Genomic DNA, 135,691 nt, shown 5'->3' with positions numbered 1-135,691 from the left:
TAGTTCCTGCATCCTTTTTCCTTAATGCAGCAGTTTCTCTGTGGCAGTGTAAATGCAAACAAATGAGAAGGGCCCCAAGAAGGGACTGCATTGTTTGGATGTGAGCTAATACAGTGCAATGCATGACTTGGCTGATCCCTTGGCACTCCAGTAACAGAGCCAGTTAAGTATGGTAATTATACAGTCCAGTTGAGAGGTGAAGGACTCAGCTGGTTGCTTTACCAGGTGGGGCTCTGTGGAAGATTTCATGGCCACCAGCTGTTCATACAAACTCTAACTTGCATCAGTTTTGGAGGAAAGATTCCTGGGTGTGATAGTTCATATTGCAAAGTTTGTGATGTGGCAAGAGGCTGCATTGTGGGAGAAACCTGGAGCTGGAAGATGGGGTCCTGCAAGCCTCTTGCAGAATCCAGTTTCCTTCTTTATGCTGCTGTTGCAGATCCAGGCTTTGACAGAAACCTGAGGCAGTCTGCTTCGGTGGGAGTGCCCCACACCATTTGCTTTTCATTCTTTCTTTGTTTAAATCACTTTAGGCTTCTAGTTAGGGAACAGACTTGTGAGACTTACAGCAACCAATCTCCCACCACCAAGAGCGGATAGCTAAGTAAAATTTACTGAGTGAATACTTCTTGGATTGCAAGCTTTTAAGGATAGGCAGGAGAGATTTGAAGTCTCCAAAGGGATTTATAATGTTGCCAGTTCTGGTGATTCTATCAGTACAAGTTTCTCAATATTTACTTTTTGTTCTTAAAGCTGTGTTTGTTGCAGAGATGTGATTACATGTGAATCTCGGCATTATGCACTTGTTTCTTTATGAAAAAGAATGTTTCTAACCCTTGCAGATTTAGAGGAAAAATGGGAGATGTGCCTTCCTTATACCCTGGAGCAAATAGAAAGAAATCTAAACTCAAACTTTAAAGATATTCCATGAATTTAATCAAACTTTTTTATTTTGAGCTATGCCTTTGACCCACGACAGCCTTAGTTGAGCTGTATGCTGCCTCTGTATCTCAGTTTCCCTGTCCATCATGCCTGAGGCAGATTGCTGTCTTGATAGTACTGTGACCACTCCAGAGGAAAAGTTTTCTGTTGGTTATTAGAAGTCACTCAGATGTAAATTTCTCATTCCTAATGCTTCATGTATGTTTATGAATCTGTACCAGGGGAATATGATTCAGAATCTCCAGGACTCACTGTTTACCTCTGAGCTGTGATGGGACAGGGATGCAGCAGTGCAGTTTCAGCCATTGCCTCTCTTGCCGGAGCCAGAGTTGTGTGTGTATGGAAGCTTTTCAGAGATGTGCTCCCTTAGTCCAGATTTCTAACTGCCTTGCAGCCAAAGCAGGTCCACCTTCTGGCTGCTATACCCAGCCTAGCAGTGCACTAAGCTACAGATCATCTTTTACCCTCTGGCAGTCTGTCTTCTGTAATTTAATTAAAATTATAATTATTCCCTGTCCAGACAATTTCTCTTACTTATAGTCTGTGGAAGTATTAAAGTTGATTAGACACATGTGCTGCTGGTAGATAGCTCCTCCAGTCACCTATGGAGTGATGAAGGGTTAGCTAAGGGAGGACAAAATATAATGCAATACTCTGCTAATGCAAAAGAAAGGACAACTGAAAAAACCGGAGTCTAACAGTGGGAAGGCCTGTGTTCAGCGAAGACCTTGTTGCATAAGGTAGGGCTAAGGCAGTAGGGAGAACAAGCCTACAGAAGCTTATTTTGAGAGCTGGGAGAGCATTTCTTACCTCTTTACTGGTAGAGGCCAAATATTGGCACTGCCAAACCTGATTGTTCATCCGAAGCCAATCCCAGTGCTCTGCCCGCACCAGGTATCGGCAATTCCTTTGCTTGGTTTCAGTTTGTGTGCAGTGCATGTGCTCAGCTTTGAGTGAAGTGCAAATGCAGAGAGATGGTGTACATAGGCATATGCCAGATGAACAGATCAAATCTGTGTTTGTCTATATCCATGTCTAGCCATCCATTTATTCTTATATTTGGTGTTGTCTTACATATGTCTTCTCTCAATCCTGATAGAATAAATAGAATCAGAGGGGCAATGTTAACAATTATTTCATGGACTGTTTTCCTGCACACTGAAATTAGGCAAGGTCTGAGGTGTGTATTATTATATAAATACCACCCTATCTGATAGAGCTGGCTTGAGGCTGAGGGAAGTTTGGTGTTGGCACCAGGGGGCCCTGCTGCTATGATGGTTTTCCCCTCAGGAGTGTCTGTGTGGGCACTGGTGTGGGAGCACTGCACCCATCTCGGGTAATGCACTGTCCCAAGCACCCAAGTGCTATCGGTAACCAACAGTGGAAACGTGGCGGTTTTGGGCCTGAAGAACACTATGGAGGAAAGTTTGCAGGCTTTTGTGGATAAAAAGCTTCAGTCTACAAGGCTTTCAAAGAATTTTATTTAACTGGTATGAAAACTAATACAAAGGAAAGCTGTTTGCTCATTCCTTGATCTCATAGACTAGATGCAGGCTGCTGAAGGTGGCCATCTTTCTCACCACAAACAAATGTATCTTTATGCATCTTAAAAGCATTAGTAAGACTGCGAGGTGAAAGGGACAGAAATAGCACTTGCTTTCACAGGGTAATTGCCTATATTCCATCTGGGGGAGAAGCATGCGTTTTTTTAATTTGCTGAAGTCACTATCTAAAATGCTGTAAAATGTACTCTTCCCCCCCTCTTCCTCCCATGGAAAAAGTGCTGAGGTAGACTTTTCTTTCCCTGTAAACAGGATGCATTTTATCATTGTGGTTGGCACACTGCAAACCTTTACAAAGAGAGTGGAAGTCAGAGCGAATGACAAAAGCTTCGCAGATTGGATTTGCTCCCCTGTATACTGGAGGAAAAAATAGGAGCGTGTTGGTATGGAATGAGGTCTTTGATCATATGAAAAAATGGAGGAAGCTGCAGAGGTAGGGGCAATTTTTGAGTAACTGATAACTAACAAAAAAGTTTTGTGTATGCTCTTTGCTCAGAGTTTATTCTTTTCTAATCACTACTTCTAACTACTTGTTTTTCTTCTGCTGCTGTCAGCAGAGTCTCACAGAAGACCTAAGTTCCTTTTCCTGCTTCTTCAGTGACAAGGCTGTGTTACTTGGGCTGTGTATTTTGTAAGACTGTAAACCACTGAAGCACAGGTTGACATTTGCCCACTTTCTTCACCCACACATTTCCTGCCCACGTAGCCTTCTGTTAACCTGGCTGTACCTCAAAGCTCTTTATTTTTTAATATATACCTGCATGGTACCCTAGTACAAGGATTAGGTCCAGAGTCTATAGCTGCAGCTGTAAGTAACAAATTATCTAGCTCTTATTCCCAGGAAATAGCCTACCATGAGAATTCTCTTCTGAGAGACTCACTTTCCCTTTCCAGAAAAAGCAGTGGAGGATTTTTCCCCTAAGGAAGACTGTGGCTATCTGAGAAGTTCAAGTGTAAGGGTCCAGCATGTAATTTGGTTGTGCAGCTACAGTCTGCAAGCCTGAGATTTAGTTTAGATGAGATCACACCTTTGAGCCAGTTCTGCGTGCTCCTGCCCTCTCGGATAATTTGCCCATTAATGGGAGCAAATTGGCGTCCCCCACTGAGACAGGCCCTCGCAGGGCATATGATATGGCTTTCTGACTCAGCCTTTGGGTAAATTGAAAGCTCTTCATGACCATCTATCTTGTCCTGGTGCATGAATGGATGATGAGTAGACCCCATTCTAGTTCATCCTCTGCCCATCCATCATGCACCCTGCCATTCCCTTAATGCAGGGAACAGACAGATGAGCTAGACAGACAAATGGACAAAGACTGACAAAGGGGTATGCTCCTGTGTTTCCCTATTGGCACCATATGAATAAGGGATACACGGAGCTAATTGAACTCCTTCCCTTTGATGGAAACTGTTTTATTAGTTTTTTTTCCAGTAACTTTTCCCTGAGGGATTTGTAGATAACCGTTAACTTGAGAACAGTATCTATACAGACAGACACACATTTGTGGGGGACGTTAAGTAAGGCAGGAATCATCCACCAAAAGATATTGGTGGGAATGACTTATTCTATAGAATACTACTGTACTTCTGTGATACAACCTGCTGCAATGTGGCGCACAGGGAAAGAAAGGATGATGTCTCTGTGCAAGTAGAACCCTGTAGTTTTGTGCCATACTAAAGTATTTATAAGAACCTACCACAAAGGTGATTGATATTTGGGGAAGATTGCAGTGGCCTTTGGATAAAGCTTGTATTCAGAGTAAGACCTCAAAGCATTAATTGTACTCAGGACTTTTATGGCAAGTAGATCTTAAAGCAGCTTGCAAAAGCAGGCACTGTGTAGTACACTGTCCCTCATGCTGTATTGGCATGTCACCCTGTGAATGCCAGTCATGCAGTGGAGATAATAAATACCTCTCTGGCAACCTCCTCATTTATGATCTCAGATTAACGCTGCCTACGAGGAGGAAGGAACTCTACCCTTAGATTTGACTGTTGTCAGAGAAACCATGACAGAGCACTAGTTTCCTGATAGGCTTTTCTCTCCTAGAGAAACCACTTCAGAATTTCTTCTAACCCGAAGATTTGCTCATGTGCCAGGAGAACATAGAAAAGGATGTGTAAGGACACCATCTGGAGCCCCCCGCTACAGTGGTGTTAGCCAAGACATCCAATGGAAGTGAATTGCAATGAAAGTGCCACTTGTTCTTAGCAGGGAAAATGGAAATTCGTCATCCTGCAGGAGAGGGAGGTGATACTAGCATCTTCTTGCCCCAGATGCCAGTTTCAGCAAGCAGCAGTACAAAGTGAGAAGAGAAGTTCCCAAACATTGACATTGATTCAGAAATCCGCAGTAGGAAAGCAGGCTTGTCACCATCCTGCAGTGTCTGGCTTTCTCTTCTGTGGAGTTATTTCAGGTCAGGTTGTGCTGAGAGTTCCCTGCTGAAGACTACTGCTGCCCTCGTCATTGCTAATGCATATAGACATACTAGAGAATCTCCACCCTCATTTAACTTGACAGAAAATATTACACTGTTGAAAGCACTATTTGATGTAATATGTTACGTCTGTAAGCTCCTTGTCACCTTCCAAGGGGTGGGAAAGGATGAGGATGGTGTCTCTGAAGTCTCTTTGCTCAAAGGGTTTTTTAACAAGGCAGAAAAAAATTGTTTTCTTTTTCTGTTGTGAAGCGAACTGTTTTGGTTATAGGAAACGGAAGAATGTGTACTTAGCTTTTTGGTGTATGCCCATTTTTTCTTTGAAATACCTTAAAATGAAAAACCCTTGTCCCAGCCTCACCCAGGATTTTCGTGCCCCTCTGCACAACCTAAAGAGATATTGCACTGGCTGTATGCAGGACTGTCTTGTATTTATTTATCTTGTGCTTATTGCCAAGAGGATTCTGTAACTAGCATGGATGCTCAGGGATTTGAGGGAACAACCTGTTAAGAATGCAGTTGGCGTTACTGTGGTGTGCATTCAACTCAGGTGCAGAATGCCAGTGCTCTGCTTCCAAACAAACTCTGCCCATTGCTGCTGGCAGTTTGCTCTGCGGGATGGATGTGTGGTCAAGGCGTAGCATAAAAGCAGTAAAAATCTGTTGCAACGTGCTGAGCCACCTGCAGATTGCAAAGTGTGGCTGATTATATATACAACCAGGCCTGATGAGATGCCATCACATTCAAGTTGTACTGTGTCTTTTAGAGACAGGTAGCTGACTCCCCAGGTGGAAGCAAATACCTGATTAATGCTGGCATGGTGTTTGGCAGATCTGCAGAGCCCTGGGAAACAAGAAGGACAGAGGGATCCATGATCAATAATTAATTGTTATACTCAGTGTTTTACTGAGACATGATTACACTGTTCCAAAACTAGCTTTTCTTTCTCTCGTTCAAGCTTTTTCAAGCTTTCTGTCCATCAAATCCTTTTTGGAGTGAGCATCTCAGCGATGACTGTTTTCAGTCCTGACTGGGTACCAATGCTATAATAAACACAAATATCTTCCAGGCCTCTGATCACATCCAGTATGAAAGCCATGTGAACACTAATTGTCTCCCTGTGTACTACTTCTGGATGCTGTACACAGGCTGTGATGAACTTACCAGCTTGTTTGGCACCATCCAGATGAAGCAACTGCACTGCCAGTTATGCTTCTGTACCTCCTTTGCCAGCAGATCATTAGACCTGCACGAGGTGGTCCTGGCAAATGATTTGATACTCACCTGATTTAGCAGGAGATACAGGTTATGTTCTCTGCAAGATCTGTGAACTTTTCAAGCTATATAGGTTGTCCCCCCGCTTAGTTGAGGCTAATGTCTGAACATCTCACTAGCATGAATGTTTTATTCTACCAATGCAGCCAGTAGCTAAACAAGAGTTGTTCCTATTTTATGGGAAGCACTGAATTGCAGACAGAGCAAATGACTTATCACAGGGAGTAGATAGTGGCGTGAGGAAATGAATGTAATTGCCTATCAACTATTTTGATTAACTTCTTTGAATCTGGCTGCACGTGGTTATTGGTGATCTTTTAGGGGGTTTGCCTCAAAATCAAGAGAACCTGGCAATTTTCAGTGTTTCAGGGTAAAATCAGGTGCTGTTTGTCATTGAGTCCCTGTGTTTAGTCACATGATAGGACTCTTTCAGTGCTTAAGGACAGTAAATTCCCTTCACATGATGTCCCAGAAGCACAGAGCACAGAAAGAGGCAAATCTCCCATTGCCTTGAAGTGAGTCTCTGCCTCCCTGTCTTGCAGCACCGAAGTGTTTGAAGAGAACTGGAAGCTTGTTAAGATCAATGGGAACCAGGCGTAGACAGGGGTAAGGGAGGGCTGCAGTGATTTTAATACCATGTTATGAAGGAAAGAGGAAGGTGCCTTTCTGCTTCAGCTGAAAGGAGAATGAGAAAAGACAGCGCTCTCCTTCCCGAAACGAACCCATCTGCAACATTTCCAATTTGAATCCAAATAATATCTGAGGTTTGGGATTCAGCAGTAAACTAGCTTTGAGTCCTTAATCCCACCGCCTGATGTTTGGGGGTGTTGGGATTTGGAGCTAATTAATTCAGCCACCTGTAATTTTTGCTCAGATGTGCTGTCTGCCTTTTCCTTAGCTATATCATATGGTTTGGAAGGCTGCAGACAATGCTGGCCTAAATCCTAATCCCCCATGTTACCTTTTTTTGATCTTTCCCTTATTCTTCCTCCCCCCCCACTTTTTTCTCATTTCTTCTTCTTTTCTTCTTTGTCCTGCTGCTGTCTCCCTCTGCTGGGTCCTCACTCAAAAAAAAAAAAAAAAAAAAAAAAAAAAAATCCAACCAAAAAAATCTGATATCCAGTAAGTGATTTGGCTCTACACGAGTGGAATGGTCTTGTTCCCCTCAGGGCCATCTGCAGAATGATGTTCCCAGTGCCTGTCCCTGTCTCCCTGGCTGGTTTCATCTAAGGACAAAAGATTCAGTTCTGAGTGTTCCTGTTGGGAACAAGGCTTCAGGTGATAAATATTGCAAGATCTAGAAAGCCCAGGAGTCCTGTCCTGATTTCTTTCCCTTAGCAGTGAAGGGATGGAAGAAGAATGAGAAGATAATTAGTTTGGAGTTTTCAGAAATGAAATGGAAAAGGTTAGTTCATTCCCTTCTAACGCCAAGTGAAAGCTTGGGCTTAAACTATCCAGGCTGCAAGGTTCTGCAGCCAGCAAATGTGTCTGCTTGCTTGTTCACAAAACACCCTCTGCTTTTTTACTCCTGTAAAAATAATGCCTTGCAATAACTAAAGCTGGAGTCAGTTTTTCCACATCTGTAGAGCCTGGAGCTGTTGTTTTGACTACTTTTTGTATTACATCAGTGCCAAGTGAGCCTGGGAGCCTGATTCTACTGGGTGCTGCGCACACATGCGGCGGGAGGCAGCTGCAGCCCAAGTAGCTTGCGGCCCGAGGCCTCTGTCCAGAAACGAGCCCTCTGCAGCGGTTCTGGGCATCCATGCAGGGCCTTAATGGCTTCAGCAGGAGTGCTGTACGGAAGGAGGGTGTCCCTTCAGAGTTTATGCAGGCCTGGAGGCTAATGGGTACATGAAAAAATGAAGAGGGATGGAAGATGTCAGAGCAACAGGAACACGATAGTGTGTTGCATTGGTTACCTTTGCATCCAGCTTTTAGGTGCCCGATAAAGATGCACTAAACCAGTCACAGTACAAGGCTCATCTCATCCTCTGCCCAGCCAGTATCAGTGGGATTGTGCGTTTCTGAGCTAGTCTGTTTGAATTTCGAGATCCCCACCAAATTTACCTTGATTTTGTAAGGGAGTATGATCAGGCTTTGCAGGATTTCCTGGTTCAATCCTTGTTTTCCCAGACTGTTAAGGATCACTGATAATAAAACATCCCCTAAGCCACACTTGTGATTTCATTTTACCAAAATGGGTAGCAAAGTTGAGAAAATCCTACAGTTGCAAGCCTTTCACAGGGTTTGGAAGTCTCTCTTGCAAATATTTCCGATTGCTCCTGACTGATTTTAGATGTGCCTGGTCGATTCAGGTGTATGAAACCCCTTCTTTGTCTCCTGCTGCTGTAGCAAGCATCAGCTTATATTCTTGTCTCGTGCAATCAGGCAGCAGAGCTATAGTTTCTGGTGCTGGCAGCTGTTCATTAATATTGTCATCCATGCTTGGATCTGTCTTGAGGACTTGGGTGGAGCACTTTGATACTGGTGTAGTCAGACTGCTAATGTGTGCTACCACTGTTTCTCTTGCAGAAATCTTTCCTTTGAACGTACAGAGGGGCCACCCAGGTTGTTTCAATTGAAGGTCAGGGGACATCTGCAGTGGTAGCAACAAATAGGCCAAAAGGACCCTGGAGCTCATGGGCCATTGCTGTTTGAATGAGATAAAGTTATAACTATTTAACATTCCTGGGTGTGAAATTAGAATGATCACATAATCTCCTTAGTCTCTGACTACAGGTCCAGCATGGGAATATGAATCTTAATTGGTATTTTCTTATCAATACACTCAAGTTGAGGGATTAAGGATAAGACTTTTAATACAACCTGAGTTTTTAGAAGATGCTTCTGATTTGAGTGTGATCAGAGAAGCATCGTTGGTTTAGAGAGAGCCTGGGGAGAAGGACTGTAGGAACATGCACGTCAGTTCTCAAGGTGCACATACTTGGTACACATGGTCCCCCTCATGCTGTTCTTTATCTGCACACCTGATGTACAGGCTGTGCAAAATGGCTCCAAGAATCAGTAACACAGACAGGTAGGAAATGCAAATACATTGTCACTTGGTCTCTAGGTAGTTTTTTAGGCATTTTGTTGGTATGACAGCACTTTAAATGATGTTCCATAAAAAAAATCTGTGACCGTGTGAATAAATACACAAAGGACTCCTGTTGATTGCTCTATTTTTCTTGGCCATTTAAAGTAAAGGGCATGGTTAAAAACTTTGCTGAACAGTGATGATAAGATGAATCCCCTTAATGCATACCAAAAAATGCATTACAACCACACATTGTATCTCCTCTGCTTTCTCCTAAGCGCAGCATCATGAATTACTGTGTTAGTGCAAAACTCTTGCTGTCCTAGCAAATGAAGAGTGGCGGGTATAATATATCCTCAGCCCAGACCCCGAGCACCAGCTGCTGGCTTACTCAGGGTGACCTGGAGCAACAACAGGATGTGTGGATTGGTGTATTTTCCTCTGATTAAGTGCAAGCTCGGGGCTCCTTGGAGTACATTAGTGTGCAGGAATGCCCTCTGTGCAAGACTGCCTGCCAGCACACGTCTGTGTCCATCTTCATTTACAGTGAAAGACACGAGTTTGTAACTTCTGTGGTAGTAAATGGGCAAATATGGCTGCAATAACCAAATCTGCAATTCTCTTCCTTTGTGGGAGCTCTTCTTATTTGTTCCCTCCCTGTCAGCTCCAAGTTGCATTTCTGTCTTCATTATGTCAGCTATAACTATATATCTTAACCCCCCTTCCCTGCTCCCCCTTGTTCCCTAGAGCTTTTGCTGTGAAATTCTTGTATTTCATTTTGTCGTAACTGCAGTTGTGTCCTCTGTCTGACCATCAACCTTAGAAGTTGAATGGATATAAGGAAATACTGCTACATAGGGGAATATTTCCATCACGTTACTCTCTAAAATGTCTGGGTTCAAAGCATGTCTCCACAGACTCCTCTCATAGTCACGAGACAAATTCCTCCCATGAGCAATTCGGAGCCAGACCTAGCTTAGGAGCAGAGGCAGCTTGGAGTGAGGAGGAGCCGACCGTATCAGTTCAATAATCATCCCTTTGTGAATGAGAACTTCTGTGCAGACAGCCCTGAGTGCAGAGATAAGGCAAGCACCCCCACTTGTTTTCATTTTTCATTGCTGTCTAGCAGGAAGATCACAAGATTTGGCTGTTGTATCATAGTGTATGTATGCACTGGGCTGTGTCTTCTCTTTAGAACCTTCACTGTTGCAGGCAGTTAGAGACTGACAGAGCCGCAGCCCACGCAGTGGCCTAATCCAGCCCGTGAGTTGCAGTGGGTCCTGTATTAGCAAGCATCAGGCCTGAGTTTCCTCTCGAATCACTGTGTATCAGAGTATCTACACTTGTGTGCTCCCACCTTGTAAGCAGCAAGAGTTGTACTTTCTTTTCTCGGCTTCAGTAACTGAAAGATTAGAAAGCAAAGAGGATATCTTACTCCTAGAACTCACAGCTTTTACCATTTTCCTCATTATACAGATGGAGACGGGGACACGTGGAGGGGCCTGACTGCACAGATTAAGGATGTCAGATACGAAGTCAGTGGCAAGCTGGGAAAAACTCTGAACTCCCAAGACCAAACAATATTAGAGAGCCCAGAGGAAACACCTTGCAGAAATTCCAACTGCTCCCTTTCCAGGGAGCCAGAACCCCATCTAACTCAGCCACCAGTACTGTTCTTGGCACCATAGTGTCAAGTCTCCTGAAATTGCCCTGCTGCTTAATCATTCATGCCTAGCATAACATGATGCTTAATTAAATATACCGTTTCCTCTTCTAAGTAACGTTTCAGGAGTAAATGGAACCCTTGGCCTCAATGAACAGGCAATTTTGTGTGTCGTTATTAGAGTCAGTTTGTGAAATGAGCTTGCTGTGCTGCCGAGATGGTTATTATAATACAGCTGTCAAACTGCTGGGATGGCAGAGGGCGAAGGTGAGTCTCTGGGCCCAGGGCAGCCTCCCTGCTCTAACAAGACGCAGCCTGGAAGACCTCCAGCCCTGGGGATGCAACGCAGCATCCCAGTCCAGCCCCAGTCGCTCAGGTTGGAGCATGGCAAAGCGGGACTCGGTCACTAATGAGAGCAGTAGCAGGCCATGTTAAACCACCGTTAGGGGTCATGTGAGCTCACCTAGGCTTTGCTGTTATCAGCCTGCTTTAAATTAACTTTTCTTCTCTGTGTGGTATAGCATCAGACTCCTGAACTTAGGAGCCTGGTGATGCCTGGCTCCGTAGTGCGAGATACCTGTTTTTAGAGCATTGCCAGCATAAGAAAAGCATGCAATTGGTGAAACCTAAACCTGTATGGGAAACAGCAGCAAATCTCTGCTTCAGAGCTATCAGGTTATGCCTGCAGCTGTAAGCGTGCTTTGCCCACGCTCAGGGCCAGCTGAATGTCAGCCAGGCCTGAAGTAGAAGCTGTAAAGAGGTGTTAGTGCAGTGCCAGCACCAGGCTAGTAAACTGTCCTGAGAGGCTGGCATGTTACCCTGCGCTCAGCATTGCTCTGAAACTGGTCCATCTCTTTTGGACTGGAGCTGGCTCACATCTGCCCCTACCTGACCCTGTAGATACTCCTTTAAATCCATCATTTGCGTGCCAGTTCTCTGCATAATGACTCTCACCCAGTATAATTCCTGTCCAACTCCAGTCCCTAAGGTCAGCAGCTGGTTCCAAGGAGCTAAAAGCTTATGCAGGAAACTTTGGATGATCTGGTATGCGCAGGCTTAGGTACTATCTGAAATAGTTCAGTTCAGGAGGCTGCACTTAATTAAAACTGCAAAATCAAACAATTAGCTTAGACTGAAAATTTCCTACAGCCTCAGCTGAGTGTAACGTGTATTTTCTAATCTCTCTATTTATCATATTGTTAATCTGTAGCTATCAATTAAAATAATTCTCCAAACTTTGATGGATCCATTTGGAATCTACTCAGATAACAACAGAATCATTTAACTTTTCTTTTGTGAAGCTTAATATGCCTTCACCTTTTCTTCAGTGCCTGCCATTATTAAAGGGAGCTTGTGCTCTGATCTCAGACCTGGTATGTTCTGGAGGATGCAGTTGGGGTACCAACACTGGCTAGGCTGGCGGAAAGGGCAGAAGTGTCGTTTAAGGCAGTTTTCAGATGCTGTAGTAACTCCCAGTCATGCTGATAGTTTTAGTCAGTTGAGGAAAAACATGCAGCAGAGTCTTGGGCCAGGAAAAAGCAGCTGAGGTATGGAGCCTTTGAAGTCTGAAAATTGATTTTCTGCAAAAAGAAAAAAGCTGCTTCTCAGCTCACAGCTACAGTCATGGGCAGTGGTGGCTTTTTCCTGTAGTCACAGTTCAAATCCAGACTAAGAGTTAAAGAATAAATAGTGTGTACGCTTAGTCAGTCACAAGGCATTACTTTGGGTCCATTTTCTGCTAGTCAGGCTAGGGGCATCTAATTGAATTGGCGCTGGTGAGAAACTATATTGCCCGTTCAGGGTGTCACAAACTTCTGCTGATGCAAGGAGGCACAGCGCAATAATTTGGTACGAGCCATGCAGCCTCTGCCAATGTGTCACCCTGTCGGTGTGTCCCAGGCCCCCTTGCAGGGAGGCTCTCTGGGCTTGGGGAAGACTTAAGTCACACCGTTCTGGCCTGGATCGCTCTGTTTGCATTGTAACAAGGCTGGCAGTTCTGGTGTACATGCATTTTTCTTCATCCAGCGTAGACACTGTTCTTTCAGGCCATTTCACACAAGTTGCTGGGCAGGCAGAAATATCCTGTGTTGTCTGCTGGCCTCGGGCAGCGCTCAGAGCTGTAGCGTGGGGACAGCAGCTCTCCCTCCCTGCCCTGCTCGGTGGAACCCTCCAGTTCCACCTTAGCATTTGATTCAATAATCATGAATAAACTGGGGAGAAGAGCTGACCTCTGCAGTGACTCTTCCCACACAAAGCTCATGTTCTAGCTGAGAGCTGCATTTTTGTTTTTAGCATGAGTTTTAAGCACTTTAATTAAATCAGGGACCTGGTTTAATAATCCTGGGTGGCTCAGGCAGCTGAGACAATTCGTTCATTGCTTTATTAATGCACCAGTAATCTCCAGGTTGGGAGTTCACCTCTTGATTCATTCATCCAATTCTTTGGTAACGGGGAGTGATTTTTAAAGTGGTGCATGCTCTGGCTGGGAAGACCCAGCCTGCAGCCCAGTGCACAGCATGAAAGCACTTGCCCAGAGAAGGCAGAGGAGGATGGAGCAAGGAAGTCTCCCTGACAGTTCTCCATCAGGCTTTCACATTATGCCATTCTGTATTTCCACAGCACCCGGCATAGTTCAGGTCCATTAAGTCTTGCATCTCAGCTCCTGGGGGCACCCACTACAGTTAATAAATCTATTGTCACCTGCCCATGGCTTAGAGCAAGCCTAGCAAAACCCTGACCAGGTTTTGAGCTGAAAATCATATTGTTCTGTAAGTCATAAGTGTGTGGCTTTGACTATTGAGCTTCCTGTATGTGGCTTGGATTAGAATTTATTCTAGTATCCTTCCTGTAAAACTGATATATTCATCCAGTGTCTGATGCTCTTTGCACTCACCAGGGTGTAAACCAGGAGCTGCTCGATTCAAATTGACAGCTACACCACATAAAAATTGGCATGAGCAAGAGGAGAATCAGTCTCTTGTGTATTTTCAAGGTGTAGAATGAAATGCCTTTCAAAATGCTGCATAATATACAACCTAGCGAGTATACAGGATGGTTTGGTTTTTCTTGGTTCTCCAAAATGTATAAGAGGATAGAGATATAAAAAGAAAAAATATGCATTGCTCGATACATGGAAACCATATCTCAAAGTGGCTCTAAGGCAGATATATTTTCTTAGATGACACCAGTTTCTTAGTAAAATATCTGACATCTCAACTGTCGTAAATCACCGTTGCTATGTTGACACAAGTGAAGCTGCATTGATTTACACCAACCAATGATCTGGCTTTTATTCATTATTATGGCCTCAAATTAATCCCTCTGGAGAAAAACAGAAGTTTGGAAAGTTGGGCTAGTTTGTTGTGCGTGTGTATTCATTCAAGACAAGTTCCAGAAACTCAGATAAAGAAAAACATTCAAATGAAGCAAAAATGAGTAACTGACAATCACAACTGTGATTATAAGGTATAATTACAATTAGCTGCAGAAGAGAGTTAATCATGAAAATAATTTCATGTCAGCCATTTCCAAAAGAAAAGGGAATGTAATTAAGTGGCCTAAATGGGTGACAAAAACATAGCACAGGAGTGACAGAAATGGTGTTGGCAGAAGGGGAGGAGGAGTGTGCTTAGAGGCAAAGTCCACTGGATATTTGCTAATGCCTCAAGACTTTCTGAAGAAAGAAAATCAGAGAGTCAAGTTCTTATCTCTAATAATGGACTGTTTAGGCTGATTGAGCCAATTTTAACACCACTAGAAAGTGGAGAGAGAAGGAATCTTGGGGATACAGCTACTGGATTTGTAATCTTTGTTGGGCTAGGGCTGTCCTTATTTCTTTTGCAATGGGATTGAAATCAGACTAGTTTTCATCTACCTCTTCTCTACTAAACTCCACAAAACAGGACTTGACGCAGCCGTCCAATTTTTAGAAGAGATTTGTACAGCACGTCTCTCGTTTCTCATGGGGTTGTTTTACCTGGCTGTACTGGGAGCTTGCTTTTGGTCCTTTCCCTCTTTTTGCTTAGACAGGTTTGTTGCAGCTGGTGTCGAGTGGCTCAAATATTGCAGCCTCCAGAGCAGGTCATTGTGCCACAGGATATCTGTCAGAAAATCCAGCCGTCCATTCCCTTACACACACATCGTGAATTATAAAAAGCTCTCTTCAGGGAGTGAGGGTGGCAGGGTCCTGTAATTTATCTTGCATGAAATGAGCTTGTTTGAATGGACTGGAAAAGCCAAGCCGTTAATTTAGAATAGCTTCTGGACTCTGCAGAGCTGCAATTCCATTCTACATATCCACTGCTGTAAAAGTTATGGGATTTTAATACCCTTTCCTTTTTTTTTTCTTTTATGTTGTCCTGCTGCAGACTTAGTGCTGGCTGCTCCGGTTGCACGCTGCTGAACGCTTCTTCACCTCACCAGTCGTGTGTGAACAATTGAGTAAGTTTACTCAGTGTAAATCCTCTTCTTTAAACTCATTAAAGCGTGCCAAGTCTCTCCGAGCCATTTGACAAACTCCCCTGAGTAGCAAAATAGTGTTTATTATGATTATTATTACTATTGTTATTTTTCTCTCAGCTCCATCTGTAATGTAAACACCATTATGTTTTAATTATCTGTTTGAAAAAGAGATTTAAAAGTGAATCCCGCAGGAACCTGGCCAGCATACACAATAGAAATCCCCTGGAGAGTCACTCCAAGAGGTGAAATCTGACATGGGAGGCATCAAAGGTGCACTGGAAGAACAGGGCTGAATGTCGTGGCCATCCCGTATCCATAGAGCCTGTTGTCCCAGAGAAGTGGGGCTGAAAGCTGATGGCTCCACCCCCTCCAAGACCAGGTTTTTCCAGGTCTGTTCTCAGTTATGTGTTGGGGGAAGGGAGGTGCTGGCAAAAAGATGTTTCTACCTTTTGTAAAGGGATTGTCACCCGTTCAGCAGAGAATGGACTCTGGAACTAAAGGACCATCATCCTAAAGATGAGGGAATGAGAATGCTTTGGTTGCCATGGCGCCTTGTCTCAGACATGATGATGATAACGAGTATGAGCTCACGCAGACAGCGTACCTCCACAGACCCCATACAGAGCACCAGCTGGAGATGTGATATTCTTGGACAGCTTTTCAGATCCTGTTTTTTCTCCCTTGCTCCTAAGCCAGCTCTGCCCTCTCTGCTGTCGTGCCCTACTAAGGGAACTGGGAGTCTCTGCTCTTTGGTGGCTTTCCTTCCCTTTCTCACACTTAGGACTGTATTTTAACGTGCAGGTTTTGGTGTGGGCCACTTGGACTCACCCAAGTAAAGGAAACAGGACGGAAAAGTCATTAGGGCAGGTGAGCAAAGGGTGTGCAAATGTATTCATGAATTAAAAATGCTGCCAAAAAGAAGGGCACACTGAGGGAATGAAGTCAGATCAAAAACAAGACAGGAATGTATAGTTGCAAAACCTGAAAAACATCTCTCTCTTCTTAAGCTTGAAGTAAACTCAACTTTGTGACCCCTCTTTCACACCCTCGCATTGGGACAAATCTATTTGCCAGTCCTCCTCCGCAATGTAATCACTCCACTGTTTAATGTTCTGCATTTTCCATTATCGCTAATCTCCTCAAATGAAAGGCAGGAGCCCAGGCTGCTCCTCTGCCCATGCCAGAGCCGGTGTGTTAATCGCAGCCCTCCTGCCTGCCAGGACTGTGGGAGGTGGATTCCCTCCCGCACAGCAGTCTCTTCCTGACTGGCCCCTGTGCTGACTGCAGTGAAAACACCTGTAGGGAGGATGGACAGCAATGCACCACGATCTTCTGGACTGCAAAGCTCTTTTTCCAACTCCTGCACTTCACAGAGGTGAGCAGCTCCTCAAGAGAAGGTCTCGTAACGTTGTGACTTACATGTGACCGTAACAGCTTAAAACTAAAGGGTTCCCAGAAATTTGGAAGAGGCCCTGCTGTGGCTTGCAAATCCACAAAGCTTAGAATTCCTCTGGGAGGAACGACGCTGTGAAGATGCGAGATGAGAATATTAACGCCCAGAGGGTTACCAAATAAAAAAAGTTGATTTTTAATAACTCTAACCATCTCTTCAGCTTTCATTAGATCCTCTTTGGCTTTATAGTGCTGGGCATGAGGAATATGAGGATTTGAAGAATTAACTGAATTAATGAGGGCTCATTATTAATGTTCAGAGCTCAATAAAAAAGGGAGAGAGGGAAATAAAACACAAAAAAATGAGCTGAAAATAAGGGTAATCTTTCATTCCCCCAAAATGAGATACACTGAATTATTGCTGTACTTAAAACTGAAACACCAAAGGAGTGGAAATAAATACCTTCTATTAGCTGTTGGAGGACCTGTGAAATTTGCTGAAACCAGATGTCCCAAGTTAGGGGAAGAGAGTGATAATGAGGAAATGGTACTGAAGACTGCTCCTGAGGCTTTGGACAACTTCTTTTGGGCCACACTGTGAAAAACACTCAGCATTGTGAGAACCGGAGCCACTCCTGCCCTGCCTGAGGATCGTAGGAGGTCCTGGGGTCGGGAGAACCTGGTCCATACGTGGAAGCTGTTTAGGGGTGCAGCTGCTCTAAAGTGTTTAGCATTCAGCCTTGTAGAAGACCTGCTCCTTTGCACCTATGAATATCTGACCATTAATTCCTCATCTTCGATGAGAGTTGTACAGACAGAACCATTGGTGCTCCCGTGTGTTTAGGCTGCAAAATCTTCAGGAGAGGGATTGTCTGTGGAGGTCTGAACTTAGTCCAGGCCTAAAGTCACAACTGTAGGACAGATATTGCTAACAGTAATCCCTACCTCCCCTCCATCCCGAAGTCCTAACGAGCTTTACCCTTAGAAGAAAAGCAAAATACTTAATTATCTGCATAGAAAGAAATACAGAATTGACTGCCATTGCTCCTTCTCCATGGGTGGGATCGTCCGGGATTGTCAGGGCTAATGGTAATTGATGTTTCCTTTCACACCTGCTCTCTTTCCTGCTTTATTAAGCCTCTGCAAACACTGCTGTCTCTGGGGAAACAGTGGGAGTGGAGGAGGAAGCCTGTGGAAGAGAACAATTCCGGTTGTTCAGCACAGCGCTTTGCTAAATTGCATTCAGCCTCTTTTGCAGAGTAATAAAGTGTTGTCTGAAAGGCAGCATGGAGTTTTAATTTTCTCATTGTCAATGGATGCTGTAATCACGTAATTAACAAAGTGTGGGAGATAGTCATTTAAAGCAAGCCGACAAAGCCAGGACATGAAGCAGATGCCTGGGGGAGTGGAACAACTTTTATTTGAGCTCTTCGAGACCTGGAGACCTTTTTAGTACTTGAAAAATGGAGGAATCGTATTTGGATAACAGGAGCAGTTAAAAGGAGGAGTGTGCTTTGGTTTGCTATTCTATCCATGTACTAACTTAAAAATTCAAGGGTTATGTTTTGCCCTGTATTGCCCCAGTCTGTGAGCCTGGGTACTCGGTGGAAGGTAAATCCTAGCGTCCGATCCACTGACTTCAGGAGACACTGATCTCTGTGGTCCTGCAGCCTCATATCTCATGCTGCTTTTTATTCCTGCAACCTCAGGATTTCTCCCTACCCCAGCAGTCTTCACTCTATCTATTTTTCACAGCCACTGCACTTCTACCAAAGTTTATTACTGGTTGGACAGAGCCCTGACTGCTCTATATTACAATGACCCCAGTGTTTCTTCTGCTGTGGTTTTGTGTTTTTCTCAGAAGTGAGCAAAGGGCTTTTTGGACCAAATAGCAGCAGTGCCTCCCCCTCCTGATGGAGCTGTGAGGGTGTTGGGGTTGTCATGGCACCCGCACAGCCATAGCCTACGTACGTCGTATCAGAGTAATCAGCAATCTTCAGAGAGACAGCAGGCGGTGATACGTAACCAATAACTTCTCATGCTCTGTGATCAGCAATAGGCAGCTGACGACTTTTTCAAAGTAACTCTAATAACCCGGTGCACAGACCATAGGCACAAATACAGCAGCTGCATCCAGACAGCTCCCGTCCGCGGCCCCGCGCCTGTTTTACTGAGGGCAGTGGCTCCTGTGGCTCAGCCCTGGCCTGGAGTCAGATTTTCTAGAGCTGAAGATACTGGTGAGTGTGGTGGTCTTTCCTCCGTTCTGCACCAGCTCACTGCATGGCTTTGGTAGGTGCCAAGACCACTCGAGTATTTCACCGTAAAAGCTGCCTGCCTACACGCTTCGTAAATGCCCTTGGGCTGCTGCGGTGCCTGCTGCTTGGCTCTGCAGATGCTGAGTTTGGACCAGGTCTTGCGGCTGCTGAGGAGAAGACCAGATCTGTCACTGCATCTCTTCTCTGGGGTGCCTGTCCTCAGCATGGGATGAGAACTGGAGAGGATCAGGCCACGGTGTGCCCCGCAGCCTCCATCAAGCATCCTCTTCTTACCCTCCCTCTTTCTATTCATTCATAGATATTGTAGGGTGAGGAAATGTAATCTATCTGCAGGGAAAACTTTTTTCCTCAGTGACTATTGCCCAAAGAAAGAGACTGTATGGAGGAAGGAGAAGAGAGGTACTGTTTTTTATGCAGGAAATGCCTCCCTAAGTCTGAGAACCCAGTAAACAATTACAGCAATGGAAGGATCCTGGAGATTTAGAGATGCAAGAGTGCTGACAAAGGCTAAGCTTGACCCATTTATCTCTCAGCCCCTCTCAGCATATTTAGCAGCAGCTAAGAAGTACCTCGCAAAATTGAAAACGGTGAATTTAAATTATAGCCTCTTCTGTTCTGGCTTTTTAATTTCACATCCCTTGGATACTCCCCACCCCACTTCGAAATGTGGAGTCTTCCTCGTCTCCGGTGATATATTGTGTGTCTGTCCCCACCTCCATACTGCTGAACTGGAAATTGGTTACAAAATGGACATCACAGGTCCGCTGACTTCAATCAGGAGGAGATACCAGCTCACAGGTTGCAGGCAGGGAATGCGGACTTTGGGAGGAGGTGGGACTTAGGGGGCTGGTTTCTGGACCTAAGTGAGCTCGAGGAAATGTTGCAAATAATCAAAGGCCACCGTGTTCCTCCAGATGTTTGCTGCTGTGAAGCTCCTTTGACTGTCAGCCCTCTTTTAAAGTACTTGTTTGCTTTGTACCTCATTAACTGAGAAAGAAATCACCCATGATTTTGTGCTCCTGACCTATGGATGGCTTACATGGCTTTGAAGAAACCATCAAGATTTGTAGTAGTATTTATAGTATGACAGTGTTTACAGACCCCAGCTGAGAACAAGACCTACAGTACGAGGTCTCACACAGGAACAGCGAAAAATGTGCGAGGTATGAGCTTGTGGGCTTCAAAGCTGAGGGAGCAAACAGGCTGCAGCAGTGCATAGGAGGCAAGTGCTGGAGCATGGTTCAGGTTTGACACCCTGCTAACAGGGCAATGCGTTGGTGGCTGTCCATAAGCGTCAGGGTAGAACTCAATGGAGCTGTGCTGAAATTCAGTATCTTGTCAAGGCTTCAATACAATTTGATGGGGAACAGCATCCAGATTACGTAAAGGTTTGAGACAGAGACTGCTAATGGAAATGCCCCTACAGTCAGTGGAGGGAAGTAGCTGCAATTCTTGCATAAATCATCTCTAGGAGACAAGGTTACTACCTGATATTACACCCTTAAATAGTATGTGATGTGCATTCCCCACTGCTGTCTTGAACTTAGGCATTGTAGTTGGTGGTTTACCTCTTAGTACTTGCTTTAGTGTTTTGGCTGTAGTGCCAGGAAGCAAAGACCTCCAGTGTCTCATTTTTACCCATAACATCACCACATCTGCGCAAAATTGATGCCAGATTTATACCCAAGCACAAATGCACTGACTCGGTGGAGTGACTCCCAGTTTGCGTGGGAGTAAAGAAAAGAGGCGTTATTTCTGTGCGTGCTGCACGCAGTGCCTGTTAAGATTTCCTGCAGGCCTGCCACTGTCTGCAGTCGCCCTTCCAGATGGGGGAACAGGAAGCCTCACTGGTAGCTGCAGTGCTGGCAGCAGTGCAGAGCTTGTCTCATCTGCAAGTCACTGCTTGCAGAGCCCGCAGCTGCCCACGACAGTAATTATTCACAGCTCTTTAAATTCCTTTTGTACTGCTCCACTGCAATTTTAAATCACTCCATCAGTTGTGACAGTTTATGAGAGCTGATGGGGCTCATCCTCCGGAACAGACAAGCAAGCATAGGAGCGATTATTCAATAAACTCCATTTTATTTTTTACCCTGTGTCTTCCCTGGTCCTTAAGCCATTAAATGCCAACTGCTTTCCTTTTTTTTTTTTTTTTTTTTTTCTTACTTGAGCAACTCTTGTCAGCAGGGCTGGAGCCCAGGTTATTTTTATCATAATGCCCCAGTGTGTTCACAGCTCCACCACTCCCCCACAAATGACAGGCTCCATATTGTGCCAGGGAAAGGTAAATTGTTAAGTGTATTTACTTCTGTTAACACAATAGTCATCACAGTGCAGTCTCTGGTTTGAGCTGCCAGGTATCCGTATGATTTTTAAGCAGCTGTCACTTAGGTGCCATGGAAGGATAAACTGCACTCTGAAAACTCTTAAGATGCGGGGATAGATATTTGCTCATGTAGCTCCTGTAAAACGATGAGCCCCATTAATTAATCATTCCATTTCCAGGATAGGTGTCAGAATCAGACCAGAGCCAATCAGTAAACGTGGGAGCACGAGTACTGTGCAGCAGCAGGTAACAGGATGAGGTGAAGAAGGAGCTGTGACAGGGGATGATGGCATCACCCTCGCTGGTGTGTTAGACCAGAGGAGAAGCTGTCCCAGAGCTGACCAAGGCCTTACAGGTACGCTGTAATGACTCTCCTTAGCTTACCCGCAGCGATGTAGAACAGGAATAGCCCTACTGAAAGTTAACAGGCTATGCCAATGTAAAAATCACTGAAGCCTAGAATTTTAAAATTTGTTAAGGTGCCTAACAGCCATTGAAATCAATGGCAGTTAGATACAGTCCTTTAAATACAGCAGCTCTTATTGAAAGACAGTGAAGTCAGTGGAAAGATTCCTGCTGGCTGCAACAGATAGTAGTCTGAGATGGAAATGTAAGGCAGAATCGGGGAACGGTTTGATGTGGCCCTGTTGGTTGCTTCTGATGTTAGCCTACAGGTGGTCCCAGTCTCACTGCACGTCTGCACAAGCCAGGGTTCTTCAGACAAAGGGGTAAGTTCAGATGTAAAGCTCGAGCAATGAATTGTTTCCAAATGCACAGCTAGGTCAAGGGAAGGAGTCAGCAGTCCCTGGACAGTTTTATGATCTAATTTAATATCTCAAGTGTATCAGTCTGTGGTTCATATAGTCCCTGACAAGTGTACCTGGCCAAAACCTAGGAAAAGGAATATGTGGGTGGCAGAATAACTCTGGCTGAGACAGGAATATAGACTCTTATCAGCAAAATGAAATCAACAACCCTTTATTGGTTTGAATTGCTTACTTTCACTCTCCTACAGAGTCAGATCTCAAGCTGATATATATCAGCTGAGGATCTTCCTCATGGCAGCATTATCAGCAGAGAATAAAGTCCTTCGAAATGTGCATTAATCATCTGGGAGGAAGCATTTGCATCTACGCACACAGCTGAGTTTTGCCTTGAGGTGTGTCAGTTTTGTCTCCATTTAAACTGGCAGCTCTAACAGCACAGCTGAAGGCAGAATTCGTGCCAGCATAGTCTGGAGCACTAAACCAGACTGAGGTGTAAATGTGGCTAGGGCCTTCTCTTCTTACATTCATTTAGAAAATGGGCCAAGGTGAGCCTGCATTTTGTTTGATATCCTCACTGCATACAGAAGCAGACAGAATTCCTTCAGGCTTAGCGTTGAGGGCTATAGTCCTCTTCTACTCCAGAAAACAGCTGTATGGGGCCACCCAAGGGTCCGAGGAGAGGAATTAAGCTGCAAGATGGCTGGTGAGGTCATGTAACACCGTGAAAGCTGCAATTTTCCTGCAATTGATTTCCTAAAGACAACTTGTGGTCTGTGTGCAGTGAAAGCTAATTTAAACAAGAAAGATGAGTCTTTCCAACACACCTTGATTGGCAATTGTGATAAATTCCTATAATTACTATTGACTCTACAGAGAGTTTTCGTTTGTTAAAGCTGTTGCTGAAATGACAGCCCAGCAATGGAATAAAACAGGCGAAGGGGAAAGTTGCACAAAATGCCTGTCTTTGCTGAGTTCCCTGAGCAGATCTGCGATGAACCACAAGTTTTCCTTCTCTCTCCTACCAGTATCTCACTTCTCAGTCAGGTAATGCACACTGAAGTTGTTTTGTTCTGTTTTCTGGCCAGGTAGTTTGCAACATGCTCATTGATTATTCAGTCCTTATACTAGATCATGGAGCAATGTGTGCTTGAATCACATGGGTTGTAGTCATAGGAATAAAATATTTACAAATGTGAACTATTTCACAAGTCTGTATGGTCTCTACCAAGCATTGAGAAATTGGGAGTATGATCCAGAAATATTTTGAAGTCTTTTTAAAAAGTCACCAGCTTAACAATGCTGTAATACATGTGGCATCTTCATTTTCCGATTTCTGATTCTTCAGGTTGCTGTTCCTTTGTGTTCTCAGGCTTTTGTCATTCCCCCTCTCCTTTTTTAAGAAAAATGGAAATTGTGATGTTTTTGCCAGGATTCAGCTTCTAAAATTGTAAGAAAAAATCAGAGATGAGACCTACAATAAAATAGCCAAAAGAGGCAACATTACTACACCCCCCGAAAATTAATCAGGATGTTTGCAAAGCCCTAATCTCTAAGGAGTCTTTCCAGATCTGTTTGAAAGTTGTTCTTGCCTCAAAGCTTCCAGGACAAGAAGAACAAGGAAAAATGAAAGCTGCAGATGGACTCCGTGTTAAATCATCAGCGCTGGGAGGGTCCTGAGCTCTGATGCATTGACTTCAGAGGGATTGGGAAGGAGCCCAGGAGGGAAAGAGCTCCAGAGCTGTTTTGCTTCCATTAAGGAATGAAAGTGTGAGGCCAGGTCACTCGAGAGCTCGTGTGGAATACTGAGCTCCTTTAACAAGCAGACCACGTGTCCACTGAGTTCATTCTTCCCTTCCCTGCTCCTTGGAGACGGCCCCAGAGCCCATGCTGTGTTGTAACCTCACAGATTAACAAACACAGGCCTGGAGCTGCGAAGAGTGCCAGTCTGCGAGACCAAACCCAAAGGGGTCAGATATTTTCCCTTTGAAAACTATGGGTTTACATCTGCTATTTGTTTTCAAAAAAAACCCAGTTTATAAGCAACAGACAGAGGCCGTGTCTTCTATGTGAAACACTCAAAAACAAACAGGAATCATATTGGCCACACATAAATCTGCCTCTCTGCATTATAAATTTTCATACCTTGAATTTGGCCAATTGCGTGGGTGTGGAAAGCTCAGCCAGAAGCTGTGTTTCTTGCAGTGAAGACGTGAGTGAACACAAAGCAACAGAAAGGGAAAAGAACAGCAGGTAAAATGAGTGCCTTGTAGGAGTCCTGCGCTCATTACTGTGATGATGATTTGACTCGTGCACTTTTGCTTTTGGGCTTTTTCCCTCCTTGGAGACAGAACACTTAATGATAAAATACCACCTTTGTTAAAGCTGAACTAATATTTAACAGCTGCAAAGCAACCAGTTCACACTGGAGTCTGGTTCTTCAGCGGAGAAGGAAGGGGGAAATGTCAAGGGCACAGCAGGTGCTGCGGTTTCCTCCCAGCCTGCTTGCGTCTGTGTTTAAAGTGGGTTTATAGACTGCTCATGCCCAGGTCCAGAGTCGAACTGCAGATCCAGCACCACACACGTGCGCGTGGATCTGCGACGCGTGCGCTTCACTGCTGTGAACACGCTTGGCTGCCTGCAAGGTACGGTGTTACCTCTCTCCTAGCAGTGCTGGAGCTGGAACAGATGTGTCCCCATGGCCCTCTGCGTATGCAAGTGCCACCAGATACATGTGCTAACATAGACACACCTTATTACACACATCAGTGTGCCACTACACGAACTCACGCGTGACTGCAGCCCCCTCAGGAGTACAGGGCCCTGCTCACAGCCGCAGAGGGGTCTGAGCTTTGCTTCCCGTCCTGAAGAAGTCTGGAGCTGTGAACAGCTGCAGTCTGTCCAGCCTCTCCAAGACCTTGCAAAAGAAGCTTCAGAGACCACTCGCAGGCGAACTTCTTTGTGGGGGACGAACCCTGAGGTCCCAGCTTAGCCAGCGTGCAAACTGCAGCCCTTGGGATCTTTGCACTGGAGGAGGAGCACAGAGCGAGCTGTGTGCACACACAGAGCGGACTGCTGAGCCAACAGAGGGAAGGAGAATGCAAGCACTTCCGACAGAAGTATGTGACAAGACACTGGAAAAATTTCAGGCAGAAAAGGCACTGTAGTTTTGTCTTCTGTAAGAACTTTGTGGGCAGAGAAGGAGTGAACTTCTGGTGCTAATGAGCATTTCTGAATCAGCTCCTCCAGCAATTGCTGAGACTGTGCTGGAAAGCTCAGTGCAGGAATTTCACAGACTGAGTCTTTCCAGTGACTGGGTTACTGTTCTCACTAAGGGACCGCAGGAGAAACTTCCTTTATCTCCCCAAATCTACATTTGAAGGCCCAGTTGTCTCCTTTAGATTCTCACTGGTTTTAGGGGAGTCTGGTGCACAAAGGAAAGTGAGGGCAGAATCAGGACTTGGAACTCGCTTCACTCACCGACGAGGGAAGAGGCAAGCTGTGTTCCTCACCCCACCTTTCAGAAAGGCATCTTGACTACATCTTGCCAAAATGGGCCCTTACTTTCACTGGGGAAGCTGCTGTGGACTTGGTCCCACCAGAATATCTCGGAAATAACCCCAGAGAAAGCTCCCAGGTACAGATCTGTGTTGCAGTGCAAGAGAAGTAAGTGGGAAACTGAGTCCTACATCTGCGATGGGGAAAGACAGATCTCAGAAGATCAGTTTCCTCACCTGCAGTTTGCCACCGTTTCATGTTAACTGCATCATCTAAAATCAGCCCCTTTCCACTTCTTTCTTAAGCAGCTCCATGCCAACACAGCCCCACGATTCCCAGCAGAATTGCTTTGTAGACAGGCTATTTTAACGACCGGCAGGATTTCACCTGTCTTGTTGCTGACACCATACTTTCTGATCATGGCCACCATTCCGAAGTAATTACGATAGCTCTGCATTATTGCAAGACATCTATTACCGGCTTGATTCTCCTCCTTCTCTGGAACTCCAGATGTACACGTATTCCAGACATATTCTGCATTCTAGCCAAAGCTTGGCGAGTGCAATGTGTGTGTCACACCAGTTACAGCTATAGCATGAGTAATTTCGGGGAGGAGGGAGGTGAGGGAGCAGAGGAAGAAAGAGCTTCTCCAAATCCTTCAGCTCTTCACATGGACACTGTGAATGAGGTATTTAAATATGTTGCCGTGGAAACAATCAAAGAGGGGGTCTTTGTCTGTGTGTGAGTGTGTGTGTTTTAGTAATCCCGAAGGGGGTGTTTAATTGGAATCAACCACAGCTTTTTAACTGTGTTTTAAATTGGAGAGAAATAAAAAGAAGAAGCTGCCAGAAAAGGAACATTAAATAAAAGCAGGGAAAAAAAAAAAAAAGCCCACATAAAACAAGATGGGGGGAGAAAGGGAAATCAAAAGAATAAATTTACTGTAACCGGCAAAGGATTCATTAGGGTTACAACAAAGCTCAGTTCAATTTCCCTCCTATTGACATTAACGAGTTTGATGTAGGTCCAGCCTGAAAGGCAGCAAGAACATCTTTCTCTCTCCCCCTCTCCGCCTGGTCCTAGGGGACCGAGCAGCTGTCTGTAAATTGCTCCACACAGGGGAATAATGATTTTTTTCTTTTCTCCTTGTGTTTTTCTTTGTCCGACCGCACCCACGTTGAGCAGTGCCCTGGGAGCCTGCCTCACCACTTTCCACTCATTGCAGCATCTCTCCTCCCCTCCTGGACTCGCTGGCTGGGACAAGCCATTTTATTGCTGATGAACCTGAGATAATATTTGTTACCATCCTGCAGCTTGAATACATCGGGCTTACCAGGGTTATTTTTGGTCCCAGCAACAGCCCCTGTAGGCTCGTAATTAACTATTATTATTGTTAATGTTAGTATTGAAATGGCTATTTAAGCTAAAGGACACTGTTAGTGTAAGAGCAACCTCGCTGTGAGTAAACTTATGCTGGAAATTAGAGAGATTTCTATGCATTGGAAAGACTGATCTTGGACTAAAGGCTGTGGGAGAGGAAGCCTAACAGTTTTAAGAGAAAATTTAATAGGATATGAATGAGACTTTATCTTGAAGAGCTGAACTTCATGGTCCAGAAGGTTTTTTGCAATCTCTTGCTCCTATGTTTTATGCTTTTTGTATTAAAATGAGATGTCAAAGGGTCTGAATTATAATGCAGTTTGTATTCAGTCATGAACACACAGAGTAGGAGCCAGTTCCTGACCCATGTGTAAAAAGACAAGATTACGTTTGAGATTAATTCTGCATGGACAGAGGTGCCAGTACTTGCACACTGAGGAAGGGGCATTGATCCCGGATGCCAGGATCAGGCTCTGATGTTCTGCTGCAGAGAGAGCCAGCACAAAATTAGCACACAAAATAGATAGTAGCTGGGAGGAGTCCAGAGGCACAGCAAAAGGAAGGGACTTATTCAAGGTCCAGTTTTAGTGTTATTTTTAGATACAGTACATTTCTATCATCCTCCGGAGAGGAAATGGGAGAATGCTGCTTGGTCCTACTGCCTTTCTAAAGGACTTCGAGCTCGGTGATGGAAGAAGTTAGGTGTTTTTGTCATTATTAATAATCACCTCTTGGACTCACAAGTGCAGTTGTTAGAAACTGGGAATGCCCAGGAAAGTGAAGAAATCAGAGCCTGAGTGGGAGCAAGCTAGTTCGGTCTCAGCCTTGTGTAACCTCGCAGACTGGCTCCGTTACATTCGAAGATCTGTGTGAAGAGGCCGTGACTGTGATGGAAGTGCTCTGCACTTGGTGCTGTCCCAACACACAAGAAAAGCAGTCTGTTGGAGATAAGCCTCAGAGACCCTGGCACACTGTCAGGAGCAGCTTTACCTCATCAACCAGAAATTAAGACATGCCGAGCTCCTGTGAGTTGAAGTCATTACGTTTTGTCAATATTCTCCCTTCCCACTTGGCCACTCTTTGACTAGATCTTCCAATTTTCAGCCACGACGGCTCCAAGCCCTAGCTCAAGTGCAGAAACCTCCACTTGTTTCTCCCTCCTTTTCACCATAAACCAAACTCCTCCTGCCAGCCTTTCCCCCTCGCTCCCCCCACTCATTGAAACTGGCACCTTCCTTGAAGAAGAATAGCAAGAAAGAAAACGTATAGCTGCAATAGATTCTCCCCACTGGAGTGTATGTTAAATTTAAGGCTTTGCTCTGGACACTGAATGGCTGGTCATTAACGCACCTCGGACCAGCAGCATAAAACAATCCTCATAAGTGCTACCATGAAAAATGGTGGCAGAGATCAGAAGTGATCAGAATGCAGACGGGAGCTGCAGCTCTCGGCGTAAAAATGATTAATGAAAAATCCCCAGCATCCTTTCTTCTCTTTGCAAGGGAGGACGCGAGCGAGCTTGACAAGAACAACGGCTCCTCATGTGAGGAGGATAATAGCAGGAATTATATGTCTCCAGGAGATTCCCAAGGCCTTGTGTGCACATAATAAATTACCCCTGTCACTTCTGGGAAACTTACAAAGAATGATCACCAAAGCCAGCAGAGGCAGTGAGGGAAAAGAACAAAAGATTCAACCCAGAAGAGCCCAGTCTTGCCTGGGAGATGCACCGGCTCTGCTCACCCCTTTCTTCCATTTGCTCAGCAAAGTGATTTTGAAGTGAACAGAAGGAGGTGGGTCCCCAGGCTCATAAAGTATCTGTCAGTGTATGATGGCAGTAAGGCCAAGAAAGGGACTGCGAGATGCAAAGCTGCGGATCTTAAACCCTGGGTTAGAGAGAGCAGCGGATGCACTGAAATGCTGGCCTGTGCTGCCATGGCAGGTGCTTGCAGTCAGGTCTCCAGGAGGTGGCTGACAAGGGTGTCATGGTAGGTCGGCGCCTGGGCTTAGGAGAGCTTGCTTGCTTCTGGAATCGAGTCAAATTTCTTACGTGAATGTGCAAATCAGCTAATCTCTTCCTGTCTCGGTTCCATACTTGTAAAACAGAAATGTTTCCTTGCTATGCTTCCTTGGCCACTCATATTCAAATTCTTTGGGGCAGGGATGATCTCCCACTGTACATGTGTGTCACATAGCTCAAGAATGTGACCCTGCAAATATGAGAGCCAGTTGTCATACAAACACAGCCAAGCCTTTTGATGCTGCACTGGTTCTCCTTTAGGCATGCAGTGCCATACAAGCCGTGCCACGCAGAAAGAGTTTTATCCCTGTGAGTTTCCATAAGCCCACTGGTGAGGTGAGGAGGGATTCAATGAAGGGGGTCACACTGGGAAATCTGCTTTAATTTCCTGCTCTGCCTCAAGCTTCCATGTGATATTGTAAATCACTGAAAGCAAGAAACATGAAGATAGATGGACTTTGCAATGCTTGACTGGTACTGCCCAAAGCGCACAGGGACCGTCTAACAGAGTGCAATCAACACAGCTCCGGGCAGCTATTTGTGCATATGCAGGAAAGGCAATTTAACAGAGCAGGGATCCTTCGGGCAGTGACTCAGGAGTGAGATAGTTTCCCTTTGTGAGTCATCTGGTAAGACTTAGGACCTTGCAAATGATCTTTGTGGATTTTTCCTTTAGTGTCTGTCACACTCTCTGTATTTTAATGATGGGGACGGTAGCACTTGCTGTTATCCCTCTTTCCCATGGGCATTCGTTTGAACACCTGCTGCAGGTGGCTCATCCTCCCTTGCTAAAGCACCAACAACCTCAGCTGCAAGCATATTTCCATGAATGCCTGCCAGGTGCGTGGAGAAGATAAAGGCAGGTCCTGCACTGATGGCTGCTCTTTGGATTTCTGCCATAGCTCCAGGACTGGCTGTGAAAGGAGGGCTGGACAGTGGTAGGTAAAAGTACCCCTTGGCAGAACGAGAAAGACCACGGTCAAACAGATGCCACTAGTTCGGTGTTGTTATTTTGCTGAGGAAAATAGAGAGGAATGGCTTGTGCTCGAGCACCAGCTCTCCCAGGTCTGTGTGGGGAGATATCGTTCCACTGAGGCCAGGTTAGCACTGTTGTTGGTGAGAAACCTGTGGAGTTGGAGGAGGAGCTTCATTCCACCCTCTACCTCTGGCAGGATGAATCAGCCAAGAGCCGCTGCGCAGTAGTGACTCCCTTCACCGGGACGGCCTCGCCTGGACACACTTGTTTACCTGCTGTCGTGTCCTATTAGTCCCGGTGCTTTATGCAAGGCAGGCTCTGGCCCCCCGGGCTCAGCCAAGTTCTTTCAAGGTATTTGCCTTTCTCTGTGCAGCGCTGGAATAATAGCGGCCAGTAGCAGGGTCATTTATTTGGCCTTTCATCCTTCAGCGTGATAGATGAGGATACTGATAAATAGCTGCCTCTATGAGAAAGTGTATTTTTGGTCCCTAGCTCTCACATGTTGCTGTATGAATTGTCTTCCTGCTCACCTGCTTCGTGAACAACTGTCAAAGACTTCTGGATGTTTGAATGCTGTGCCGAGGGTTAAAGCTGGGCCTTATGCTAAGGACTGGGGATTTTCTGCTCCCTTACTGTAAATAAAAGTGAGTTTCTCCCCTGCTTACAGTCAGATCCTTCCCATGGGGCAGTGTCTCCAAGGTAGCCCCACAGATGCCCCTGGGGCTGTGTCAAATCTTCATGGATTTCACAGCCGGTTAAATCCTGATCCCTTGGCATTTCCCAGCTCCAAAGGCACTCGCTCCGTTCCTGAGGGACTGATAGCTGCTGTGAATTCCAGGCCAAGGAGCCACAGCTGCAGATCCCTCAGGAGAAGGGCAGAGGGGGAAACATCCTCATCTGTTACAGAAAAGTTGGGAAAAGGAAAGCTGTGGCATGGGAGTGGTGTTCAGGGCTGGTTTTGTTTCAGGTCCCTGTATGACTTTGCAGCAGTCACTGTGCAGAAGTATGTGCTTTAATTTTCTGTTTCTGAGCATATTTTCCATTATTTTCTGTCTTGTCTATGCAAGACAGAACTCAGGATAGATTTAGATACCTGCATTCTGTGACTGTACGTTTCCCAGTGCCATGGGACACTGATTTCATTTGGATTTCTAATTTATTTCACAATACTGTGGAATAATTAGAATTATTAAAGCCAAAATGTTCTTTGCTGCCTGTTCCTATTAGGCAAAGCAGCTCAAACTGTCAGGTCTTTGGGGAGGGAGGAGGAGGTTTGTTTTTCACCCCCTCCCAATCTTTCGTCCTTCATGACCTTTACTTCTTTTGCTAAAATTAACAGTCTTGCAAAAAAACAGAGGTGGCAAATTTGTCCCTCTTCCCATTGCACCAAACATTCCTGCAGAGGAAAGGTTATTCTTTTCATAGCTGTCCTATAGGGCATATCGGATAATATGTCTGCCCTTTCTCAGGCTAAATCATCAGCTCTAATATGTTTTCCTGCTTTGATTATTCCTATCCTCTCCTTGGAACAGGAGTACTTTCCGTGGTGACTGTACCATTGCTGTCTCTGCTGGTAGCAGATGGAAAGCCAAGCTGGAGGTACAAGTCATGTTACCACTGAGAGCCAGCAGCGAAATGTGATGGTTTCTAATGTAACCCTTCAAGTTACTGACAGAGCTATTTCTCAAAAAAAAAACCCAAACAAACCCACACACAAAGGACAAAACCCCCAACCGTGAGGCACAGCTATGTGTACTGGTAAAATCCTGTCTTTAAGACGTGGAGAGTTTTACAGCTGGCTTTGATGGAACTGGGAAGTTTTAGCTTTTTATTGGAATAAATCAATCAATCAAGTGAGAGCTTTCCTGGGCATAAGCAAGAAAGAATTCCCATACTATGAAATCAAGCAGTCATATTTTCAAAAGGAGGACTATTCCTGGCAACCTAATTTGAAACATCAGTCTGGGGTCTAATCAGCTGAAGCAAATCAGGTCCACATAATCTTGAGTGTATGCAATGAAAATCAGAATTTCTGTCTGCTGGGGAGAGCCAATGTGCCTGCATTTGTTCTAAGAAAATGAACAATTTAGAAATGGCAAAACATTTTGTTGCAATTAAATTGTTCATTTTGGGTTGACCCAATGCAATTTTTTCCCCCCTGCTGACATTTTTAATTTCATAACGAGCTAAAGGTTCCTGCGGAGATATGAAGTTCACACATGGATTCTGGTCTCTGCTGGGCTGGTTTCAGGCTGGTTTCAGACATTGGCTTCAGTAGCATCCTGCTTGTTAGCTTGCGTAAGCGATGCAAAGATCGTAGCCGGATCATTCCCGTGTGGGCAAGGCAGGAGGTGGCTGGGGGATCCTGCTAGAGACCCAGGCTTTCCGCGTCCCCGCTGTGTTCAGCACGGGCTCCAGAGACGCTTCTCCCTGACACGGCTGTGAAAGGCAGCTGGCCCTCTGGGGTCGGGAGCGCTGGAAAGGCCGGGTGTGAGCTCCAGCCCTGCCATGCTGCTGGGTCTTGGGGTATGAAGGGTTATATCCCTTAACTGTTCCCTTGACGAGGCCTCTGCAAGCTTTCTAGAGCACCATTGCTGGGATCGTTCTTGCCCCACTTAGAGATCCTTTTCCCCCTTGCTTCCCGGTCCTGTACAGCCAGCTGCTGTTTGAGAGCAAGCCCTCAACCTAGAAGGCAAGAGAGGAGCTGATTTTTATTCATTTCACTTGCAAATGTAGCGCCTTGCCGTTGTTACATCTTTAGGAGCCCTATAGCCAGTATGGGATTTTAAAAGCTCTCTGTATTAGCCGTCTCTCCCTTGTCCCATTCCCCGCTCCCCTCCAGCCTCCTCATTCCCGATTCAAGGAGCCATGGTGAGCCTTTGTGCTCCCAACGCCCAGCAGTCACCGGTGAGTCTCCGTTCATCAACAAAGAGAAACCTTATCTTCTGATGGACACATACAGCACATTCTCTGTGACATTTAAATCTCCCTTTGTAGCCAGCTCAGATATTTTTGCTGTTAAAAGAAGACCGTAGAGCCGGGTGATTTCATTACTGCAAATGTTATTACAGTGAAAGCCTGTTTAAGACATAATGTCACTGAAGGGAAAATAGGATCTAGCAGCAAGTGTGGCCTGATGGAGGGTGCTGAGATTCATCACAGGCTGAAAGAAACCTCTCAAACATCAGACCTGCTAATGGAGCAGCTTTTTTCTTCATCAAATCAAACCAGCCACTTCCTCAAAGCCCTAAGGCTAGGAATTAGAAAGAAGATTGAAAGGCATTAGGCACCCAACTCTCACTGACTTTATATTTGAGCTCCTAAGCTGTTCTTGCTGCTTTAGAAATTATAGCTGGGCTGCTGGGGTTCTTAGCACCATAGACACAGTGAATAGAAATGCATTGTGTTAACAGCAGCCACAGGCCTCAGACAGGCACTGCGGTTGTGTGTCCATGTTCATAATGATTAGTTCTTGGTCCGAGAACACTCAAGAAGAGAAATAATCACAGAGAGGTCCCAGCCTCCCTGAAATCAGTGTGAATTTGTTGGGGACCTGGCCCCAGTTTCCACACTGACACAGATATAATTCCTTTTTTCTCCTAAGCAGATTTCCCTAAGGATTTTGGATTTGCAGGAGTAAAATTTGAGCTTCAAGAGTCAGAGGTGTCACGCCGACTGATCCTCACTCCGCTCTGGGAGCGTGTGGCTTTGCACACGTGGGTCTGAGCCATGCTGTGCAGGTTACAGAGCAGAGCCGTCCGTACAGAGCTACACCCGCCTCCCAACCTCTGCCTTTGAGGTACTGGTTTCTAGTGTGGATTGGCTCCTGCTTGAAGATCGCTTTGCTATGCAAGATAGATGTGACCTTCATCTTAGCCTTTAAAAAGTGCGAGTAGCTCCGACTCCTTGCTAATGGGCATCGTGAATGTCTCAGCTGTGCTCCCTTCCGGGGGGGTGGGTAGTGCTCTTCCATTTGACATCTTGCCGAGCGTTGAAGCACAGCGAGCGTCAGGTCAACAGCAAACCTCCCACCAGCCTCAAGAAGGTTTGGACTGTGCCCCAGCCTGCTCTGCTAACAAGATGTGACAAGCTGCAGTGAACAGTTAGACAGAAAGCATCAGGATTTCACAGCATATTTTGCCAGCAACTTCTTGTTTTTTCAGCTGTTTTTTTCTTTGAATTTTTTTCCTCCTTGCGCTCTAGCAACTCAAATCTATCCCAGGCTGCTTCTGACATTAACAAGACAGTGGATGACAGGCAAAATGCGTCCACGAGCAATTCAGAGTCTCCCCGCTAAGTAGTCATAAACACTGCAAGTTTGCAACAAAGCAAGCAGCTGTCTTTCTCCCCCTGGACAAGGACTGCTTCCTCACAAACTGAGGCTCTGCAGGTTTTACAGCAGTCGGACAATGAGTCTGTCTGGTGCCTGTTACTTCCTCTTCCTTTTTTTTTTTTCCTTTTTCTTTCTTTTAATGGAAAATATCTCAGCATTGCCAGAACTCAACTGGCCGACTCCAGCAGTGAATCAATACAACCGAGTGACGAGGCTCTAACTTTCTGGCTGACGCTACTGGAGTGGGCACAGAGGGGTTGTGTTACTTGCACATCCTCTCTTCCAAGGGTTTATTACTTTTGATCACGCTTCTCACAGGGAAGCAGATATGTATTTGAGGGCTGGGAAGGGATTTAACAGCACACAGCTTCTGTCCCAGAGGTGCTGAGGGTGAGGAGGCTGGAGAGGGTGGGCTGGACCTGCGAGAGCCCCTGGCGAGGTGGTCACCTTGAGCCCTGCAATTTCCTTCCAGTCTGCTGGAGCGTGTATGGAGCCCCAAAAGAAATTTTTGTTGCTGACCTAAATGTAGGCAAGTAGAGAGTGAAGATTACTCTTTATTACTTCAATAGAGAGTTGATCCTACCTTGGATTGACAGGCCACATGACCTTAGCCTTTTCAGATGGATTTTCTGCGATATATTCTGAGGCAGCCTGCAGTGGACCCCACCTCTACCATGCTTTGTCCGTGGTGCAGTTAGAGAAGTGCGAGTGGTGGATTTACCTCCCCCAGCTGGTAGTTATTGCCCCCTCAGCTGAGCACGCAGTTCCTCCTGGGCAGTTTCAGTGCCGAGTAAATCACATTTGTTCAAACCCCTTTCAGTCTGTGTCTGTAACACTGCTCTGCCATCCTGCACTACCCTTTTCAATAATGCCACCTTCTTACCCTGACTGTTAACTCATCATAGGCTTAATTTTACCTTGTTATGCTACAGCTATCTGTGGCCTCTGCCCCCCTCCTCTGCAGTGGGTCTATCAAACAGCACATGTTGGATGAAATGTCTGTATTCTTTCTGTTTATGACTGAGTGTAATAAAGTCTGGCTCCTGTGCCTTCCAGGTGGCTTTTGGACATGCAGCATTTAGTGCGTGAAGTGATTGATCTCTGATCTTTAAAATAGAGCTGTGAAGACCACAGTGAATTTGCATGCATGGGGAGTATAAAGCTAGGAGACAGCAGCTCTGAAACTCTCTAACCCCTGCCCTTTATTTCCTTGTGTTGAGTTTTCCATGGCTGACGCGGCGCAGTGATTTATGAATAACCAGAGCAGCCTCCAGTGGTTGGATCTGTGAACTTTTTTCCGAGCAGCCCTTTACCTTAGCTCCCTCGTGGGTTTTGCGGACCCCAGCCCTGATTCCTCCCGGCTCCAAGCTCAGCGCGGGAGAAGGGGGCGAGCTGGGAGCAGCGGGTGCTCCGCTTACTCTGCTGGGAGCCGATTCTGTCCCTAATTGAGCTGAAAACAGCTGCTCCATCCTCGCTGCCGCAGGCCTGCTGTGCACAGCGGTTTTTGACAATAGCTGAGATACAGGGATATCATAGCTGCCTGTGCCAGCCTCGCACCCCTGTTGGCACAGCAGCACCCCTGGCAGCGGGCAAGCCTGCCAGTCGGGGGGTACAGGAGATCTCTGGCGGTGCTATCCCGAAACTATCCAGCCCTGTCGGTACCCTGTGGTGGTGCCTGTGACAGGGGCAAGGCAGGCGCTGCCTCTCTGTGTCTCCGTAGCTGTGCTCCCACAGAATCTTTATCTGCCGAGGACCAGATGGTCCTTCTCAGGTAGTGGGCTCAGGCATCACAGAGTGATAAAGTGATAAAGGTTGCAGGGAAGTGGGGTTGCAGAACACCTTTGTGTCCTGTCCTGCAGCTGGGTGCTTCCCAGTGGGAACAGCTTTGAGAGAATCACTGCTAGGAGGACAGAGAATTTGGGGGTTTGTCTTTTAATTTCTCTTCCTGCATCTTGGTGGTTAGTTCTCGGAGTCATTTCTACTTCTCAGGGTCGTTCAGGCAAAACAGGCGATTGACGGGACTCTGACCTGGGGATGATCAGAAGGAGGTGGGGTAACTGAGCAAGATGTATGTGAAAGGCACGACAAACCCCAAACAGTGTTTGTGCCCCCACCGAGCCTGCAGACCAGCCCTGAGGGGCCTCGTCTTCAAGGACAGGAGCTTCAGAAGCCAAGTACTGAGCTGATAAATGCTACCAGGGAGCAAGGAGCGGCTCAGTCTCTGCTACAGCACCAATGTTTATGGAAAACAAGCAGAGGAGGTGAGGCAAAGATGTCTGGTTTGTATCTAAGAAACTTCCCTTATAAAAGGATAGATTGCTGACACTTTTCCTTCATGCAGCTGCCCAGGCATTTCAAAGCATCTGAGATTTCATTATCTGAGAAGCAGTCGCTGGCTTTGTTGGGGACTTCTGGCTGCTTCACAAAGCAATTCCAGTATTATTATTGGAATAAAAGCATAACAACTACTAATCCTCTGTTTAAATGACCAGTAAGTTCCCTGCAGGCAATGCTCTGCCAAAACATTTATCCACCTAATTTTATTTCGTGTATTTTTTTTAAATTCTGATTTAACCTTTTGTGATGGGGTTTGTAGGCGCTTCTGTTCAGAAGCACATTTTACAGACTGCTGGGAACGTAATTCCTTGATGCAGGGGAGAGAGAGGGCATTTGCTTGTCTGTGTTAAAGGTGTCTCGCAGAGCTGTGAAAGTGCAAATTTCCTTTTAGGTCACTCGACCCCTGTTTTTTTTGGAGGAGCGATGCCAGGCAGAACTGAAAAGCTCAACCTTTCTGCAGGTAAGTGGAATCAAACCCCTTTTTCAGGATATAGGACAGGCTTTTCCCAGGCTGGCAGCATCACACAGCAGTGAAATACTGTTAGCTCAGTGAGGACAGCGCAGGCAGCCCTCACCCAGGACCTGCTGGGCTCTGTCACTCGCTGTCACCGGTGTGCTCCTGGGAGTCTGGGCATGGAGGAGCTGGAGAAAACCACGGAGGAACGGGATAAATGAGGTCTCTGGGTGCTGCTGCTCATGCGTTGCACAGGAGCCAAAGGGTGGGACCAGCGACTGCTCCTCGCTGCCTGTTGCCTGGGAGCAGAGGCAGCCAGCAGCTGGGCAGCATTCCTTGAGGGCAGGAGCTTTTGGAAGCCGTGCCAGGAGAGGGGGAGGCTGCTCCTGGCCAGCCCGCAGGGCTGTACCTAGTAGCTCTGCCTCTCTGGGCCTGGAGCTGGTGGCAATGTAGCTACCTGACATGTCACATCTGCTGTCCCAGCGTGGCTGGTGGTCATGGAGCACAGCCACCCTGGGGGTGTCCGCACGGCAGAGCTGTTTGATAAGGAATGGTTGGGATGGACGGAGCTGGAGCCTCTGTTCCCTGAGGATCAGGTGAGTGTAGCTGGCAGGAGGGCTTATGCAGACCCTGTGGATCTGCAGCTCTGAGAGCTTTGTTAGTCTTGTGTGTGGGTCTCTCCTGGAACTTGTTAGCCCCGGGTGAATATTTCTGCAGGTGCAAAGGAACTAGAACAGACAAAGTCCATCATCCCTGGTACCCAGTTCTTACAGTGGCCAGCAGTTACTACCTGGGGAAAGCAATCAAGAGCACGGCATATCCCAGACACCTTCCTGAGCATATCCTCCAGCATCTGGCACGCTACCAGCTTCCAAGGCTGAAGGTGTATCGAGAACTTCGTGGGGAAGGCTGAGAGATCTGAAATCCAGGTGTGTCCAAAGGCTTTTTGAACCCACGTATGCTGTTAACCTCCAGTACAGCTCCTGACAACCCTGTTATTTAGCTATACATAATGGGGGGGGGGGGGGGAAACAGGCCTGTGATACACTGAAAGGTGCGTGCTGCTTTGAGGCTCCACTGCTGGGACCTGCGCTGTCCGTGATGGATGTTGAAAAAGCCCAGCTAAATCTCATCATGTGTTCCTACTGCAGTGCAGGTGGGACACGACAGGTACCTGGTCGTCCCGAGTTCATCCCTGAAGCTTCGCACATTGTATCCTGGAATCAACACAAGTTCAGCTCAAAACGAAACAGGAAATTTTCCTTTTTTTTAATCAAATAGGAGTGAGGCAGGGAACGCTGTAAGTCTTAGGATGTCTTGTTTGGCCTGGAACAGCATGTTTCAGTTCTTCCTTAGGTTGTTTTTACCACCACAATCCTACTTTATGATTTGAGTTAAACTTTTAAATTGAAAGCCATCACTTCAAAAGGAAAAGGAGAATATTCTGCCTGGAAAATGTTTAACTGAAATATTGCAGTGCTTCTGAAATGAATGGTGTCATTTAGAAAATGTCAAAACAAAAAGCTTCAATCTTTTGAGTTTCCTCTTTTTTTCCTTTTTCCCCCCAGAAAAAACGTATTGCCTGACTTTGACATGAATTTGTAAATAGTTCCTCATCACCACATACATCCCCCCACCCCCCTAGCTTATGTTTTTAGCAAATTAAGAAAATTTCACCAAGCCCTGGCTTTGCCAAAGACGCCCTAGCAAGGCGGGAGGACAAGGTCGACTGTAAAAAAACCACCCCCCTCCCCCCAAAAAACCACCACCCCCCCAGACCCCCCCAAAAAAAAGTGAAGCAGCGTCCTCTTGAGACAGCTGCAGATTTATGATATGGATAATCATGTCATCAGCACCACTTTATCAGCTTTTCCTTCTCTCCTTCTCTGCGTGCCTGTGGCTTTTGGTTTGCTGGAGGAGTGAGAAAAGCTGGCAGGAGAATTTTGCTATATTATTGTTGCTGTTGTTTTTGTCTGCGTCGTAATGGGCACTTTTGTGTTTGTCTGTGCACGCTTACGTGCGATCTCTGCATTTGTGTCCGTCTCCCTCATTCCTCCCTTGCCCATCCATGCACAGCATGATATAAACAAACCTGCCTCTGGACATGTCATGGCTTAAAATAGATGTTCATACATCAGCCTTTCTACGGCAGCAGCGGCAGCAGCAGGAAGACATGGCCGACTGGATCTGACTACAACACTCACTTTGCGCCGAGAAATCACAGCCCTCGCAAAGGTAGAGTAACGGGGTGGGCGTCTCCTTCCTCCTGCGTGTCTGTCTGTCTGTCTGTCTCTGCGGAGTGTGCGGGGCTGAGCAGCCTGCGCTCGGTCAGCGATGCCGCTTCGGAGCTCGCTCTGTGCATCTAGGCAGGCTCTGCCTGTTTCTCCCCTCCCTCCAAGCATGGCACGACTGGCTGAGGGGCTCCGGAGGCAGCCGAGAGCGTGCTCGGGGGAGCGGGGTGCGAGCTCCCGGGCTTGGCTGCTGAAAGGGTGGGGTACAGCCGGTGCCTGTGCAGGTTTTGGGTGCCAGGAGTGCGTTGGGGTCTGTTCTGAGGTCTTGGCTGTGGCGCAGTTTCTCTTCCCCCACAGCACGTTACGGGGGCTGGCATGGTGCTGTGTTGGGGGTGGGATGCTGGAGGCCAGCTTTGGGCCTGAGGTTTCTACAGCTACGTCCCGGGATAGGTGTGGATTGCTATTTTTCCAGCCAACTGTAGCAAGAAGAGGGTCTGCTATCTGGCTTGTTAAAGCCTTATACTGATGATTTAGTTGCTTTTTTCAGACCCTTCTTCTGTTTGTTTCTTAACGCTGCCCGGGGCTGGTGGCATGTGGCTGTGCTGCAGCCAAGGTCACACAAGGTTTAAGGGCCCTGTCACACGGCCATGCTGAATGCCTTTTCCAGGTGGGGTTTGCCAAGTCTGAGTTCCCAGCATGGAGGAGTCCAAAAATCATCCGGGCAGGGCAGTTGTGTCAGGGTGAGATCTGGCCCGTACCCCGTGCTGGGGAGTGTGGTGTGCTGGGTGCCAGGACGAGCAGTGTGGGCAGGGCTGACCTCTCCTGTGCAGCACCCTGGGGTGCCAGGCAGGGTCTGAACTGCCACCCTGGAACAGGGGGCGGGGAGAGAGACATCCATGAGTCCTCCTGGACTTGCTCTGAGCTCCCCTGTGCCCTTGCAATGTTTTTCCTCCTCTGCACATTGCCGAGAAATGGCTGGAGGCTTCTTCCTTCTGCACCGTTGGCTGCTGGCTGGCGCCTTAGGGGGAATGTCAGAGCAGACAGACACGCTCTGATCCAGCCTGGGCAGCCCAAGGTCGCTGCGTTTCCTCCCCCGAGTCCCAGAGACAAGTGGCCAGCAATGAGCTGCTGCTGGGAGGGCTGCGCTGGGATGCTCTTTGGACACCTTCCAGGGCAGCTCAGGGCAGCAGCGTGACGGTGGGAAGGAGAATTGTATTCTCATGTGTGTGGGGTCCTGTCAGTGGAGCAGCAGCAAACGAGCAAAAAAAGGCAGCTCTGACGAACGTCTGGCTGCAGGGACTGTTCACTGCTCCGCGTGGGTAAGGCTGTCCGGGGAGCTTTCTTGCAGATGTGTGACAAGTATCGGCATGATCTAAAGGTTTGAGAGCAGAGCTTCGTCCTAGAGGATCCGCTCTGTAAAATGAGCTTTCTCATCTCCTGAAATTAACTCTTCCCACACCAAACCAGTCCTAGATGTTCAAATGCGGCAGCAGGACTGCCGTACTTCGATGGGTTAATCCTGCCTCTCCCTTCCTGCAGGCTTTTGTGGCTGGTTCGTAGGAGTCTGGGTCCTGGCCAGGCTCTGCGTGGTGCCATATGGAATCCTCCACCTGTTTGGGGGCTTTTCCTCCCCAGCCCTGGTGGCTTGCCCAGAGCTGGCCGCCTTTCATTGCTTCTGATCGCAGGTTGGCAGCATCAGTTCTCGAGCTGGCATTGTCCCGCTGGCAGGCAAAGCCCCAGAGCCAGCTCAGAAGGAAGGTGGTCCTGTGTAGAACATCTCTTGCCAATGTGGCGTCAACCCAAAGTCGCAGGGCTGGAGCAAAACCTCAGCCTATGGAGACTCGGCAATCTGGCTGCCTCTCTGGCTTCCCTCACCAGCCCTGGCATCGTACGCTTCTCCCCAGCAGTATTGCTTCTTGGAAGGGAGTGTCGGTGATACTCTGTCTCACGCTGGGAACCTCTGGGTAGCTGACTTAACACAGCCCTCTCACCAGGAAGGTGAGAATTGGCTGCTTCGGGCCAGTATTTCTACAGAAGGGACGGAGTGAGAGGTCCTTGGTTCTTCTAATGGCATCTCTACTGCTTCCATGACAGGACCGTGGGTGGCAGCAGCAGCAGAAGTGACCTCCAGGCCACTCTCCGGCCTTCACGAACCCACAGGTATGCCTTGTGGGTCTCGGCAGCTCCAATGGCTTTCCTGTCCAGGCTCTCCAGGAATGGCACCAGGTCACCGAGCCGAAGCTCACGGGAAGAGCGCAACCACCACCCCATCCTCAGCGTCTTTGAGCTTGAAAGGTTGCTGTACACAGGCAAGACAGCCTGTAATCATGCTGATGAGGTCTGGCCAGGACTCTACCTGGGAGATCAGTATGTATTGGAAGGGGACAAGAACTGGGGAGTTCGGGGTATTTTTGTGAAATGGGGAAATCTGGGAGGGGGAGGTTGGGGAGTGTGAGGGAGAGGGCGGCGTGGTGGGTGTGGTACATTGGGACAACGGAGGAGGAAGGACAAGCACGGCTGTGCAGAGGGTGCAGAGCACTGCTGTGGTGAGGTGGGCGGAGGTGAAGGGTCCGTGGAGTCAGGGACTGGGAAATTGACTTAAAATTCAAGAATCTTAAGAGTCTGGCATTTTTCCTTTGCATCCAGCTTTCTCAGTTGTACATGTTTGTCCAGGACAGCCCTGACACTGTCCTTGGAAACTTTTAACTAGCCTAAACTTAATGCATCTCTGCACTGTTCCTTACTCTCCGCAGAGATATAGCGGCCAACCGGCGGGAGCTGGCTCACCTGCGCATCACCCACATCCTCAACGCCTCGCACAGCAAGTGGAGGGGGGGTGCTGAGTACTACGAGGGCACGGGTATCCGCTACCTGGGCATCGAGGCCCATGACTCACCTTCCTTCGACATGAGCCCCTACTTTTATCCCGCAGCTGACTTCATCCACCAAGCGCTGAATGAAGGTCGGTGGTAAAGATTACTGGGGAAACTCCCCTGGGCTGGTGGGAAGCTGTATTGCCATCCTGTTGCAAAGCATCCTAGAAAACAGAGGTGTTTCTAGCCTGGGATGGTGTCTCCTGTGCTGGATCACCTCCTCCAAGGAGGGAACGGGCTAGGTGAGAGCACTGGCCCCGCCTGGTCACAGCCCCAGCCTGTGTCCTGAGCTGTGGCTGGTCCCGTTGAGTCTGTTTTGGGAGATCACGATGCACTGATACCCTTTGCCAAGAGGGGGACCTCGGTGCATCACAGCCATGCTTTACCTGGGGCCCTGCACCTAGCCCCAGAGGCTGCACGCCTGAGCCACGGCTCCAGGATGCACCATGGCGAACGGTTGGGTCCTCAGTATTTTTTGAATTTGGTCTGCTGTGACACAGCCCCTGTGTTTCGCCCCCAGGAAGGATCCTTGTGCACTGTGCTGTCGGGGTGAGCAGGTCGGCCACCTTGGTCCTCGCCTACCTCATGATCCGCCACCACATGCCCCTTGTAGAAGCCATAAAGACGGTCAAGGACCACCGTGGTATCATCCCCAACCGGGGTTTCTTGCGCCAGCTGGTCGCCCTGGACAATGCCCTGAGGCTGAAGAGGAGTGCGTGAAGGAGGACAGAGGGGTTGTGCGGTGGGAGCGTTGTGTGTGCGGTGGGAGCGTTGTCTGGGCGGTGCTCGCCTGACCCCGATGCCCGCTGAGTGGCAGAGATGGGGCTTTCCTCACGGTGCAGACGCTTGGCAGCTAATGGGTTACCTGCAGCTGGCCCCCGGGCCTCCCCCTCAGCTAAAGAGGACCCCAGACCTTTGAGCTATTCCTCGTGGTAAAGCATAGGCCCTCAACCTGCAGTATTGCCACCTAGGTAAGCCAAACATAGAGCCCTTCCTAGCCCGCTCGCTCCAAGATGCCTCCGGAGGGGCTCAGCACCACGTTTCAGGTTACTCTGTTGGCTCCAGGAAGCCTTCGAGGCTTTGCTCTCCCACGGGGCGGATGCGTTTGCCAAGCCCGCCCTGTCCCTCCCTCCCAGGAGACTGAAGCTCTGTGTGTTCCTTGTCTCGTTTCCCATTTGTTTTCGGTCTGTGTAGCAACCTGAATTCGGTCTGGTGTGTGGGCTCAGGCAAACAGGCCTTTTGTCGTAGTGTTTGGGTGTCCTCCGTGCCTAGTGCTAACCTGTGAAAATAAAGTCAGTGCTAAGGAAACAGCTTGGCCGTCCCTGGTGTGCTTTGGGACAGACTTCACGTGTTCAGGCTGGGATCCGTCACAGGAGCGGGTGGGAGAGTCTCCTTCTCTGGAGATATTCAAGACCCGCCTGGACAAGGTCCTCTGCAGCCTGCTGTGGGTGACCCTGCTTCGGCAGGGGGTTGGACTGGGTGACCCACAGAGGGCCCTTCCAACCCCGACCATCATCTGAGAGCATCACCCTGAGTCCTCTGGGTTGAGGTAGACCTGAGTCCTCCCCGTTCCTCGGTCCATGGGCTGAACCTGTCAGACCCCACTGGTGGCCAGTGCCTGTGCTGGGCCTCCCCACTCTTTTTTTCCAGCAATGGGGACAGAAAGGGGGGCTGCTGGTGGAAAGCAGAGCTGGGCTGGCAGTCACCAGGGCCACCAGCCATCACGAGGTGGCAATGCCCATCTCCGGAAGGCAGGCAGGCACCGAGGTGTCCACCCAGGCTTGCAGAAGGGCCGGCTGTCCGCTGCGGCCTGCGAAAACCCCCTTCCCTGCTTGCAGGGGGGCTGAGCTCGCCCAGGAGGGCGGCCAGGGCCAGGAGCGAGCGTCCGTGGTGGCACCAGCCCCACGGGTGCTGGACTGTCCCTGCACGCTGCCAGCACTCATTGTCTGCCCGCCCTTATTATAGCCCCATTCTTCCTCCGCTTCCTGAGCGCGCACGAAGCACCACCCAGCCATATGTTGGGCTGGGAGCACGTAAACACGGAGGGAGAGGAGCCCGACGGCCGTGCCGGGTGAGCTGCTTGGCTTGGGGCGTGCTGGGGCACCCCATCACTGCTAGCTGGTGGCCCCCAGCTGTGGTGTCGCGTGTGTGAGGTGCTCCTGGGCTGGGGCTCTGCCCTTAGGGAACCCTGAAGTGCCCCAGGGTGCTCGGGGCACGGCACCGTCCCAGAAGGGCACCGGCGGAGGGAGCAGCAGGCGGACGGCTGGCAGCGGGGCCGAGGTCACCCCGAGCAAGGGCTGCAGACCCCGAGACGAGGAGGAAGCGGCGTTGGGCAACGCGCAGGGGCTGGTCGCGCTCTGCGGCGGTGCTGGGTGCTGCTGGGGCTGTTGGACGTGCCAGACGCTTTGGCGGGGCGGCGGGGGAGGGATTGCAGCTTGGCAAGGTCCCGGAGGGTGTAAAATGCCTCCTGTCTGATTTTGCAACTCTGCTTTGTGCTCCTTGCAGCTGCGAAGCTCCCTTTGTGCAGCCGGCGGCTCAGCGGCCCCCGAACGCCGCGCACGGCTCCGGTTTGACAAAGCTGGGATCAGGGAGGCTCTGAGCACGAGGGCAGGCTGCGTTTGGAGGATCAGCAAGCTCAGCCAGAAAGAGCCAACGCTGGCGGAGCCCGTGGCGTGCCGTACCTTCCCCGCGCGCCTGCGGCGGCCGGGCACCTCTGCCGGGACATCGACGCGCGACGTGGGGACGCGCCCCGGTTTCGGCAGGGCTGTCGGCACAGGCCCGGCCGCAGGGACCTGCCTGACGCTTGGAGCTGTCGGTGGAGGAGGACGCGTGGAGCCCATGGTACTGCCATCCCCGACGCGGGGTGCGTGGGGGCGCGTCGCACAGCCCCACGCCGCCAGCCCTGCCGCCCTCGACGGTCACCGGTGACCTGCCGAGTCCGCGGCCTGGCTGGAGATGCTGATGGCACCCAGAACCATCTCGGGAAGCAAGCCACGGGGAGCTGGGTGCCTTTAGGGTCCCCGGAGGGCTGCTGGCACCCAGAACCATCTCAGGTCGCAGAGCCACGGGGAGCTGGGTGGCCTTTGGAGTGCACCCAGAACCATCCCAGGACGCAGAGCCACGGGGAGCTGGGTGCCTTTAGGGTCCCCGGAGGGCTGCTGGCACCCAGAACCATCTCGGGACACAGAGCCATGGGGAGCTGGGTGCCTTTGGGGTCCCTGGAGGACTGCTGGCACCCAGAACCATCTCGGGGCGCAGAGCCATGGGGAGCTGGGTGCCTTTGGGGTCCCTGGAGGGCTGCTGGGTGCCTTTGGGGTCCCTGGAGGGCTGCTGGCACCCAGAACCATCTCGGGACGCAGAGCCATGGGGAGCTGGGTGCCTTTGGGGTGCACCCAGAACCATCCCAGGACGCAAGCCACAGGGAGCTGGGTGCCTTTGGGGTCCCCGGAGGGTTGCTGGCACCCAGAACCATCTCGGGACGCGGAGCCACGGGGAGCTGGGTGCCCTTGGGGTCCCCGGAGGGCTGCCGGGTGGGCTCCGGCGGGGCAGAGGCTTGGCTGGCGCAGAGTTCCTCGCCGCGGGGACGCGCACGGCGGAAACGCGCGGGGGGGGGGGGGGGGAGGATCCGGCCCCCCCCGGTGCTCGGCGCTGCGCCCGCCGCGGGGGCGGCCCCGGGGGGCCGGGGCGGGGATTGCGGGCGGGGTGGGGGGGGGCAGCTCCCGGCCCGGCGCGGCCCCGCTCGGCTCCCGGCCATGGCCCGGCGCGGCGCAGCCCGGCTCCCGGCCCCCCCTGCCCGTGGTGCAACGGTGAGAGCGGGGCCGGGGGGGCTCTGGGAAGGGGCGGGTGTGGGGGCGGTGGGGCAGAGGTGCCGCTCCTCCCCCCCCCCCCGGCTTCCTTTCCCGGGGGAGGTGTGGGTTTGGGGGCAGCGCGCATCCCCCCCTCCCTTCCCCGCCGCCCCCCCCAGCCCCTCCGTGGGGCTCGGGGGAGTTGGGGCTCCCCGCCGGTCCCCCCTCCCCGGGGCTGTGCGGGGGGGGCGAGCCGGGGCAGCAGCCTGGCTTCCAGAGCAGCGGGTCCTGCTGGGGAAATGAGAACAAAACCCCCCCAAACCAGCCCACCCGCTTTCATCTGCGCGCAGGAGGGGAATAAACTCATTTCGAAAGGACCCCGGACCAGGCCCTGGCTCCTCGCTCTCGTGTTCGCTGTGAGAAACTCTCAGCAACGTGGAACTGAGTCTGCACACGTGAGGGGGTTCGGTGTGGATGAGAAGCGGTTTATTTTCATGACTGAGTAGCTGAGAAGCTGCGTTGGGAATTCCACCATCAAAGCCCTGCCTGAGCAACAAAGGCTGGGTTATTTTAATTTGTGAAAGGGCTACAGCCTTTGAAGCTAAATATAATGCCAAACCAGTGGCTTCCTCTCCTCTAACGCGCGCCTTGTGTGCGCGGCTCGGGGGACGAGCGGCCGCTGGCCCTGCAGGCGGTTAGCGCGGGACATGTGGCGAGAGCGTGGCTGCCATCGAACAGGGCACGTGTGAACGCTCCGCGGCAGAGCGCGCAGGCTGGGCTGTGTTAAAGAAACACCCGAAACAGGAGAGACTTTGCCTTCAGGGGCTCTGAGCAGCCATGGCTCTCCCCAGCTTCCCGAGGCACCGGCTGTGGGAAGCGCCGAGAACAGAGCCTGCCCTTGTTCCGGGGCCGAGACGTGGGTTTAGGAGACCAGCTGTGAGCATCTGACTTGTACATTTTGGCCTCAAGCCCTGAGCTCGCAACGATTTAAATCAGCGGAGTCGGTTACCTGTGCGCTGCTAAGGGGCTGTGCAGAACCAGGGCCGTTGGGGTAAAGCAGTCTGAGACCCAGTGACCAAATCGGATTTTCACCTAAGTAGGCGGATTCACCATATCTTCACAGACGGGCGTACGCTGCGCTGCCTGGGTGTTGCAGCTCCTTTTTTGCAGCAGTTTTTCCTCCTGCTGCTCCGCCGCGGCTCGGGGCAGTCGCCGGGTAGCGGTGTCTGGAGGGGAGCTGGCCGTCCCCCGCGACGCGCTGCCTGGCTCGGGGGCAGCTTTCGCAGGAAGCCCGTTCCAGCATCGCAGCAAAAATTGTGTGGAAGCTGCATTCAATTTTCCGATGCAAAGCCCACGGCTTTTGTGTGGGAGTAGAAAGAATGGTTTTATTTAATGACCTGCTGAGTTTTCCATTTGTTTTATTGAACAAGAATTGGGGTGAGGGAGAAGCTCCGCTCAGCAAAATCCCCGTGCCTGCGCAGAGTGGGCAGAAACTTGTGTCTGTCCCGACTTCAAATGCTGCGAACGGTTGTGTCCGAGGGCCAAACCGTGCCACGTCGCCGGAGCGCGAGGGCCCGTGCCTGCGGAGCTGTCGGCCGGGCTGCTCGGGGGGGTCGTGATGGGGAGCAGGGCTGGGGTCACCCTGTCAGCCGACTCGGCCGGAGGCACCGCGCGTCCTCACCGTGGGGGTATTTAAGCTCGGTGCTTATATCTGCCAGGGAGCCGTGTGGGTCAGAGGAGGAGGAGGAGGAGGAGGAGGTGCAACCCACAGCCCCAACGGGTTGAACTGCGCCCTTGCTGCTTCTCCTTGCAAAGGGGAGGTTCTGCAGTTTGCGTGAAAAACACTTTGCTGGTGAAACGAACCCCACCTTTCTGAGCATCCCTGTAGTAGGATGGGTCCAGAAAGTCGGTGCGTGTCTGTAGTGCTTTCACAGCTGTCTGGTGACCCCTCTTTTCTCATTTTTCTAATAGTTCTACCCTCAGGGATTCTCGTTTCAGGTACAAAACTGGTAGACTTACGCTGGTGAAATGAGTTCTTTCAGCTTGGATTTGGTGCCCACCGGCTCTTCGCTTCCTGTTGGTTAAAACCAGATTTGATGCATTCCCCTTGAACTAAAAATACGGACGCCTTTGTCAGGCGAAGGAGCTTGTGCTAATTGAAACCATGGCTCAGCCAACGCGCCCACCGCGTCGGCGAGCTCTCGTGGGGAGGAGCGGGAGGGGAAGGGGCTGGCCGGGGTCGGGACGGCCTCGCTTTTTACATTGCCCCGCTGAGACCCGCGGCTCGAGGGCTTGTGGCAGGACCTGCTCATCTCCGCCGAGCCGATGGCTGCTCCCCGGCCGGGAAAGGGCTCTTCCCCGGAGCTGCGCTCGCTCTTCGGCACCGCAGCCTGGAGCTCGTGAATTCTTGAAAGCCTATTTAACAGGAATGAGCCTTGCTAAGCTGGTGAGTTTAAAATTAGCCTCACCAGCTGTGCTGCAGCTGGCAGGGATATGTTAGACCAGCTCCTCTGTGTTCCTTCAGCACGGGGCTGCAACATCTCTTGTTGCACCTCAGTTTTTCTCTGCTGCTGCTGGTTTGGCCACCCCTGTGGCTTTCACACAGAGCTGTTGGCACCGGTGGGGCATTTGGGCATCTAACGTGGAGCAGTGGGACGGGGCAGAGCGTGGGGACTGTGGGGACAACGCCATGCAGAGGTGCGAGGTCTGGGTGTGAAGTTCAGGGGTTCGTACGCTGCGTTTTGAGTCCCGTAAACCGAGCGCAGGGGGATGCGCTGGGGAGGTTGGCGTGGGACGGGCAGGGTTTGTCGCCGCTGGGGCTCTCCTTCCCACGGCGCGGGCCCGGGGCAGCCCTTGCTGATGGGCGACGAGCTGCAGCTCGAGCAGGGCGAGCGCTCGCAGTGGGCAGCAGCAGCCCCTCGGGCCCCTCTCCCCTCGCCTCCCACGAGGCTGCGGCTCGGGCCGGGGCTGTTTCTGTCACCGCGGCTCTCGTGGCATGGAGGGGAACGGCTGGTGCTTTTCAGCGGATTCTTGGAATAGCTCTCAGCTCGAAATACACGTAGGAAGCGTTATTGTTTTACTTGTGACCCATTATTGTTGCCGCAGCCCCCCGCTCTCTGTTTGGCCCGCTTCACACGAGGCTTCCTGCGTCCATCACCAGCTGCTCTGCAGCCTGCGTCCCTCCACCGTCTGCGCCGGCATTACCTCATTTAGTTGCTCAGTGGTTTTTTTAAGAGCTGATATACCTTTTGTTTTTTCTTTTTTTTGAGCATTTCTCAATCGTTTCCAGCAGGGAAATGGAAAAAAAAAAAACCCACAACCTTTCCTATTGTCTTTTCCTGCACCTGGTGGTCTCAGGAGCAGAAGGCTGGGAGAGCCGGACCCGACAAACAAATCCTCCCTTTCTCGCTCTGTGGACGAGGTGGCTGAGGAATTGTCTCTGTGATTACCGGGGGCAAAGATCAGCAAGTGGCTCTGCCCTCCGTCGCAGGAAAACCCCATTTCCTACGGTGCAGACCTGCGTCTGGTGCCTGCTCCGGCTGCGCGGCAGCAACCCGCGGTCCCCGGGGCCGAGGGCCTCCCTGGCCACCGCGGCTTTGGCCGTCGCAGACGGGGCAGCGAGTTCAAAGCGCATCGCAAAGCAGACACCTGACGAAGCATCCCAGCGCTGCCGGGAGCACCGAGGGCACGTGGGACCCCGAGAGACCGGCGTGTGCCGTAAGTCTCTGCTGCTCCCGTGGGTGCCTGTGCCGGCCGTACCGCGATCGTGCCGTGGTTTGAAGCGTGGAAGAGCTCTGAGCTGGCTGATGCCAAAGCGTTGCTTTTCCAGTTGGCAAAACTTGCTCGGCCTCCTGCGTCTGGCGCGTTGCAGACGCTGCTATATGGGACCAGAGCTGGTCCGTGCTTTCCCCGGGGAGCTGCGTGCAGCCAGGCTGGGTGAGCGCAGCCGCCCCGGTGCTGCCATGGGCGCAGCTCACAGCCCCAGCGCCCTGGTGAGACTGGGAATAGCTGGGAACTGAGAGCCCCAGGGGCAGGATCTCACTTGCTCCACAGATGTCCGGGGCCCCTCTCGAGCGCACGCTGCTGCCTTTTCTCCCCATCGCAGTGGGGAGGAAAGCAGAGACCGAACCTGGGATCTCGCTGCTCGTGCGGAGGTTTCTGCCGCCGCTCTCTTCCTGCCGCCGCTCTCCACGGCGGAGAGCAAACTGCATCCTCTCGTGAGAAACAGGCGGAGGGTGTCCGCGGGCTGTAATTAAACCCAGAAGTGTTTCTGTAGGAGCTTTTTGATGAGATGGCGCAGCGCGGGAGCAGAGGGTGCTGGGTGGAAGGGGCGGGGGGAGATGCTCTGCGGGGCGCAGATGGTGCTCAGGGGCTGCTCTCCTTTAAAGTCCTGTCTGGGCGAGATCTGGTGAGAAATCAAAGCTCCAGCTCTTGTGGGGTCGGCGTGATTTCAAGATGTAAGAAGCGCTGCTTGTTTAGTGCCAGAGCCTGACTTCGCATCAGCTCCCAGCAGAGGCAGCTGCAGTGGGTCTGGTATTTCCGTGCCTTTCCCCGGGTTGGGTGGGGACCCTCAGGGGTGGCCACGCGGCCGCGGCTCTGCGTGATGCCCCCCTCCGTGCCTCCCCTGGGGGTCAGACTCGCAGCGGGACGCGGTGGCCCAGGCAGCGGCGTGTGGCTGCTGCGTGCTGGCGCCCACGGCTTTGCTCGGAGAGGGGGTTCGGTCACGGCGGTGCTGAACGTGCTCCTGCACAGCACCCGCGCTTCGCCCGGCGCCGGGGATGAACCAGCTGCTTGCCATTTCTGGCTCCCGTGGAGCAATGACAGACACCAACTGTTCTTGTTTTTCAAGCTCTTTTTTCGCTCTGTCCTTCCCTAAATCCCCTTCCAGCCTCCATGTATTTCTCTGGAGATGAAAGCGTGGGGCCTCCGCCTCTCCCGGACGCCTGGATTCTGCCTGGGGTACGTTTGTGCTGCTGGAGAAGGGTTTCGTGGCTGTGGAAATGCAGCGGTGCCCGCTGCCTGTGCTGTGCTGGGCTGTGCTAAGGGGCTGCTGCCCTTGCTGGGGAGCTCTCCCGTTCGCAGGCCACGAGGCGATGTCTTGGTGTCGGTTTCTGCCCACTTTGCAAACTCCGGAGGGGACGGAGTCAGCCCAGGTTCTCTCCGCTCTCACAGCACATCTTCTTCACCTCTTTTTCCCCTGCTTCCCTCCTAAATGCTGACTTTTCTCTTCCCCCAAAGGGTGCTCCTGCAGTCTGGGGCTGATTTATACCAGTAAACCCTGCACGATGCCCCCCATCACGTTCCAGGACCTGCCACTGAACATCTACATGGTCATTTTCGGCACCGGCGTCTTTGTCTTTGTGCTCAGCCTCATCTTCTGCTGCTACTTCATCAGGTGAGCCGGGGGCCGTGGCGGTGGGTCGGCATCCGTGGGGCACCCCCAGCCCTTCCCTGCCCCAAGGAGCGGGGCCGGCCGCTCGCCGTGCTCGAGCCAGGCGCGATCGTGGTCCCTGCGGTCCCCTGCGCCCGGAGCGGGGAGGAAACGCAGGAAGGGGCTCTTGTTTTTCAGGGGACCGTGCGGGGGGACTCATTGTGTCGGGCAGGGAAGGAGCAGGGCTGCACGGGGGAGGATGTCTCTTTACACTGCCCTCCCTGCTCAGGGAGAGCTATTTTTAAACCCAGCGCCGAGGCAGCAGCTGGCGTTTCTGCAGGGCCCGTCTGGCTCGGTCCGTCCCTGCGGGATGCCCCGGCTCCGCCGATGTCCCCTGCACCTCTCAGCCGTTTTTGGGACTGCGGAAGCACGGCGTGGAGCCTCGGCTGGAGGCCAAGCGAAGGCTGCGAGCGCTCCCCTTCTCCCCGTGTCTCGCTGGGTTTCGCTGCCAGGCGGTTTTCCCCGTCGCCCTCGCCCCGGCCAAGGTCACAGCGGGGCTGGGAGCTGCCGACGGGCGAGCACTGGAAATACAGCGTTTCCTGCGCCACGAACGACTTCCTAAGGCAAACAACCGGGGCTGCCAGCTCTTATCGCTCCCCTCCGCCGATTCCTGCCCGAACAGGGCCCCGCGGTGCTGCTCGGCCCGGGGCACGGCCTCGGACTGCTCTTGCACAAGCGCAGCCTCAGAGCTGCCTACCCCCGAATCCTGGGGGGGAAGAGCGCGTTCCCCTGGTTTCAGGGGCCTCCCGAATGTTTTTGGTGCACTGTTCGAGGATGCTGTAGAACTGACGGTGCCTTTTTCTCCCCCTCTCCAGCAAACTGCGGCACCAGGCGCAGAGCGAGCGGTTCGGGTACAAGGAGGTAAAGTCGAGAGTTGTTTTCTGCGTCTACCCACAGCGATTCGGGGCCGAGCGGGCGGTGGGTGCAGGGGGGGGACACATGCAGCGGGTCTGATGCTGCTCGTCCCGGCTGGGTGCTTTTGAAAGCGACGTGATGGGACACGCTGCCTGCTGCGCCCGGGCTCAGCTCAGCTCCCACTGGGGCTCCTGGCAAAATCCCTGCTGACGGTAAATCCTCTGCCTCCTTTTCTCCCTCAGGTGGTTTTGAAAGGCGATGCCCGGAGGCTGAACCTGCACGGGGTGAGCGGTACTGGCTCTGGGCTGGGAGGGAGCTGGGGCTAACGGGGACGATCTCCCCTCCGCTCCGGGGGGCCGAAGGCGGCTCGCGGGGAGGCTGGGGCCAGCATCTGGGAAGCGAGAGGGAAACCCCCTCCCCGGGGACGTTTTGGGAACCAGGCTGAACTCCCAGCTGGAAATACCTGGGAAGAGGAACCGCAGCCACGGGATTTCCCTGGCCACGGCATTTCTGGTGGGAGCAGGGCCACGTGCGGGCGTCGCGCTGGGTCCCACGTGTTGGCACCCACCCTCACACCCCGTCTCACCTCCCGCAGCAGACCTGCGCCGTCTGCCTGGAAGATTTTAAGGTGAAGGAGGAGCTGGGGGTGCTGCCGTGCCAGCACGCCTTCCACAGAAAGTGAGTACGGCCATGGCGGCCGGCGGAGGGCTGCGGGGAGGGGGGTTTGGTGCGGTCGACACGGCTGGGTCGGGGCAACCCGTGGTGTCAGCGCAGGCTGGGGGTGAAGGGGTGGAGAGCAGCCCTGCCGAGAGGGACTTGGGGGTGCCGGGGGATGAAAAGCTGGGCGTGAGCACTCGCAGCCCTGAAAGCCAACCGTGCCCTGGGCTGCATCCCCAGCAGTGTGGGCACAGGGCGAGGAGGGGGATTCTGCCCCTCTGCCCCGCTCCGGTGAGACCCCCTGGGAGTCCTGCATCCAGCTCTGGAGTCCCCAGCACAGGGCAGAGCTGGAGCTGTGGGAGTGGGGCCAGAGGAGGCCCCAGCAATGATCCGAGGGCTGGAACCCCTCTGCTGGGAGAGCTGGGGCTGCTCAGCCTGGGGAGGAGAAAGCACCGGGGAGACCTGAGAGCAGCTGCCAGTGTTTAAAAGGGACTTGTAAGGAAGCTGGGGACAGGCTTTTTAGCAAGGCCTGAAGTGATGGGACGAGGGGGAATGGTTTTAAGCTGAAAGAGGGGAGATTCAGACTGGACATAAAGAAGAATTTTTTTCCAGTGAGGGTGGTGAGGCGCTGGAACGGGTTCCTCAGAGAGGTGGGAGATGCCCCAACCCCGGAAACGTTTGAGGCCGGGTTGGACGGGGCTCTGAAGATGCCGCTGCTCGTTGCGGGGGGTTGGACTGGGTGGCCTGGGAAGGTCCCTTCCCACCCAGCCAGCCCCGCTCCCGCCCCGCAGGTGCCTGCTGAAGTGGCTGGAGGTGCGCTGCGTCTGCCCCATGTGCAACAAGCCCATGGCGGCTCCGGCGCAGCCCCGCGCCGGCATTGGGACCCTCCTGGACGAGCTGGTGTGAAGCCGACAGCCCCCGCTCCTCGCCGCCAGCCGTCGCGGGACCACCGGCGTCCCCGCACCCCGCAGACTGGGGCTCGCCGCGCTGGGGTTGCCAACTCGCGGGTGGCTGCTTGGCGTCGGGGACCTGGGGTCGGTTTGTCCCTTCGCCCCGCGGGGAGCCGAGCCCCCCCCCCGCTCCCCCCTGCACAGAGTATTTTTGTACCGGAGCCCCCCGGACGCCCACACAGGGCTGGGGGCACATTTTTGTGTAAAAAAAACGATTAAATGGACAATTTCGCAGCCGGTCTGAGCCGTCAGCGCTGGCGGGGGGGGGGGAACGGGAAAGGACTTCTCACCCAAACCTCCAAATCTGGAGATTTTGCTGATTTTGGACACACGAGCAAAGTGACGCCAGCAGCGGTGTCGGGGACCCCCCGGCGCTCAGAAGGGGCTGTGCCACGTCGTAACGCAGGGCGCACACGTCACGCAGCCGCGTGCCACTCCCATTCATCATGCGCTATGAACCGGAAGGATCAGCCCCCCACCGCCGCTCCCCGGGGCCCCGCCGCGCCTCCCACCCCCAGCTCACGGCGAGGCGTGGGGTTCCGCCGCTTCTCCAGCTCCCTCCCGGCGCGGACCCCTTCGCATCAACCGGCCGCGCGCTCGCAGCCTCCCTCTGCCCTCCCTCGGGGCCGCGCGGCCGCTTTTCCCTGCGTCCCGGTGATTCATTACCCATGCTAATTTATTCACGCGCGGGTACGCCCCCTCCCGCAGCCGCCTTTACGGCAAGGCTGGAATTTTGCGACAGCGGCGCGGTTTGCGGCACCCTGGCGGGAGGCGGTAGCTGTGCTGTGGGGGGTCCCGGGGGTCTGTGGCGGCTCTCAAAGCGCTGCTGCTGCTGTTAGCGCCGGGACGGGGGCTCGGGGCTGCGTCTGAAGGGGTTTTAGAGCGGGGGAGGTGACCCCGCGGGGTGGGAAGCGGTCCCGGTCGCGCCATGGAGCTCGGCGGCCTAGTGCGGGCCCTGGGGCTGGAGCAGCCGCCCGCCACCGTGCCCCCGGCCGAGCAGGTGCTGGCCCGGGCCGCGCTGCTCTTCTCCCCGGGGGCCGGCCGTGTCCCCAGCGCCGGCGAGCTCCGGGAGCTGGATGCGCTGGTGCAGGCCGCGGGCTGCCCCTGGCTCTTGGGAGGCCTGAGCCCCGCCACGCTGGGCGGGTTGGTGGCCGCGCTGAGTGGCTGCGCGGCACCCCCGGCGCAGGAGCAGGAGGGTGCGGAGCTCCCCAGTCAGGACGGGGCGTACGCTGCCGCAGCCGAGAGAGCGGCAGGCGTTGGCTCGGTGTTTCTGCACCTGCTCGCGAAACTGGAAGCTGCCAAGACCCAGGAGTCTTTGGGTGTCCGTGTGGTGGGTCCCATCCTGCGCCGTGTGATGGCACCCATCTACATCTTTGCTGCAACGCACGTTGTGGAGAGGCCCTGGACAAACGCGAGGTCTCAGTCGGTGGCACAGGAGCTGCTGGCATCGCTGGTCCAGGCTGCAGGCTGCGGGTCGGTGGCTGAATTCCTTCGGGGAAAGAGCGAAGATGAGGAAGGAAGATTTGCAGCAGTGATGGAGCTCCTGAAGCAGGAGTTAACAAAGTGAGTAGGAAGGGGAGGGCAGTGGTGGAGAGGGTGGCGTGTTTGGCTGGAAACTTGGGAAACTGTGTGAGCTCAGGCATTACAGGACACTCAGTGAGAAATACAGGGCCGAGAGCTCTACAAATACCCCAGTAATGGAAGGCGGGGGAATTGGTCAGGCTTACTGTCAGCTGAGAGGCCCAGATGCGTAGGAAATGAGCATTTGTTGGTCCCATCGTTCACTGAGCTCATGTTTGTGTTTCCAGAGACACTTGGAAGCGTAACCCTGCCACCAAGTTCGTGTTCTCCTGGACGCTGCCGCACGTCAGCCGGCCCTGGCTTAGCCATTACCTGGAGCGTGTCCTCCCGCCGTCGCTGCTCATCTCGGATGACTACCGGGAGGAGAATAAAATCCTGGGTGTGCGCTGCCTGCATCATATCATTCTCAATGTGGTAAGGGCTTTGGGAAGTTAGATCCCTTCCTGGGTGGTGTTTGAAGGAAGGGTGGGCTGGATGCCTGTTAGCACCCTTAACTTGTCATCCTGGTTCTGCTGTTAACCTGGCAGCTCTGCTCTGTCCTCCATGCGGTCCCTGTGTGTTTAAGTATCTGTAGTCCTTACGTCTGTTAACACGAAGCAACGAATTGCTTTGCCGCCCTCTGAACTCAGCCGATTCACACATCGGCCTGACAGTGGTGTGCAGAGCATTAAAGTCACACCAGTGGAGCTGCACAGATGCAGCTGGGGAGGTGAGGGAAAGCAGCCACTCCCCTGCGTGGCAGGGTTTAGCCTGCATTTGCTGTAGCACCTGCTTCCACTTTCTTCTAAGCAGTGTTCCTAACGTGGAGCATATGTGAGGGCTGTCGTGGCTTGGTTGTGGTGTTTTTAGTTTTTTTTTTTATAAAACCTGGGTTTCTGAAGGCTGCTCTGTTACTGGGTTAAGCGGGTGCAGAATGTGATGCACGAGAATAATGTTCTGTTCTGTGTTGTTGCAGCCAGCTGCCGATCTGTGCCAGTTCAACAGGGCTCAGGTTGTGTACCACGCCCTCTACAACCATCTCTACTCCCGAGAGGCCCCTCTCATCCAGGTAGGACGGCAGAACTTCATTGTAACCTGCCTCGCGGTATTGCGTATCGGCCCCACGAGGGACAGCCAGCCTAAGGCACGAGGAGGCAGAGCCTGTTTCCTTGCAGACAGTCCAGTCAGGCTGCTGCTAGCCGATGCCTGTGGCCAAGAGACAAAGTAACTCGGCAGATTTTGGGGAAATAGCAAAGCAGGTGGAAGGTAGCAGCCTTGCTGAAGAGGGCTGGTGACGGGTAGTAGGAGTAGTTGGGTCTGTCAGGTGAACTGCAGCCGCTGTGGGGGGCCAGGGGGTGGTTTTGGAGGGAAAAATCAGCAGGATTGCCCAGATTTACTGTCTCTCACCGAACCAGGCAGTACTGCTGTGCCTGCTGGACTTGCTGCCCATCCTGGAGAGAGCGTGGTGGCAGCAGAAGCAGGCCAGACCAGCGGCCCCCTGCGACGAGGTGCTGCAGCTGGTTCTGACCCACATGGAGGCAGAGCATCGCCTCGCGCTGCGGCGGGTGTACGCCGGGACGCTGCCCGCCTTTGTGCGGAGGTGAGAGCAGCAGCCACAGCCCTGCGGGGACTTGCTTTGTCCTCGTACCTCCCTCTGCAGTGTGTTTCTTCGTGTCGGCAGACTCGGCATCCTGATAGTGCGGCACCTGAAGAGGCTGGAGCGGGTTATCCTGGGGTATCTGGAAGTCTGCGATGGCCCCAAGGAAGAAGCCCGACTGGGAATACTGGAGACACTGCAATGCACCATAGAGCACGCTTGGCCCAGGTACCAGCCTGGGGGTGAAAGAGGCTGTAGGAAGCCTACCCTGAATGCCGTTCCTCTTTGAGAGCCAAAGCTGCTGCTGCTTGAGGAAAAGGCCCTGTAATCTTATGGGAGAATCTGTCACAGGGAGGAACGCTGGCGTTACTGCTGTGCTGAAGAACCCAACTGAAAAGTTGAGCTGGGTCCTCACTTCGATGTGGCGTCTGCCTGTTCTAGAAGCATCAGCTTGGCTGAAAACTGAACCGGCGTTCTCTGCAGGGCAGAACTGCGGAGTCAGCCCCGTGCTGCGAGGCTCCTGACGCACCGTGCTAAGGTCACGGCTGTGTTCGGGCCTGTGTCCTCCCTCTGGTGCGCACACTGAAGGAGGCAGCTTCTTCAGCCTCGTCGGGGAAGCAGTTGCCCATCTTGGGCCAGCTACCGTCCTGCTCCAGGCGTGAATGCAGCTAGCAGCTCCTGCCTGAAGCGTCTCAGACCTGCTGCGCCAGGCCTTGCTTTCCCCCGGCTTCTGAAGAGGCTTTAGAATAAGGCACAGTTGCTGTCTCCCTGTGCAGGATGCCGTGCAGACTCCCTGTGCTCCTCAAGGCCCTGCTGAAGATGATCTGGGACGTACACACGGACCAAGGCTCCACGCCAGAGCCGGTAAAAGCCACCTTGCTCCAGGGAGCCACTGAATGCCTCATCCTGCTGGATCGCTGCTCTGAAGGGCAAGTGAAGGTGAGCTGGGGACCCAGCCCCGCTTCATCTCCCGTCCCTTCCCCCTGGGACGGGGCAGCATGGTGCATGCAAGAGCCCACTTGCTTCCCCAGTCCAGAAGTATTTTGAAAGCATCAGTTTCCACCCACCTCAACATTAGTCCTTGGCTTGATCCCGAGTGTGCCAAGCCACTGGGAACGGATGCTTTTCTCGTTTCAGGTCCTGCTGGAAGGCGTGTACAGCAGCTGTGAGGAGAACCGCGTACGGGAATGCATCAGAAAAGTGCAAGAGAGCACGTGAGGCGTGGCCGATCAACGCTTGCCCTGCTTTTTGTACAGTAAACTTTTGTATTTATTTGAAGTTACTGTCTTTCTCATCCCACCCCTGTTAGCCCCATACCTCCCCCAAACAAGATACACTCAAGTGCTCGCCTAGCCACACGCGGGCTTCTCCAGCTTTAGAACAAAGCAGCAGAGCCCCCCATCCAGGTTCCTTCCCCGAGCACAGTCCGAGCTGAGCCTTGCGTGGTTGTAGAGAAGGGGGGGAGGTGTTCTTCCTAAAAACTGCGATTCGTGCAGGGGCTGTATGAACTTGCTGCGACTGCCTGGGGTTGGGACAGAAACCCTTTTTTTCTTAAAGAAAATCAGTCTGGAGTAGGGAAGAGGGAGCAGTTACTGAGGGTCCCGCACAGAGTGGTGACAGCCGGAAGGAGTTCAGCGACGAGTCTGGAGTCCTCTCACTCCGTACAAAACGCGGGCTGAGGAAGGGGTCAGGCTGCTTTTGTTTTGGTGGCTGGCTCCGTTTCTTCTTCGTACTCTATTTCAATGTAGGGACGTTTTCTTCTGGCTGGTCCTTTCAAGGGAGTTTTCCCTTTAGATTTGGCGTGAGAGGCTGCCTTCTCTACTTCTTCCTCCTCTTCCTGCTCCTCTTCACTACTTGTCTCCAACTTATCCATGTCCTGAGAAAGAAGTACAAGAGTGACGTCAAAGCACGCTGTGTAACTAAACCTCCTCTTTCTGTAAAATTCTCTCGTGTATCCGATTCCATTTTATAATTCCTGGCTCCCAGCTGTCTAGCCAGAGGAGCTGGGCTGGAGTGGATACAGAGCAGTCTGACCGTATCGTTACGTTCCACAGATCTGATTTTGCTGGCTCTTACCCCATCCCCAGAGACACCGCGAGGGTGGAGGTTGCTTTCAAACAGCGTAGCCTGACAGCGTGTACCTGGTGCTTCACCTACCTCAAAGTCGCTGAGGTCACTGTCATCTGCTTCCACAAACTCTCTTTTATCCATGTCCTGCAAGAAATCAAGTCAGAAGCTAGTCCGTGCACACCGAGCACAACGCGGTGTCGCGACTGCCACGGAAGAGCAGCAGGGCCGCCACCTGCACGCACGTGCGCTTTCTGAGCTGAGCTCTCCTGAGGCCTCCTCACCCCGACAGCGCCCAGCACCAGGCGCGTCGGAGGAGCTGCACCAGGTCAGGGGAGGATCAGCTGCGGGGCCGGGGCTCCGAGCGTTACCTCGTCATCATCTTCTTCCTTCTCCGCATCGGACTCGCTCTCGCTTTCTGCGTCTTGCTGTTGCAGAGCTTTGTCAAAGGCGTGGATGGGGAAGTTGTAAATGTCTCCATACTGCAAAGGACACGGTGGATTTTGTGTAAGTCCCAGGAGGAAGGCAGCTGCTAGCGGGAGGGTCACCCAAAGCCCGCAGCCTGCCCGGAGGCAGCACCAAACCAGGCTGAGTGTGGCTCGGCCCCTTCCCCAGCTGCGCAGGACGCACTGTGGTATGGAAAGGGAGGGGCTCCACATTTTGGCAAGCAAGTTCCCCAGCCTGTTATAAATCCAGTCAAGGGCAGCGTGCAGTCCCCCCTACCCCTCCTGCACGGGTGATGCTTCCCTTTCCTACCACCGCCTGCGGCCCTCCCTGGAGAACCGGCAGGACGGAGGGCAGCCGGGGCAGTTCTGCTCCGTGCCCTGAAGGCAGCAACCCTTACTGTATCCTGCTTCAGCCTTTCCAGTAGTTCCTTCTCGATGGCGTTCTCCAGCTGAGCGGCAATCAAGGCTTTCTCCTAATGGAGCAAAAGGAGCTGTGTCAGTCTGGGAGACGGGGAACAGGAGCAATAGGCAGGAGATCACATGAAGGAGCGGTGTTACCTCTCTTCTGTTCTCTCGCCTCTCAATCTTTCTGCGTAAAGGAACGAGCTTCCTCCTACAGGGAACAACAAGCGCCAGCTACTGAATCTGCCAGCCTCTCGGGCACCAGATGCTCATTCAGGGCCACAGCCAGCAGCTCTAGCACTGGAAATGCGGCTGCAGCTCGTTTAAGTGCATTTATATACGCAGACTACACTGTGATTAAATCACAGAATGTCAGGGGTTGGCAGGGACCTCTGTGGGTCCCCCAGCCCAACCCCCTGCCCAAGCAGGGTCACCCAGAGCAGGCTGCACAGCACCGCGTCCAGGCGGGGCTGGAATATCTCCAGAGAAGGAGACTCCACAGCCTCCCTGGGCAGCCTGGGCCAGGGCTCCGTCACCCTCAGAGGGAAGAAGTTCTTCCTCGGGTTCAGCTGGAGCTTCCTCTGCCCCAGTTTGTGCCCGTTGCCCCTTGTCCTGTCGCTGGGCACCACTGGAAAGAGTCTGGCCCCATCCTCCTGACCCCCACCCTGCAGATATTTATCCGCATTTCTAAGGTCCCCTCTCAGCCTTCTCTTCTCCAGGCTGAACAAGCCCAGCTCCCTCAGCCTCTCCTCGTAGGAGAAATGCTCCAGTCCCCTCCTCATCCTCGTAGCCCTCCACTGGACTCTCTCCAGTAGCTCCTCATCTTTCTTGAACTGGGGAGCCCAGCACTGCAGATGGGGCCTCACTAGGGCCAGGTTCATCTACGACCCTGCCAAGGCCCGAGGTAAGCAGCTCGGTGCGCTGGGGCCCGGCCCGTGACAGCGGCTCAGGGGACAGGCGGTGGCTTGGTGAGCCGACCCGGGGCCCCTCGCAGGCGCGTCGCTTACTGTCGCTTGAGCGTCAGCTTCCGGATGCGGATGAGGTACTGCGTGATCTTGGTGAAGCGCTGCTTGCACTTGTGCCGGATGAACCGCGGCCAGTAGATGAGGTTCTCGTCGATCTCTTCCAGTGCCTTCTCGTAGTTCTTGCTGAGCAGGACCTGGCCCAGGGGAAAGGGTTGAGCTGTGGCCGAGCAACGAAGCGGGGACGCTTCTGCTCCGGGGAGCAGTCCCACCGCTCGGCCAGCGATCCGCTCTCCTCAACTCACCCGCTCCCAGAGCCGGCGGGGAAACGCTGCCCGCTCTATCGTCTTCATGTACAGGTAACACCGACCTGCGGAGAAGGGGAGCGAGACTGAGCCCGTCCCCAAGGGCGGGAGGGCTCGGGGTGCCCCCCGCTCCCTGCGGCTGCCGGGCTCTCACCTTTCTCCTCCCTGACGGTCGCGTACTGGCTGTTGGCCAGCGGGCAGGAGGAGCGGTTGCACAGCCCCGTGAGGTTGTACTCATTGCGGCAGAAGTTCTGGGTTTTCGTCCTGGGGAGAGAAGAGGGGAGGGGAAGGGGGGGGGAGTCGGCATTTCTGAGGTCCCCTCTCAGCCTTCCCTTCTCCAGGCTGAACCAGCCCAGCTCCCTCAGCCTCTCCTCGAGATGCTCCATGCCCCTCGCAGCCACCCACCCCGTCCTCTGCGGCTGTCAGCGTGGCCGTGGTGGGACGGGGGGGACAGCCCGGGGCCTGAGGGGCTCCCGAATTTCTCCCTCCCGCCCCTCTCCCAGCTGAAGCCCCCCTGCCCCCCCCCAATAACTCACGTTATCTTGTAGGAGCAGAACTGCCTGTTCCCCAGCGTGTCCCAGACCACCTGCCGGGACAAACAGCGGGTGACCCGCACCGCCACCGCGCACCCCCCCCCTCCGGTGAGGCGCTCACGGGGGGGGCGGGTGTCACCCCCACAAAGACTGGGGTCCCCTCTCCGCACCCCGCTGGCAGGGAGGGTGCGGGGCCACACGAGGCGTGGGGACGGCTGCTATGCACCTTCCCCCCCCCCCCCCCCGGGACGGGGACCGGGACCCCCCCACCGCGTGGTGCTCGGGGCCCGCCCCCGACTCAGCGGCGGGGCGGGCGCCGATTGGCTGCGGGGCGGCTGCCGGGGGGGGCGCGGACGGAACCGGGCCGAGCGGCGGACTCACGTCGTCCGAGTGCATGGTGCCGCCGCGCCGCGCGGCCTAGAGCGCCGCCATCGCCGGAAGGGGCGGGGCGCCGCCGGGTCTCGCGAGAGCGGTGGGGCCGGAGGGGAGGGGCGGGGCCGCGCCGGGTGTCATGGCGGCGGTGGCGGCCAGGCCCGCGGGAGCTCTGGGAGGGGGGGGGAGATGAACGCTGAAGCGGCTGAAGGCGAGGGCTCCTCGGGGCTCTGCCGAGCACCTTGTCCCGCGGGGCCTGGTCGAGGCCTGTCTGCGGCGTGAGGCCGCGGGGTGGCGGCTGAGGCGGGCCCGGCCTAGGCCCGGGCTGCTGCGGGGTCCCTGCGCTGTGCTCTCGGCAGCGGGGGCTGCCCTCGGAGGGGACAGCCGGTACTATCGGCTCCCCGGGCAGGCTGCTGAATCTCACAGCGCGGAGCAGCGAGGGAAGCGCTTGTCTGCAGGTTCTCTCCCCGAGGGGGGGAATCCTTTCCCTGCGCAGCTCCCAGGACCCGCCGTGCCTCCCTCCGCCTCCCCGGGCTGCAGAGCTGGCGGTACGTCCTTACATCGCTGTTGCTGCACTCAAGAATTAGATGAATTTTTTTTTTCAGCAGGGTGGGTAAAAAAAAAATCAGGTCGTTTGATGCAAAGATCGCAACCTAATTCTTTGCTCAGAGCAGAGGAACTCCGTCAATGTCACTGGCACCGCAGCTGATTTGTTTATTAAGGAATCCGAGCTGCCGGACTTGCGTTGCTGGTGGGAAGAGCCGGGCGCTGCTGGGCGAGGTGCCTGGGGAGGGCTGGCAGGCGAGCAGCCCACCCTGCGGCAGCCCAGGGCTCACCCGCCATCGTGATGCTCCACCGGGCACGCCGGCGGGGTTGGAGTCGGTATTGGGCTGCGCTGTGGGGGTGTGAACAGAGCCCCGAATAGAACAGCTCACGTTTTTGACTTCCATCACTGAAAGCAAACACGTTTTTCCTTTTATTCTTGGCAAAGCAGGGAAACAGGTGGGAGATAAAAATAACCAGTTTTCGAGAACAAGCTTAGCATTAGTCATTTCCAGTCCACCTAAGAAATATAATTTCGTCTTGCTTGTGCAAAGCGAGGGGCAATGGGCCCACCGTGGATGTGGGGTTGCCTGACAATAGCCATTTATGACCTGTGGTAATGAGTCATAAGGTACCAAATCCTGATGAATTGTTATTATCCTCCTGTTTCCCGGCTGGCAAGCGCGTCTGCGTTGTGCTGCTCGGGCTCCAGAGCCATGAATCATCTGTTCTTTCTGGCAAGTGGAATGGCTGTGCGCTACACAACTGCTCATTCAAGGCCAAAATGAGTTTATATCAGCTGCCAACAGTGGAACCAGAGAAGCTGTAAGCTTGAGGTTGCACTGGAAAAAATGAGATCACAGGAATTTTCACTGATACTTGTATAATTAATTTGGTATCTCCATTACTTCACCCTCTCTGTCTCTTACTTAAGTCGACCATGCTTTTAGAGACCATTATACTCAATAATTATGGTTACCGGTGCAGCTGCTCTCTTTCTAAACTTGTGGCCAGGAAATTGCAAAATGGCAATTAAATCAATCCGTTGTGCTTGTCATTGTGACGGGTTAGGATCACCAGCACAGCCTGTCACCCCTTCTCAGCTGAGGGGCAGGGGGTTTGAGAAATGCTCTGTGGGTCGCTGGTGATCACAAGGGATCTGGCCAGTGTTGTTGGCAGAGTCTGTGTCTAAAGCGGAGTCTAAAACTGCTTTCAGCCTCATTTCTACCTGAATTTATTAGAGTTCTTAAAATAAATGAGTTAATGGATGTTGGAAAGGACACGCAAGCAGCCGTAAGTGGCACACAAATATCACAAGACGTAAAGCTGTACCGAGGCAGCAAGGAACATTTCTTCTAAGTGTCCGCAGAGGCGTGTGGTGCACGTTACCGGTGCAGTGCCCGCTTCACTGACGGGCTGGCAGTGACACGGATGGGTAGCGCCCCGCTGCTACAGGAGGGTTTTGTGCTGGGGATTGTGGCAGAATCTGGAGAAAGAAGCCTCTCAAAGCTGATACTGCTGATTTCAATTTTGTTTTCTCCAGTGCTTTTCTTTCCAGAACATTCAGCACTTTAAAGACATTAACAAATGCCATTGGACTCTTCTGGGAGCAGTGTATTACCCCTGCTCCGTGGGTGGGCTGTGCCCAAGACAGTGTTGTTTTGCAGGACAGGATGATGTGATTCTCCTCATCTCTGTAATTTTTTTTTACAGATAAGATGTAGTGAGTTTGGGTAACATGCCTAGAAGTCACACAGCAAATGAGTGGCTTGACTAAACGGATAGAGCCTCCAAATCCTGGGTCTCTGCTCCCTGCGGGGCTTGCGTGGCCGAGAGAAGAGGCCAACGATGCAGCCTCTGTCCGTCCCGTGTCCACAAGTCTTGGGGGAGGCTGGGTTATTCCTGGGTGCTGATACATCCATGTTCTGTAAACGTAACATAGCTTCAAAACGGGGCACGCGTCCTTGCGCTTGCTATTCCGCGTTTTCTGCCTCCACATCGCTGTCGTCTGTGAGAGGGAAGTCACGCAGGGCTTTCTGAGTGGTGTAGCTTTTGGTTTGCATGGGGCATTCCTGGCTTAAGATGGCCTGGGTAAAGGAGAGAGGAAATGATGCGTTAGTCAAATCACTTCACCATTTCTACGAGCTAGTGGGAGCATTACCAATTTTAGAGAAAGCCAAAGCAGCCAGCAGCTCTTGCCCAGGGAATACCAGCTGTGAGTTACAGGACAGACCACAGCTCCAAACTTTTCTGGCTTTGTTGTCAGAGTTTTTTGTCCCTCTTTTGAGGGCAGAGTAGAGTCCAAAAGGGAAGACACAATCCCTGGCAAATTTATGCTAACCTCCCCAAATCTCTGGATTATCAATCCCCTGTATTTTAGGGGGATAAGGTATACTTCAACTCACAATCTTCTCCTCTTTAGCGGGAGGGCTGCGCAGGTACCAACAGAGAGGAGCGTAAGCGATATTGATAACTCCAATGGTGACCATCAGCCAGGGAAAGCCAACAGCTCGTACGATCGCACCGGCCGTGGATGGACCTGCAAGTTTACAAATTAGAAAAGGCTAAGATGGCAGAGAGCAGAAGGTGCCTTTCTGGTGTGGAGGGGGTCTGGGGGTCTGCGGTGACTGGGTTGCAGGCTCAGCGCCGGGTGCTTGCCGTGAACGCTGGTTGGAGGAGAGGGAGCGATGAACCGAGTGAGATAGGTACACACCGAGCACGTCCTCCCAGGGGTAAGAGTTCATCCCTACCGATCGCAAAGCCCATGCAGAAGGCGATGTCGGCTATGGCGTAGACGTTGCCGTAGACGGAGGTGTGGCGAAGGTCCACGAGGTAGCCCATGATCGGCATCATCGAGGAGTCCACCATTCCTGCCCAAAGCAAGAGGGACCTGATCAGCCGTCGCCTTCTCCGAGGGCAGTGGTGAATGATGTGTTGCACAGCCCAAACACCGACACTTACCTATGGCAAAGCCAAGCCCACCGTTTGGGCCTATCAGCCCGTAAAGATCTTTGGCCAGAGGTACCTTTGGGAGGAGAGAGAGAGGATGCGCGAAAGAGGCCAGAAGTGCTGTGTGAGGTGTGAAGGTCTGACACAGATCTGTGAAACCGGTACACACGTGCAGCCACTGAACATCTGACCGCTGGGCACGTAACCCCGCCTCAGTACTGTCACCCACGCTGCCCCTGCTGATTCTGCTACAGAAAGGTCTTGAAATTGTCTTGTGCTACTCACGCAAAGGAGGCTGATTCCCACCACAGCCATGCCGATCAGGGAGCACAGCCACCTGCAACGAGGCCGCAGTTAGGAGGGGGCGTACGTTCTCAGTGTGCACGATACCGTGAGCGTAATTCATGCTGAAAGCACAGAACTGGCCTGGGTTCAGCTGAAATCTCATACGTTCCGCTTACCGGCCCATTTTGTTAGCCAGAATCCCAAAGAGATTGGTGCCGATGAGGTAGGATATACTGGCAGGGAGGAACGCCATCCCTGAGAGAGAGAGAATAAAAAAGCGTGGGTCATCTCCGAGCAGATACAGGGGATTTGCAGAGTTATTCACTTCACTCGCTGCCTCTCTCGTTTGGAGAATATCGTGGGCCAGGCAAGGCAAGCTAACACCCAGCGCCCAGTGTGTGGGTGCCCATCTGTGCAGTGGTGCCTCCCCATGTCCTCCGCTGCCGTTGCTGGGGGTCACGGCCGCGCTGGCTGCCCCGTTGCTCCATGACCCGCAGAAGAGGGGGGTCCCTCTAGGAAGACAGAGGGAGGCATAGAAAGTGCATTTGCTTCTTGATGGGGGGAAACTGAGGCGCGGTGATTCACCCACAAGATCTGGGCGAATGGCCTTGTGCTGAGTGCGGAACTTCCTTGTCCCTTCTGCCTTAATAAACTCGCTCTTCTGTCCTGTTGTAGCTTCTTCCTCTTCCACCTTTCTCCCCTTGCCTTCTGCTTTTCACTTGCTAAATAAATAGGAATAAAATAACTGCTTAAGTAAAAAGCTTAGGGATCATTATGTAGTCAAAATTAAATATTTGCACTGTTTGCTGATTTACCAGTTGTTTATTTTTAATATACTCTCCCGCTGACTATAAATTAAACTGATCAGCTCTGTTTCCCTAAGACAACTTCCTTATTGAAATGCACTAACTTGTGTTTAATTTTCTCTCCTCTCTTTAACAGCTGCAGGACATGGTTAATCCTACAGGTTCAGTTCAAGCTCTTCTGTTTTTTTTTCTTTCCAGAGTTATGCAAGTGGGCAAACTGAAGAATGCAGATAAAGCAGCCCCTTGAGTTCGTAACAGCCTGTGAGATGGGTGGCTTGCAGTTGAACTGTGTCAAAATCCACACTGCTCTCAAATCTCAGGTACATGAAAACCTAGTGAATATGTCTGGGATTTGCTGTGATGTCTGCTGACCTCTGGGTCCTGCTAAGTCACCTCAGAGCTTCCCCTGGCGTTCAGTGGTGGCGGGGGCAGCCCTGAGAGCTTTTCTCAGCCTGTGACATTTGTGGTTAGCAGGCAGCTACGCTGTCCCTTCTCACTGCCAGCGGCCGTGGGATGCTGCTTTACCCTCGTCCGTCCTCGCTCAATCACTTGCGCCTGAGAAGCGTCGTAGACTTTTATCGGGATGGATGCTCCTGCCTGACCAGAGCATAACTCGATTAGGAGCTCTCTCAGCTCTCCTGCTCCCAGGCTGCAATTCAATTTCAGATCTAAATGTAGCCTGGGGCACCCCCCGGGTCATTGCTCAGCCACTTGGCTTTTATGACAAATTAATTTTTATTTTTGTAGCAAACACAGACAATGTTATCTCCATATCACATTTTCTAGGCAGCTGGTAATTAGCACGTACCATCCTGTCCTGCCTGGGACTCTCTAAATGGCCTTGTTTTACTCAGAGCTGCCTCTGCAAAACCCGTCTGGCTGCCACCATTTCAGCCCAGCATGACACCATTATCTGCCCTGCAGAAGATGGGATTCGACAGGCTTCCTGTGCACGAAACAGCCTTTCTTCCACCGTTATTGCTCTTGTGGGGAGTCTGATTCTATACAATTTTGTCAATAATAGAGAAAAGCACATTGTGTAGCTACCTCTCAGGACATTTCCAGCTGAAATTGGAGCAACACGCAGCCTGGGATCACTCGCTCCGTGTGGGTGAGGGCATATGTTTGCTTCTTTTTTAGAGTGATACAGGAGATTATTCAATCCATCTCGCAGTGCCAAAGCAGGACTGGTTCTAGCTAAACTGCATCAAGCAACTGTTGAGCAGTGAAGGCTGCAAAGCACAACGCTTACCTAGCTGCCATTTCGGGGAGCACATGGTTTGCATCATCCAGATGGGCAAGGTGGGCTCGAGCATGGCCACCCCCATGTTGGAGAAGCAGAGGGCTCCTGATGGGGAGAAAAGGGAGAAATGCTCTGGTTTTGCTGCTGTTTCAAGCAGGCATGGGTGAATGCCTTTGATCAGGAGACGGAGGTGCCCAAAGAGGAGCGTGGCACGTGCTGACGCCCACCTTTACCTGCAGCGATGAGGATGTAGGGGTCTCGCAGCAGGGTGGCCACCGGCGTGCCTCTGGTGCTCTGCGGGATGGCAAAGCGGGCTCCGTCAGCTGAGAGCCGCGCTGGCACTCGCACCCATCCTCGGCGCGCTGCCTGCGCAGCTCTCCTGCCCGGGAGCGCCCGCGCTGTCCACACCGCCGGGCTCACGTGTGCACGCGCGTCTGTACTCACCTCGGGGGAGATCTTGGAGGGCTGCAGTATGCAGAGCTGCAGAGCTGGGAAGGAAGCACTGATGTTAGCTTGCTGCTGGAGACGGCAGCACTTCGATCCGCGTTTCCCACTGGCTTTTCCTTCAGCCCGACCCCTCTCAGTGACAGAGCCCCCAGAGATGCAGTAACTGTGTTTGGGGACATCGTTCAAGCGGGCAGAGGGAGAGGTGGGTCCCAGCCCTGCTCCCACGGGAGGGAGCAGCAAAGCTCCCTGAAGCGGACTGTCTTAAAAGTGTTTTGTCAAGCCATGAAGCAGTCAAATATGCAAATGCTCTCTGTCAGGCTGCCAGCTGCCTGCTGGGGAGCCACAACTAGAGCATGACAGAAATGAGATGTGGAAAAGGATGGGATTAAAAAAGAAAGTTTCATATGTATGGGACCTATGTTTCATTTTCCAAAAGCTCTTACATGCTTCATTAAAGATGTTACACGTTACATCTAGGCAGAAATGGTAGCTGTGACTATAATTTAATTAGCTTCATATGTCCCACTAAAAATGCACGTTTCTGCTGCTACACTCTGAAGGCTCTGGTGGCCTGCATCTGTAATGCAGCTATTGGAGAAAGAACAAGGATCACCATTTCTGCTGGCAAAGTCTAATTCCTTCGTGGCACGGTGAAGAGGCTGCAGACAAGTGTGCCTTTCACAAAGAATTCGCGGTTCAAAGAGCTTTGCTGAATGTGCTATTCAATCCATTAAAGCAATCAAGGGGTTTATTAACTAATGAGGGACTAACTCTTACTATGTTCCTATGTCAGTCATCTGGTGGTAGAAAAGATGTGATTTAGCAGTAACAGGATAACCAATGCTGCTGATATTGCCCGTGCTGTATGAATCTGCCTCTTCCTTCACACAAACCTTGTGAGATTCTCCTCAAAACGTCTGCAGTGAAATCTTTTCCTGTGCCTTTTTTTTTTGTTTGGTTGGATTTAACCATTTGGCTTCTCACCTCCGTCCAAGAGGGCGAGGAACGCCAGGACCAGGAAGGGAGATGATTTCCCCACGAATTCGTACATCACGCTCCCAAAGGGGGCCCCGACTGCAAGGGAAAGGCTGCGTCACACAGTGGCAGTGCCACCGTCCCCGCGCCCGCGCTGCAGCGCTCGGCTCCTGCCGTTGTGGCTCTCCCTGGGTCCCCCAGTGGTGTTTGGTGATGGGCTATGTTAGAGAAGGTGTCAGGTCCAGCGGACAGTGGCCGTGGAGAATGAGCAGAGGGAGGGCGGAGGACAGGCCAGCCATGCCCGGGGAATGCTGCTGGGGACAGAGCACAGCCAGGCAGCTGGAAGCTGTAGATGATGGCCAGCAAGGCTCTGGAGATGCCATTGGTGTAAACCCCATTGGGAACAAGGTTTCCTTACTCAGCACACCCAAAGCCAAGCCTCCAAGAGCGATCCCCATCGCGTTGCCCCTCTCGAAGTCGTCCGTGTAGACGCTGGCCAGCATGCCCAAGCCTGGAGCGGAGAGAAAGCAGAGGCTGCGTGAGGCTGGCTGGTCCCGTGGTGACAGGGCTCCTCTCGGAAGGCAGCCTGGGCTGCTGGGGCTGTCTGCTTGCCGGCTGGGCTGGGTGGGTGCACTGTCTGCACCAGCCAGGCGGGCGCAGCGAGGAGGAGGAGGAGTTTAAAGCTGAGGAAGGCACTCAGTGTGTCTGCTAATCATTCCTGAGATGATAGTTGAACCCAGCCACGGGGAGCCAGCGCAGAAACTAAGGTATAGCTCAAGCGTTTACCTGCGACTGATGAGAACGACGACCCGACGCCTTGGAGGGCTCGGGCGGTGAACAGCAGGGCGTAGGTGCCTGAGAAAGCGAACACTGCGGAGGAAGGAGAGAGACAGCGTCAGGCAGAACCGCGAACGGAGCGTTAAAACACTGCAGAGGGTAACAGCGGCCACAGCCTGCACCAGTCTGGGTGCTGGAGGGTGCTGGGTGCCGCTCGCCCTTTCTTGTCATTGATTTCTGAGACCAGTTGTTCTGGTCTCACTCCTTTCTCCTGCACGGGGAAAGCGGTGCAGGCACAGACCAAAGTATTTTCTCCTGTGCTGCTGCGTATGAAGGGCAGACCGAAGGGCAGTACTCACTGACTGTGGAGACGAACATGATAATGAATCCAATGAACATGGGGATGTGGTATCCTATCCTGGAAAGGGAAAAAAGACACACCGTCTCAGGGAGGACTCCTCATTCCAGGCTGAGATCTGGTCTTACTGCCCAGCCTTAAGACACACATCTCTGTGGGCTGGTGAGCATCTCCTGAGCGTGTGGATGTGCCCATGAGTGCTGTTCAAGGAAGCGTCCGGTGTCGAACTGCCCCCAGATAACACTGTAAAGCACGGGGCTCTGTTTTGCCAACTCATCTGCCCACCCGGACCATGTAGAGATGAGCCCAGCGCCCCTAACACGTGTTTGCTAGAGCCAAAGCCAAATTAAAGCTCAGGGGCAGAAAATCTGAACAACAACATTATATGCATAGCGGAGTGGGAATCTCTGTTTGTTTATTTGATGGTTGCTGGTATTACATAGCGTCTGTCTGCACCTGGGGAGCGCATTAGGGAGGCTTATGTTGTAATATAAACTTGCAAGCCATTTGTAGGCTTTTAGGAAAGGTAAAATTCATGCTTGTTTTGATGCTGGTGTTCCTCCCCTTGCCATTTTACCCACCGGTTCCTGTAATTCTGTTACTGCAGGGGCTGCACGTGCGCAGCCCAGCCCTTCACTGCTCAGCTAGTGGTGATTTCATCAGCAGCCAGGAGCTGCCTGTCCCTGGAGGGCTACACCCTGCCACAAAGCCATATCTCTGACCTACCTGTTGGTCAGGAGGCCCACGGATGGGTTGACCACCAGCTGTACGAGAGCCTTGGAGGCAAACAGCAGCCCCACGCGGATGTTTTCCTTGGCGAGGAACTCCTCGCCCTCCGGGCAGCTGCTTGGCAGTGGTGGGCTGCTGGCGGCAGGCTCCGGCGGGCGGCTGCTCGCCGTCCTGTTCGCCAGCTCCGCAGCAGTGGTGGAGCCCAAGACAGTCACTGTGGTGTTGTCAAAATAGGAGAACATGGAGGAGAAAGGAGGAGCCTTCACGGCTGGAGGAGCCGGCTCAGTCTGGGCTGGGGCAACAGAGCTGTTAGCGCCTTCGTATTCTGTTGCGTAAAGGAAGGTGGGGACGATCGGTACTGGAAAAAAAGGCAGGGAAGGGATTAGTTAGTGATTTTACTCCATTTTCTGGCTCAACCCAGAGCTGAACTGAATGATGCTGGCCAGACATTTGTGTCCTGCAAGCTCCCAGCACCCAGCCCTCCCCACGGCTGCTCTTGCACAGGGACCCTGCTGGCATCGACTGGAGACCGACCGAGGAGCCAAAACCCCGAGGCAGCACCCGGAGAGCGCGGTGAGAGCTGTGTGCCATACCCACGACTGTCAGCAGCATGTTGTCCAGCAGCAGCGCGACGAACACGACCACCAGCACCAGCTGCCGTGATGCCCTGCCCGCTGCCAGCCAGGGAGCACGTTTGGCAGCTGGGGCCATGGCCAGGAGCCTGGAGCTCACAGCCTGCGTCCTGCTGGCTCCTGGTCTTCAGGGCTGAAGGTCTCCTACAGCCTTTGAAGAAAACACTCTGGGTTACAACCTCCTGCAGCTCATGGCTTCTCCCTTGAGAAGGCAGCTCCTGAGGTCACATAGCATCTGTGCCCTCCAAGAGCTGGGTGCTGTTCCCTAGGAGCTGGGACCACCAGCTTTGCTGCCAAAGACTGTGGTTGTATCAAGCTTGCATTTAAAGCAGCAGATGGAGTGTGCTCTAACCCATTCCCACACCTGAGACATCTTGTACCTGCTTCAAGGCATCATTTACGTCTTCTTCCAAAGACTCAAAGCGCAGACCAAGCCGGTAGTTTATCTGTGGTAATCTCTACATCTTTTATTCCATGTTTGTTCTTTGGAGATTAAATTCGGTCTCAAAGGAAATTCATTTACCTTACATGTCTGTTCATTTGACCTAATTGAAATGTCATGGCAAGACACAGGACTTAAAAGCCTAACATACGTGATTAAGATCAGAGTTTCAGAGGGACCGAGAGAAGATTGCTTGCTTGGTCACACTGAAAATATCAGTCAGAAATTTGCACTAAACCAACCAAACAGCCATTTACGTTCTTATAGCTCTTAGGCACTTCAGAGACTAAGTGGCAAAATGGATGGAGCTGAGTCTGAGCTATCACTCTTTCCAATAATGCTGTGGCTTCCTGAAAGGCAATGATATTTATGAATTTTTAATAAAAAAAGCGCAAATCATCCAAACCTTCTATCATCAAATATGAATGCCACAGAAGTCACATAGTTTGGAAACAGGGATGTTTTCTCACCGGACCTCTGAGTACTAGTAAATACCAAATAATAAAATTAATGGAAGAGAAGACGTGTATATATATATATATATAAACAGAGGGAGAGAGAAAGAGTAAGGAAGCACAGAGTAAAGACACGTAGGCTAATGCAGCTCTTATGTCTCCAGCCACAAACCCTGTCCTCAATGCAAACCTGTTGCGTGGAGCAGAGGAAAACGAACTCTTACCATGGAGCCCATCTCGGTGCGAGGAGCCGGCGGCTGCTGCGGGAGGTGGTGTGGTCTGCAGCCGCTGCTCCCGGCGGATTTATGATTACCTTTTATCAGAAGAGGATATGAGTGTCCCTCTTCCATGGAGATTTAATTGGAACCTCAAACAAGTTTCATTCAGCCCTGCAGCTCCCTCTGCGTCAGAGCAGGACGGTGGGGTGGGCTGAGGGGGACGGGGAGGAGAGAGGCAGGAGTGTTTATCTGCAGCAGAGGCACCCGCTCTCCAGGCTTTCATCAACGCTTATCTCTCTCTGAGCACCTTAACTCTTGCCTGGGTCTGAGCGCACCGCCCTGCACACCTCCTCTGTGGGGGAAGCCAGCTCTGCCCCGTCGGCGGGTGGCAACGAGTGGCAGCGAACGGATTCATCACTGGGAGGCGAGGCTGGCATCGTTAAATGGCCCTGGGAGATGTGTTTATAAAATACATAATAGTCTAGGTCTTCACAGAACCACAGAATCACAGAATAGTAGGGGTTGGAAGGGACCTCTGTGGGCCATCTAGTCCAACCCTCCTGCCGAAGCAGGGTCACCTACAGCAGGCTGCACAGGACCTTGTCCAGGGAGGTCTTGAATATCTCTAGAGAAGGAGACTCCACAACCTCCCTGGGCAGCCTGTTCCAGTGCTCCGTCACCCTCAGAGGGAAGAAGTTCTTCCTCATGTTCAGACGGAACTTCCTGTGCCTCACTTTGTGTCCATTGCCCCTTGTCCTGTCACTGGGCACCACTGAAAAGAGCTTGGCCCCATCCTCCTGACACCCACCCTGCAGATATTTGTAGGCATTTCTAAGGTCCCCTCGCAGCCTTCTCTTCTTCAGGCTGAACAAGCCCAGCTCCCAGTCTTGGACTGCTGTCCAGTGACTGACGGCTGTCGCCTTGCTGCCTGATGCTGCTTGTCCTGTTGCGGCTGCCCTTGTTCCACCCGTGACTCTGTGTTACCCATCCCAGCGTAAAACCAGGCAGATTTCACTGGCGAGACCAGGGCTCGTTGCTGAACTCCAAAACTCGGGGAGCGCAATTTAATGAGAGAGGGACATCGCATCAGTCGCTCTTGGCTGCTCCCTCTGTACGTGTTTGTGCGTCACTGTGGGCCGTACGTGTGTGTTTACTGGGCTGAGCCCGTGGACGTTGGCAGTTGCCGGTGCGTGGGCTGGGCGTGTGCGTGTCGCACCAGGCGCGTGATGAGGGCCAGGCATCAGCCAGCGAGCGGGGAAGGACTCGCTCTGTGTGGGGGAGAGGCTTCTGCAGGATTCACAGCCGAAAAGGCAGCAGCTGGGGGGTTTTGCTGGAGGGTCTGCGGGGAGGCTTTGCAGGGGGATCTGCACTGGTTTACAGCCTGCAAAGGGAGGGCAAGGAGCTGCGCGTCCAGCAGCCCCCGCAGCAGGCGCTACCAGCGTCGTGCTTCTCCCGCAGGACGCGGGACAAGGAGCTCCCTCCTAAGCATCCCTTCGCAGGCAGGTTTTTTGCTTTATGTGCTGAATGTTTTTAGCGGTAGAAGGAAAATAAACTGAAAGAGAGCTCTTCCTCAAAAGGAAAAGAGAAAAGTTTAGGGTCGCTGACTCTCAGGCTGTGGGCTGGTCCATAGGATGCTGACAAGCTGCCTTTGCCTAGTCCACAACGTAGATCAGCTTTTCAGGATTTCCAAAATTGCGAGTGTGATGCTAAGTGTTCATAGCGGATGGAAATGTTTTTAAGGCCAGAATGCACGGATCCAGGCCACGCTTTCTGAGAGGTGTGGGGGAATCTCGCCTCTCCCCTGGGTGTCAGCAGGTTGTGATCCCTCCCCATCTGAGTTCTGCCCTTGCGTCTTCCCCGCGGGGGGATGCCGGCAGTGGGGTGCCGTTAGGTTGTCTGCTTTGTCTCCAGGGACAAGGAGATACTTCTTGGACTAACCAGGCCGATTTCTCATAAGTAAAGCTGGGGGGAAAATTATATCCCTGCATGGGTGAGGTACTGCAAATGCCATTGGAAATGTGATCTCTTTCCTTCCATCATTTCTGTTTTCTTAAACTTTTGACACTTTGCTCCATGATTTCTTTTTTAAACCAAAACTGATACCATCATTTATTCAGGGTACAGAGATTTACCGCAGAGGAAGAAAATAAATCCTGAACATATTCACCTTTTCTCTCTTGGCACGTAAATCTGCCATTGAGGCAATTTATCTGGCTTCTGCATGGCCAAAAACTATTGCCAATAACGTGAGATGAGTGCATCCTACCAAGGAATTCCCTGGGTGTGCATTAGAGCAGAAGCTGAAGCCTTTAAATATGTTTCATGAGCTGAGAATTGAATGGCTAGGGCTGGAAATGGCTTTCTAAATATCTGCAAGGTAGAGAGAGGATGAGCAGTGCAGCACTACCATCTGCTGAGGAAGCTCAGAATTGCTCAGCTGTACCTTGGGCTCTGGACAGAAAATAGTTCAGATTCTCCTTCAGGTGAGGGGAGGCATGTGGAGACAGTTATTGTTATTAGTGTTATCTTTTTCTTTCGTAGGCCCCCAGGCCAGGACCCCATCTCATTTGGCAGCCCTAGGCAGCCGAAGGAGACTGCAGTGCCAGGTCACTTGTTTTGCAGAGACGACGGGAAAGCTTACTCAGATGTGCTTTGGAAGCATTTCCATGGGTCTGTCAGATTTTTCCAGGCAGTTCTTTTCGAGGTTGGTGGGTTTTTTTAACCATTATAAATGTTTGCCATGAATTTTTTCTTTCAATAACACTACGGAAAAAAAATGACTACAATTTTCTTCCTGGCCAGACTGAGGTAGTAAAGTATAGTGAACATTTCTGATGTAATGAAAAGTAGAAGACAATTTATGGGCTGTCTCGAGGCCCAGCGTAGGATGTGGGTCTGAAAAAGCGCTGATAGCAGACCTCACGCTGGCTCTGCAGGCTGATTGCAATTCCGGAGAATTCAGTCGACAGCGGGCTTTGCTCGGCGAGATTGCTGTCTGCTGCTGACTCACCTCGAAGGTGCGGTGAAATACATCCGCTGCGCGGCGGCGGCTCCTGCGTTGCAGCACAAAGCAGCGTTTTACAAAGCAGCGTGAGACGAATGGCTGCTAGACGTAACACCGCCAGCCCGGGGTCGGCTGAACACGACAGCGTGAGCAGAGATGGGCACAGGCACCCCTAAAACCGTCCTTTTCTTTAAAATCCCTCTCTGCTGATATTTCCATTACCAGGAGGTTCCTGTTACCCGGCGCAGGATCCGCTGCCCTGCTGCTGGCCGCTGCCTGTTGCCTTCTGCTCTCCGGTGGGCCGGTTTGCGTCGTCCTCTCAAAAGCTGTTTTGTTGTTAGCCCACGAGGCAAATTTTCTCAGCCTGCCAGACTGGTAAGAACCGAATAAAAATATTTAAAACACAAAAAAGGTCTGTTTTGAGCAGCTGGGCGTTTTGCATCCCTGGGGCAGCTTTTAGGCCGGGCTTTGCAGGCAGGTGGAAACGGTCTGCAGAGCGGTGCCGCTGGAGCAGCCCTGGAGGCTGCCGTTGAGCGAGTCCTGCTGGTTCGTGTTTTGTGAAGTCCTTTCGACTGCTGACAAACAGGAGGGCTCGGTAATGTGCTCAAGGTCACGTTGCGTTAGAAGGAGAGCTGAAACCTGGCCAATGCCAGCCAGTTTTGTGTTTAATCCACTTGACAGCGTTGTCCCTTTGTCTGGGGATTATTTATTGTGTTTACTCCCTCCTTAGCCAAACAGTTTCTGGTGCGATGGTTTGGGGTTTTTTCCATCGGTCTCACCAGCCCCTGGTACTTTGTTGCTCCCCCAAACGAGCACAGAATTGCCAATATCTCTTTGAAAACAAGTTCCCCTGAAATATTTCTGTTTTTAGCATAGAAGGAGATAGAATATTGTTTTATAACGTCAAATAATTCTGCCTCACTGCTAAACAGGGAGGAGAACAAACAACAACTGTTACAGTTTAAGATGTGTGAAGAGATACAAAACCCGTAAGGAAATAGAAGGTTGACAGACGAATGGTGTTCTAGAGAAAGGTGTTCACAAATAACCCACTGCCTTTTTTTATTAAATTAAAGGATGAGGGGGTAAGGCAGCTCTCATTCTGTATTTTATACCATTGTACCAGTCAGCCCGTGATGTCTGAGCATGAGGCATCAGTGCACGTGGGGTGTTTCCATCGACAGCCCTGTCTCGTTGCCAGTTCCTGCTTTATTTCTTGTCTTCCATCTCCCCTAAGCAGCTACCGCTACGCTCGTAGATCAAAGCGCTGGTTTAGATTGGAGCCGAGCCATGAAGGCACGGCTGAGGTGTGAGGACAGCAAAGCCCAGCGCCAGAGCCCTGCCCAGCCGGGCAGAGAGGGCCCCAAAATCCCCTTGCACCCCTGCCCAGGGCATGGCTGGGGGGTCACCTGGGTGGGAGGCCAGGGCTCTGCTCGCCTTTTTTCAGCTGAGTCACTCCTTTGCTTGCTGTTAATTAGTTAACTTCCTTCCTTCCTTCCTTCCTTCCTTCCTTCCTTCCTTCCTTCCTTCCTTCCTTCCTTCCTTCCTTCCTTCCTTCCTTCCTTCCTTCCTTCCTTGCTTCCTTCCTTCCTTCCTTCCTTCCTTCCTTCCTTCCTTTCCTTCCCTCCCTCCCTCCCTCCCTCCCTCCCTCCCTCCCTCCCTCCTTCCCTCCTTCCCTCCTTCCCCTGTTTCTCTTTTTTTCTTCTCTCTTTTGCTTTCCTTTTATTTTTTTCCTTTCCTGCTTCTCTCCTTTTCCTGTTTTCCGTTCCCTCCCTTTTCCTTTCCCTTTCCATTTGTCTTTTCCTTTTCTATTCCCTTTTCCTGTTCCTTTTCCTTTTTCTTTCTCTTTCCCTTTGACCTTTCCCTTTTCTTCCCCTTCCCCTTCCCCTTCTCCCTCTCCCTTCCCCTTCTCCCTCTCCCTCTCCCTTCCCCTGCCCCTGCCCCTGCCCCTGCCCCTGCCCCTGCCCCTGCCCCTGCCCCTGCCCCTGCCCCTGCCCCCTCTCCCCGCCCCTCTGCCCCGCCGCCGCCCCCCCCAGCACCCCGGCCAGCTCCCGCCGTTCCCGGCCCGGCTGGGGGCGCTGGGGGGGCGGGGCCTGCGCGGCGGCGCTATATCAGCGCATGCGCGGCAGCGCGCGGGGGCCGGGGCGGCGGAGAAGATGGCGGCGGTGCGGGCGGTGCGCGGGCTGGTGAACGGCGCCGGGCCCGGCGGGCCACGGGAGCAGGTGGCGGCCCTCACCCGCGATTACCTCTCCCAGCCGCGCCTCAGTGAGTGCGGGGCCCGGGCGGGGCGGCGGGCGGGCTCCCCGGGCCGCCTTGGTGGCGCTACGGGGGTGGGCCCGGCTCGGGGGCGAGCGCCCGCTGGGCCGCACGCAGGCCGGGCCGGGCCCTGCGGCCGAGCCTTGGGGCCGAACTGGGCTGCCCCGGGGCCGGGCGCTGCTGCGGGCGCAGAGGCCGAGCGGGCCCGGGGCTTCGGGGGGGTTCGGGCCGGTCCCGTGCTGGAGCCGGGCATCGCGCCCGTGCTTGTCACGGGTTTGTCCTGTGCAGACGTTGCAGTGCGGGAGCGGCGGGCCTGCTCCCACCAGGTGACACGGGCCTGCTCCCACCGGGTGACACGGGCCGTTTCGGTGTCCGTCGCGGAACTGAGAGCTACTGTAAATCTGGGGGGGGGGGGGGGGTGTGTGGATTCTGTTCCTTTAAAATGAAGTTGAGAAATCTGGTGAAAAAGGGGAAATACAATAGCTTGTAAAAACCCCTTTGTTGCAGTGTAGCAGGGGGAAGTCAAACTGGTCTGAAGGTGCATATTTTTATGGCCTTTTTTTGGATTTAGGTAATAATTACCCGAGTGACTCTAGCTGTACACCTACACAGCAGGAGTACTTGCAGGGTGGCAGCCAGGGAGCTTCTCTGCCATGGTTTCGTTGAGAATGTCAGCCTGGTTTGAAAGCCAAAGCAATCATCGTAATCCCTGCAGAGCAGGTCTGCTGCTCCACTTCCCTCTGGAGCGGAGGCTTCTGCCGAGGCTGGAGCCAAGGTGACTTCGTATTCAGTGATGTTTTTCTGTATAGATTTGGGCTCTTGCCCTAACTGACATTGCTTGCAAGCTGGATGTGAAAAACACTTCGGTTGCTTTTGGTTTGTCATAGAACTGGCTGACCTTAATGGCAACGGGAGTTTTGAGTCAGCGGTGAGCTGCTTTCAAGGGGAGTTGGTGGTGGTTGATGCCAAGGAAGTAGTCTCGTGTGGACAAAGCAAGACGTGTAAGCCCTTTCCCGCTGATTGAGGAAGAAGCGCTCATGGGACAGTCATGGGACGAAATGCTTTGCTCAAGATAACGTTTTCCATTTCTTGCGGACAGTGGGCTGCCAGTTGCACTCTGAGCAGACTCCTCTTTGTGGCATAATGTCTGTGTAATTCTTGTTCAGCTGAAAGGAGGGGCCCAGCTTGTGCTTTTGATTCAGACTAATTCAGGGGCACATGTCCTGTCTTGGGGTGTTTAGCAGGATTTTGACAAGAGTAAAACTGAGAAATAGGAGTTCCAGCCTTAGACCATCTTCTGCACCAGTGACCCTCAGACCTCGTCTGGTGCAGTTTTGATTATTGCTGTTTAAGAGATCAGATTGCAACAGTTCACGCTGTTTGTTGAAGTGTAAATACTGCGTTGTTGACAGTCTGGACAGCGCACGGGAAGTGTGCCAAACCTGGGCAGGGTGAAGCGGCAAAGCCAGGTGATGCCCTGTGGCCTGGAGCTGGTGGAATTTGTGATCTTTCCCAGTACCACGAGTGCCCATTTCCTCTGCCTTGAAGTGTGACCAGGAATGGGTGCTGGTATCTCTCCTGTTCTGCAAATGGCTCCACTTGCTCATTTTTCCCTCCCAGGGATAAGTGATTAACAGTCACTGTCTTGGTCGCTGCTCCTTGTGACTCTGATGAGGCTTTGACTCAATGTTGCTTTTGTCTGTGGATCAAGTGATGCTGGGCCCTGGCTGGGATGCCGCTGTGTCCTCGGAGCAGGGCGGGAGGGCTGTTCACTCCGTTTTCACAGCTTTTCCACTGGGCTGATGGCAGCGATGAGTTCTGGGCACACAGTACCTCAGAAGCTGTATCTAGTGCTGGTACTCGAGCTGTTGATGTTTGAGACATGAACTGGCTGGCTGTGGCCTTCTCTCGGGTGTCAATCTGCAAGTTAAATCTAAGAGTGGGAGGAGTGTGGCTAAGGTGAAATTCAGCCTTTTGCAGTACATTGGCCTTTTCTTGCAAGAGAGGGGCGTTATTATAAGGTTTCTTCTTAGCAGTGTGCCAAAAACCACAACTTGCTGTAGAAGCTCTGCTGATCAGCTTTTGAGCACAAGGTCTGCTTGCTTTGCTAAGTCCACGCTTTCACACGGGCTGGTTCAGTGTCATGGAGCAGGACACTAAAGTGGTTAAAGAAGAAAAAAAAAAAGAAAAAGCCTCCAAGCTGAGTATGAATATTAAGGTCTTCTCACCATTTGTTGGTCATAAATTGCAGTGGCACTGTCTTTGTCACAAATTAGACGCTCTTATCCCTACTTTTTAGAGATCATGCATCTAGATATTTTTTTTTAGCTTAAGACTCTGCTTCTGCTGGCATTTAAATGATCTCTGGATATGGACTCGCAGTGAATTTCTGTGAGAGATGAGAAAATGGCGATATCGTGTATCTGCATGTTACCTCGGATGCTTTGCAAGGAGCAGCAAAGAAGGCTGGCCACACAGTTCAGTGCCTAATCCTGCTGATAGAGTCCATAATAAACACCGAAGCGGTACAGAGCTGGGCCCAAAATCTGCAAACCTCAGGCTGGCGATAGGAATGAAACTTGGAAAGCTTTATTTGGGATATTTCTGATGTTCCGAGGAAGTATGTGACTTGTGGCTTGCTTTCTTTCAGCTTATAAAACTGTGTCGGGTGTGAATGGTCCGCTGGTTATCTTGGATCAAGTTAAGGTAAAGATTCAGATTATTGATGAGTGAAGGTTTTTGAGGGAGAGTTTACAAGAAAAGCCGTGACAGGTTAAATCCAGACTGTTGTGAATTTCATGGGTCCACTGAGCAATTTTAATGCAAGATACGTTTCTGACTGCTGAGATAAATGAGAATATGCAAATTGCTGTGAAGCTAGGGAGGGTTGTCTGTGTCCTGGAAGAAAGGGAGAGTAATTGAGACTGATGGGGGAGGGAGGAAACATTGTTGCAGTTTTACCGAAATCCCCAGAGTGTTGTCTAAACTTGAATGTAGTGTTTACCTTGTTCTTGACATTTTTGTTACCGAAGCTTAAGTGCTCTGGAAAAGGGAACTATAAACAGGTCTGGCTTCTTTTCACACCACTGGCAAGTTACTTTTGAAGGCAAGCAGCTGGTGCTGTGCGCAGGCAAAAGCCAGCTTTTACTTCTTATTGTCAGACACTGCATTGCAGCTTTCTGTTCGTAGGACAGGGCTACTAGGGGCTTTACAGCAGGTTCTCTCAGGTCTTTCTGCAGCCTGCAACTCTGAGTAAATGTGTAGTCTTTGTAAAAATGGCTTTAGTCTGATAAATGTTAGTAGTCTTAGAATTAATTTTGTTCTGATGATAAAATTAATTTTTAAAAAATTTAGTAGTTGCTGGCTTGAAACTGATAACATCAGTTTCATGACTCTTCTTGTGGATTTTAAAGTTTTTTCCACCCTCTTTCTTGCTCATCTTCAGTTCCCTAGGTACGCAGAGATTGTCCACTTAACTCTTCCTGATGGCACGAGAAGAAGCGGGCGGGTGCTGGAAGTCAGTGGCTCCAAAGCTGTGGTTCAGGTACGACTGGGGACAGGAGTGTCTCTTGCTGTGACAGAAGAGGATTGTATAAATCTGCATCTGTCTGAGCCTTGTCAGATCTGTCTCGTAATATGCTCGTTTGGTACTGTAAATTAACAAACAAAATCACCCACTTACTCCAAATGCAAGTGGCATGAAGAATTTTAGAAGACTGAAAACTGGAATACAGTGACTTTTTTAATGTGCATCCTGCCATAGATTTCTTTGCTGCTAGATGAAAGGAATTGTACTGTAATTGTACAGCGCTAGATTCAAGATCAGCCCCTGTGCTGTGTGGATGCGGTATTTCTTCTAAGCAGCTGTTCCTTGTTAATATTAATTCTTCTTATCTGAGAACCTGACCCTGTTGGCAAAGGGAAATACTTGAGATCAAAGGAATGGCACCGGGTTTGTTGGTTGCTGCTGATACGCTTTGTGAATTTTGTTTAAAGTAGGTTTTTATGATGTTTTGTACTAGTGAGCTGCTCTTGAAATCCTTTGCTTGTAGAGGACTGCCTTGCTTTTCTGCCCTGTGGCTGATGGAGTGCTCAAGCTGTGAAGCAGCATTCTAGTGTGTTATTTTGTAAAGCACAACACTCAGTCCTTTCGCCTGTGGGTTTTGTTTTTCTTCTGATATATTTACAGGTATTCGAAGGAACTTCAGGTATTGATGCGAAGAAAACATCTTGTGAGTTTACCGGGGATATTCTTCGAACGCCTGTCTCTGAGGATATGCTTGGTAAGGATTTGCATCTTGGTTTGAAGGATGAACACACTTACCACATGCTAACTTGTTTTCACAGTAGCTTACATTTTTATTTTATTGCTGTTTCTTGTAGGCAGAGTATTTAATGGATCAGGAAAACCTATAGACAGAGGCCCTGCTGTTTTGGCTGAGGATTTCCTTGACATAATGGGTATGTTCATAATCCAGTTCTGGTATGGAGTTCAAGACAAATCTGGTGTTTCTGGTTTCTGAATGCTACCATAGTTTTGGTTTTGAACATAGGATCTAACTGTTAGGGGGCGTTTAATCTTATTTTTAAGTATGTGTGTGGCATCAAACTCAAATTTACACAAGTGCAGGACAATGAGGTAGCAGAAAATAACTGTGTTCAGTAGCTCTTAGAAGCTGTTCTTTGAAGTATTTGTAGACTGACTTAATTATACAGCCTCCAAAGACAAAAAGCTGGTAACCTCACAGGCTTTTCTTGAAAGCACTCTTACCATTTACATGACCGTAGAATGCCAAAGTCTTTGGATCTACAAAAGGCTCAGGTTTGACCAGGTGCATCTAAAGATTTGTAGGCCTAATGGTGGGGTTTTTACCTTTTCACTGGGCCTGAGATTCATGCTCAGTATCAGTGGTAGCTTGATCAAGCTTCATATGTGGATATGGAATAACATGTGTTCTCCGAAAAAATATAACAGGTCAGCCAATCAATCCCCAGTGTCGTATCTATCCAGAAGAAATGATTCAGACTGGCATTTCTGCTATAGATGGTATGAACAGTATTGCCAGGGGGCAGAAAATCCCCATATTCTCAGCTGCTGGCTTGCCCCACAACGAGGTGAGTACTCAAAGCCACTCTCTAAACAGTTAGTGGCTTGCATTTCACCGGGGTTGAAAAGTAAACTGGGTTAAACTGCAGTCTCTGTATTGGCATCAAATGTACAGATGGACTGAAATGTTCTTTTCCCTAGATTGCAGCTCAGATATGTCGCCAAGCGGGCTTGGTGAAGAAATCCAAAGATGTGATGGACTATAGCGAAGAAAACTTTGCCATCATGTTTGCTGCTATGGGTGTAAGTTAGTAGTATTGGAGGAGAATAATGCTTGAGTAATAAAGGAGACAACAATGCCAGTAGCTGAGCATTACTTTTTTGAAAGTATTTTAAGTAAGTGTTCTGTATGTAAAACTCGGCAGTGCTGAACTGGCTGGCTGAAAGGCTGAAAATCGCAAATGGCCAGAACTGGAACAAAGTGTGTCTGATCAGATAAAGTAGCTGAAGATCAGGATAAATATCTGAAACTTAAAATCTCTAGCCTGGAGTTCTAGAAATAACTTTCTGTTGGGAATGTAGGGGAGTGTGCATGATACAGAGGCTTTTGCTTATGGATTATTAAGATGATGTTTGGACTTTAATGTGATGCAAAGTGTAGTACGCTGAAATCTGGCCTGGCCCTGATGCCTTAATGTTGTGATTTAGGTGAACATGGAAACTGCTCGGTTCTTCAAATCAGACTTTGAGGAAAATGGGTCCATGGACAATGTGTGTCTGTTCCTGAATTTGGCCAATGATCCCACGTGAGTAATTACACTATGATGGTTGGGAAGAGGCTGAGAAGAACAAGTAAACTGGAAGCTGAAACCTGTGCTGGTGTCCTGCCAGATGTCCCCTAGGCTGGCATTTTGCAGCAAAGTTGCATATGAAGTGCTGGTGCTCCAGTTGGTGCACGTAGCAGATTTTCAGAGGTTTTAAGTGTTTGTGACTTTGGACTATTACCTTGCAGCCCTAAAGCACTTGTCATAAATAATGCCATACTGTTCTATTTCAGCATTGAACGCATTATCACACCTCGTCTAGCTCTGACAACAGCAGAGTTCTTGGCGTATCAGTGCGAGAAGCACGTGTTGGTCATTCTGACAGACATGAGCTCCTATGCTGAAGCTCTGCGAGAGGTACGCATTTATTAACTGGTGTGCTGGGTGTTGGCAGAAAGGGTTTGTAGGATAAAGTGAGAATGAAAAGTTCTGCTCAAGCTGTCACAACTGCTATTCGTGATGATGTTCCTGAATAGCTAGTGAGGCTTTTAGTTATTAATTGTGTGTCTAGGATGATGTTCAGCAGTCAAAAAGCTCTTGCTTCCATGATAGCTAAACTTATGTGACTGCTGGCATTCAGCAGTTTGATGTTACAGTTTCTGATTTGCCTTGGCACCTTGTCTCGCCATACACGGTTGTGGTGACTTCTTTTAATAGGGGGTTGTGTGGCTGTATCTTGTTATTGCCTGCAGGAAGAGGTACTTTCAGTTGCTAGTGTAGCTCAGTTAGTGGAGACAGCAGGGCTGTGTGAGTGAGCTGACTTCTTGGAAACGCTTTTCTGGATTGCTGCAGGTTTCAGCAGCTAGAGAGGAAGTGCCTGGCCGTCGTGGTTTCCCGGGTTACATGTACACTGATTTGGCTACTATATATGAGCGTGCTGGGCGTGTGGAAGGCAGAAATGGTTCCATTACTCAGATTCCGATTCTGACCATGCCCAATGATGGTGAGTTATTTTCAAGTGTTTTTAATAAACAGCACTTCAGAGGACTCGTTTAGAGCAAGCTGCCTTATTGCGGACAAGCAGCGAGATAGGAGGTCCTGTGGCCTTTAGGTTTCCATTTGAATATTGCGGTTTTTGGCTGCCCTCTCTGTCTATATTGCTGATAGAAAGCTTTGCCTGTTTTGGGCTTCAGGACTATTCTCCAGCCCTCTGTCAGGAGTGCTTACAGCTCTAAAGCTTGTGGAAGAGCACTAGGTGATATACTAACTGATGGCACTTTACTGTAGAAGGCATTTAATGCAAAAAGCTGCTGCATGACTGCTACAATGGATATAAAAGGTCTGAAAACTGTCAAACCATTTTTTTTCAGATATTACTCATCCTATCCCTGACTTGACTGGATACATCACAGAGGGACAAATCTACGTGGACAGGCAGCTGCATAACAGACAGGTGAGTACCGCAGCAGTTGGAACATACTGAAGATTACTCTGTGCTTTTTGAAGTATTGATGTTGAAATTCTTGGATGTCTTTTTCTTCCAGATTTACCCGCCTATTAATGTCCTGCCCTCCTTGTCTCGACTGATGAAATCAGCTATTGGAGAGGGCATGACCAGGAAGGATCATGCGGATGTGTCCAACCAGCTGGTATGTAAAATCCTCGTCAGGGGAGCAGAGTTGTATTTCAGATATACCTCTGGCTAAACAGCCTGCAAAGGGCATGCCAGGCAGGCGTGATGCAGAACGCTCCTGAGGCTGCCTGAAAGCATTGACTGAGTGTTGAGTGAGGCCCTTTGTTGGGTTTGAGCAGAAATCGGTACGTGGATGATCAAGATAAGAGCACTTCTGTGTCTATCCCTTGTAGTATGCCTGCTATGCTATCGGAAAGGATGTACAGGCCATGAAGGCTGTAGTTGGTGAGGAAGCTCTTACCTCAGATGATCTGCTTTATCTGGAGTTTCTGCAGAAGTTTGAGAAGAACTTCATTGCTCAGGGTAAGTGGCTGCTTCAGGAACATCGCAGCGTGCGTGAACGCCTAGAAGGTCTCGTTCTCAGATCTCCCTGGGGGTGAGACACTTTCCTACCCTGTGTTTCAGTCTGTGGTTGCTTTCTGCAGGTCCTTATGAAAATCGCACTGTTTACGAGACCTTGGACATTGGGTGGCAGCTGTTGCGAATCTTCCCCAAGGAGATGTTGAAGAGAATTCCTCAGACAACGCTGGCCGAGTTCTATCCTCGAGACTCGACGGCAAAACACTAGCCACAGCTTCATCTCTGACTCCTTGCTCTGTGAAATGCTGTTTGTTTTCTTTTTTCATGTGTTGGTGTTTACTTGTCGCCCTTACAATTAAAACCAAGAATAGGTGACTTTTTGTGCCAGTGTTCCAATGTACACTGATACCAGTTTTTAAAATATCCCTTCTTCCGAAGCCTGGATCTTCAGGAACATCTTTAGGCCAGCTCTTACAGATGTGCAATAGCTATCGGGAAGCTTGGTTTTTGAACTGGACCTGTTGCAGACATTTCCAGGGAATGTCTGAGGATTGCCAGAAAGTGCAAATCTTCACCTTGGAACCGGGAGCACATGGGTTAGAAAACATGAAAGAGCCAGTGTGGCTTCCTTTGTCCAAAGCATCTGCCCAGTCTGACCCTGCGCAGTTGCCGTGCTGCTGGTAGCACAGATGTCCTGCTGCTGGGCCTGGAGACCGGGCTGCTGGGTGGAAAGCGTGGTGCGTGACAACGTCCCTTTCTGAAAACTGCAAGTCACTGGTTTTTAACTGGCTTGAGATTCTTAAAGCTATGTGTGAACCGAGAACACTAGTAGGCACGCTGGGTGCTTTTCCACGAGCAAAGGGTCTTTTCAAAGGTCACAGGCCGGTGGGTTGCTGCCTGAAGGTAGCATGATAAGGCTTAATTGCTGAATTAAAGGATTTAAATTGCAGTTTGCAGAGTAAGTTTCCTACTCACCTTTTTTTTTTTCCTTTGAATTCTGGAAATACCAGAGGCATGAAACAGCAGCTAAAGCGTTACAGGATCAGTAGTGTCCCAGTGGGCAAAACAAGGTAATTCAAGGCTTTGTGCTGCTACTGAAGGGGATTATGAGACGTGAAAAGCTCTTGTACCTGACCCAGTTGTACTGGTGGGAGGTCGGCTGTTAAAGTATGTCTCGTACTAAACGATGCAACGGGAGAAAGCAACTTCGTGTGTGGTGGATATTTTGAATTCTGTGTTATACAGCATGCTCCAGGTGGCACCGGGTCCGCAGTCGTGTTTGAAGCTGCTGTGGTTTGCACTCCAGGCACAGACTTGGCTAGCCAGGAGCGCTCGGCATTCCCAGACCCCGCAAGCTTGGCTAGTCCATTCAGCGGTGTTGGATTGGCTCAGATGAGGCTCCGAGCCCGGTGCTGGCAGGCTTTCTTGCTTTTCTCCAGGCTCAATGTAGTCTAAGCTCTGGTCTCGCTAACCAAAGCATGTTGCACCTCTCTGAACGCCTTCAGTGCTTGTCTAGGAAGGTGCTAACATGACTCGAGCGACGGTGTACTAATTCCAGCTTTCCCTGACGTCTCCTTTGTGCAGTTCTTTCTATAGTTTGTTCCGTGTTCTCTGTAACTTGGATGCAATAGCAACTTTATTCCAATGCATTCCACCCTAAAGCTGTGTCAAGTCTATTTTTCTTGAGGTGGGGATGGGAGGTCGGAAGTGTTGGCATGAGAATACTTTAATGTAGAGAATATCTAAATAAATTAAATATGGAAAGTGTTGAACAAAATGGATGCCTTTGATTCTGTGGTTGAAAACAACGTTGGGTCTTTCAGCAGCAGCTGAGATGTCCTTTGCCACTGGGATCCTGTTTACCTCAAGGAAGCTCTTCGTAATCTGCCAAAAACTTCTCACTTCCATCTCCAGGTGCTTGGTGAGGGCCACGTGAGCCACCCCCACGTTAGTACCAGAGCTGTTTGCTTTTGTTGGTCAGGATTTGGCCTTCAGCTTCAGGATGGAGTGCGCTGTGCCAGTGGAGCGGGTGGGTGGTGCGGCCACGGGCGAAGGCTTTGCAGGAATGCTGGAGGGTGAGGCACCACCGCTTCCACGTGCGTCTGGACAAGAGTCCTGTGCTAGAGGAGGCTGGGAAGCCTTAAAAGGCTCCTGGAGACTGAGCACAGGCAGACGCTGGCCTTAAACTTTGTGTACACACACCACTGCGAGGGGGCTGGGCCGGTTTAGTCGGGTGTTCTGTGCAGGCAGGCTGGGACCTGGCTGTGCTGGGATCCCCGGCGTCGGTCCCTTGCGCGAAGGAGCTGCTGGGAGGTCTCCTGCTGCGGAGGCTGAGGGCAGTGTGAAGCGGGGCGATCCGGGGTTCCCCTGACGAGCTCCCCAGAGCGCAGGCAAAGCCCAGCACACCTTCCTCGGCTGAACAATGCTCACGTCAAATCCAGTCCCTTAATGAGGGAAGAAAGCCCCTGTCCTGTCTGCTGATTCCGCTCTGCATCTTCAAAGCGTTGTGCCCCGATGCGCTGAGCTGCGCCGACGCTGTCGCTGTGAACCAGAGCTTGTGTTCCGGCTGATAAAAGCCTCAGGCTGTCGCAGGTCTGTTCTTTTAAACCTTGTACTAAGCTGTGATTCAAGCTGTTCCTTGGACAGAAGTACAAGGCCTTGAGGTAGATAAAGACATTAGCTCATTTTTTTAAAAACCTCTTTTAAATGTCCAAGCTGGTTCCTGCAGGATATTTTTCAGTGGGAGAGACGCTAAATTTCAAATGCCATATCCTGAGCGTTAATAAAGGCTTTGATTGTCCCACAGAGCTTGAAAGACTTCATTTAATGCAGAGGAAGGAGGGTCCAGTGTACTAAAAACGTCTAATGGCTTAACGGTGGGTTTTTTTCACTTTTTCTACCCCTTTACCCGCTCAGTTACGGTCGCTGTGTCTGGAGGGAGAGCCTGGGGTTAGCACACAAGAGTAACCCCGTGAACTGACGGCAGCCGTCAGTGCTTGGTAACACAGGTTTCAAAAACATGAGTAAGAGAAGGAATTCCAAAGTCCAGTGAGTTGCTGAAATCCTTCCGCAGGTGCCAGGTTTCGGGGACAAAGGTTGAAGCGGCGTTCCCCAGGGCGAGTGAGTGCCGTGGCAGGCGCCTGCACGTGGATCTCACGGCTCCGGAGATGTGCACGCGTTACGGAGCAAAGCACAAGGGCTCCTGCAATTAGAAGGATATTAATGACGATTCACAGAATAGTAGGGGTTGGAAGGGACCTCTGTGGGTCATCTAGTCCAACCCCCTGCCGAAGCAGGGTCACCCAGAGCAGGCTGCACAGCACCATGTCCAGGTGGGTCTGGAATATCTCCGGAGAAGGAGACTCCACAACCTCCCTGGGCAGCCTGTTCCAGTGCTCCGTCACCCTCAGAGGGAAGAAGTTCCTCCTCATGTTCAGACGGAACTTCCTGTGGCTCAGTTTGTGCCCATTGCCCCTTGTCCTGTCACTGGGCACCACTGAAAAGAGCTTGGCCCCGACTCTACTGACTTGCAGCGGGTGGGGGCAACGGGGAGAGAACGCGATGTGCTCCGTGGCTCGGGGCAGGCGGGTGAGCCCGCAATGACAGCGCGGCTCGTCCCAGGTTTGGGCTGAATATAAACGGCGAGGGAGGCTTTGCGCCGGGGCTGACGTAGCTGCTGGCTGTCACGGGGAGAGGCCGGCGAGCGCGGAGCTGGATGGAGCGCAGCAGCCACGCAGCGGCACTGCGCGCCCGGCCGGCGGCGGGGATGGGGCGAGCTGCCGCAGGTCAGCTCCCCAGTCAGCCGTGGTGCTGCAGTCCAGAAAGAGAGGGCTGTTTCAGGTCCTGTATCACCTGGAAATAACACTTTTTTTTCTAATTAAATATTTAAACAGCAGTGCAAGAACTGCTTCAGAAATAACCAGACCCCCTGGAAGCATGCACCGATGCTGCTTAGCTTGCTTGGATGCCACTGACTGCAAACGCACCGAGTTTTCGAACGGTGCCCGTGGGGAACAGGCAGGGCTGGTGCTGGTTCGCCTGGCTGTGTAAGGTCAGGGGAGGCTGTGCTTCGAGGCACAGAACCAGCCTGCTGGGGCTCTTCCTCTCTTCACTGAGGGGGTAAATTCAGGCTCGCTTGCTGTTTAAACCTTCGTGACTGCGTTTGTCTGGGAGAGGTTTGGTGGCAACATCCAGCTCTGACCTGTCCCCTCTGCCCGCTGGACTCATGCACGCAAGTGGCTGAGCTCCCTCTTCCATGCCGCTCCTCGCCGGCCGTGACTCCCGCCGGGATCGCAGGGCACACCTGAGCCTGCTCTCCCCCGGCTCCGGAGACTCGAAATGGGGCAGAAACCTCCATCTTCCTCCTGCCTCCTGCTCCCCGGCTGCTGGGGGAGCGCGGCTGCCAACACGGGCCGAGCATGGCCGTCGCCCCGCGCGCGGGCAGGTCCCCGGCTCGCAGCAGAGCCTGTCCTACAGACTAGCAGCTCCCAGGTAGGAACAGCCTGAGCCTGGCACAGGGCCCTGCGAGGGAGGAATGACAAAAATAGCTCTAGCTCCCAGCAGCCGGAGGCCCCGGGAGCAGGCTGGGGCTTGCAGCACAGCTATTTTAGCACTGAGTGGAGAACACAGCCCTTCACCAGGAATATGGGGTGGGAAAACTCAGGGGGCTCAGGCCCGGGTGGATGGGGTGCCCCTCTGCGTGGCGTCGGGCCGGGCTGTGCTGTGAGCCGTCCTCGGGCAGCCCCTGGCACAGCGCGGTGCTGAGATGGATGCTAAACAAACAGTCCCATATTTCATGGCGTGGAGACAGCAGGTACCATGCTAAATGGGACGTGCTGATCTCCCAGCTGCTGCCCGAGTGCATTTACACGCGCTTTTCTTTTTTCTTTCTTTTTTTTTTTTGTGGTAGTGACTAATGAGGACTGCCTGGGGGTCTTATCCCCCTCCGCCAAGGGATGTCAGCCAGTCGGGTCCCTCCGAGAAGCACACGCCAGCTGTCGGCTCATGGAGGAGGGGAGGAGAGCAAACCCTGGGCACGTTTCCCCCCCCTGCCCCTCGGGTCTGCAGTTGGGACTGGCAGATGTAAGGCAGGGGAGCAGGCTGGTGGGGAGAGCTGCCGCAGGTTATTTGCACATCAAAAGCAGCTTTGCCTCTATCACCCTGCGAGCACGAGGTGGCTGGGTTTAATCGCTCTTTCAAAGGCGGCCGTGGTCTTGTCTCCGCTGGGATTTTAGGTCTGACTCTGTCCCCCACAGCCAGAAACTGGTGCAGTGGCACCGGGGTGTTAAAAGAAGATGCAAATCAGCTTTTCTCCGTCTTGAAGCTTATTTGCATCCGCTGATTAGTTCAACAACTGATTCAAACTCCTTCTGTTTGAGGGCGGTTGGCGCTGGGGCAGCTGGAGCCGAGCTGGCCCGGGGCACGGACGAAGCACGGAACCCCCGTGACTCCGGGGGAGCTGCGCGAGCTGGGGCTGCTCCTGTTTTGCTCCCCATGGCCCGAGCCTGTGCCCCTCGTGCTCAGATGCTTCCTGAGCTTGGGGGCCATGGCACGCACCGATGCCACCCCATTTGTGTTCAACCAGCTGCAGAGGAAGCCCTGGGTATCACGAGGGAATGGCTTTATGCAACTATCAGGGCTTTCAGCTCCTTCCTCCCAGGGCAGCAGGGTCAGGGCTAAGGCTGCCTTCCGCTGTTCAGCTTTCCTCGTGATCTCACGGCATCCTAACGCCGGAGCTGTGCCCTCGTGGAGCCCTGCTCCTGCCAAGCAGCAGCCCTACACGGGCAGGATGGTGCCCACCTGCGAGGCAGAGGATGCTCTGAGCCCTGCCTGTGGGGAGGACACAGCTTCTTCGCATCAACAGCTTCGTTAGGGTTTTGGTGAAGGGGTGGGACCCTCACTGGGTTTAAAGGAAGAAGCAGCCATTACAGGGTGTGTGTTTTCAGGAGGGCTGTGCTTGCTCCCCTGCCTGCCCTGACTCTGGCTGCTCAGCCCTGGTGAGTCTCCGTTTTGCTGTGCTGCAGCATCTGCAATTTGGTTGTCACCTCTGTGGGACAGGGATGTCACTGGGGATAACCTGGGATAATGGCTGGCTTGGGGGTCTCCTCCTCACTGCTCCCCTGGCCCAGATACGTGGACCAGGCTGGGAAGGGCTCAGCCGAGCCAGCAGCACCCTGCAGCCGGGGCCCGTGATGCTTGGAGGTGACTTGTAACAGAAGGTGCTGCTCAGGAGAAAGAGCCCTCGCACGTGGTGCCTCTCCTTCCTGCTCAGCAGTTTTCAAAGGCTCTAAAAATAAACTTCCCTCACGCCTCGGGCAGCGTGAGCGAAGCCAAAGTCTCCCTGAAAAGCATCGGCGGGAGCTGGGTGTCGGGTGCCCTTTTGGGAGACGTGGGGCAGCTTGTGCACGGTGTGGGCCCCCCACCCTGGGCTGCAGTGGGGGGAGTGCCCTGTGGAATGGAGTCAGGATGATTAGTGCTTTCTGCGGTTTGAGTGTTCCCCCCTATTTTCTGCTTCCCAACCTCACTCTTTACCTCCCTCCTCGCTGTTTAGACCTGCAAAACCGCCAGGTCCGTGCAATGCAAACAGGCTCTGAGTCAATTGGTTTTGGAGGAAAACAGCTTAAATAGTCAAAACATGTCCTCGGCTTTTGTTAAGGCGTTTTCACTGTGTCTCTCCCTCTGTAACTGTTTTCTCTGGCTCTGCCGGCCAGGGAGATGGACCTACCCGCTCCGGGGACAGGGGGTCGGGGACCGCCGGGGCTGGGGGCTTTGGGCTGCGTGGGGTTGGGATGAAAATCGCTCTCACCTGCAGAGCAGGAGGGCGAAGCCCGTGGGCTGGGAGCGGAGCCGGGCGGATTATCTCCTCCTCTCCGATACCGCCGCGTGCGCCGGAGGCGAGGTGCCGTTTTTCCATGCATGGGTTATCCCAGCTGCACAGCGGAGATAACGCCGCTCGCCCAGGCGGCAGAGCGCTCGCGGGGCTGGAAACAAACAGGGCCAGGTGGAAGGGTGTCCCCAACGGGGACCTTGGTGTGCCGGGACAAATGGTTGGTGGCTTGCGGGGGTGATGTGAGAGGGGCACCGTGAAGCACCGTCCTGCGTTGCCGCTCACCGGCGATGAACGCCCTCCGAATGCTGCCAAGCCAGATGCTCGGAGAGGCTAAGTAAGTTTTAAAAAATTTATTTATAAATAAAAACATAAAATTACCAGTAGTTTTACATCAGTCACCAGAAATAACATCCAAAAAACCTGCAGAAAAATAATTATATGTACAGGCTGAGCCCGGCCAGCCGCCGAGCGGGCCCCGGGAGCGACACACCTGCGATGCGGACGGTCACACAGAGCGTTGTGCGAAGGCAGCACGTTGACACCTCCGGGCGATCACAGCATACAGCGCTGGCGGGGGAGGACACGGGGCTGGGGGGACCTGGGACGGTGCCGCCGAGGCCGGCGGGAGCAGGGACGGGGCTGGGCAGGCGGGCGCGGGCATTGCCGGGACGGGGCAGCTGGGGAGGGCTCTGCTCGCTCGGCACCCCACGCGTTTGGCACTGGAAAGCTCCTGGTCGCTGTGCTCCGGCTCCAACGCCGGGTGTGGAGGGGATGCAGAGCCCTTGGTGCAGGACTATGGCTTGGATGATGCGGAAAATCCCTTCTGGCCTCGTGAGCCGGAGCAGAGCCGGGTGCCGTCCTTCATCTCCCGGTCTTCTCTCCAGAACGTCCTTCAGCAGGTCTGGGCAGGGGCTGGCTGACCCCATGCGGCCCCGACCTGCAGCCACGGGGCTGGAACTGGGGTTTGAGGCTGGCTTTCCTCCAGCAGATCATGGCTAAGGGTCGGCTGGTGCCGGGACGGCGCGTGGTGGGGGTCCTCGGGGGCGGGTGCAGAAGGCACAGACTGGTTTCCGCGTGTTGCCTTTGCAGGCTGGCTGGAGCGGGGTGAGGGATGCTGAATTTTGCTGCTTGTGCACAGCTTTGAGCCCTTGGCCGAATTTCCAGCACGGGATCGTGCAAGAGCCCCTGCAGCCCTGGGACAGGGCTTCCCAGGCTGGCACCCAGCTCGCGGGTGGGTAAACGGACACACGGCAGTGGAAACACCATTGCACTGGCACTAAGTGGTCCTGGCTGGGGACCTTCACCCCGGCGAGCTGGGTGCTGGCTGATTCCCTCCTGGCCTGTGCCGAGGCAGCAGGAGGAAATTTTAAGAGCTGGGGTAGAAAACAAAAGGAAAGTGGTTGTTTTGGGGTTTTTTAATGAGCTCCTGTTGCTGGGATCCCACGGATGTAAGGGCATGGGAGGACGCCAGGCAGCCGGGGCCCCCGGGAGGGAGGGTTGCAGTGGGCAAGTGAGAGGGCAGGGGACCATGGGGCGAGCACAACCCATCTCCCTCTGGCTTCCTCGGGTCAGAACGTGGCTTGGAAACTGCTGTCAATTCTCAAATCTGGTTGCCCAAGCAGGGAACGCTGGGCTCGCCGTGGCCGTGCAGGTCCGGTGAGGAGGGATGTGCCGGTGCGGCTGCGGGACAGGATGGGTGCGGGGTGGGCTGTGCTCATTAGTGGAAGGTGATTTCAGTGGGGGTGTTGGCTGTAACGAGGTGTGGGGTGCGTGTGGGTGGGTAGGTCCTTCCTGAGGCACCGTAGCAGCCGAGGGATGGGAGAAGTGGAGGTGCAGGAGGCAGCTCCTCGGTCCCACCGCGCTGGAGATCAGCACCGGCCGGAGGAAGGTTCAGGAGGTGTGAGAGCAGCGTGGCTCCTCCTCCGGGCCATGGGTGAGGAGCAGCTGGAAATGTGCTGTGGTCGATTCCTCTTCAAGGTGGTGGGAAGGGCTGTGGTGTCCCCGTCCCCAGAGCTGTGCCATCATGGGATCCCTCCGAGCCTGGAGCAGAGCATCCCCTGGGAGTTTTGCATCATCTCGTTGCCCGACGGGAGGTAATTCCCTGAAGTCCTGTTCCCTGACCGCCCCCGTCGCCGGGTTCCCAGTCCTACAAGGGGGCAGAGGGGACACTGCCCAAGTAGCAGCGGGGGTGAGGGGGGCTGCTGGCACGTCACCATTGGCACGAGTTGCTTGTTCACCTCGGTAACACGACAGGCGGCGGAGGGCTGCTGAGCTGGCCAGGCCACCAGCTCCGCTGACAAACACATGGCTCATCCGAACTGTACAAGGCGTGGGCCGAGCGGTGGGACGGGGCTTCTCGCCTGGAAGAGACGCCCGCCCCCCGAGCTGCGAGGAGGAGAAGGCAGAGCTGGCTCAGATCTCGGTGGCGATGATGTCCTCGTAGGGGACGTCTGCACCGGGTATGTCCAGCTCGATGGGCTCCTTGCCGTCTTCCCCCGCGGCGAGCTGCTGGAGCATCTTCTCCAGGTTCTGGTTCCTCTTGTACATGTGCAGGTAGCTCTGCTGCAGCTGCTTCTGGTAGTGAATCACCTTCTCCTTCTCTTCCTTCCACGTCTGCCGCTCGTGCTGGAAGCTGGACGTCATCTGCTCATTGTTGTCCCGCTCAGCCTTCAGCTCTGCCCTCAGCCTCTCCACCTCTCCCTGCAGGGCTTGAGCATCGTCTGCCATGGCACAGGGCCTGGCCACCTCCCGGGCTTCGCTCAGCTGCTCCTTGAGGACGGCGAGCTCCGTCCGCAGGTCCATGATCTCCTGCTCCAGCAGGTTCACCTTCTCCCTCAGCAGCTCGGACTCGTTCTTCTTGCGCTGGAGCTCGTTCTCGCACACCTCCAGCTCCATGGCTTTGGTGCGCAGGGAGCCCTCCAGGTCCTGGGTCTTCATCTCCAGCCCTTCCATCTTCACCCTCACCTCCTTCAGCTGAGCCTTCAGGCTGAGGATCTCCGTGGTCTTGGTACTGAGCTCTGTCTGGGACTCCTTCAGCTGCTGCTTCAGCAGGGAGATCTCCCCTGACTTCTGGCACACCTGTTGGGAGGGATGGAGCACCCGAGTTAGGGCTGCACCTTGGAGAAAGCCCGCAGCACCCTGGGTACCCTATGCAAGCCATGCTGGGCACAGCTGGGGTTCAGCATCTGGAGACCCCAGCCATGAAATCCCACCCAGGGAGATGCCACATCACAGGGAGCCCTGGTTTTCGGGGGGGGGGGGGGGGGGCTGGAGGGACCCCACGCTCTCCACGCATCAACCCCCCAGCTGACATGGAGGGCTGCTGGTGAGCAGCCGCGAGGACAGAAGGAGCTGCCGCCCCTCAACCGAGGTGTGGAAATGGAGGGCGTTGAGGGAGCGCTTGGGTCCAGCGGAGGGCTACAAGGATGAGGAGGGGACTGGAACATCTCCCCTACGAGGAGAGGCTGAGGGAGCTGGGCTTGTTCAGCCTGAAGAAGAGAAGGCTGCGAGGGGACCTTAGAAATGTTTATAAATATCTGCAGGGTGGGGGTCAGGAGGATGGGGCCAGACTCTTTTCAGTGGTGCCCAGTGACAGGACAAGGGGCAATGGGCACAAACTGAGGCACAGGAAGTTCCGTCTGAACATGAGGAAGAACTTCTTCCCTCTGAGGGTGATGGAGCCCTGGCACAGGCTGCCCAGGGAGGCTGTGGAGTCTCCTTCTCTGGAGATATTCAAGACCCGCCTGGACAAGGTCCTGTGCAGCCTGCTGTAGGTGACCCTGCTTCGGCAGGAGGGTTGGACTAGATGACCCACAGAGGGCCCTTCCAACCCCTACTATTCTGTGATTCTGTGGGTCTCAACACCCCGTCCGACACGTTTGCTGAAACCACGGCTGACGGCTCGCATGGTCAGCAGAACTGGTCGAGCTCGTTTTGCCAGCAGACACCCAACTGCACCCTGCACCCTTGAAATCACAGCTGGGAGCAAAGCGTGTGAACCCCGCTGCAGCCTGGAGCGTGGCTGGTCCAGCCGCTCCCCGAGACAGCTCTGGGGGGTTCGGCATCCGGCTGCGCTTGGTGGGACCCTGGGGCTGCAGTTTCTGTAGGGCTTGTGAACAGCCGGGAAAGGTGACCCGAAAATGCGAATGAACTAGAGATGCTGAACGTGATCCTCGCAGTCCTCGCGTGCAAGGGGGACAAGGGGCAATAGGCACAAAGTGAGGCACAGGAAGTTCCGTCTGAACATGAGGAAGAACTTCTTCCCTCTGAGGGTGATGGAGCACTGGAACAGGCTGCCCAGGGAGGCTGTGGAGTCTCCTTCTCTGGAGATATTCCAGCCCCGCCTGGACGCGGTGCTGTGCAGCCTGCTCTGGGTGACCCTGCTTCGGCAGGAGGGTTGGGCTGGGTGACCCACAGAGGTCCCTTCCAACCCCTACCATTCTGTGATTCTGTGCGAGGGAGCGAAGCTGAGCACCGCGCTCCTTCAGGCACGCCGGGCAGCGGCTCCGCTTCTCCCTGCGCTGCTGCCCTGACTTGGCGTCAGGGTGTGTGATCCAGGCGGGCGAGCAGGCTCGCTTCTAAATTTTCAGCAGTTTAATGGTCTTTGTTCAGCGATACCCAATCGGTGAGAAAATTAAGCGTAAGCACCGAGTGGAAGGTTTTACTGCGCTCTAATAAATGACCACAGTAAGTCCCAGTAGTTCCTATTTCCACACGGGAAGGCAGCTTTACTGCTCCTCTGGGGCCCGCAGCCTGAAAAACCCTGTGCTGGAGGTTGGGAACGCGAAGCTGTTTTAATGGCTGAGTTTTTTTTTATGCAGTAGTTGTTTCCTTGTTTGATGTGAAGTGTTGAGGGGTTAAGAGGGGCAGTGAGTCACTCAGTTACGACTTCCAGAGCCTCCGCGTGACAGACTAGGGCTCTGCTCGGCTTTAACACCTATCTCCTACAGCCTGGGCTTAGTGCACGCACCATCTGCTCTGCTCAGACCCTCCGTGGTGCTGCTGGACGTAGGCACAGGAACGGAGAAGAGCTGTGTGGTGTATTGCTGGTGCCAGAGCTATCGCATTCCGTGAGCTTTGCTTTCGGCATCGGCAGCCCTGAGAATCCTCTCGCTGCTCCAGTGCCACTTACCTCCCACTGGGTCTCCTCCAGCGCCGGGGCGAAGCTGGTCTTCTCCTTCTCGTAGGACCTCAGCTTGGTCTCCAGCAGGTTTTGCTCTTTCATGAGGTTCTCCAGCTCCTCCCGGAGCTGCTTCTTCTCCTGCTGCAGCTGAAAGACCTGGAGGTGAAGGACCTGCTGCGTCCGCTGGGTTTTCTGCGAGGTTTGCTTGAGCTTGCTGTTGCATTTCTGCTTGAGGCCCTCCAGCTCTTCCTTGCAGCGCCGCTGCTTCTCTTCATAAGCCTGGCAGGAGCTGACTTCCTTCTCCTCGAAGCTCGACTGAAGCTCCTGCAGCTCTCCCTCCCTCTCTAGCAGCTTCTGCTCCAGCTCCTGGATAGTGGACTCATCCGTGGAGATGGGTGAACGGATGCAAGCAGTCTTCTCGGCAGCGTGGTGGTGGGGGGCTTTGCTGGGGTTGAGGATCTTGTTGCCCCCGTCGGAGAAGGACATGGCCTTGAGGCTCATCATGTTGCTGTCCTGGATGATGGCGCACTGCAAGATGTTGTGGGCTGAGCCCCCGAAGCGGCTGATGGGTCCCATGGGCGTGACGAGGGGGTCGAGCTGGTAGCTGCTGCTGGTGCTGTGGGTGGGGAGGCTGGACATGGAGTTCCTGCCGGAGTCGGACAGACCCCCCGAGCACAGCACCGGCTTCAGCTCCTGCTCCTTGGCTTTGTCCGAGGGGTGCAGCTGCTGGGAGAGGTGACCCCCGTTCTCTGGGGAGGAGTGCAGGATGGCACCGGACCGGGGCAGCACCGGCTTGAAGGCGGTCGGTCGCACAGGCGGCTTCTCTGCGCCCTGGGGAGAAGAGCAAAGCCCGTCAGCACAGACCGACACCACGTCATCTGTTGTCCCTCATCCCTTCTGCCCCCCAGGACGAGACCCTCATGGTGGGGACGGCTCAGTGCTCCATCATGGGCCGAAAGCTCGGGAGGATGCTGATGGGTAAAACTGTTGGGAGGCAAATGGCGTGTTTGGAAAATGAAGGGATACGGACCATGCTGCTGAGCCAAATCCCCGAAAGCAGAGGGTGGCAGGGTCCCCTCAGCACCCCCCCGCTGCCCCTCTCCTCCCGCTTCCTCAGCACAAGCCTTTGCCTCTGAGCCTCCTCCCAGACCACGACAGCCCCATGGTGGGACCTGCACCCGCTTTCAGGCCAGGCATGGTCCAGTGGACACCCCCCACTTCTGGGGCTGCCATCTCCCCTACTGACCACTTCCAGCTGACTGGGAAAGGGCAGCAGCTTCTGCGGCGTGGGTGTCCCGAAGTCCATGCCGCTCGTCCCGGCTTGGCCGCCCAGCTCCCCGCCGGCAAGCGAGGTGTAGTCCGCTCGGTGGGAGCCGTGCGACTTCTGGTTGACCTTGATGTAAAAGAAATCCTCATTCTTGCTGCTTTTGGAGCTGGACTTGTGGCCGGAGTCTTGGGAGAAGCCGAAGCGGAGCAGCCCGTCCGAGTACCTGTTGAGTTTTTTCAGGTGGGACGACTTGCGGAGCTTGTACTGGGAGGCTCGGCAGTGCTTGCTGTGGAAGCTGTGGCCGGAGATGAGGCTGCTGACGCTGCCCATGCTGCTCCCGGGCGCGGGGAGCGGAGCCCGGCTGAACCGCGCGGCGAGGGGTCCGGGCAGCGGGCAGAGACGGCTGCGGCTGCGATCATAGCCAAGACCTCGCCGCGCCCGGGAGCTGCCAGCCTGGGGGAGGCAAAGAGAGCAGGGTGAGGAGAAGCGATGCGGGAGGTGGGCGCGACGCTGCGCCCGCGGTCTGGGCGTCGGGTTCTGACGGCGCGAGTGCGTGGGTGCGGGGCGGCATCGGCGCGGGGAGGGGCTGTGTGTGCGCCTCGGGGTGCGCGTTTCCCCGTGTGCGTGTCCGGGGATGGGTCAGCGTGTGTCGGGCTGGGGGGGTGTGGGTGCAGATGAGCCGGTCGGTCCTTGGGTGCATGCAAAGGGAGAGCGACGCTTGCTGAGGCTGGCACCCGCTTCCCCATCCCTCCGCAGAAGCCCCAGGAGGAGGAGGGTGGAAGGCGAGGAAGGCAGGGAAGAGCAGGGCTTTCCCCTGTGCCGGGGATGGCTCCCACCCAGCAGCTCCCAACAAGCCCCAGGCACCGGGGAGGGATGCATCCAGCCAGCCTAGGGGATGCAGGCAGGCATGGATGCTGGATGCATCCTCCCCGGTGCCTGGGGCTTGTCGGGATCTGCTGGGTATGGAGCACCCCTCCTCGGTGCACCCGGGTGAGGCCAGGAGGGTTACGAGACACGGGAGTCGCTAAAAATAAGAGGAGGATGAAAAAGGACTTGTAGTGATCTTCGGGTGCCTGACAGGCAAACATTTCCAGAGGCGACTGTGCCTCCTGCTTGCTCCGTGCCGGATGGATCCCATCTCCCGACAGCCGCGCTCAGCGCCGCGAGCTGCAGTCACAACCTCTCCTGCACCAGCCTGTCGCTCCCTGCTTTCTCTCCCATTTTCAGTGCTCCTCTTAACCTACCTGAAAAGGGATGCTGTGAGGCTTAATTATGCTTAATGTCTGTGCAGCACTTGAGGAGACGAGGGGCGTTCTGTGTGTGCTGAGTATGGTGATTACGGTTCAGAGGCATGCGGGGCTGTGCATTAATTCTCTTTGCTGTGGGGGAAAAAATAAAAGAAAAAATCCCAGCTCCTGGTGGCCTTTGCAACGGTTGGCTCCCAGTGTCAGGGCTGTACTGGAGATGCACCTTCCATCTAGGTAATTAAAGGGTGAGGTGGGGAGAAGGGGGAAGAGGCACTCGTAGGCAGAAGTTCGTGCGTAATCAAAATGAGTTAAATCCCGGTTGCACAGAACGCTGAGATCAGAAATGTTTCTGCTCTCTGCCGCGTGTGGAACAGCTCAAAGCGGTGCTGCGTGGTCCAGCTCTCCACCCCACGCTGGGCTCCCGTTGCCTGAGCAGGCGTCCTGGGGATCAAACATCACCCGGCAGCGGGAGAGCGCCCGGGGTCTGCGGGGAGAGGGTCGGGTGATGGAGGGCGCAGGCACGATGTGCCAGGGCTTCCTCAGGGCCTAGAGAGCTGCTCCTGGGTTCTTCCCTTTCTTCGTTACGTCCTGCCTTACGCCTGCTCCTCTGCATCCTGAACAGGGTAACACAAACCTGCGCTCGTCCCTCAGCTTTACTCGTGTTCCTTTGCTCTGTGCCTGACGACAGGGTGACCATGAGCCAGCAGTGTGCCCTGGGTGCCAAGAGGGCCAATGGGATCCTGGGATGCATTCAGAGGAGTGTGGCCAGCAGGTCGAGGGAGATTCTCCTTCCCCTCTACACTGCCCTGGTGAGGCCTCATCTGGAGTACTCTGTCCAGTTCTGGGCTCCCCAGTTCCAGAAAGATGAGGAGCTACTGGAGAGAGTCCAGCGGAGGGCTACGAGGATGAGGAGGGGACTGGAGCATCTCTGCTACGAGGAGAGGCTGAGGGAGCTGGGCTTGTTCAGCCTGGAGAAGAGAAGGCTGCGAGGGGACCTAATATATGCTTACAAATATCTGCAGGGTGGGGGTCAGGAGGACGGGGCCAGACTCTTTCCAGTGGTGCCCAGCGACAGGACAAGGGGCAACAGGCACAAACTGGAGCAGAGGAAGCTCCAGCTGAACATGAGGAAGAACTTCTTCCCTCTGAGGGTGACGGAGCCCTGGCCCAGGCTGCCCAGGGAGGCTGTGGAGTCTCCTTCTCTGGAGATATTCAAGCCCCGCCTGGACAAGGTCCTCTACAGCCTACTGTAGGTGACCCTGCTTCGGCAGGAGGGTTGGACTGGGTGACCCACAGAGGTCCCTTCCAACCCCGACCATTCTGTCATTCTGTGTGACCCAGACTGATTAAGTGTCAAAGAAAAGACAGAATATCTGCTTTACTCCCTAAATCCATTTTTGGGAGATTAAGTAAGAACGAACCGCGGTCTGACCTGCTGCCTGGATGCTGATGAGCTAAAAGCGATCGATGACTTTGGCTTCATTCATTCTTGCAGGGTAAGCGGCACAATGTGCGCGGAGGGGGAGGACCCGCTGCGGGGAGCAGGGCAATTGGCCCAGGAGGCTGCTCCGCCAGCGTGTGCTCCCGACACCGCGCTCGTGTGTGTGTGTGTGCCCGCGGAAGGGAAAAGGCAGCGTCACAGCAGGAAAGCTGCCAACTGCGGCGACAGCATCCCGGAGGCAGCGCTCGACGCGTGCGAGCGAGCGAGCGGGGGAAGGCAGCCGGCGTATTTACACACACAGATGGCAGAGGTGTCGGGGAGGTTTGATGCCTTAAAACACGGAGCGGTGCAGGGTGCGTGGACCTCGTGCCCCGGGGAGGCCAGGCTCGCTGTCCCCGGGGCCGGAGCACCCTTGGATAGAAGCGCCCTTGTTTTTTTGGGTGCCTGCAGAAGGCAGGAGAAACGTGGGGAGGGAGAGCCGGGACTTTCCAGCCTCTTGGCAGGAGGCGTTTCAATCAATCCCAGCCCTCCTACACATGCCTGAGAGGGCTGGGCACGTCCTTTTCTTCTTCTTCCCTCTTTCGATTTAAAAATGAACACTTTGAAAGCCGTGGAGGAGTTGGCATTCAGGCACAGCGTTAGCAGAAAGAGCAAGGCTCTGGAGAGAGCACGGCTGGGAGCTCACCAGGCGAGCAGAGGGCACAGGCTGCTGCTCCAGCTCTGGGGCACCTCCAAAAAGGGGGGGGACCGGACTCGTCCCCCTTCCTTCTTCAACCTCTGTGGCACATGCTTGCATCTTGCCCTGCGTCAAATCTAGTGACTGTGTGGTTCTGTAGGGAGCCAGAACGGGGTTTTTTCGTGGGTGCCCTGGCCTGAGCAGCCGTGGTGGGGTGCTGGAGAGGGGGTGCGTGCGTGGCACCGGGGCTGTCGGCAGAAGCAGGGAGCTCCCGCCATGGCAAGCGGTGCGGGCAGCCTGGAGACACGTGTAGGTGCACCAGGGCTGGGTGTCTGTGGGGTGCTCCCTGTCTGCTGTGGGTCGGTGTGTGCCTGCCGGCGTGCGATGGCGATGCCTCCGTACCAGCCCCTCTCTGCCCCGAAGCCCACGGCTGCAGCCCCCCACCTGCTCAGCTCCCGGCCTCGCCTGGCCGTTGGTGCTGAATTTGATTACTTTGAGACGTGCTTTGCCCTGTCACTCACCAACTAATGAGGACAGAAAGCCAGAAAAGACACAAGCCTTTCCCTCTCGCTCTGCCGCCTCCGGCAAATGAACCCCTCGAAGCTCTTTTGTTGGTGCCGTGGCGGGGAGGGGGCTGGGGCGACGGCACGAGCCCCGCGTCGGTCGGACCCCTGGGATGATGCTGTGCCGAGGGGCAGCGCCCGTGTTTAAATCTGGCCCAACAACCCTTCGCGGGACTTCGAGGGGCTGTTATCAAAACCCACCGAGGTGGAGTGGGGAGCCGGGAGGTGCGGGGTCCTGGTGGTGATCACCACGGGACAGACCCCCAGTAAACACCCATGCAGCGTGGGCTAAACCCGTGGGATCAGGGGCTGAATGCACGGATGCACCCGCTCTTGATTTTGCAGAAAGAGATGGGGGGGGGGGGGGGGGGAATGAATGGCATCCCACATTCATTGCAGTCACACCTAGCCTGCAATCGTGTGTGGGAGAGCGACTCTCCCCATCGCCTCCTTTCTGAATGGGCTGCAGGAATTTAGTCTTATCTCCTGGCAGCACAGTTTCTTTGAAGCCTTTCCCTCTGCCTTGCAGAGTTTTCGCGGGCGGTTGCTTTCTCTCTGCCTTCCCCACACAGGTCATCTTAGCAAGACCCTGCATTTCCTCCTCCCAGGCTTCGCAGTGTTTCTCTCTCCCTGCTGATCCTGTTCCTCTCCCCTTAGTATGCGAAAGCTTCCTTCTCCCCTGCGCTCGCTCGCCTACTCTTTTTCCCTCTTAAATTATTATTCATCATTTCTGTGCAGATGCACCCACACATTTGGGTGTTTGTTGGGAGATGCACAGATAATACAGAAGCAGCAGCAGCTGCCAAGAGCCTGGATCCAGGAGCAGCCTCCTTCCTCTTTCCCTCGATCGCTGCCAGGAGATGTGCCCCTGTTTTACTCGGTGATTTGGGTCTTTGAGGTGCCAGGAATGTGGCCTCAGGGGAAAATGTGGGCATTTCCATGGTAAAAAGCCATCCCCATGCTACCTGGAGCATCTGACTTATGTCTCCATGAAGAGAATGGCTTAATCCAAAGCTTGGAGTGCAGCAATCCCACTGAGCTGGATTTGGGATCTGCAATCAAAAAGCGGTTTTGATTTCAGGACCTCCAAACGCTAATGAACACCAGGCTGATGCCATGGGCCCACCCTGGGCTGCATGAGCATCTGCCCATCTCTGCTCAGACTTCGGAGCTCAGCCTGCTCTCCCCATGCCCAGCTGGAGCCAGGCTCTCCGAAACCTGCTCGTTTTGGTCTCCAAAGAAATGGCAGCAATAGGGCTTGGAGAGCCCCATCAGCGGGGCGACCTTGCCCCCACCCTGTAATCTTCACCCTAATTGCGCTAATGGGGATGAATTCAAACACCGCCCAGGCAGACGCCATCCTTGTGGTGTTCAATTGTGGCTCGGTGCCGGTGAAGGGCCCCATGACAAGGCTTTCATTCACTCTAATTCATTGTCCCCCGCTCATTCATTGACATTCATTGGGATCGTTTTGATCGGAGGCAGGGAGCGAATTGAGTCTGGGATTCACAAAGCACGCACCATGTGTTCTGCCCTGATTTGCCATTAGTGAAGGGGGACACTCCAGATGAAGAATAACCAGCCTCAATTACATGTTACATCCACTCTAATAGCCCAGGAGTCCATCACACTTAATGTTATTTCAATGAACACTAGGAGAATTCACACCCGCTGGCTGGTGCTTGTTAGAGGAGCCAGCAGTGGCTTTGGCAGGGGTTTGGGTGGGCTTCATGCCAGCGCAGCAGTGGTAGACTGCGCCGTGTCTCTGCCGGTGTCCCCAGGCAGCTGGGCTCTTACGCCGAGGATCCTGCTGCAGGCCCTGGAGGTGAAGGTGCAACTGCTCAATCAGGGGAAAAAAGCAACAGAAGGCAATCTGCATCCCTTTCGAAGCCCATCGGCAGCACCGAGCGCTGCCTCTTTGCCCCCAGCTCCTGCAGAGACCAGCTTAGGTCAAGGTTGCTTAGGCCCCTTTCTTCCTGCTGGAAAAGCCAAAAATCAAAGCTGAGTTCAGCGTCAGCTTTGGAAAGAGCTTGAAGGAGCTGCCTACACCTCTGTTCCATCCATCAGGCAATTAAGGCACCGATCCTGACCGGGGATGAGTCAACAAGTGGCTTTAACGGGAGAGCAGGGCAAAACCGTCCATGTGATGATGTAGGCGGCACTGAGGCGACTGGCTTGGGCTATGTTTGGGGAAGCCAGTGCTAGAATAAGAGGAATTTCTCAAATTAACAATGAATCATATTGGCAGAGCAAGCTTTAGAGGATATCGGCTCAACACCCGCTGTGCTGTGCCTACCTCCGCGCTGTCTGGTCCCTCGGCGGGGAGACGGCAGCGTTTCCCAGCGCGGGAGCCCTGGCTGAGCGGGGAGAGGCTCCTGTCCCTGCCCAGGGGTGATTGCTCAACCCACAGAAAACTGGTGTAAGTCAGCAAAGTCCCGTGACTTCCCACATCTGTGTTTTTGCAGAGCCTCGTGCTTTCTCTCCAGCAAATGCTTACTGGACAGTCAGCCTGAGCACAAACCAACAGCACCAGCAAATACACAGAAAAAGTGATGTGTTGTTCTCGCTGCCTGCCTAGCCGAGAGGGACGTAGGAGTGAGACAAACCAGGATGGCTTGTTGCTGGTGGCCCAGAAGCTGTGACCTCAGCCAGCAGGCATTTACTCCCAGGAAAACCAGAGTTTGCCCCGGCAGCCTGCGGGGAGCTACAGGAGATGAGCAAAGCGAGCTGCTTGGGGAGGGCTGGGGCAGCGAAACCGATGCTTGGGCTCGGCAGGTCCCCGAACGACGTGGTGACGGGGGACAAAACCTCGCCTGCTTAACCTGCTCCCGGCTGCCAGCCCGGCCAGCGGTCAGCGATGGGACAGTGCCATTAAAAGCAGGCTGTGCTGGGAAGCTGACGCTCCCTGGCCAGCCCATGAGCCCTGCTCGTGCCAGCCGGGGTGAGACGGGGCTGTTTACCCAGCCAGCCCGTGTTTTCCGTGCACAGAGCGACGAGGGATTTCTGCTGCCGAAACGCCTCGGCTCTCCCCCGCGCAGCTGCAGTTTGTGTGAAACGGCTCCCGACGCAGGCGAATCCGGCGCTATCGGGAGCTGGGCTTGAGACAGCCCCGGTCTCCCTCCGCCCGGCCCCGCACCCCCGTCTGACCTCGGCGCCGGGCTGTGCCCGAGATGCGCTGCCCTGGCTGGGTGCAAGCGCAGCGGCAGCAGGGCGTTGGGGGAACATCCCTGCACTGCTCCGGGAGCCTCATCCTCTGTGATGTTACCACCTTGGCTTGGTCTACAGCTCCTCTTCATGCTCTGATGCCACATATCTCCGCCAGTAACCCTCAGTCCTATCCGTGATGTCCCCAGCTCTGCGCTCAGACCAGAGCCCAAGCGCTTTCTTACTCTGTGTTAGGTTAAATGCAACTCCAGGACCCTCCAGCTCCCAAACTTCACCCGAGCACGTGTGAAGATGCCCCACCGGTGCCACCCAGCAACACCCAGAGCTCCTTGCAGCTTCACCCCACTCCTGCCAGCAGCCTCACGTCACACGGATTTCGGAGCTCGTCAGTGAATCGGCAGCCGAGCGCAGCACCCACACAAGTTGTATCAGTCATGCTCCCGGCACAAAGGAAATGCTTGTTTGAGACAGAGTTAAATATTCCTAGGGTGGAAAGAAAGATCTCTTCAGCTTAATTCCTCAGAGCATCTGGTTTTCCTACTAGCGAGCAACTCATACTGCAGTTCAAGCCCTGCTAATTGGAAACTCGGGAATGTTCTGGTCCCTGCTCTTGTATTTCGCAGGTCTGGGGACTCTCTGGGGCTGTGGCACGCCCGAACGGTGATGCCAGCGCCGGGGAACGGCCACCACCTCCAGACCAGCGAATTCACAGCCCTCCTGCGACGGGCACCGCCGCTCTGCGGGAAGCAGCCGGGCCAGCGCCGAGCCCCCGCCGTGCCACGGCACCAGGACCACCAGCACCCGCTCAGTCTCCGCCGGCCGCTCGCTGGACCCCTCCGTTAACGGGGCGAGTTTTGGGGAGGGGGTTTGTGCAGCCTGGAGTTGCTGTCGGGCAGAGGACCCCGTTCCCAGGGAGGACGTTGCAGGAGGTGCCATCCATAGTGGCCCATCCCTGCGAGGCTGGCAGGGACAAACCGACTGCTCCTTCCCTCGGAGGGGGGCGAGGGGGGGTGAGGTATTTTGGGAACAGTCTGGGGCTGGCAGCTGGTGCCGGGGTGGGTGACAGCTGAGCGCGGCTTTCACTCGGGATCTGCGAGGCCCCATCTCGCACATCTATTTCCGACCCCGTAAAACACAATCTGCCAGGGTGTGAGCATGGCGGGGGGGGGGGGAGGGCATCCAAAAAAGCTGGTTACAAGGGACCAGCTTGTGCTAGGCAGCTCTGGGTCTCCGTACGTCTCCCAGGTGCCTCCACGCGCAGCTGGGGAGTTGCAGGGATGCTGTCCTTTAACTGCTGCCTGTGCAGCACCGACGCAGCGAGGGCTGTGCCTGGTGCTGATCAGCACGGCCACAGCCCCTGCCAGCAGCCCGACCGGTGAGGGCTGGGGTCCTACACGTCTCCCACGCGCTTTCTCTGGGGTCTAATTGATGGAAAGGGTTTGCCTGTCCAGCTAAAAATAGCAAGAACTCCATGTAACTTGAGATGAGCCTGAAATACTTTTCCTCCCAGCTTGCCGCTTCCACAGGGTTTGCACGTGTCTCTCTGTCCCTCTAATTACGGATAAAACAGTAACGAGGGACAGTGAGCCCATTTCCCCTAGGTTATGACAAGACGGCAGCACCAAGGGTTTCCTCCAGCAGCCAGTCCCTCACAAGCCACCATGAAGTACCTGGACTAAGGCTCTTTCTGCTGCGAAACTCCCCCAGGAGCAGACAGGGGAGAAGCATCCTCTCCATGTACAGGGAAAATTTAGAAGTGGAGCTGCAGGCTGCCATGGAGACAGGGCTCTGTTTGCAATCTTCTCGCCTTTTATTGTCTCTCCTTCTCGTCCAAGCGGTTGAAAGGCAGCCAGGAGCATGGCCCGCATTGCCTGCCATGCTTCTGCTGGCCACGGCTGCCCAGCCCACCTTCCCTGGCTGCCATGTGAGTGCTTGGGAGGCCCAGCTAGGTCTCCTCCCTGGTCCTTCACCTCCTCTCGCCTTTTGGCACCTCCTTGGTGTATCTGGGGATCGTAAAGCAAATCTGCGCTGCTTCTCTCCCAGCCTTGTTGGGTTCCCGTGCAACCTGAGCACTGCCAGGGTGCAGGGACCCACGGTCTGCTCTGCCTTGCTCTTTTCTCGCTGGTGATGGCCAGGTAGCCGAGGCCATGAGCAGCCAGAAGTTGCTTCTCTTGGGACATACTCCTGAAGTCATGGCTGGAAACCACCTGCTGCAGTGGGAAGCTTCGGCTGCTTCCCTCAGAAACAGGAGGGCAAGTAACTGACTGTGGCAGCAGCTGAAAACCCTCAAGCTCTGTCCTTAGCAGTAAAGCTGTGAGGATCGGAGGAAGACTTTCTCTGAGGTAGGACCTAAGATCTTCCATCAAGGTAAACTTCTCCATGTCAAGCCTGTGCTTGGCTTCACAGCACCTGAGCCCCAAAACTAAGCTGTGCGTTATTTCTGCGCTGCCCTTCCTTGTTTGTGACACCAGTTATGCCGTGGTTTGTCTGAACGCTGGGTATTTTTGTACCCCGTGTGATGCTCAGCCAAGGGGGAGCTGAAAAAAGGCAGCCTCTGCGTGTTGGTGAAGAGCCAGTCTCGGTCCTCGCTGTGAAAAGCATCTGCTGTGCTGCCGCTGTCTTCTCATCCTTCAGCCCCCTCTCTTGCCTTCCAGTGTTACGTGTCCCCATCCCTGCCCTGCTCAGCCAGGCTTCAACGCAGCAGCCGCAGAAGGGAAAAAAAGGCAAATTCAGTTCTCGCTTCCTATTTTCCTCCCCCTCTTTTTTCAAACTTGGCCCGTTGTGAAAACCACCCCTTTAATGCCTGGCTGCCAAATAGAGCAATTCTCTCAAAAGAAACGTTCATCAAAGTTGCAAGGAATATTCAATTAAACTTTAAAGGAGATCATCCATAACTGGCTTACAGAGATGTCATTTAATTGTTTTGAAAAATAAACACGGGCGCTTGCGTTTCAGAGGAGCACGTCTGTTGAGGCAGTTCTGGCCGGTGTCTTGCTAAAAGGCTTTTACGTATCTAAACGGTCTTTCCAGCTTGCATCGCGAGCTGGACCCTCTGACACGGTTCTCTTTGCTTGGGCAATAGGGCAAGCGGCCAGATTCATCCCTCCTGCATCTAGCAGACCTCGATAAACTTCTCTGACAAAACGCCATTGCCGGCGAACAGCCCCGTGCCCCTGCACGACGGCGGGTTGAGGTGGACCTCTCGGAGGCTTCTCCTCTGGAGGCAAGCGCCGAGCTGCAGCCTCTCCGGCTCGCAGACCTGAGCACCGCCGTCGCCCTACGGAGGAGAGACGCTCGGCTCCCCGGAAGCCAGGGGCTCGGGCGATCAGGCTCCTTATGAAAGGATTAAAAATCCTCCCGTTGCGCACGTGCAGTGCTACCTTCTGCTGGAAGGAGCTGCTGCCACAGAGGCCTTACGCTGCGAAGGAGATGCGTGCGGCTCTCCTCGTAGCTCAGGAGGAAAACTTCTGCCTGTGAGGAAGAGGAAGGTCTGAGCCGGGGTGCTGCTGCTGCACAGCGATGCAGGGTCGGCGTTGGCTGCCGCCGCTCTGGAGTAATCCCAGCACTGCTTGTGCAGCGGGGTGTCCCGCTTCCCCCAGGTTTTGCTCTCCAAAACCAGGCAATGGCCGTGTGTGCACGCGTTCAGGGCTTCGCAGAGACAATTTGTCGAGCCTTCCTGCTCGAGGGGTGGCTTTTCTTCACGTGAGCAAGCATAAAAACCCAACAGCAGCAAGCAATCTGTGTAGGAAAGACTTTGTGACCCACGTGTGAAATCTTTGTACATTCCCTGCTATTTTTAACTAATCCCTAATGGCAACCGTCCACTGCGGTCCTGCCCGCCCCCGGCCGCACGCCTTCGCCGCTGCTCTCCCCGACCCGGGCGCTCCGTGCCTGCTCCCTGCATCCTGCCCACCTCCACGCCGTGGCTTTCTGCGCAGCCTCCTGCCTACGGGTCTCCTGGAGAAAACCACGACAGCAAACCCAAGGGCAGCCGGTAAACACGTAACACCAAATCAATTAGGCGGGGGGGGCGGATTTTTAAGACCTCCCAGGAGAAAGAAATATTTATAAACAGGTCAGTGCCTGGGGGGATGAGGAAAAAAAGCCTCCAAGTTTCCCGTCAGCACTAAGCTTTTTCTAAGCACTGGAGGATTTAGGTCCCATGCCTCGGCGTGGCTCTGCTCTCGAGCCGTGCGAGGCTGTGGTCCTGCCTCTGCCAGCTTGTGCTGCCTTCAGGAGCGGTTCTAGCACCCGCTCCCCGCAAAGCCTGCAGTGATACTATCATTTCTCACTTCTCCACGCAGCACCTTGCACCACAGGCTCTCAGCTCTGCCGGGATGTCTGTGGGTGACTGGGTGTCCCTCGCTGCCGGAGGTGGGGACGGGTTTTTGAAGGGTCTCAAGCAAAGCAGGAACGTGATCCAGCCCTCGGCCGGGTGTTGCTCCCCGTTGCGCTGAGAGCGGCTGCTCGGAGGCTGCCCACCTCTCTGCGTGCCGCAGATGCCTCACCTGAGCATGTGCTGAGCGTGCCTGTACCTGCCTGCAGCAAAACAGAGGCTTTCCAAGAGGGGAAAACAGTGATTTAGAGCTAACGATATTATCAGAGCAAGGGCGGCGGGAGGCGCGGATGGGAGAGCAGCAGCAGCTCGCTGGGGCAGCATCCCCGTCTCTGCCTGGCCCCGCTCCGCAGCAGAGCATCTGCACGGGCTGGGCTTCCCCCCGTCCTCGGTGCCGCAGCCCCCCCGCCCAAGCCTGGGGTGGGGGGCTCTGCCCCGCACGCCTTCAGCACGGGGAGCCTGCCCTGGAAGTCCCTACGCCCGCTTCGGTGGCTCGCAGGGGAGCTGGCTTTTCTTGAAATCTCATTTTCCTGCCCGAGTTTTCACATTCGTTTGCCTCCCACCGCTCCGCCACGCTGCCTGCCAGGGAAGAGTGACTAAGGGGTGGGTGGAAAAGAACGACACGAGACCAATTTAGCAGCCTGCGGTGCCGAGAGGAGGGGGTCACCGGCGCGGCTGGGGGCTCCGAGGGCGAGCGAGCTGCCACGGGGCTGCGGCGGGAGGCCTGGCAGGGAGCTGAGCTCGGCCCCCGTGGCGTGCGATTGTGTTCCTGAGTGCACTTTTGCAGCTGCCATTAATTGCCCCCACCGCTGATTGCACCGATGATTTCGCACTTGCAATTCTTTGTCCCACTGATTAATGGCCCTGGTGATTAATTGCACGGGTGATACCGCAGAACGGCTCTGCAGACCCTCGGCGTAGGTGCCAGCCGGGCAGGTCGGTGTGACGCGACACGGAGGAGCCCGGGGAGACGGTGCGTGACGGTGCGTGGCCGTGACCGCAGGCTGGTGTGGGAGGCTGGGGCCCGGCGAGGAGCAGCCGGGCGGGCTCTGCCCTGGCAGTGATTTCGGAGGGAGGTTAATCAGCGTCTGGGGCGATGGTACGGGGGAAATGGATAGTGGAGACTCGCGAGGAGCTTTTCCCTGCTCATATTCCACTTGCTGCAGCCTGCAGCAAGGAAGAGCTCTCGGGAGGAATTTGGACAGCCACGGTAACGACTGCAGAAATGCAAGCCTGCTCGGGAAAAAGGGGTCGGGTGCTGCTCCCTCTGCGGTGAGCACACCGAGTCACACGTGCAGCGAGTTGACAGGCCTCAGCTCACTTGTTAACACAGGAGAGAGGGAGAAAACCCCCAGCACTGCTCTGCTGGGGCAGCCTCGGCTGAGGAGGGGCCCAGCGTGGCTGGAGGGGGCTGACGCTGGGGCCAGGGGGGTGTCAGCAGGAGGGGACAGTGGGAACCCGAATGCAAACTCCCCAGGGAGAAAGGGGTTCACAGCAGGGATGCGGTGGTACCGCTGCTGCAGCTGGGATCCAGGGATGTGGGCACAGCCGTGTGGGGGGAATCAGGGCTGGGGGGGTCCGGATGGGAGCTGTCAGCGCTCCCCCACAGTCCTGGGCCAACTTCTGCGTGTGGCACCCTCCTGCCACACCACTGGGAACCTGTACACGGGGCCAAGCAGCCCTGAACCACGAGAACAAGCGAGGTGCCCTCTGCAGACCCCGAGCAGGCATCCAGCCCCTGCGGAGACGGCGAGGAGCAAAGTCCTCAGCCGGCTGAGCGAAGAAGGGAGCGTCGTGCACCCAGCCCGGGACCCGGCTCCATGCGCACTCCCCGCCGGAGTTGGCAGCTGCCGGGCTGCGCAGATCCCGCAGCGAATGCAGAGCATCAGCGGGGCGAGAAGTGACAGCCCGGAGCTGACTTCTGCCAGAGCCACGGCAACGCTCCCGCGCTGCTTATAAAAGCAGAGCTTAATCCCTGGCTTTCCAGGACCTGCGTGGGCACCCCGAGGGCTCGGCATCCTCCGGCCAGCAGTGACCTCCTCCTCCCCATGCCTTTCCCTGTGTACACAACCCGGCACAGACCCTGCAGCCTGCGTGGCGAGCATCGACAGACCCGCCTGGCCACGCGTATGCGCGCCCGAGGGAAGGCTAAACCGCTGCCAGCGATACCTGGACCCACGCAGCGGCACCCGCGTCCCGACGCGTTCGTGTTTGCACACAGCGGTACCCGATGCCCCCACAAGCCTCCGGGCTTGCTCGTCCCCTTCCACGCACGCCGCCCGCCCGCTTGCTGCCCATCCTACCCCACGCACGAAGTCACTGCCGAATAATTTCTACCAGGGGCAGGCGGCCGCTTTCCCGAGGATGGCTCCGCGCTGATGACAACGAACCAAAGGCATCTGCTCCTCGCTTTCCCTTCCCGGAGAGTTTGGGGACCGTGCGAGCAGGAGCAGCCCGAACCAAGGTGCTGAATAGGCAGAATTTTCTCCTTGCCTTGAAAAGAAGTTTTCCAGACTTCGGTGGGAGGCGAAAAGCCGGAGCTGAGCCCGGTGGGAGCCGCTGGCAGCTCCGGCCTGGCAGAGCTCTCCGAGGGATGCGCAGCCGGCGGGATGGGGGGGGACAGACGCGATTTAAGCCGCTCTCCGGGGCAGCCCCGACCCTCGGTGCCCCCCGAGCCCTGTCCCCGCGGGGTCGGCCCGGGCAAGCTGCCGCGCTCGGCATCCCCGCAGCCGGCGGATCGACCCCAGACCCCCCCAAACCGACGCGCTCCGGCCGCAGCCCCCCCCCCCTCGCGCCGGGCTGGGGTGGGGGGGTCCCATCCCCCGTGTGTGTCCCCCCCCGGTCCCCAGCCCCTCCGCCCGCAGCGCGGATCCCCCCCCCCCCTCGGGGCGGCGGGACCTCGGGGGCCGGCAGCGCACCCCGCTCCCCCCCCCCCCCCCCCCCCCCAGCCACCCACCTCGGGTGGCCGCTGCGGGCTGTGCGGGGCGGCGCGGGGCTCCGCGGGGCTCCCGGTGCGGGCCCGCCGGCAGCAGCATCCCCGGCGCGGCGGGAGGAGGAGGGAGGAGGAGGAGGAGGAGGAGGAGGAGCCTGGAGCCCCGCGCCTCGGCCCGCCCCGCCGCAGCCCACGGCCTTTGTGTCCCGGCCCGCGGGGTGCCCGGGTCCCGGCCCCCCCCGTCCCCGGCCGTGGGTGGGGGGGTGGGACAGGGCGGGGGGTTCCTCTGCTCGGATGCTCCAGGGGAGGAGAGAGGGGCTTTGGGTGAACGCGGCCGTGTTTGGACCATCGGTGCCTCCGCTCCTCCCGCCACCGGGATCCATCCCGGCTCCTCGGGATCCATCCCGGCTCCTCGGGAAGCTTCGGGAAAGGAGCCGGGAGCCCGGGGAAAGCAGCCAGCAGCGAGGGAGCTCGCCCGGCCGCGAAAGGCCGGGGCTGAAGTTCCTGTTCTGCTTGATTTGGAGCAGGGACTGGCAGCCGCCGAGTCTCCAGCATCCCCAGTTCGGGATGAGCAGCGGGCTGGGCCGGGGTGTGTCTCGCTCATGCCACGACTCGTCCTCGCGCAGAGACCAGGACAGGTTCCCCAGGCCTCTGACCACGGCGAGCCCAACCGGCGGGGCCGCGGCCAGAGCCGTCCTGGGCGCAGGTGGGGAAACTGAGGCACGGTACCCGCAGACCTGCTGGAGCTGCGACGTCAGGCGTCAGCAGAGCCTCGCCTTGCTCTGGGTGATGCTCAGCAAAGTGGCTTTGGCTCTGCAAACAAGCCACCCGCTCGGCTGCTCCGCTGCGGGTGCCTGTGTGCATACATTTATCGGGTAGAAAGGCAAATAAAAGCAGGACAAGAGGGAGCCGAGCCACAGCAGCGTGTGCACGGGTGGCTGCTCCCGTCCTGGCTCCAGCGCTGTCAAGCCTGGCAAGAGTTTGCTCTGCGGACAGCCCTGCCTCCAGGTACTGAAAATACCCAGAAAGCAGTGGGCTGAGGTGACTGCGGGGTGAGGACCTCCTGTGGGGCTGGGAATGGCTGTGCCAAGGTGCAGATGGCGGGGGACCAGCCTCCTGCGCCCTCCTGGCCTCGCCGTTAGTGTGAACAGCGGGGAGGGATGCTCTAAAGAAAAAGCCCAGAGCTTGTTCAGCCTGGAGAAGAGAAGGCTGCGAGGGGACCTTAGAAATGCCGATCAATATCTGCAGGGTGGGGGTCAGGAGGACGGGGCCAGACTCTTTCCAGTGGTGCCCAGCGACAGGACAAGGGGCAACGGGCACAAACTGAAGCAGAGGAAGCTCCAGCTGAACCCGAGGAAGAACTTCTTCCCTCGGAGGGTGCCGGAGCCCTGGCCCAGGCTGCCCAGGGAGGCTGTGGAGTCTCCTTCTCTGGAGATATTCCAGCCCTGCCTGGACGCGGTCCTGTGCAGCCTGCTCTGGGTGACCCTGCTTGGGCAGGGGGTTGGACCAGATGATCCCCAGAGGTCCCCTCCAGCCCATAACATTCTGTGACTCTGGGATCTCTGCTAAATCACCTTCCTGAAGCAAGACGGGCTGGGGCCCTGGTACTGATGTCTGTGCCCAAGCAGGCTGCGCTGCTCCACAGGTAAGGTCCGTCCTGCATGTGCAGGTGTGATTTTTCCCATATCAGGAGGAAGCCGAGCGGGCACCCACACGCACTGCTGACTTCCCAAGCGCTGAGCAGCGTTCGGCGCGTCCCGCTGCTCCCCGTAGGCTGGAGCCGGGTTGGAGGTGCAGTTATGTTCCCACATCCCTTCCTTCCCTCTACGTCTGCCCCTGGGGAAATCTGTTTGCCTCCTTCTTCCTCACCTCGTCGTTAATCTCTTCCTACACGGAGGCAGGTTTCCCGCCTGCGAGCGGAGCAGGCCTGTTTGCCATCGACAGCTGACGCAGCGCTCAGGAATTCGCTGGGTGGCTGGCGGCACATCTGGACTTGCCCCGCGCGCGGGGCTGCGTGGCTGCGTCCCGGTCAGGTATGCAGCGAGGGAGGCTCCCCCAGCTCCGGCACGCACCTGCACCCTCCCGGGGAGCGGCTGGCAGCCCCCCCGAGCCCCTCGTCGGCTGCTGACCCTCTCAGCGCTGAGATGGAGCGGGCTTGGGGAAGACGGGAGCCCCAGCGTGAGCTGGCGCGTCACGGTGAGCGTCCGGCTGTGTGGCAGGAGAGCTGCGGCCGTTCCCTGCCCAAAGTCAGCGTGGGAAACCATCCCGGGGTCGGCATCAGTGTGCACATCACAGAACCCCGGCAGCAGCGCAGGGATGGGCCCAGCAGGACCCCCAGGAACGGGAGGACTGTGGGTCCTCAGGGACCAGTCTCCAACTTCTCTGTGCGCCCATCAGCCGGTGGGTGCCCACGGGACCGGGCGCGCGTCCTGCAGACGGTCACGCCGCGGCTGCCCGCCTTTGGCACGGCTCGAGGAGAGCGGCTGGGGCTCGGCGCCGGGGTTTGCTTCGCTCCCACTGCGGGAGCCTGGCCGGCACCCCGCGAGCAGGCAGGCACTGGGAACCGGAGCAGCCAGGTCTGCTGCTGCCCTGCCTTCCGCCGGCGCGCGCCCGAACCCCAGCCCGCGGCTCCCACTATCAGGGCATCTGACACCGAGCAAAAATAGTTACAGCGGGGTGGAGCACGGGAGAAGCAAGGTTTTAGCTCTGCACAAACCGCAGGGCTTTGATTTATGGCGCTGGCTCCCGGCAGATGAGATCCACCCCCCTGCTTTTTTTAATATTGTTTCCTGGCAGCTTAGTTGGTTTCTCTGCTGATTTGAGCAACGCTCCCACAATCCTGCGGTGCCTTGTTGCCTTGAAAGCAGTCAGCTGGAATTTGCTATTTTAGGATCTAAAAATTGAAGAGGAAGGGGAAGAAGAAGAAGACTAGGAAGAGGAAGAAAGAGAAGAAGAAGGAGAAGGAGAAGAAGAAAGTATGAGCACAGAGGAATGGTTTAGCAGGATTTCACTCAAGGGGAAGAGGCACCAAAAAAATTATGATTCATTTGCAGTCGAGCAGAGCTTCGTGTTTCTATAGTAAGCCACAACAAAACAAGGCAGCAAAGCCAAGAAGTTATTTGTACCAGATGGGCCAGTGGTTATATCTGCAGCTCTTCAGGAATCATCCTGACCTGGGCAGATTTTGCAGCTCAGGATTTCGACCGCCACGGGGGGATGAGGCGGCAGGGGGGCCGCTGTCCCCCAGCCCGTATTGCCACCCCGCTGGCCTTGTGATGGAGCGGCTCCTCCCGGGCTGAGACTCGTCCTCCCCGGCTCATCCGCCCCGTCATGCCAGCACTCGCCCCGTCTGCCGTGTCCTCGCCCCCGCAAACGAGTCTGGCTACGTGGTGTTGCCTCACCTCCCCCAGTCACCTGGAAGCTTTCCCAGGGCAACGGAGCCTTGAGAGTATCAGCACAGGGCCCTCGTGGAGATTTGGGCTGTTGAGGAGCGCGGGGTGAGCCCCTGCCCGTCTGTGGGGTGCAGACCCCCGCCAGCATCCTGGGGGGGCTGTCCTGCCAGCGCAGCGTGGAGCTTGGATTTCCCCGACGCTGGGAGCTGAACCCTGGGAAAGATCTCCCTGCAAACACGCTCCTTTCTCCCACCTTCATTAACGGAGAGGTTAAAAGTCCCTCCAGCAAAAGCCAACTGAAAAATAAACCCCAATAATATCCACTTTTCACACCCTCGCTGTGAGCAGGCGACGAAACACCAGCGACTGCTTTCCTCAGGGGAAATCTGGGCAGAGAGCGGAGGAAACGTTCACCCGCCTCGCTGGAGTCTGGCACCTCCGGCTGCTGCTGGCAGTGCCAGGGCCGGCGCAGGCAGCGGGTGGGTGGGTCAGGGGCTGAGCCCTTCCACTCCGTACTAGCCTTAATCGCTTAGCGTAGTCATCCTGGATACAGCCCTAAGTGGATTTGCATGGATGGATTGAAGAAGAGTCCCCTCTCCCTTATGTTTTAGAATAAAGGATAAGAAGAAATGACAAAGACAGGATTTTTTCCTCCTTTTTTTTTACTGACAAATTATTTACAAATCCATCGAAATTGGATATAACTTTGTTCGTACTAATTTACTGCTCTGCAAGGGAATTACAAGATAATAAGATCAGTGATAAAAGCAAGAAGTAGGTGTATTTAATGACTTTTTCCCCTACAGAGCTATGAAGCAATATTGGAAGAGTGAGGCAAGCCTGGGAAAAAGAAATGAATCCGCAAAATGCTTTGGAGGGTTGGAGGGCTCAGATGGTACCCGGAGGAACAGGAGGAGGACGCCGGTATAATAAATAGTGCCATTATTTTTGCACATGAATTTTAAATAGCAATACAGGCGCTGGCTGTGGAGCCAAGCTGGGGAGCACTGGTGGAGTGGGGAAGGGGCATCGCTGCCACTGGGGCTGGGCAGGGTAGGCCAGGCTGTGCCCAGCACAGGGAGGGTGTCACGGCCACCCTGGTGTGGGGGACAGAGATCTTCTGCTTGCTCATGCCCTGCTTTGCTTCCCGAAACCGCATGGCTGCGTGTTCCCTTACAGTGGGGGGAGAGAGAGCGCTGCTGGGGTCTGCCCGAAGTCTGAGCCTTTCTGTAGGTGATGGAGCGGGGACTGGGGGCTCCAGGGCTGGGGGCTCCAGGGCTGGGGTACACCCTTGGGATTGCTGAGTGCTTGGGAGCCCTCATCCCTCCCGAAAACCATCTCCTGCACAAAGGGTGGGCTGAAAACGCATCCCGGCAGTGGCTTCGCCCTCCCTGGGAGCGCGCACGCTCCGCTGCAGGGAAGCGCTCTGCTCGGCCCTGCCCGGGGATTTGGAGATGAAGCGCAGCAGAGAAGAAGAAGCACTTGCTGTTTGATGATTTCGCCCAGGCAGGTGGATGACAAATGACAATTAACCTGTGACCCTGCTCGGTGTCATCGCAGCGGAGCAGCGGGGACGTGTGCCTGCTCACACGGGCTGTCTCGTGGAACAGAACAGAAGCCAGCGGGTCGGTGGGGAAATGCTACGGTAGCGAGAGAGGAGCTTACGTATGTGGCCAGGAAGGATCTTGGCTGATGCCAGTGGTGGCTGCTTCTGTGTCAAGCGGGCTTTGCTTTCAGCCTTTGCGAGGCTGTTGTGCACAGGGTGATGCGCATTAATCAGCTCAGCCCCGCTGTGGCCAAGCCACCAGCTGATATCCCTGACGTGCCCGCGATATTGTCCTCATGGTGCTGCACAAAGCTGTTTCCAGCCAGGGCTGGGGACAGTTCTTGTTCTGGCTGAGGTGGAGGGGGGAATCCATCCAGCTAATCCCCTCTGACCGCACTCTTCCTGACAGGGTTGAAGGACAAAGCGACGCGACGTGGCACTGAGCGACACTTGTCAGCACTCCTCCGCGCTCTCTCCTTGCACACGCCGTAATTTTAGGTAAAATAAAGCCAGTCAAAGCTGAAATGAAAAGTAAACTCCACGTGGCTTTCCCAGCCTAGCAGCAGAATTTCACCTGGTGAGTTCAAGCCTACTTAGACTGGACTTTGTTCTCGACTCCCGTTCCTGGAGCCCTGGGGAGCGACTGGCAGCCCTGGTTTCAATCCCAGCCAGTTTAGCAGCAAAAAGAATCCAAAAAGTCGTGAGAAAAACCGTATCACATCCGAGCATATAAAGGCAGACTGAAATTTCCTCTTCCACTTCCGGGATTCATCTGCTCCTTTCCCATTAAAATTAATGACAAGAGCAGATCTCAGCTCCTCAGTGGCTCCACAGCCTCTCCTTTGCTTGATGCTGAAACAGAGACAAGCCCAGACCGCGTCCCCAGTGCCTCAGAGCGAAGTTTGCTTTCGCAGCGAAACAAAGCAGCTTCCTCTGCCCAGCGGAGTTGCAAAACAGCGCTGAGTCGCTGCGCGGCTCTCGGTATTGATCTGCGATGGTAATCTGGGTATCTGCTAGCTGGACATCCCGCTCACGCCACAAAGTCTTGCTTGTCTCGACCAGATCTCACGCAACCGGGAATTCTTCTCAAGCATCATCCTGGCGTCATTTTGCTACAGGAGCTCTGGCAGTAAAGGCAGTTTCTAGTCCTCGGGGCCAGAAAGAGAACCTGGAAAGTTTGGCTCCTCGGGGCACTCCAGACAAAAGGCAGATGCACACAGATCCTGGGATATCTTGTCTTATAGAGCACCATGCGCTCCAAACCCCGCTTACGATCTGCGGAGGGAGCTGCCGGATGGTATCCCAGCGGGTGAAGGAGCGGAGAGCGAGTGGGGAGTCCCAAGCTGCGGGCAGGAGCTGGAGCCAGGCGTTACATTTGGGGTCAGGACCAGAAACCAGACGCAGAGCTGCAGTCCCCCAAGGTCCGGTGCTGTCCCGACCCCGGAGCTCAGGCTGGGTCTCGGTGAGTGGAGAGGAGCAGAGGTTCTCCCTCTTGCAGCCTGTTCCTCCTGCTCCTCCCCTCCTCCCCGGTGTTACTCGCTGGGTTATGCAAGGCTTATCTCCGAGCCCTGCACACGCGCCAGTAACCAGTTGGGCAGCAAAAAATATTCTGCTTGAAAAAGCAGTTTGCCTGACTCTGCTTGCCTCGCTCCCAGGGCTCACCCCCAATATCGTACAGGCTGCTTTTCTGCCCCTTACCAGGGGAAAAAGAAGAGGAGAAAGGGCCTGGCTTTCTCTAGGGACTATTCGATGTGCTGCTCAGCTCAGTTTGCTTCTGCTTCATTGGCCTGAAAATCCAGATCCTCCTAAATAATTCAGCAGAGCTGCTGCACTACAGGTCTAAATAATTCATCCTGGATCTTTGAGGAGGGAAATGTGGTTACATCACCCTTCAGAGCAAAGCTTTCGGGGCTCTTCCACTCCCTCTCAGAGCAAAGTTTCCCTCTGATCAGGCCCAGATGCTCCCGTCGTCAGGTCTGTCGGGAGAAGCTGCGGCGCTCAGGGCTTTGGAGGGAGTTGGATCCCACGCAGCTGCCGAGGGCTGGGGTCCCTCGCCAGGACTTCCCAGGAGGGGGGAGTGAAGGAGCAGCACGAGGGGAGGATGAAGAGGTCGGCCGTGGGGGGCCGGAGCTGTCGAGCAGCCGCCTGTGAAACACCCGTGTTGTCCTTCCAGATCCCTTTCGCTGGAGATGACTCTCCCAGGGGGAATCGTTGAGCAACCCATGGCAGCAGCTGGCGGATTTCCCCTGGAGCAGACACATGTGCCTGCTTTGCCGAGGGGCTGTTTAAATTAAAAATTCCCCATCGGTGGCCAGGGCAAAGCGATGCTCGTTAACCCAGCTGGGAACAGACCGGCTGCAGAGGGCATCTGTGAAGGCGGTACCCACCCGGAGTTATCCCTGTCCGTGTCGGTTTGGGTGCTCGGTGTAAGCAGCACACGCCGTACACATATCACGCTGAAAGCATTTTCTTTAATTATTTATCAAATCCTTTCAGGTCTGAAGAGCAGCCAGCTCCCGGGGGGTGTGCAGAGCTCTGCAACCGGCACGAGATGGGGGCCGGTGGGGCCGGCTCGGGGAGCCTTTGGGGTGACACCGTGCCACGTCAGGCAGTGGACATCTGGGGGGGTTTGGGACTCGGAAGCAGTAGGAAGAAGCAGGATGCTGACAGATGCTTGCCGCTACTTTGCCGGTGCAGCCCCAGCCGGTGTCCTGGACCTCAAACCCACCCCAGTCTGCACCCCGGATCCCGAGTGTGCCCTGGCTCGGGGAGGAAGGAGAAATGCAGCCTGAAGTTCAGACCGGGCTGAGGGCGACAGCGTTTCGCTTGGACGAAATGGGGGAGAACGAGCTGGAGTAAAGGCAAGGAAAAAACTGGTTATGCCCCTCCACTAGCCAGGCCCTCTTTGTTTTCCTGACCAGCAATGTCCTGCTCTGCAGGCTGCAAAAAAATCACCAAATCTCCAACTGGTCTCCTTGTATTTCCCAGCCCTTTCTCCTCTGCATCCCCATGATAAAAAGCTGCGGCACAGCTCCTTTGCCCCCATATGCCCCTTCCTCCCCGGTGTGGGATTGGGCCTTGGCCTTATCTCTGCGCAGAATAATTTGATTTTCACGGTGGTGGAAGCATTGGCAATTAGCACAATAAAAGAGGAGATTTGCAGCCAGGTGGATGAGTGTGGTGGCTGGGCTGACACCACCATCACCCTCCTCTGTAGCGCAGGGGTTCCCCAGCCTCCTGGGCATGTGTGAGCCACACACTGGGGAATATTCCCCCCAAAAAAAGACAGGGAATCATCTCCCCTTTCCTCCTCCTGGTCTTTTGCTCTGCACATGGGACAGCAGCGGAACATGCTGCTCTCATGGTCCCCTGGGGTGTGGGGCTGAGCTGGGGTTGCAGGAGGGGGACACTGTTGCCTGGGGGTCCCTTCGCCCCGCGCTGTGGCATGACATCTGCAGCAGCAGGGGCAAAGGGGCTCGGATGAGATCCCCATTTTTGTGTTCACTCGGCGTCGTTTGCTCCGCGTCCCGACGGGGATGTGCAGCCCCTCGCGCTGCCGCCTGGCCCGGCTGCTCTTTCCCGGGCGCACTGCTGCTCCTGTTTATGGAGCCCATAAAAACCAAATGCGCTTTGCAGTTTAGCTTCATATATTATAAACTATAATCCAAACCCCATAAAGGAGCGAGTCCTTTGCATAATGATCACATACGTTTCTTTATGTGCTTTTATAGAGTGCCAGGGCTGTGGTTACAGCGGCTCTCCGCCTCGCAGAGACGCAATTAGAGCAGCGGGAGCGGCCGGTCGGGGCTCGGTGGACCCGTCCCCTGCAGAGACTTCGGTCCCTGGGTGGGAGGATGAGCAGAGCTGGGGGCACCCAGCAGTGGGGGGTTCTGCCCTGGGGGGACCCAGCTGGGCTAGGAGGTGGGAGCCGCATTGACATGGGGAGAGGGAACGTGCAGGACACGGCTGCTGCAGGGACCCCTTCCCGAAAATGATGCTCTGGGGCGGCCCGGGCTGAGTTTTGGGTTGGGTCCGGAGGATGTGGGGTTATTTCGCCGTTCATTGAAGGGAATCCTGGTGTGTTTGTGCAGGGCAGGAGGCCACGAAAGGATGCCAGGAAGTATTTTTAGGGAAGTGTTTTTTTTCTTTTTCTAAATTGTGACTCAGCCCTTGTCTCTGCTCCAGTACAGTCAAGGTTCAGCAGTCCGCAGACCCGAGCAGAGACGAGGCAATAGCAGTCGTCAGCCAAGGGGAACTGGAAATCTGTTAATTTAGTGCATGCAAAAGCCCCTTGCGTTTGCCCTTGCCTGGACCCACGGGCAGACCCCACATCCTGCCCTTGCCAAGGCTCCCGGGGGGCTTGCAGCACTTTTTGGCAGTGGTCAACCCCAGCCCTCTGCGCAGGATGAAACACTTGCGGTGTGTCCACTGCAACTGGATAGAAAACAGCCCCGTGGCGCTGGGAGCATCCACTGCTGAGCCGAAAGGAGAGCTTTTGCAATGAGATTTTATCCCAACTCAAACACAGGATGTTTAAACTGGGTTAAAAGGCCCCGCAGGGACGGTTTGGGGGACGCAGCGCAGCCCGACGCGAGAGCCTCCCGCGCTCAGTGCGGGGGGAGCAGCAGCCAGCGCGTGAGAAATCCGCTTTAGCGGGGTCTGAGAGCTCCACGAGTTGTTTATTTATTTTGCCCTGGTGTGAAATACCGATTTGGCTACACTGTTGCGAATTCGAATCCCTTAAATCAACTCAAATCGCTTGTAAACACAAGCAGCAATCTGGGGATTTATTGCAGCAGGGTCTGCATAAACACGGATGTAAACTGGTTTCACTAAATCAGCCTAAAACGTGAAGCGGCTGTTCTTCTCGGCTTTTTCTCCGGAGTAGTTTAAACCAGTTTCAAGCCGATTTAAGCTAAGCCTGGTCGGGGGAGGCAGGAGACGGACACTTTCCGCATCCTCTCTCGGGCACCAGGAGAGCTGCCACTGCTGCCCAGCGCCTGGTGACCCGTCGGCAGCTCTGCAGGCTCCATCTCCACTCGGTCCCAGCACACTCCTCCCGGATTTGCACGCCTATCCAAGACAACCCTGCCCAGATACTAGCTTCTAAGGATGGGCCATTTTTTTCCCCCCAGGAGCCCACCCCAGCAGTGACAGCAGCCTCTCAACCCAGGGCAGGAGGCTCAGGTGTGTAAAAGCCTTTTTCTGGGAGACGGGGGGATGCCCACAAAAGCAGAGCAGGTGCCCCACAGCAGGACTGAAAGGGTTAACTGGGAGCAGTGGGCAATCAGGGAATTCCTTGCACCTGGGGAGCACCCAAGGGTGGGGCAAGCTGGGGTGGGATGAAGCCCATAAAAGGGCTCCTGGGGATCACAGAGGGGTTGGCTGCAGGTGGAAGAGCCCGAAGGTGGGGAGCCGTGGCAGAGCCTGCTGACCCAGGTAAGCGTGCGTGTGCCCGGGTGGTCGGTGCTGTTGCTCTGGTGGTTACCTGGCCGGGTTGAGGCAGGTATGGGTAGGATGATGTGCTTTGCAGTTGTTCCTCCTGGGGCAGGATGGAGTGGTCCCCAGGCATAGACCCACCTGAGCCAGTGGGTGTTGCTCTCTGGTTTCGAATTAACAGCCCAGATGGAAAAAGAAAGCAGAAACGGAGATGCAAACCCTTTCCCTGGCTGCCCTCCAGAGCAAGGGGAAGGGAGATGTGGGACTGCTGTGTTGCAGGTGGTGGTCTGCAATCTGGCCTGTAGCCTGGGGTTCTCCACCTTTCTGAGGTGTGGGAGAACTGGCAATACAAAATGCCCTGGGTAAAAAGGGTTTGCTGGTTTCCCTGCTCGGGAGACTGTTGGTTTCTGAGAAGCACGAGGGGCTGTGATCTTTGTGGAGCAAGAGGAGTGGTTTGTCCTGTGTGCTTGAGCTTGGCAAGTTGGTGCAGCCGGTTGGTTGATGGAGAGAAAGCCCTGTGAAGGGGCAGAGCGGAGATTTTTTGTTTGAAGCCCAGAAAAAGGCTGGTGCCTTGGGGGGAAGTGGGTATGTGATGGGGCATCGTGGTGGGGACCGATGTGGTGTTGATGCGGAGGAGCCGGTGCTGCCCTGGCAGAGCTGCTTTGGGGTGGATTCCCTTGGCTCCAGCCATCTCAGGCCTTTCCATAAAACCTCTAATTATGGCTCACCATGTGATAAAGATTTGTATCCTCTTGGGAAGGTCTACCTTACTCAAAAAACTGTGTTAGGAAGCTGAAAAGATGATTATGTGGGCCTGTAGAGGTGGGGAAAGACAGGATTTTGGTGGGGAGGGAGTGGAACTTAGCAGTTTTGTGCTTGCTGTGAGCTGAGCGGATTACGCTGCCGGCTTTGACACAGTTCTTGGGTTTGGATGGTCTTGAGCAAACCAGTTTCCCCCTTCTTGTCTCCTGAGTCCTTAATGTGCTTGTAGGCTATCTCCTATACCTACCCTGTGTTTAAGTGCAGACAGGTTAAAGACAGTGTTCTAAGTAAATCGCAGGTTAACCCTGAGCAAGCTGAGTGGCATCTGGTTTGAGCGGTCCTTGTTGTGCACTGTGAGATAAAATCACGGCTGTGCCTTGCCCAAGTGGGAGCCACAGAGGAGAAAACAGGATTGCTGACAAGATAAGGCCTGGCTTATCTATGCAGAGTGTGACTGGAAGTCGGCACTCAGCCTAGACAGTGCAATGAGTAGAGAAAGCTGATTTAATCGCTTAGTCACAAGGTAATTTTGTCAGGTGAATCCCTTCTAATGTAATGATTTTACACGTAATTCCTGTTGGTGGATGGGTGTGCTGAGCAGAGGTGTGGTGTAGTCAGGGGTGGTGAGTTTGGCCCTAAAGTGTTTATTGAGGCAATATTCCAGAGGTGAGTGTGGACTGCCAGCATCCTGCCTGTGGATAGGTGCTGCCTGTTACTTTGATTTTTGTATTTTGAAGGAGGGAGACCCGAGGGCCTGATTCTGCCGGGTTTCCCTACCCAAGTGAGCACCGAGACCCCTCGCCCAAGCACCCGCAGCCCGGGGTCCGAGGTTGGGGTGCTCGCTGCTGCAGCACTCGCCTTGCCCACGAGAGGCTGCTGGTGCCGTGCGCAAGCATCCCCAACGCCAGCTTTTCTCTTTTTCTCTTTAATTCTCACTCCAAAAGAATAGCAACAATAAAAAAAGACCAGAACAGCAAGGAAGAAGTGGTTTCCTCTCCAAATGCGTGAAGGACTGTGAGCTTTCCAAAGGTGCTGGGAGTCACCCCTGGAGAAGGGTGCTGGGACAGGGCAGGACAGCCCCCCGGGGGTGTTCCCTGGGGACAGCAGAGGGGGAGAACATCTTGAGCGCTGGGGAGCAGGGCAGGAGGGGTCCTGTGCAGAGAACGAAGGAACGGGCTGTGTGGTGGGTGAACAGGAGCAGGGCTGGTGCTGAGGTCCTGTGTGTCTGTGCCAGCTGTGCCCTTGCTCTTTCCTTGTTGGTTTTTGTGATGTTTTGAGGATCTGGGACCTATGTTCTGATGGGAATGTCCCGCTGCAGGGAAGGGAAGAGCAGTCCCCTTTTGAACCACTCAGAACTTGTGAGTGGTTCTGCTTAAGCCAGGAGAAACAGAGGACTGTGATGTCCACAGCCTGTCAATGAGGGAGCAGATACCTGCAGAGGCAGAGATGAATGGTTGAGTATCTCCTGGCCAGGGCTACAAGAGAAGGTCTGGCCAGGCTCCTCCTTCTGTCCTGGCCTCCTCCTTGACTGGTTTTGTTCCTACTACTCGTGCATGCTAAAATGTGTTTACAGTGTGTGTTATTTCACATCAGCAAACCTTGTTTGGTGCCAAGGGGCCTGCTGAGAGCCACCTGAGAATGGCACTGCTAATAGATGGAGCTCATGCATTTTACATGTGAATTGTTTGGACTGGATGATTATAACACAGCAACACCCTGTGCTGGGCTTTGCTGCCTGGTTTTCTCCTCTCTATTGGTAGCAAGCAGCTCCTTGCATCTCATGCTCCATGTTAGCTGAGAAGTGATGGCACAGAAAGAGGGAGCATCAATCCTAAAACCAGAGTGTAATTAAAAATACTTCAGCTCTTTACTGCTGCAAGATGCTCTGGATTTTGGTCTTTGCACTCTGCCAGTGCTGGGCCAGGAACTGCTGGCCCTAAAACCCGCGTCCTCCTGTAATCAGCAGTTGGGCTGCCCCTTGGTGCCTTTTCTGTCCTGCTCTGTCTCACTTCATCCGAGAAACCTGGGGTGGTTGGTCTGTGAAATCTCTGTGGATGTTTATCTTTTAAATCACTGTAGGTGTGCTTCTGCATTCAAGCAAAGAGGGAATGAAGGCAAACAGAATGAGCATTCAAGGTTCAGCCTACCTTTTATGTGGCTATAAATGAAACACAAAGGCAGTGCTGCAGTTGGTGATCCTTGGGTGGTTTTAGAAAAGGCTAGCTGCTGTGGAGAGGCTTGCTTGAAAAAGCTGAGGTGGCCCTTCAATTAGAGGGCTGAGCTGCTGCACCAGAGCAGGTCACTCCCTGGAGCTCGCTGTGGAGCCTGGGACCCTGTCACCCTGCTGCTGCACGGCCAGCAGTGCCCTTGGCATGTCGCATATGCTGAGTCCCCAGAGCGGTGACTCTCCGAAACCCCCCAAAGAGAGGAAAAACTCTCATGGTTTCCCAGGAGATTCCAGCACATAACTGGTAATTTAATTACTTTCATAAGAACAATCTAGGGAACTGATTCATAACTAGGCTTACATTTCACAAACACCAAATGTCATTTTCTTTTTTAACACAGATGCATATTAAAGTAGGTAGGTTATTAGCAAAAACCTTGCTATTCCTGGGAACATGAGCCCAACTCAGCTGCAGCATCTCCAACACTGGGGCAGGTTTTACTTTCTGTCCTTGGCCAAGCTGACGGGCTGGCAGTTAATGTGGGCAGCTTCTGCCCATTTCACCAGCCTGTGCTGTGCTCTGTTGCTGGTTCCTTGTGTGACTTTGGCAATGTCATTTGACTGCCTGTCCCTCCATTTTCGAGCCTCAGTCTGTTTGCCATGGCCGCACTGTTGGCTCATGGGCTAGAGACCGTGCCTTGCTCCCTGTTAGGAGATGCTCCTTGTCTTTCTGCGGAGATGCATTGCAGCTCTGCCACCCCTCGTCCTCTTCCAGGGACCCTCTCCAGTGCGCAGGGCTGGGAGGTGGCTGTGGTGTTCAGACCACACAGTTGGTTTCCTCTGGCTGCATCACTTTGCTCATCAAGGAGAAGCCAGGAGCAGAGTTCAAACCATTTGCCCAAGCTCAAAGCTTCCAACCTGTAGGCACAGCATGGAGGGGAGGTTGAAGCCAGCCAGGTCCCCCAACTCCTCCCCAGCAGTAGTGACTAAAAGCCCCTCTTAATTTCTTTGCATCTCATTGTGTATGATGGCTAGGGATGTCGGGTAACTATGGCAACTCATTGATTAGCATCCAGCCCCTGTGAAATGAAGAACATGCAGCCATAAGAATTACAAATGATGCTGTATTGTCTGCTGCCAATAGGCTGATTACTGCCATTTTCTGCCAGGTAGACCAGCTTTTACAGGCAACCCGGTGGTGTGTAATTACCATGCTGTGATTGATGCATTGCTATAGTTACTATCTGCTGTGTTCCCTGACTAATAGTTTTTAAATTCCTCTTCAGATGGAAATGCATTGCCTGTAAATGCGAGAGGCAGGGGTCTACAGAGCCAGGAGATTCATCCTGAGAGAAGCCAGTCTGGGCATGGAAAAGTGTCTCATAATACAAAATGTTGTGGTCAAGTGTATGAGTCACATGGATCGAGCCCCTGATGAGGTTGGATGAATGGGGGGGATAAAACAGGCTGTGAGCTGAGGGGGAAGCTGTGATGGCACAGGCAGTGGAAACGTTTCTCCAGGCCTAAAGCATTTGTCACCTGTTGCTTCCACATGGTTGTCTTAAAAAAAAACCACACAAACCCAAAAAGCAACAAAAAGCATTTCTGGATCTTGTAGTTGGATACTGGAGCTGAAGACGGCCCTGCTCATTGCAGGGGGTTGGACTAGATGACCTTTAAAGGTCCCTTCCAACCCAAACCATTCTGATTCTATCTGAGCGGGATCTGGCATGCTGCAACCCGAATATCTCCTTCTCTGGAGATATTCAAGACCCGCCTGGACAAGGTCCTGTGCAGCCTGCTGTAGGTGACCCTGCTTCGGCGGGGGGGTTGGACTAGATGACCCACAGAGGTCCCTTCCAACCCCTACTATTCTGTGATTCTGTGATTCTGTGAAAGCCTCCCACAGCAGGGAGCAGGGACATTTTTTACCATCAAAGAGATGCAGCCCATGGGGTGGACATTGAAAACCAGATCTCTAAATATTGCTGCTTCTTATACCCATCCTGCAGTGGCCAGGAGGGATGTGGGGTGTCCAAGGGTGGGGGGGTGGATGGTCTGCAGGAGTTGGTGGGTTGTCCTCGCGGATGTGGATGCGAAGCCATCCCATCTGCACTGAGCCCGTGCCACTGGCAGCGCAGGTTGCTGACGAGTCAGTGACTGATGGCCAGACCTCGGTGTTCCAAGTCTGTCCTGGAAAGGGATCAGGCAGACCCTGGCTCAGATCTGGGGACTCACAGATGGACTTTGCATCTCCTGGGGCGCGGATGCCAAGCAGTGCCGCGGACCTCTCCCCTGTGTGTTGCCTCTGGTGTTTAGACATCTGCAGAACCTACGCAAAGTTAAAAGGGGTTTGTTTCTTTTCAGACTGAGTGCAGCCAGGGTAATTTAGTAGAAAAATGTCATGCTAATGCAATTCAAAGTTCAAATGATCTTTCATTTTGAGGAAAAGGAGAATGTGTGTGCAGTCAGAATGTTAAAACCCACTACTTGCCCTGCAATTCAAATAGAAATATGAGCTTCGGGGGATACATAAGTCATATGAAATACTGTGAGTGAAACACGAAATAAATAAAAATGATCCGGAAGCCATTATTAGCATTGCTGGGGGGCAGATCCAGCTCAGAACAAGTGTAGTGGCAGTTGGGAGCGGTGTTGGAAAGGAGAAGTTTGCATGAAATTACAATAACATGGAAATAATGAGAAAAAGTTACCAGTAAGACATTTTTCATATTAATACTGAAATGTTGCAGCTCAGGTGCTCCTACCCCTCTCCTTTCCAATCTCCATCAGTATTCAGGTGAGTGCTTGGCTGAAGAGTGGCGTGTTGTAATGAAGCTCTGGTTCTTCTGCCAGGGCTGTGCCTGGCAGCCGTGTCCGAGGTAGCTGCTACCACAGCTGTGCCAGCAGCAGCTCTGCATGGGGGCTGGAGGACATGTTGGGTTTGAAGTCCCCGGGATGGCTTTCTGCACAGTGGTGGCCAACCTCTTGCGCTTGTTAAAGGTGCTGTAATCTGGGGGTGAAGGCTGCCGTCGCCGTTTGAGAGCCTTCTCCTCCAAAAGCGCATGGAAGGCAGCAAGCATCAGTGCCTGGCAGGGTTTGGGAGGGGTAATTGAAGCCCAGAGAGAAGAGTTTCTGTAGGAAAAAAGGGCTCCAGCAGGCAGCAGGAGTTAGCAGTGGGCAGCCGTCCTCTGAAGGGGAGAAATCCTCCAGGTTCGGTGAAACTCAGCAGCCTGCATTCTGCCTCTCTTTTGAAGCAGAAAAAGGGGAAGGTCTGTGTCATTGAGGGGGACTGTTTCTAAACAGAGTTGTTCAAGCATCTCCAGGAGGCAACAGTAGCGCTTTTAACCCCGGAGAAACCAGCAGAGTCTCTGCTGAAGTCGACAGAGGAAGTTCCCAGAGACAGAAGTCCTCCTGTCTCTCCTGAAAATTGCAGGCGAGTTCCCTGCCAGCCACAGAAAACCAACTCTCAAAGTTTCCGTTGTCTTTATCTTCCCTTCAGAGCGTTATCCTCTGGGTCTCCCCAGCTCCCCCTCCTTCCTCCTCTCCGTAGCCGCCCTCCCAATGGCAAATATTTCCAGCTCCACGGTTTTATTAGTACCGACAGAGGTTTAACACTCACATAAAGCTTTCAAGAACCCATGATTAAAAGTCAATAGTGGAAGCGTTCACTGGCCTGCTTAGGAAAGGAGAAAAAAAAAGGAAGACAGAGGGAAAAGCATCTCCCAAAAGAGATGGCCAGGGGAAACGTGGGGCCGAGCGGAGGCTGTGGGTCAGAGCATTTGCCAAGGCTCAGATGCCTGCCCGGTGCAGGTGACGCTGTGCTGCTGAAGCAGAGGGGGATGGATGGGAGGGAACTGAAGTGTATTTTACAGCAGCGAGGGATTCAGCCCACTGTTTCGATAGGTTTGATGTTAGTTAAAATAACGGTCAGTAAAACCTTCCTACCTGGCAAGGTAGGGAAATTCCAGCTGGTGAGAAGAGAGAGCTAAGAGTTGTACTTAAAACATGTCACTACCAAAACCCCTCAGCAGAATTGTGCTTTTGCCTAATGTAGTTGTAACTGCGTATAATTTTAAGGCTTCTGAAACATTCAGATGTGTGCGTCTAGAGAAAAGGTATTACCGAGGTAATTGGGCTATAAAATAGTGCACACGCACTGAGGGCTTCTGTCTGGTGAAACCCTGGTAGTCTGGAGAGCAAACTTGATTTTCTGTACTCCTGGAATGTGTGCATTGCTGAATTCCAACTGAAAGGTAACATAATATTTTAACAAGAATTTTTTACTACAATGCCACGTTTGGTAGAACTCTTTCTTGAGTCCTATGGATACTTGTTTGCAAGTATCTGATTGTTAGAAAGAAAAGGTAATTGAGGAAAGAAAATGAGACTCAAGAAAACTATTCTGGAAGTTTAGCAGAACTGCGGTGTGAGTAGCAACGTGGCTGATTGCCTATAGTTGATGAAAATCATTTGCATATTCCATTTTCTCACTGCGTTTGACACTTGGCTGCCTCTTTCACCAGGGTGTGAAACCATCCCAGATGATTTTTATGGCCTGAAATGTGAAAATCAATACTCTGGTGTTTTTTAGTCCCCTGTGGTTTGTGTCTGTGTATGTGTGGTCTCCAAAATGTGCTTGGCTCTTCCCTGCATCACGGAGAAGTGGGAGCTCAGATGGTGCTGGGTACCGCGGAGCCTCGCACCGCTTTGTATGCTCCTTACAGTCATCCGCTGTGGCAAGACTGTACATAAACACAGGAAGACACAACTTCCGACCTGAGGAGCTTAGGATCAGATTTAATAAAGGTATTTAGACTTCTGGCCCTCCTGGAAGCCATGGAGGAACAGTCCTTGCCTTGCACCATCTGGCTCTCACTGGTGAGCCAGACAAGGACTTTCTAGTTAGGGAGCAGCTGAATGAAAAAAATACACAATAATAGTACTACTTGACAGCAGTAACTGGCTGTTGCAACCCATGGCTCGAGCCTACACTTCTTGTGGTCTGAAACAGAGCTGTAACCATGTGTGTGGGGGACCTGGATGCAGCGGGGGGGTGGGCTCTGGGAACCTCTGCTTGCAAAGCCGCTATTAGATGTTGTCACTCTTTGGGCTTGGCAAACTGCTTAAACGCCTCTGGGACTTGCACGCTCTTCCTGCAGAAGGAAGATAATATTTACTGATCAATCCTATCATTCATCTTATTGTGGCTGGTATGATAGCGCTCATAAACATAACTAATATAAACTGAGCTCAGACAGGATGCTTTTCACCTGGTATTTCATATTACTGCTTTCTCTTTTCATCATCACGGAGCTTGTTATTATGTCATGAGCTTTCAGTATAATATGGTCTTTTTTTGATCTGTATCAAAAAGACAGGAGGAGGGAGTTTTCTCCAGACTTGTGAGCACTGGTTCCCAGGGAGATCACAGCGCGTGGTGGGGCTGGTGATCCTGCCATGTCCCATGGCTCGCGGGGACAGCTTTGTAGTGTGGGGATGAAGCTTTGCAGGTGAAGTCAAAGGCAGGCATCTGGTGGAGGTTTGCAAAGGGCCTGCTGAGCCTTAGCTTGACTCCACTGGAAACCTCTGCGAGCACCCAGCTGTGCCTGCAGACGTTTAAAGTAGGGCAGTGTTTGAGAAACCCAGGCTGGAGCTCAGCTCAAATCACTGCTGATGCCTGGCTGGGAAAATATCCTGGCACCAAAGTAGTGAGGTTTGCAGCCTCAGGGAGTCTGAATCCAGGGATGCTTAAGTAAAATGGTACTTTTCTCTTGTTAGCTGTGAATTTGGGGGGGAAAAAATGTGTTGCTGTACAGATCCAAACTGCTTCAGCCACCGTGCTGGCAGTGGAGCAGTGACTTTATGCGTAATTATCGGGATGTTGGGGATAAGCAGCCTGAAGTTGAGACTGACCCGTGGAGGTGGATCCTGTCCTAGGGAGACTCCAGCAAAACTGTTCCCTCCCTGGCTGAAGAGCTGGAGCGAAATGCCAAGTGTGGTTCGAGAGGAGGGCTCCTCTGGAGAACCCTCCTGTGTGCATGCCCAGGGAGGTGGGGGCAGATTTACAGTCTGTTTAGCAGCACTCGTCGCCGGGGATGTTTACTGGGTGTGCAAGTGTTTGTTCCTTGGATAACACAGCTGTTTAGCAGCAACTGACTCACGCCAGCAGCGCTGCCTGGGCCATTAGTGCCCTCGGAGGATTAATTACAATGATATATACCCCTCTCTTCAGATGTCTCCAGAGCAGGGTGTTTGTAAATCAAGTGTGTGTTTATTGTGGGTAAACTTCTCCAAAGGCTCTTTGCCAAAGGAGAGGGAAGAGAAAATGCAGCATCAACGTGCAGGGGCTAATCGCTGCTCTGGGGGTGACCGCGGGGCAGGGGGGAGAGGGGGTCTGTGTCCCCAGAGAGCCAGGCCTGGAAGTGATGGATAGAGGTGGATGGACAAAAATACTAATTTACTCCTTTTGCTACAACTCATTGAAAAGTAGAACTTCATAGCTTAACTCTGGCGGTAACAGATCCTAAAGCTCTTTGTAGTGAGCGCTGTGGATTCTGCTCTCGCACCACTGTAAATCCTGACGAACTCCTCTGGATTGATGATTAGATCACCAGCTGCAGTGACAAGGCTTGAAATGCTTTAACCAGAGTGGGAAAGTAGTTTTGCTGAAATCAAAGGCTTTGTGAAGATAACTCGGTATTGACGACTTTCCAGTAAAAGTGATTGCTTATTGAAAAGATGACTTTGTAACAAAATTGACTTCCTCAAAGGTTTTGTTTCATTTTGACTTTTTTGACTGAAAGTCTTAAATGCTTGGAAGAGGGTGATAATTTTCAATAGCAAAATTATCTCGGGTACAAGGCAAGACTTCAGAGATAAGACGGCATGCAGGCTTCGAATAAACCATAGCTTTGGGTAATACCCAGTGATACCTGAAGCTGTCATTGCTGTGCGAGGTTGTCCCTGCTCCTGCTGTCCTTCTGCCAGCCCCGCCGGGAGCAATGCAGACCTGCAGCCCCAAGTGCCCTCCTGCTGCTTGGGAAATACTTCCTGCCACGGCTGGAAAGAACTCCTGCTCTTGATATACATTAATTTCTTTGTGGAGGGTAGAACGATTCCTGTTAATGACTCTGCTCGCCCCCCGCCTTTTCGCTCCTCTCTCCACCTAGGTAGGCTGTGCTTTGGTATCTCACTTTTACTTCATGACTCTCATCTACGGCGGAAGTTCCAAGGCAGAATTCACAAGCAGTGGTATTATGAATTCCTCCTGCCTGGCGATAACTTTTTATGAGGTTTTTATTCTTTACATAATATATTAAAACCATATTTTTTGCCAGGTTTGCGTCTCCTCATTCCTTGCCCTTGAATTCCCCCCCCTTTTTGTCCCCCTTTTCACCTGAGTGGCATTTTCACTGGAGATGTTTAATAGAGCTCTAATCCCCTGATTCCCTGAGGTACACGAAAGCAGCTTTACGAACCCATAAATCCAGAAAGATAAAGTGCGTTTTTATTAGTTGTGTTGCTATGAAAGTACAGAAAAAAGTAGTCTAATATGAAACAGTCAATAACAAATTTGCCTAATAGTTCCACTTATCACAGCAAAAGCACTTGGTGAAAGGCTGTGCCAGGGTGCTGGTGGTGGGGACCGATGCTGGGATGCAGAAGAGCAGCCCTGAGGGATGCGGGGGTCACAGCTGGGGAGTTAGCGGGGTGCAAGACACCCCCAGTGCTGCAAGCACAGCTTTCCAGCAGAAACTGCTTGGTCCAGGGGATGCATCCTCAGCTGAACAACCGATGGGTTTGCTTGGTCAAGTGGCAGGGGCTCGTGTGTGCGCAAGCGGGGAGAGGCGAGCGGAGCTGTATGCTGCATGGCTCCAGGACTCACGTCCTTGAGCTGGAAAGGGCTGGGGCCAATCCTGACCCCACCTGCGAGGCCACAGCCGTGGTCGTGTGAGCATGAGCTGGCAAAGGCACGAAGCAGCAGTGCTGGGCAGGAGCGTGGAGCAGCCAAGGGGACTTTTCCCACCCCGCACTTGTAACCCCTCTGGCCCCAGCCCTGTGTGAAAGCTCTTCACTCTGAGGGCAGCAGGGCAGCCTGCCTGGGGCTGCCGGCACCCGGCTTTCCTCCCGGCACGTGTGTGGCCCCTGCAGAAAATATGTTTGCCAGGAGGTCACCCAGGCTAATTTTGTGGGTTGGTGTCACCTCTGCCTTTGAGCTGTGCCGGGCCCTGAGGAGCAGCCGCCAGAGAAGAGCCCTTGTTCTCCACCCCCCCTTACAGCATCGCCGCGACCCTCTTCCTCTGACCTCTGCTCTCCTCTGACCTGCTTTGGGCTGCTCTTAGAATTTTTTGCCCCAAAGCCCCAGTCTGTGTCATGACCCGTTGCAAAGAGCCGTTTCCCCGGGTCCCTGGTGAGTTTTCGCACTTGGCCTTCGGCCTCTCCTTGGGCTTCACAGCTGGGTTTGTGGGGAGCCGGGGCTGCGAGCAGCACTAGATGGCAGGAGGCAGTCACGCAGAAGGATGCGGGCTGCATCCCTCTGAAAAGACACTCGAAGATGCCGAGGTAGAAATCTGCCAACTCACTCGAAGCTGTGTGGACCGGGATGGGCTTAAGCGGTGAAAATCCCTTCTGCAGCCAGACTTCAGGACTCTGCCTCCCGTCTTTCCCACAATCCAGGAGCTCCCTGCTCGAGGATGGTGGGATTTGGCAAGGCTTTACAAA

At 53.5% G+C, this 135,691-nt stretch overlaps 7 protein-coding genes, 1 long non-coding RNA gene and 1 other non-coding gene across 15 annotated transcripts; 5 read left to right on the top strand and 4 right to left on the bottom strand.

Annotated features, from left to right (window-relative positions):
- The first annotated feature begins 38,948 nt into the window (after positions 1-38,948).
- DUSP26 (dual specificity phosphatase 26) lies at positions 38,949-43,549 on the top strand. Its single transcript, XM_009937550.2, has 4 exons — positions 38,949-39,369; positions 41,460-41,732; positions 42,119-42,327; positions 42,759-43,549. The coding sequence occupies exons 2-4, from the start codon at positions 41,554-41,556 to the stop codon at positions 42,956-42,958; spliced, it is 588 nt and encodes a 195-aa protein (XP_009935852.1). The 5' UTR covers positions 38,949-39,369; positions 41,460-41,553; the 3' UTR covers positions 42,959-43,549.
- Positions 43,550-45,971: 2,422 nt separating this feature from the next.
- On the top strand, positions 45,972-54,147 carry RNF122 (ring finger protein 122). 3 transcript variants are annotated; one of them, XM_075444613.1, is made up of 7 exons: positions 45,975-46,044; positions 50,912-50,982; positions 51,262-51,418; positions 52,270-52,315; positions 52,552-52,593; positions 52,905-52,987; positions 53,758-54,147. In XM_075444613.1, exons 3-7 carry the CDS (start codon positions 51,309-51,311, stop codon positions 53,870-53,872), a joined length of 396 nt encoding a protein of 131 aa, XP_075300728.1. In that variant the 5' UTR covers positions 45,975-46,044; positions 50,912-50,982; positions 51,262-51,308; the 3' UTR covers positions 53,873-54,147. The 3 variants fall into 3 exon arrangements, with proteins under 3 accessions (XP_075300727.1, XP_075300728.1, XP_075300729.1); XM_075444612.1 differs by lacking the exon at positions 50,912-50,982 and having other exon boundaries at positions 45,972-46,044; XM_075444614.1 differs by lacking the exons at positions 45,975-46,044; positions 50,912-50,982 and adding an exon at positions 48,280-48,469.
- A 142-nt stretch (positions 54,148-54,289) lies between these two features.
- LOC142364746 (small nucleolar RNA U13) lies at positions 54,290-54,384 on the bottom strand. Its single transcript, XR_012766339.1, has one exon. It is a non-coding gene; the product is annotated as a small nucleolar RNA U13 (small nucleolar RNA).
- A 426-nt stretch (positions 54,385-54,810) lies between these two features.
- TTI2 (TELO2 interacting protein 2) lies at positions 54,811-58,335 on the top strand. 2 transcript variants are annotated; one of them, XM_075444760.1, is made up of 7 exons: positions 54,811-55,479; positions 55,725-55,911; positions 56,453-56,545; positions 56,892-57,076; positions 57,158-57,301; positions 57,850-58,012; positions 58,211-58,335. In XM_075444760.1, exons 1-7 carry the CDS (start codon positions 54,845-54,847, stop codon positions 58,289-58,291), a joined length of 1,488 nt encoding a protein of 495 aa, XP_075300875.1. In that variant the 5' UTR covers positions 54,811-54,844; the 3' UTR covers positions 58,292-58,335. The 2 variants fall into 2 exon arrangements, with proteins under 2 accessions (XP_075300875.1, XP_075300876.1); XM_075444761.1 differs by lacking the exon at positions 58,211-58,335 and having other exon boundaries at positions 57,425-57,919.
- A 30-nt stretch (positions 58,336-58,365) lies between these two features.
- MAK16 (MAK16 homolog) lies at positions 58,366-62,244 on the bottom strand. The gene is made up of 10 exons (XM_075444762.1): positions 62,170-62,244; positions 61,792-61,841; positions 61,410-61,519; positions 61,256-61,320; positions 60,996-61,147; positions 60,145-60,199; positions 59,985-60,059; positions 59,512-59,622; positions 59,231-59,287; positions 58,366-58,949 (listed from the first exon to the last, which is right to left on the bottom strand). The coding sequence occupies exons 1-10, from the start codon at positions 62,182-62,184 to the stop codon at positions 58,761-58,763; spliced, it is 879 nt and encodes a 292-aa protein (XP_075300877.1). The 5' UTR covers positions 62,185-62,244; the 3' UTR covers positions 58,366-58,760.
- A 49-nt stretch (positions 62,245-62,293) lies between these two features.
- LOC142364623 (uncharacterized) lies at positions 62,294-76,398 on the top strand. Of its 3 annotated transcripts, XR_012766316.1 has the most exons (4): positions 62,294-62,708; positions 66,942-67,063; positions 75,561-75,723; positions 76,249-76,398. It is a non-coding gene; the product is annotated as an uncharacterized LOC142364623 (long non-coding RNA). The 3 variants fall into 3 exon arrangements; XR_012766315.1 differs by lacking the exon at positions 76,249-76,398 and having other exon boundaries at positions 75,561-76,241; XR_012766314.1 differs by lacking the exons at positions 75,561-75,723; positions 76,249-76,398 and adding an exon at positions 71,694-72,917.
- On the bottom strand, positions 63,974-71,983 carry SLC18A1 (solute carrier family 18 member A1). Its single transcript, XM_075444518.1, has 15 exons — positions 71,866-71,983; positions 71,270-71,630; positions 70,545-70,603; positions 70,195-70,278; positions 69,827-69,919; positions 69,418-69,507; positions 68,431-68,474; positions 68,220-68,280; positions 67,996-68,091; positions 66,114-66,192; positions 65,938-65,989; positions 65,665-65,728; positions 65,454-65,573; positions 65,109-65,242; positions 63,974-64,790 (listed from the first exon to the last, which is right to left on the bottom strand). The coding sequence occupies exons 1-15, from the start codon at positions 71,981-71,983 to the stop codon at positions 64,677-64,679; spliced, it is 1,569 nt and encodes a 522-aa protein (XP_075300633.1). The 3' UTR covers positions 63,974-64,676.
- A 1,739-nt stretch (positions 76,399-78,137) lies between the features above and the next one.
- ATP6V1B2 (ATPase H+ transporting V1 subunit B2) lies at positions 78,138-87,860 on the top strand. Its single transcript, XM_075444517.1, has 14 exons — positions 78,138-78,288; positions 80,930-80,985; positions 81,725-81,823; positions 82,469-82,562; positions 82,663-82,740; positions 83,255-83,394; positions 83,528-83,629; positions 84,035-84,132; positions 84,384-84,507; positions 84,943-85,093; positions 85,461-85,543; positions 85,635-85,739; positions 85,957-86,086; positions 86,209-87,860. Exons 1-14 carry the CDS (start codon positions 78,180-78,182, stop codon positions 86,349-86,351), a joined length of 1,512 nt encoding a protein of 503 aa, XP_075300632.1. The 5' UTR covers positions 78,138-78,179; the 3' UTR covers positions 86,352-87,860.
- A 5,387-nt stretch (positions 87,861-93,247) lies between these two features.
- Positions 93,248-113,789, bottom strand: LZTS1 (leucine zipper tumor suppressor 1). Of its 2 annotated transcripts, none has more exons than XM_075444739.1 (4): positions 113,686-113,789; positions 99,281-99,754; positions 98,044-98,865; positions 93,248-95,990 (listed from the first exon to the last, which is right to left on the bottom strand). In XM_075444739.1, the coding sequence occupies exons 2-4, from the start codon at positions 99,629-99,631 to the stop codon at positions 95,325-95,327; spliced, it is 1,839 nt and encodes a 612-aa protein (XP_075300854.1). In that variant the 5' UTR covers positions 99,632-99,754; positions 113,686-113,789; the 3' UTR covers positions 93,248-95,324. The 2 variants fall into 2 exon arrangements, with proteins under 2 accessions (XP_075300854.1, XP_075300855.1); XM_075444740.1 differs by lacking the exon at positions 113,686-113,789 and adding an exon at positions 113,067-113,141.
- Positions 113,790-135,691: the final 21,902 nt, after the last annotated feature.

This window comes from Opisthocomus hoazin, chromosome 28 (genome assembly GCF_030867145.1).
Source record: "Opisthocomus hoazin isolate bOpiHoa1 chromosome 28, bOpiHoa1.hap1, whole genome shotgun sequence".
Taxonomy (NCBI): Eukaryota; Metazoa; Chordata; class Aves; order Opisthocomiformes; family Opisthocomidae; genus Opisthocomus; species Opisthocomus hoazin.
Note: the sequence above shows the minus strand (reverse complement) of the source record. Positions and strands in the feature narration are given on the sequence as shown.

What these genes read in the sequence shown, in the direction of transcription:
- MAK16 (XM_075444762.1), bottom strand. An exon ending in GGCGAGAGAACAGAAGAGAG is followed by an intron (nt 60,060 to 60,144) that starts GTAACACCGCTC and finishes TTGCTCCATTAG; the next exon opens with GAGAAAGCCTTGATTGCCGC. An exon ending in AGGAAGAAGATGATGACGAG is followed by an intron (nt 59,288 to 59,511) that starts GTAACGCTCGGA and finishes GATTTCTTGCAG; the next exon opens with GACATGGATAAAAGAGAGTT.
- TTI2 (XM_075444760.1), top strand. Translation starts at nt 54,845, where the DNA reads ATGGAGCTCGGCGGCCTAGTGCGGGCCCTGGGGCTGGAGCAGCCGCCC. An exon ending in CTGAAGCAGGAGTTAACAAA is followed by an intron (nt 55,480 to 55,724) that starts GTGAGTAGGAAG and finishes TTGTGTTTCCAG; the next exon opens with AGACACTTGGAAGCGTAACC. An exon ending in ATAGAGCACGCTTGGCCCAG is followed by an intron (nt 57,302 to 57,849) that starts GTACCAGCCTGG and finishes CTCCCTGTGCAG; the next exon opens with GATGCCGTGCAGACTCCCTG.
- RNF122 (XM_075444612.1), top strand. Translation starts at nt 51,309, where the DNA reads ATGCCCCCCATCACGTTCCAGGACCTGCCACTGAACATCTACATGGTC. An exon ending in TTCTGCTGCTACTTCATCAG is followed by an intron (nt 51,419 to 52,269) that starts GTGAGCCGGGGG and finishes CCCCCTCTCCAG; the next exon opens with CAAACTGCGGCACCAGGCGC. An exon ending in CAGCACGCCTTCCACAGAAA is followed by an intron (nt 52,988 to 53,757) that starts GTGAGTACGGCC and finishes CCCGCCCCGCAG; the next exon opens with GTGCCTGCTGAAGTGGCTGG.
- ATP6V1B2 (XM_075444517.1), top strand. Translation starts at nt 78,180, where the DNA reads ATGGCGGCGGTGCGGGCGGTGCGCGGGCTGGTGAACGGCGCCGGGCCC. An exon ending in GCTCCAAAGCTGTGGTTCAG is followed by an intron (nt 81,824 to 82,468) that starts GTACGACTGGGG and finishes ATATATTTACAG; the next exon opens with GTATTCGAAGGAACTTCAGG. An exon ending in CGGATGTGTCCAACCAGCTG is followed by an intron (nt 85,740 to 85,956) that starts GTATGTAAAATC and finishes TATCCCTTGTAG; the next exon opens with TATGCCTGCTATGCTATCGG.
- DUSP26 (XM_009937550.2), top strand. Translation starts at nt 41,554, where the DNA reads ATGGCTTTCCTGTCCAGGCTCTCCAGGAATGGCACCAGGTCACCGAGC. An exon ending in GGACTCTACCTGGGAGATCA is followed by an intron (nt 41,733 to 42,118) that starts GTATGTATTGGA and finishes TACTCTCCGCAG; the next exon opens with AGATATAGCGGCCAACCGGC. An exon ending in CCACCAAGCGCTGAATGAAG is followed by an intron (nt 42,328 to 42,758) that starts GTCGGTGGTAAA and finishes TTTCGCCCCCAG; the next exon opens with GAAGGATCCTTGTGCACTGT.
- LZTS1 (XM_075444739.1), bottom strand. Translation starts at nt 99,631, where the DNA reads ATGGGCAGCGTCAGCAGCCTCATCTCCGGCCACAGCTTCCACAGCAAG. An exon ending in TTCCCAGTCAGCTGGAAGTG is followed by an intron (nt 98,866 to 99,280) that starts GTCAGTAGGGGA and finishes TCTTCTCCCCAG; the next exon opens with GGCGCAGAGAAGCCGCCTGT. An exon ending in TGGAGGAGACCCAGTGGGAG is followed by an intron (nt 95,991 to 98,043) that starts GTAAGTGGCACT and finishes CCCTCCCAACAG; the next exon opens with GTGTGCCAGAAGTCAGGGGA.
- SLC18A1 (XM_075444518.1), bottom strand. Translation starts at nt 71,983, where the DNA reads ATGGCCCCAGCTGCCAAACGTGCTCCCTGGCTGGCAGCGGGCAGGGCA. An exon ending in GTGGGCCTCCTGACCAACAG is followed by an intron (nt 70,604 to 71,269) that starts GTAGGTCAGAGA and finishes TTCCCTTTCCAG; the next exon opens with GATAGGATACCACATCCCCA. An exon ending in CTACATCCTCATCGCTGCAG is followed by an intron (nt 68,092 to 68,219) that starts GTAAAGGTGGGC and finishes TCTCCCCATCAG; the next exon opens with GAGCCCTCTGCTTCTCCAAC.